We start from the raw sequence: 103,149 nt of genomic DNA, 5'->3' as shown, positions 1-103,149 counted from the left end.
TATCCATCAGTTTCTTAGGGCATCCCTGGTGGCTCAGAGGGTAAAGAATATGCCTGCAATGCAGGAGACCTGAGTTCAATCAATTTCTTTATGACTACATTGACCTCATGTGAATACACTTATGGGTTTTAAATAAGTTTAAGCATTTTTCATGCTTAGACAGGAAAGACTAGCTCAGAACAAGCAACATAAAACCAGATTCTTGAGACACACCTACTGATAATTTGAGAACTGCCTCCGCTGCTGGGTTGTTAAGACATGGAAATGACCTGGTTTCCATACTTTTATTAAAATGCTCACACCAAAAGAGAAAAAATGCAAAGCAGCACGTTTTTTTTTGCAAACAAGAAAATTACCTCCCGGTGCTAAAGTCCACCAAGCCAGGAGTTATAACATTCCTCGAAGGTGGGAAGAAGTCAGTGTTCCTTTATTTTCTCTTTGAATTTCATGGTCAAGTGGGTGAAATCAGAAAGATAAATGAGAGCAGGCATTCCAGCTGTGTAGATGTTAAATTCACTCACCTCTGCTCCCCTTTACCATATTTTTTTTTCCACTGATGCCATTTCCCCTCCGTGGGACTTACCAGGTGTCAGCTGGAAGCCACTTTCTCCGATGACACTCAGTTGATTTCATCTGACCTTTTGACCTCAGTTGATTTCATTCTTTGGTATAACACTAAGTTGGTTGCCTGTGGCCTTTAACTTGGTAACTCATCGCAAACTTGGTAGCTTAACACAGAAGGTTATGCTCTTACAGTTCTGGAGGCAGATAGTCCAATGTCAGTGTCACTGGGCTGACGTTAAGGTATGAACAGGCTAAGTTCCCTCCAAAGGCTCCACAGAAGCACTTGTTCCTTCCTCGGGTGTCTGGTGGTTTCCAGCATTCCTTGGCTTCTGGCCTCATCACTCCAGTCTTCAAGGCTGGCATCTGTAATTCTCTCTGCTCCATCCTCAGACTGCCTTCTCATCTGTGTATAAAAATCTTCTCTGCCTCTCTCTCTCTTTTTTAAACTCTTTATTGAATTTTACAGTATTGTTTCTATTTTATGGGGGGCTTTTTTGGCCAGGAGGCATTTTAACTCCTCCACCAGGGATTGAAACCACACCCCCTGTGTTGGAAGGTGAAGTCTTAACCACTGGATCACCAGGGAAGTCCCTCTGCCTCTCTTTTGTAAGAACACCTGTGATGGCATTTCAGACTCACATGGTAATCCAGAAGAAACACCCTAGCTCAAGGTCCTTCGCTGAATCATATCTTTGCCATATAAGGTAACATTCATAATCCAGGGATTAGGACGTAGATGCCTAATGGAGGGTCATTTTTTAGTATACCACACTGCCTCTGTGCCAACAATTCCTAACTTCCCATCCTCAGTATGGTAGCTTCTTACAAAAATAAAGATACTTTACTATACAACCCTGCAATCCTGTTCCTTAATATTTACTCAGAGGCTTTGAAAACATGTCCACACAAAAATATGCACACCAATGTTTATAGCAGCTTTATTCATAATTGCAAAAACTTGGAAGCAACCAAGATATCCTTCAATAAGTGACTGAATAAATAAACTGTGGCACATCCAGACAGTAGAATATTACTCAGCAATAAAAAGAAATGAGCTGTCAAGCCATGAAATGGAAGAACATTAAATGCATAGTATGAATTGAAAGAAGGCAGTATGAAAAGGCTGTCTATGGTATGAGTCCAACTATGGGAAAGTGTTAGTTACTCAGTCATGTCTGGCTCTCGTGACCCCATGGACTGTGGTCCACCCATCCCCTCTGTCCATGGAATTCTCCAGTCAAGAATCCTGGAGTGGGTTACCATTCCCTTCTCCAGGGGATCTGCCCCATCCAGAGATTGAGCCTGGGTCTCCTGCATTGCAGGCAGATTCTTTACTGTCTGAGTCACTGGAGGGTGGGGGGTGGTGGAGAAAGAAGACAGTATGAAAAGGCTGTATATGATATGATTCCAACTATATAATGTTCTGGAAAAGGCAAAACTAGAGAGACAGTAAAAAGATCAGTGGTTGCCATGGGTTAAAGGGTAGGAAAGAATGAACAGATAGAGCTCAGAGGATTTTCAAGGAAGTGAAACTGCCCTACATGATACTATAACCATGGACATATGTCACTATGTGCGTATGTGCATGCTAAGTCGCTTCAGTCATGTCCGGTTTTTTGAGACCCATGGACTGTAGCCCGCTGGGTGGAGCATCCATGGGATGCTCCAGGCAAGAATACTGGAGTGGGTTGCCATGTGCTACTCCAGGGGATCTTCCTGACCCAGGGATGGAAACTGCATCTCCTGCTGCTCTAGCATCGCAGGCAGATTCTTTACCACTGAGCCACCAGGGAAGCCCTCCATGTCACTATGCTCACATATGTCACTATATTTGGGCCCCATATGCCCCCAAATATAGCAAGTACAACACCAAAGGTGAAATGAAACAGGACTTTGGATGATGATAAACTATCCATGTAGGTGGGTCATTTGTATCAAATGCACCTCTCTGGTGAGGGATGTTACTAGTCAGGGAGGCTGTGTGTGTTTGGAGAAGGGGAATATAGGAGAAGTCTTTACTTTCTGGTCTATTTTTCTATGAACCTAAAACTACTCTGAAAAGTAAGTCTATTTTTTCAAAAGGGCATTGGCTCCCAGAAGTCGCAGACAAAGGGCTGCAATCCAAAGTCAAAGAGGATGCACAGATGACAAGCAGCCCTGGAAAGGTGAGTCAACATTACTAGCCACTGAGGAGAAGCAAGCTGAGACGCTAATGAGTTATCACTACTAGGACCCCCAGTACAACAGCAAAAATAAAAACAGTGCTGACACCAAATGCTGGTGAAGACAGAGAAACTGGTAACTCCCACATGGCTAATGAGAATGTAAAATGATACCATCATTCTGGAAAACTGTTTGGCAGTTTCTTTAAAAACTGAACATTTGCTTACCATGCGTGGGTGCTCAGTCCTTCAGTCATGCCTGAGTCTTTGTGACCCCACGAACTGTAGCCCACCAGGCTCCTCTGTCCATGGGATTTTCCAGGCAAGAATACTGGAGTGGGTTGCAACACCCTCCTCCAGGGGATCTTCTGCACAACTCGGCAATCGCATCCCTAGGCGTTTACCCAGGAATGAAGTGCAAATGGATGTGCACACACAAAGCTATACAAAATTGTTTATGGTCCCTTTATTTCTAATAACCCCAAATGGGAGCAACTACAATACCTGTCCTACAATAAGTGAACAGATAAACAAACTGTGGTTCATCCACTCTCTGGAATCCTACTTAACAACGAAAAGCAACAAGCTATTGAGACATACAGTGACTTGGATGGATCTCAAGGGAATTAGACTGGGTGGAAAAAGCCAAGCTCAGAGGTGCAAACTGTGTGTGTGTGTGAGTTGTTCTCATGCTTAGTCACTCAGTCATGTCCGACTCTTTGTGACCCTTTGCACTGTAGCCTGCCAGGCTCCTCTGTCCATAGCATTTCTCAGGCAAGAATACTAGAGTGGGTTGCCATTTCCTTCTCCAGGGAATCATCCCAAACCCAGGGATCAAACCTGGGTCTCCTGCATTGCAAGCAGATTCTTTACCGCTGAGCCATCAGGAAAGTTCCGTTAGCTTCTCAGTTGTGTCTGACTCTTTGTGACCACATAGACTGTAGCCTGCCAGGCTCCTCTGTTCATGGGGTTCTCCAGGCAAGAATACTGGAGTTGCCAGTCCCTTCTCCAGCAGATCTTCCTGATGAAAGGATCAAACCCAGGTCTCCTGCATTGCAGGCAGTTCCTTTACAGCTTACCAGGGAAGCCCCCACATACTGTATTTATACAGTATTTATCCATTTATAGAGCATGTTCCAAATGGCGAAGTTATGGAGGGGGCCACAGCTCCGTGGTTACCGGCGGCTGGGGGAAGTGGAGAGGGGACTCCTGTGATGGAACCGTTCTGTGTTTTGATTGCAATGATAGTTCCACAAATCCACACATGTGATAAGATGACATGGAACCAAACACATCCGTTGTGCTGATGTCAGTTTGCTGGTTGTGACGTTACACTATAGATACCTAAAATGTAACCAAACTACACAACGGTGTAAGGGACCTCCCTGTTCTATCTTTGCAACTTTCTGTATGCTTAAAATTATTTCAAAATCAAAAGTTTTTTCAATGTCTTGTCCTTCTCATAGCCAGCCAGTGGCCTAGCTGGCCCAGTACTGGTGTTTTAGGATGACCAGCCCTCTCCCTCGCCAGATCACTAGGACAGGCTTCCCTGGAACCATAAACACCCTACAGACAAAACTATGGGGACCAGGGGTTACCCCAAGTACACCCTTACCTCTGATTCAGAGCTGGAATTCCATCCTTTGCCCACTGGAGGCTCTCCGCACAGCCCAGGCCAGCTCCCCAACCAGCCCAGCTCCTGCCTGCCTCTTCCCTCTTCAGGACAGGGTCAGCAGTGGGGGGCCGTTGGGGAGAACCCAGGGGTCCATCCTCAGGGGCTCCTCCCTTGACCAGCACTCACCAGTCTTGGCCCCAGGCTGCACCCCATTGCTCCATTGTTCCCCTGGGGCCCATACCCCGGAGGCCTGTTCCAGCCCAACCCCATCACGGCAAAGTCAGGAAAACTTTCTCCCTGGAAGGGGAAAGCCAGATTTCATGGGTTGGTTCCCAAGGGCATCTGGGTCCCTCTGGCTAGTTGAGAACAGCGTCCAGAGTACTTGATGGATTCGGTGGGCTACAGGCTACCCTAGAAAGCTAACCACTTTGTTGTTGTTGTTTAGTCACTAAGGTGTGTCCGACTCTTTTGTGACCACATGGACTGTAGCCCACCAGGCTCCTCTGGGATTCCATGGGATTCTCCAGGTAAGAATACTGGAATGGGTTCCCGTTTCCTCCTCCAGGGGATCTTTCTGACCCAGGGATGGAACCCAGGTTTCCCGCATGGCAGGCAGATTCTTTACCACTGAGCCACCAGGGAAGCCCGGAAAGCCAACCACTACCCATGTGCCATTACCTACAGAGGACATTTTACTCATGACCCCTGTTTCCTACTGGACCACAATCCAGCTTAGAGGTAGGACTTGCTCTGCTAAGGTGGAAAGTCTTGAGTCATCCTTCTGCTAACATTACCCCTGTGAGTAATGCCTTAAACTATCTGCCAAACGTCCAGCCAGCTTCTGCCTTGTATTATAATGTATTGACTCTGTGGGCACAGTGACTCTGCAAGTTATTTTTAATGAGGGCACCAGCTTCAGACTTTTATATTTGTATTTATGGGGCTGTGTGCTTCTATGATTAACCTAAAATTCTCTAACATTTGCTTAAAAAATCGCTGTGTTTGAAAAACGACTTTTCACAGGGCTGTTTTATCATTTTGCAGGTGCCAATAAAAAGAGAGCATAGGTTTATTAATTTTAAAAAATGAGGATCTGTGATGCTAAATGGAAAAGACCATTTCCTTGCACTGGGTTCTGTATGTCATTTAAATACGTAACTGTGTCCTTCACTTTTAAATGGCATTAAGGAGAACTAATGTGGCCTGGTATTGACTTTAGATGGCATTTGATCTTTTGCCAGGAAGCTTGGCAGTCATTTCTTTTAGGTTTAATGGCTGCCTCGGCCGGGAAGAGGAAAACAATGCCTGGAAGGTAAGCAAAGTAAGTATGAGAAAAAAGGGGTGGAGCCTACCCCTACCATATGATCCAGCCATTCTACTCCTAGAGAAATGAAAACGTATATCCGAATAATGATTTATATACAAATGTTCATAACTGCTTTATTGGTAATAGCTGAAAACTGGAAACAACCTCTTCCTGAAACGTCCTACAGTTTCCCATGGGGGACATTCTCCTTTTTGGCAACCAGCAATAAACCAACTTTGCTCAAAAGTATAGGTGTCACTAATCTTTGCCTTGAAGGTATTTCCACAAATGAGAGTTTCCATCACAATTCAGCCTGAGTAGTCACTGTGTTGAACCAAGATTTTCAATGCAGTAATATACACATCTGAGACTTCTAATATCTCTTCATATTAAAGTGCCATCCTGCCCAGGGGTGGCTGAAAGCTCATGCTGAATAAAGCTGTGATCTTTTGTTGGAAAAAAAAAAACTGCTGAGCAGATATCTTCGGTCTCTCACTTAGAGATCTGGAAGCAAGTTTCCATCCATGGGAAGTTTAGCTGCACCTGCTCTTCACTTAGCCTGGTCTCACCGCAGGGGGACATCTTTGCTCGCTTCCCCAAGAAATGGTTAACTGTCAGCTCTGGCCCATGATTGAAATGGACAGATCCTGGACTTGCCATTGAGCAAAATGGTATTGAAGTCCTATCCGTAGGCAAGAATTTCCAATTCCACACATTTGCATCTCACGTCCTAAAGTGCTCCTGAGTTTGGAAAGCAGGCAGATTGAACATGTTTCTATAGCCAGGGGCCAAGCTGGCTCAGCACTGGTGTTTGAGGATGACCAGTCCTCTGCCTCCTCAGACCCGTAGGACAAACATCCCTGGAACCATGAACACCCCACAGACAAAGCTGCAGGGACCAGGGATACCCTTCCCTCCGATTCAGAGCCTTCTAAGAAGGATGCGAGAAGCTGAGAAGCCAAGGGTGATCTGACCATCAAGTGTCCATCGGCATGGTGAGAACCTTCCCTCTCTGCCTCTGACTTCTGCAAATGGGTTCTTTTCCATAGTTCTTGGGCTTTTTCTTCTTTGGGAGCACTTCAGTTCCTGTGGAAGTGAAAGTATTAGTCACTCAGTCATGTCTGATTCTTTGCAACCCCATGGACTGTAGCCCGCCAGACTCCCCTGTCCATAGCAAGAATAATGGAGTGGGTTACCATTCCCTTCTCCAGGGGGTCTTCCCAACCCAGGGATCAAATCCAGGTCTCCCGCATTGCCCGCGAATTCTTTACTATCTGAGCCACCCTGGGGAAACTAATCGTCTACATACAGTTGGGAATGATTATGAAATCTTATTCCATCAGCGGTCGCCAATGTCCCCAAGGCATTCAGGTTTCAGAGTGGACGAATAAGCCCAAAACAAGGAAACTATTGCTCAGTTTGAGTTTTAAGAACAATTTTTTAAGCAAGTATAAGTCATAGTCATGAAAGCAAGGATTTGGGGTTGGGCGGGGGTGGGGGCGGAGGTAGCCCAGTACTTTGTGAAAGAAAAGCAACTCATTTCTAATAATATTTTAAAAAATAAAGTACCTAGGAAAAATCTAACAGAAGCTGCACAAAAAGCTTCTCTTCACTGAAAGCTACAAAATGTCATTGAGAAATTTTTTAAGTACTAATTAATGGAGGGAAATAACACATTCATAAATGGGATGGCTGAATATTGGAAATATGTCAGTTCTGCTTAAATTCATGCATAGGTATAACACAGCCCCAATCACACCCCAGCAGGGTTTTTTGTGAAAATCAACAAGCCAATTCTAAAATTCATATGCAAATGCAGAGAGTCCTAAGAAGAGCCTAAGCAGCCTTGGGGGAGAGTGAGGAAGCAGAAAGAGCCCTTACGTGATCAGCTGTCAGGATGGCTTGTAAAACTCCAGTGATCAGGTCACTGGGCCTGACACAGGACAGACAACCCGGTGTGGGACAGCTTAGTTTAACCTTTTGTTTTTTTTAGATTGTGCCAGGATTCAAAGAGAGTATCAATGCATGGAGAAGATCCTGAAATTCATATCCCCAGTAAATGGCTCATGCCTATGAGAAAGGCCTGGGCTGGACCCAGCCATCGGAGAATCATCAGAATGTTGATGTCAGAGGTGTTAAAACTTTCCTGTTAAGAAAAGCAAGGACTTCCCTGGTGGTCCAGTGGTAAAGAATCCACCTGCAATGCAGGAGACCCCGATTCAATACCTGGGTCGGGAAGACCCCCTGGAGAAGGGATAGCCTACCCACTCCAGTATTCTTTGGCTTCCCTAGAGGCTCAGCTGGTAAAGAATCCACCTACAATGTGGGAGACCTGGGTTTGATCTCTGGTTCGGGAAGAACCCCTGGAGAAGGGAAAGGCTGTCCACTCCAGTATTCTAGCCTAGAGAATTCCGTGGACTGTATAGTTCATGAGGTTGCAAAGAGTCAGACACGACTCAGTGACTTTCACTTTCACTTTTGTACACATTTACAAAATACATAATAAAATATAATATTTATTACATTATTTATTAATTATAAAAAGGAAAAGGCTACCTACTCCAGTATTCTGGCCTGTAGAATTCTATGGACTATATAGTCCATGGGGTCAGACATGACTGAGCAACTTTCACTTTCACTTCCCAACACAGGGGACATGAGGTTGATCCCTGATCAGAGAACTAAGATCCCACATACCATGAGGCAAAAGCCCAAGAACCACAACTGGAGACCCCAGGGGCGGCAATAACACCTGATGCAACCCCAGAAAACAGAGAATTTTTAAAAAACACAAAGAGAGCAGAGCAGCTGGTGAGGGTGGAGACAGAGGCTGGAGACATACGCCTATTATTCAGAAAATATCACTGTTGCTTTAAGAACATTTTTTCCTAAATTTCCCTTTCGTTAACTTCCACTTGGGAAATGTATGGTTGAGGTCAATTAACTAGATTGACATCAATTTGTGTGAAGCCTCACCTCAGACCAGCGCTCAGAGAGCCCCGCAGGATACCAGGGGCCTTGACAATGCCAGTGATCGGGGCATTCTGCACGCCTCCAATGACAGATCTAAACCAAACTGAAGGATTATTCATATGGGATCAATTGAATAAGGTACCTTCACACAAGGAAATACTATACTGTTTATTTATTAAATCAATAAGGTTGTTGTGTAGATTTGGAAAAATCACCAGAAGTAAATCCAACAAAGAAAAAGCACTGTGTGAGACAGTATGTGTGGACCTCTGACTGTAGGAAATGTTATTTTTATTTAGTCCTCATAACCAAGCATAATTAATCCTGTTAACTGGTGAAGAAACAGAAGCTCACAAGCTGTAGAATCCATGGTCTACAGAACGATCATAGGTGTTTAACTCTACTGGAGCCTCATAAGGAATTTGGTTGTTAACTTCATCCTGGCCGCCTCGGTCCTGGGCACATGTCATGCTCAACTCCGTCACAGCTCCAAATGTGGCCCCTGGGCCAGCAGCAGCCCCTGGGAGCTGGTCAGAGATGCAGAATGTCATTTCCTGCCTGGGTTATTAACTCCAGTCATTCTTTCCTGCTTTCAGCCAAAAGTAAAGCGCTCCATGCTGGTTTTCACTTGTGCAATGCATGTATAACCGCAGTGGCCAATGTAGAAATCCACGTGGTAGAAAAGAATTTCAGCTTGCATCCTGCTCAAGACCTGAAATTCACTGCTGCACGAAAGCATAGAAAACAATAGAAACAGAAGTAATGAAAGAAATCCACAGACCGAGGACGTTATCTTGAGTCTTTGCATTAGCCCGTGACTTCTCATTCCTTCATTCATGACCTAGTATGTCTGTCCGTGCCTATCTACTAACATGAGGAATAAAGAATCAAATCTATTTCAGCCTCAGGAAGAAAGAACTGCAGACTGGCAGGCCCCATCTCAGTCGCACTGAATCAGAACCAGCATTTTAGCAAGATCCCCAGTGCCGCGGGCGCTCAGGAAGGTCTGAGCAGCGTGCATGAGGGTGAAAAGCTTTGCTCTGCTTTCACTGTGTAAGCCTCGAGGGTCCGTTCGTTAGCATCAAAACCACGGACACAGAAATGAGATCTCACTCTCCACCCATCAGTGCAGGGTTTTAAAAACGACAAAGATAAGGGTGGAAAGGCACCCGGAGTGACACGACGCCTCTCCAGCCTGCACGTCCTAATATACACGGTTGGGGTGATTTTGGAGCAGGGACAAGGAAGAGGACAGAGTCAGAGAGCGGAGCAGTGGTGAGTCAGAGGAGCCCCTGGGTCTCCTGCCTCTGTCCCATCGTGGTCCAGCCCCGTTTCTCCCAGTGAGTAAACATGCCAGGCTTTGTTAGTCTTGCGTGATAAACAAGACAGAGCCCTTATACACAGCACATCGAACAACGTCCTGCAAGAGGAAAAGTTTGTAGTCCATAAATTATAGTGACAGTTTGGAAGGAAATCTAAGTCCTTGGCCAGAGAGGAGACTCTTAGGAAATATGTTACCAGAATATCCAGTTAGCCAGGGTCTTGGGAGTAGGAGACAAGGTGGCCTTCACAACCCAAGAGCAGCAAAAGTCTTCCCACCCCGTCTCTTTCTGTATCCCTTCTTTGCTGAATTGGTGATGAAATTGCAGTTAAATGTTTGATAGTGAAAGCCTAGTGCCCAGTAACACTTCAGTCTTGCATATCCCACTCATCAGTTTGACTTGTACAAAAAAAAATTTAAGAAAAAAAATTAGAATTTGAGCTTTATGTTCTTATTTGGGTAGAAGTCCTATTAATGGCAAGGTGTAATTTGGCAAAGGAATTTTATTAGTTAAGACAACCAAAGAGGGACTTCCCAGGCTGTCCAGTGGTTAAGACTTCGCCTTCCAGTTCAGGTGGCATGGACTCTCTCCCTGGTCAGGGGGCTAAGAAAACAGATACGATGTTGTAACAAATTCAATAAAGACTTTAAAAATTATTATACCTTAAAAAAAAAAAAGACAACCAAAGATTGGAGAGACCAGTCTGTGAAAAAGTGGCATCAGTGGGTGCGTTGAAGTCCTACAGGAGGATCTAGGACATGGGATGGACAGAGGTGAATGGAGGTGGGGGACAGACATCTTCTCTTTTTCTTTTTGCTTTTTTTGGCCACACCACATGCAGGATCTTAGTTCCCTGGCCAAGGCTCAAACCCATGCACCCTGCAGTGGAAGCATAGAGTCTCAACCACTGAACCACCAGGGCCGTGGGGTCATCTTTTCTGTCTTGGTTTCATGTTAGGGTAGGACCAGTTTGCCTGGGGTGTTTCCAGGTTTAGTGCCCCAGGAACCCCCTCAGTCCAGGGCAAACCAGGACAGCCGTTCACCCTCCTGACCTCTGAAGTGGAACTGATCAGCCTATGCACAGAGGAGTACCGGCCAGGTCCTGGCGCCCAGGGACACTCTCCAACGGTGGTGGGGGTCTCGATCTGTGAGTGGGCAGTGCTGGGCCTGACCCTGTCTGCAGGCACAGGCTTTGGGAGAGAAAACAGGGGAGGGCGGCGGGGTGGGGAAGGGGCGGGGGGGTCATTTCCCAAACAGAGGCCCACTAGTCCCCGATGGAAACTCTTCCAACCAGGGTGGTGTTTGTAAAACCCTGCTTTTATTTGGAGAAGGCTCCTTGTAAAATCCTTGAAAATGCTTCCTGTTTTCCATGAAGAAGGTCCCTGGAACCTTTCCATGGGCTGTCGTCGGGCCCCTTTCCTTTAGATTTTATTCTTTCCCCTCGCACCGCATCAGAACCTAAGGCAAACCAAAACATCACCCATGCGCGGCAGGAGGTGGTCACGTGCTCAGTGTGAGACCCTTCCCCCAAGGATGGGGTGCCATCAGCCTGTGTCCTAAGCTGCAGGCTCACTGGCAGGACCTGGGGTCCCCCTAGCCTCAGCAAAAGCACCACGTGGCCTGGTGCGGAGCTGCGCTCAAGGCGCAGGCCTTCGTCACGTGTCCTCCAGCCATGGGGCTTTCAGCGAAGGGTGCACGTGCCTGGGAATGCCTACCGCCCAGCCTCCAGGTGCCTCGGCAGGCAGCCGTGAAGGTAGACCCAAGACTCTGCACCTAATTCCAAGGTCTAAGGTTCCTTCCACCCCACCAAGCAGTTCTCAGACAACAACCGGGTGTCCTACAGTCCAGTTCAGTTCTGACACTGTTCACCCTCCACCGGGGATGGGCTGGCACTCGGCGTTTCACGCGTGGACACTTTTGAACATCCTGGATGTTAAAACTCAGCTCTCTAGCTTCATGTCCTGCATGGGTTTTGGGAGTCACTGTTTATGAGCTAATAAACAATGATCCCAACACGTTTTGTTCTGTCCAGTTTAACAGCACCAAGGTTGGAAGGGGCTGCCTGCTATGCTATCATTCGAACATGATAAATATGTTGACTCGGAGACGGCCTTTGAAAATGGAGTATCTCGTGACATGTGCTCCCCAGACTTTCTGTTTGTTACAGAGATCTCATTCTCTGAGGAAATGGGAAATGATATGGAATGATCTAGAAGATAGATGATAGACAGATAGGTATTTTTTAAAGCTAGATGTAGAATGGGGTATAAAGTGTTCCTGTTTGCATTTAAAAAATAAAAGGAAAGAGGGGACTATAAACATTTATGTACGTGCACACCCGGTGGTGGAATTCAGACAGAAAGACACAAAATGTTGGGGCGGGGACACAGTGGCTGAGTGACCCAAGGGGGAGGCCTTTCAGCTGTCTGTTCTCTGTGTGTGTGTTGGCTTTCATAAGATAGAAATCAATTTTAAAACTTCATCTTCTTAAATGCAGTAATTCTGTCCTGCTAATCCTGCAGTTATTACAGTGTTCATGATTTTTTTGTCATTTTTCTAGTAGGAGTGGACCAAGTTACTTACGTAATTTAAAAAATGAAGGGGTCATTAATTGCAGCCAGGCATGGTGGGACAGCTGTGTATACATCATACACCAACAGACAAATCCATTCAGGGAGACACACAGACACACACCTCCAGGCAGAGGAGAGCTTGCAAAGAGTCAGTGCTTTGGTTACGAAAGCCCTTGCCAGCGCCCACAGTTCGCTTGCAAGCTAAGAAAGAAGCCATTTCACTATCTACTTCCTCTTTAAATTCTCTATAAATTCAACCCACTGTTCTTCAAACATGTGGATTCTAGAGGGAGAAACTGAGATGGATCACCCTAGGTCTGTTCTGCTCTGCCACCAGGACCCCGCCTCTCCCGGGCTCAGCTTCATTCATTTCAATAAATGTTACTTTCATTTTTTAAATCACATAAGTCACTTGGTCCACTCCCAGGGTGGACCAGGAGGGTCAGGCAGGCTCCTGTGGGCTGCCCTGGATATTATTTATCCAGTAACATGTGCTCGGAATACCAGACTTCCGGCCTCAGGCAGTTCACAGGCCAGAGGTCTACTTTGTCCCAGTGGATTTTCTCAGTGTTTGTCTGCGTTTCCTGTGGTGAGCTGATGGTTTATAAGTCAGACTCTCTAGCAGTTACAGCAGGGGAAACACTCAGACTGGCCAAGCCCCAGAGTCCCTAAGCTGTCTGTTATTTATGGAGAGTTCCCGTCGACATCATGCACTATGCTTGGTTTCCCCTCACGAACTAACGTGATACTTCAAGTGGGATTTATTTCTTGGCATTTGACCTAAAAGGGAAAGCCTCAAGGTTTTGCCTCTCACTGGGGAACACGGACAGAACTTTCCCTTCTCCTGGGTTCCCTCAGCCTACTGCTCTCCACCTGGGTGCCCTTCCCCAGGAAAATCTCTTGCTTCGTCAGTACGTGTGTCTTCTCGGACAATTCATTTCTGACTGTTAGACAAGAGCCCAGTTTTGGGCCCTGGAAGGGGTCCCCCTTCCTGCAACAAACGGCGACTCTGCTGGGGACTGTCCTTCCCTGCGACTGACGTCCTGACCACTCAGGGTACTCAGGGGCCAGCTTGCCTGCTGATGGGCCAGACCCAGTGGCCGCAACTTGGGCCCCTTCTGTCCCTAGTCTCCTCCTGACATGGGCAACTGGCCAGAGTGCCCCGACCAGTAAGGAACAAGAAACTTTATTGACCTCTCTCCCCTTCCCTCTCTCTTTCCTCTCCTGAACGCTTCCTATCCTTCCCATTTTTTTCTAGTCCCTGGGTTCTGGACGCAGGAATCTGGTCAAAGGGCCTCAGCTTCAGCTAAGAGGATTGGAGACTGATCACCTCCTCTTGGCAGAGACCTCGAATTCTGGGCTTCCCTGGTAGCTCAGTTGGTAAAGAATCTGCCTGCAATGCAGGAGACCCTGGTTCAATTCCTGGGTCGGGAATGATCCCCTAGAGAAGGGATAGGCTACCCACTCCAGTATTCTTGGGTTTCCCTTGTGACTCAGCAGGTAAAGAATCCACCTGCAATGTGGGAGACCTGGGTTCGATCCCTGGGTCAAGAAGATCCCCTGGAGAAGGGAATGGCTACCCACTCCACTATTCTTGCCTGGAGAGTTCCACAGACAGAGGAACCTGGTGGGCTATAGTTCATGGGGTCACAAAGAGTCAGACATGCCTAAGCAGTTAACATTGTCATTGTCACTGTCATAGTGGATTTACAATGTTGTATTAGTTTCTGGTGTACAAAGTGATTCAGTTATATATATATGTGTGTCTTTAGATACACACACATATATATACTTTTTCATATTCTTTTCCATTATGATTTATTAAAGAGTGTTAAAAATAGTTCTTTGTGCTATATGGTAGGACATTGTTGTTTATGCATTCTATACATAATAGTTTGCATCTGCTAATCCCAAACTCCCAATCTGTCCCTCCCACCTGTCTGTTCTTTATGTCTATGAGCCCATTTCTCTTTCATGGGTAAGTTCGTTTGTGTCATATATATATATATGGCTATTCCATGTGACATGCGGAATCTTAGTTCCCTGACCAGGGATCAAGCCCATGCTCTCTACAGGAGAAGCACAGAGTCTTAACCACTGGATTGCCAGGGAATTCCCTTATGTCATGTCATATTTTAGATTTCACATATAAGTGACATCGTATGGTATTTGTTTTTCTCTTTCTGACCTACTTCACTTGGTGCAATAATCTCTAGGTCCATCCTTGTTGCTGTGATAGCATATTTTATTCTTTTTTATGCCTGAGTGGTATTCCATTGTGTATATGTACTACATCGTTATCCATCCACCTGTTGATGAACATTTATTTTGTTTCTATGTCTCGGCTGTTGTGGATATCGCTGCTATGAACACTGGGGTGCATGTATCTTTTCGAATTGTAGTTTTATAGGGATATATGCCCAGGAGAGGGATTGCTGGAGCATATGGTAGCTCTGTTTAGTTTTTTGAGAAATCTTCGTACTGTTTTCCATAGTGACTGCACCAAACTATATTCCCATCAGCAGTGTAGGAGGGTGCCCTTTTCTTTCTGGAGTTTTTTGACATGTCATTAGGTACAACATAAATTTGTACTTCAAAGTCTGCCACAGAAATTGATTATATATAAACAGGTCTTGAAGCAAATCTCAGACAAGAATATCTATAGCCTTAAAAGCAATCAGTAAGAGATTATTTATACTATGAATTTAATCTTTCAAAAAATTGTGTAAAAGTAACACAGTATTGCAGAAACTCAGAAGGAATTCAATCACTAACATGACCCCTCTTGACATTTTGGATATTTATGATCGTTCACTATTTATCCAATGCACATTTTGTGTAGATGGATTTACAATCTGATATCTTATTTCCTAAACTCTGAGTTGCTTCCACGTGCTATAAAGTGTTAATATTTATAATTAGAATGGCTGTTTATTAGATTGCCCTAATCTGTTATGCAAATTGTTCCAGCCCTGGTCCCTGGGAGCTCCTTTTGCTGTCTCCTGTGTCCATTTGACATACCCCTGTGTTTGTTTGTTTTGGACTTGCTTACTTTCTGCTACTAAAGATGCTTCAGGTCCATCTTGTGTTTTCCCCAGCCATTTCTTGAAGGCTGGAGAATGTTTATTTAGAAACAAAGATCTTCTTACTCATTTCATTGACTTTTAAAGACATGTTTGTTTACCTATTTGGCTGCATCGGGTTGCAGCACACAGGATCTTCGTTGCAGAAAGGGCTTAGTTACCCCAGAGCATGTAGGATCTTAGTTCCGCAACCACAACCCCTGCATTGCAAGGCAGATTCTTAACCACTGGACCATCAGGGAAGTCCCTCACTGACTTTTAGCTAATGAAAGAGGTCCCGCAAACCCAGGTGATACTGACCATTTTCCTAATTTGTTGTATAGGACATAATAAGGATAAGAGGAGATATCCGCTAAGAACAGAAAGAAAAAAAAAATTAAAGAGGAAGGCTGATGATGACACAGTTAAAATACCAGATTCAGCCATGTCTAAAGCCAGAAGCTTTAGACAAACCAGTCAATCCTAAAGGAAATCAACCCTGAATACTCATTGGAAGGACGGATGCCGAAGCTGAAGCTCCAATACTTTGGCCACTTGAGGCAAAGAACTGACTCATTAGAAAAGACCCTGATGCTGGGAAAGATTGAAGGCAGGAGGAGAAGGGGACGACAGAGGACGAGATGGTTGGATGGCATCACCGACTCAATAGACATGAGTTTGAGTAAACTCCGGGAGATGGGGAAGGACAGAGAAGCCTGGTGTGCTGCAGTCCATGAGGTTGCAAAGAGTTGGACACAACTGATCGACAGAACAATAACAACAACAAAAGCCAGAAGGAACCCCGATGTGTCAGTAACATGAGCTATGAATTCCCTTTTCTGTTAATGGCAGTCTGAGTTATGTCTGCGTCACTCCCAACTGCAAGAGTCACATATAAATAAACTAACTTGCACAGGTTATTCAGTGGGGTTCTGTTATAAATCAAACCGGGGGTCTGATGGCAACCAGTGTGCCCAGAAACAGATTCTATTTTGGTCCAGTCTGTACTTTTTTCTCTATGCTCCAGGCCCCTGGGTTTGCAGGGGGGTCTCTCCCCTCTTAACACTATGGAAATTCTGTGCCATGTCCCAGGTAGCCCCAGTGAGCGTCCTCTCAACAGTGAGGGCACAGGGCATGGCCGAGAGCCCAGTATCTTGTCCGCTGCAGTGTTACCTAATACAAATGCGTTTTGCCATCACAAGAAAATCATCAAGCCATACTTAAACTATAGACAACCCCCACTGGGATGCTTTCTCATAGCTGGTTATTGTACTTTCTGCCCTGTTTTGCAGACACTGTATGGCATAATAGCAATGCTCATCTGGACAATTCCCACACAACTCCCACCAGCCTTTCCAGGCTCCAAAAGCTAGGTAGAAACAGTGCCCAGAGCTCCTCCTGGTATCGTAACTGCTTACCAGCAGGCAGTCCCAAGAGGCGATGCCACAGACGACATCACAGAACTGCTTCTCAGTTTCCTTTCAGTGGGACACTGGCCAGAAGGCTGGGGGTGGGGAATGCCCTAGCAGATCTGCAGAGACAGCTTGTCCTGACCACAAGAATAAACCAGAAGCTTCTACCAGAGTGGGAGTGGGGAGAGGAGTCCAGGGCAGCATGGGATCAGTGAAGACTCTTCACTAGCTTCACAAAAAATCTACTTTTGATCCCTGGCTGAAAGGGAAAGTTTGGGATTAGGCAATGTCCCCCTCCAGGGTTAAGTACACAATGACATGTGTTGGAAACTCCAGTCCTCATTCTGGGGTCTCACGTTACTAAGGGTCAGGGTGATCAGTGGCTAACTTTTGGGTGTGGGCAGTGGTGGAGGGGCGGTCCATTGTTTCCCCGTGATTATAGTCTGGGGGTCAGTACAGCTGTCAATGCCTGGTCGCCTTGCCGGGCTACCCACAGCGCTTTCCTGGGGGCACAAGAGGAAGACCCCAGAACATTCCAGACAGAGGCAGGGCTCCCGTAACCCTTGGCTTGTTGACTTTTCCCTCAGCAACTACAAAACGAAACGTTTCCATCATTATGATGTAAGGAGGAAGCTGTTTTTGAAATCCTGGCTGATAAATTCTCCTCTTGGTCCCCCGGGCTTGTTTCTCTTCTTCCTTCTCCTTCTTCTGGCAGCCTGGCCTTCAGGAAAGAAAAAAATAAAGAGCAGCGATGAGGCCAAAATAGGGAAGAAGGACGGTGATAAGAGGAGCCCCAACAGACTCGAAGGGGGAGGAGAGTTCACTGCTTCTCAGGATCAAAATCTGAGGGGGATGAGGACGAATCGAAACACCAAGTTAGGGGAGAGAAGCGAGGCAGGAAATCCCCGAGCAGAATTCTGGCTCTGGCCTCCCCAGGGGCAGCCTGGGAAGAAGAGCAAATGCCAAGGCTTGAGTGGGTATCAGGCTGCAGCCAGGCTCCATCAGCCTGATTAGAAGCTCGGCCTGGGACACTCACGCAGCTGGTCCCCACTCCTGCCAGGGCCCCGCTCCCTGCTAGGAGAGGAGGGACACATCCAGACAGAAGGGTCTCTCTTCCTCTTTACTGCTAAACCGTGTCCGACTCTTGCAACCCCATGGATTGTAGCCCACCAGACTCCTCTGTCCATGGGATTCTCCAGGCAAGAATCCTGGAGTGGGCTGCCATTTCCTTTTCCAGGGGATCTTCCCGACCCAGGGGTTGAAGCTGGGTCTCCTGCACTGCAGGCAGATTCTTTACCGACTGAGCTACGAGGGAAGCCCAGACGGAAGGGGAGAGTGCCCCAAACCTTGAGACATCACGTGCCAACCCACGCGCTTCTGCATGATGGCAGGAGGACCCGGGAGCAAGCCCCGGAGCAGTGGGCCCGCAGGACAGGAAGGACCAAGGACCGAGGACCAAGACTCCGGGCAATGCACACCAGCTCCGCCCCCAAGCTCTAGGCAGGGCTGGACACGAGGGAGCCTCTGGCATGCAGTCATTGACCCGTCTGTCTGCTGAGGAGACAGCAAGAACATGGAGAAAGGGTCACGGAAACCCCTGGGCGGCTGCTGCACCCCGGAACCCCACCCTCTTGAAAGGGAGAAGAGAGAGAACGCTCCCAAGGAGGAAGGCATGGCCCTGGTGGAGACTAGAACTTCCACTTAGCATCTTCCTGGAGGGAGAGCGAGTTAACCCCAGAGAACTTCATTCTGAGAAGAAGCTGCATCCCTTTCATGAGTTCTGACCTTAGCCATCAGCAAATATGGATCACATGCCTATTGCGTGTGTGCCGGCTAGGAGAGACCAAGTTCCCACCCGGGTGTGGCTTAGATCCTTGCAGGCGGAGACGGAAATATATTCGCTATTTGGGAGGAAGAAAGAAGAGCTCTTGGGGCTGTGTTGGGTCCCACACACCAAATTCATATGCTGATGTCCTAACCCCCAGTACCTCGAATGTGACTGAATTTGGAAACACAGCTTTTTTTCAAAAAGATTTACTTCTTTTTGGTTGTGCTGGGTCTTTGTTGCTGCGTGCAGGCCTTTTTTCTAGTTGCAGTGTGCGGGCTTCTCTTATTGTAGATCATGGGCTCTAGGACACTTTCTGTCTCTCTGAATTTGATCACTCTTGGTACCTCACGTAAGTAGAATCACACAGGATGTATCCTTTTGTGAATGGCTTTTTTTCACTTAGCATAATGTCTTCAAGGTTCCCCCATGTTGCAGCCTGGGTCAGTATGTCCTTGCTTTTAAAGACAGTAATTTTCCACTGTAGGGTATATCACACTGTGGTTATCCAGTCATCTGTTGATGGATAGTTGGGCTCTTTCCTCCTTTTGGCTGTTGTGAATAATGCCTCATGTGTACAAGAATGTGCAAACATCTGAGAACTTGCTTACTTTTCTTTTGGATATATATACCCAGAAATGAAATTGCTGGATCATATGGAAGTTCTCCGGAGAAGGGAATGACTACCTACTCCAGTATTCTTGCCTGGAGAATCCCATGGACAGAGGAGCCTGTCTATGGCTACAGTCCATGGCGTTGCAGAGAGTTGGACACAACCGAGCAGCTAATGCTTTCACTTTTCATGGAAATTCTATTTCTGAATCATATGACAAAAATAGAATTTCATACGAATTGTATGAATCATATTCTGGGTTTTTTTTTGAAGTGAGCTCTAATTTTTTGAAAGCTAAGATCCAGCAAAATGTTAGGTACACTGTACGTTTTTTACTATGAGGGTTCTACTTATTAAAAACAATGGTGTCATCACCTGGGCCTGCATGACAAACCGAACACACAGTTCTCACCTTCCTAGGGGGACCATCAGTCCCCAAAACATTCATTTTAAGTCCTCTACATAAAAATGCTTTTATTTATGGGAACACAATTATACCCAAATGCTATATCCTAACTTAATAAATCTTAATAAAAATCTTCTTTTTGAAGATACTCTTATTTATTGTATGTTATGCCTATAACTTCTAGCCAAAAACAACAACAAAATTTATGGTTTTTATTTATGATGACTCAATTTGTTGTTGTACTTAAGAGTAAATTATAACCCTTGGAGGAAATGACAGCCGAGTGATGCAGTGAGACTAGATTACCGTGGCCTGTTCATCCTCTTCTACATGCCCAGGAGGTGTGCACAGTTTTGTTAATTGATTTATATGATCATCTCATAAATGGTGGCCTGCTTAATAGTAGTAATCTGATTGTCAGTGACTCACCTCCGGCCACTGACCTAGTGATGCCTGAAAAATAACCCATAAGAATGTAAACTATATCCAAGCTTTAGCCCACTTTCTAAACTGAGAATCTGCCCACCAGAATCACCTGGAAACGTTAACCCATAGAAGCCTCAGTCCCACTCCAATCTGCATCTTAGAATCTCTGGGGCTGGTGGCCTGGAATCTTGTTTTCCAAAAGCCCCTCTGATGATTCCAGTTTGGGAAGGATTTAAACGAAAAGAGCTTATAAAATAAAGTTCCAGTCCTTTCAGGGTAACTGAAATAACATAGTGTTTAAGTCTGGTTTTTCTGCATCACAGGAACCACTACTGCCTAATGAGATTCCCTGGATGTCAAAAGACAGCACTGAGGGTTAACCCAGACAGCCAAAGAGCATGAGAACAAAACTCCTTCCATCAGCGGGCAAGTCCTTTTGCCCTTTAGGACATTCTCCATCCATCACTTTGTACCCTGCCTCAGGGGTCACTACAAGGGGCAGAAAGGCCTGCAGGGATCCTAATGGCCAGCCCTGGTTAGGGACTGATTTGCTGGTCTCCTTTCCCACGCAGAAGCCTCAGTCTGCCCCGTGGGGATACTGTATTTTTGTAACCTAGCTGGGGGAGGGAGAAGAGACCCCCTACTCCCAGGACCCCGCCTAGTTCCCTCCCCTGGGCATTGCACCTCAACTCTCCTTGCCCTTCATCTTCTTCATCAGCAGAGACTGAAGAAATTGAAAGTCCATGAGGCTCTCCCAGGAAAATAACTACAGTTGTTGTTTAGTCGCTCAGTCGTGTCTGGCATGGACTGCAGCATGCCAGGTTTCCCTGTCCTTGACTGTCTACATGGGGACATGAGTGATTGTCAGACTCTGCCTGTTTATATTCAAGCTGCCTGCAAATGACAGAGCTGCCCATTGCCTCTGACCTTCAAGCTGTTGCACAAGTGAATTTCCACCAGAAAATCCTTGAATTGCAGTTAGGACAATCTCAGCAGTTCTAAATTTCAACGCTTTCATTTACAGAGATTTGGAGGAAAGCCCTTCAGAAAAATATTTAAAGGGCTTTAGAATGTGTACACGTTTCTGCCCCTGCACCCTGATGGTTTGAGTTTTGCCTTTGTAAACGGAAGGGTTCCAGTTGCCCACAGGAGGCAAGCCATGGGAGGTGGGCAGCGGGCAGAAGAATGAGTCTGGGGAGCAAACCCAGTTTGCTGTAACAAGCCTGAAATCAACCAAAAAAAAAAAAAATGAAGCTGAATTTCTATGGTCACTGACAGTTGTCTGTTACTACTTGGTTTAAGGAAGCAAAGAAAGAAAAAAATAATTTTTCCACGCTTGACTGTAGGGGTACTCGGCAATAGGACAAGGTAACGCTTATTCCATGATCTGTTTCTTCTTTCTGAGAGGCTGCTGATATGTTTTATGAGACTTGGCTTCAAAGCACACCAGTTAGAGCCGATGAGTGCCCAGGGTGGTGAACTCAGTTCCTCTCTGGTTTCCTGTGGGCCCTGCGGGGCGAGCCTGTCGCTGGCACTGCTACCTGCTATAAAACTAATCTGAGGCCCTTCATCTTTGCCTTGTGTTTTCAGTCGGAGGTAATTAGGGTTCTTTCCTGCCTCACCTGCCCTTTCTGCCCTGTTTGCCCAAAGTGCTCCCGGGGCAAACAGCAGATGGTACGGGTTGAACCAGTAGCTTCCCGGCTACGGGGCAGGTGAAGGTGAACTCGCGGCCATGTGGGACCCGGAATGGGCGTGGACGTGCTTACCAGCAGTTCAAGCTGCCAACCCTAGAATAAAAACCACAGGAAACTTGGGTTCTACCCCCTCTTCATTCAGAGTTCATTCAGGAGATGACTGCCAACCATCCCCTGGAACCAAAGCCCGTTCCATCCTAAACGTGTCTGAAATGTGAGCTGCTGAGAAATACCTTGACCTGGAAGTGGGTCAGGAAAGCAATGAGCTAATTTACAATTTCTCTTTAGTTCTTCACAGGGGTAAAGAAGACACATGAAAGTTTGAAAAGTAGAACAAGAGAATCAAGTAAGCAAAGAAGGGCGATCCACACAAAAAAGAACTGGCTGTTATGTGAGTGATGGAGGTGTTAGTTGATACTGTGGTGGTGATCTACTGCAGTGTATAAATGGATGAAATCAACACACTGTACACTTTACATTTACATAAGGGTGTATATCAATTATAGCTCAATAAAGTTGAAAAAAGAGGAGAGGAGAAGAAAAGGGATGGGGTAAGGGAGACTGTGGGACTCCCCTCCCTAAACTATCAGGCTCCAAGTGTCTTTGAGCTTCACTTTGTGGTGTAAGTGGAAGTCGCTCAGCTGTGTCCGACTCTGTGACCCCATGGACTGTATGTAGCCTGCCAGACTCCTTTATCCATGGAATTCTCCAGGCCAGAATACTGAGTGGGTAGCTGATTCCCTTCTCCAGGGGGTCTTCCCAACCCAGAGATAGAACTCAAGTCTCCCACATTGCAGGAGGATTCTTTAGTCTCTGAGCATGTGGCACCAATTCAAATATTATTTTATCCATAGCTGTTTTTATTTTTCAATATAATGATTTCGAGAGAGAAATGTGTATTTCTTGAGTCACTGACCATGCTCAAAAAGAGACCAAGCTTGAGACCAGTAACTTGCAGATTCAAGAGACCGTACCTGGGAGGAGATTAAGTACCTCTGGAGCCTGTAGCCTCATACACTGTGTTTATGTTTGGCCTTAAATTTAAGCCAGTTCCTTAGATCTAGCAGCAATATCTGAGATACTAGGAGCCAAGAAAGGCTTCCAAATGTAGAACACAGGATTTGCTTACATTCAGTTCAGTTCAGTTGCTCAGTCATGTCTGACTCTTTGCGACCCCATGGACTGCAGCACACCAGGCCTCCCTGTCCATCACCAACACCCAGAGTTTACTTAAATTCATGTCCATTAAGTCGGTGATGCCATCCAACTATCTCATCCTCTGTCGTCCCCTTCTCCTCCTCCCTTCAATCTTTCCCAGCATCAGGGTCTTTTCAAATGAGTCAGTTCTTCACATCAGGTGGCCAAAGTATTGGAGTTTCAGCTTCAGCATCAGTCCTTCCAATGAATATTCAGAACAGATTTCCATTAGGATGGACTGGTTGGGTCTTCTTGCTGTCCAACGGACTCTCAAGAGTCTTCTCCAACACCACAGTTCAAAAGCATCAATTCTTCAGCACTCAGCTTTCTTTATAGTCCATTGTGTTGGCCAAAAAATCATTTGTGTTTTTCCACAATCTATTACAGAAAAACCTAAGCGAACTTCTTGGGCAGCCCAACACTAAAAATACAAGGTTAATTGAGTGATAATTCCCGCTGGGATTCTGGCACTCAAAACCAAGTGGTCTTTCCCTGTACATCATATAAATGATGCTCCACAGGGTGGATCCGCCCTTTTTATCCAAATCTTTTGCCCTCCTGTGGTCCTCTGGGTGGAAGAGGTCCTCCTGGTATAGTCAGAGGTGGTTCTTCAGACCAGGAGTTCTCAGGTCATACCCCTTGAGATTCTGGAACTCAGCCCAGGCAGACAAGCAAGCAGCAACCCTCTCTGGTGGTTCACACAACTTGGGAATGTTCTCTTGGCCTTCAGGACAGAACCACAAGCATCACAAATGTCTCGCATGTCCCTGGCAGGACCTTGGAGGGCTAGGATCAAACGAAAAGTCGTATAGGGAGTTCGTCTCAAGAACCATGGGGAGAGAAGAAGGCTGGAGACTATTGAGCTCCTGGAAAATGGAAACTTTTTTCATTTTTCTCTGGCACAAACACATCCCCGCACTTCATGGCTGTTATTTTTAAGGTGTTTACATTTTTATGTACTGAGATCTCAGCCCTGCCCTTGAACAGGGTGTGCTGCCGGGTATGGGGCCAGATCCCGGCTCCTGCCAGCGCACCGGCTGCCTCCACACTAGCTGGAGTTCCAGGGTCATCCGGAAGACAAGCAGCTCTTTTTGCATTATGTTGTAAAGATGTTGATTTTAATGAAAACTTTTTTCCCGTTCCTTTTCTTCCCTCTGTATCATCATATTTTACTGTATTCACAGAGACTTAGGCTGGAGCGAGGCATGGTTCTTTTATTTCTTGTGCTTATTTGCTGACTCATAATGGAATAAGATAATTGATTTATTTTTAAGGTCAAGACCCATTTATGGCTTTTCAGGGACTGCTGATAATGTTACATTTTTCCAAAATGCATCCTGGTGGAAATTATATGTATATATTTAGTAAATAAATTTATATATTTACTACATACATATAGAACATAGTCATATATATTTGCTGTTGTTTAGTCACTCAGTCATGTCCGACTCTTTGCGCCCCCCTGGACTGTAGCCCGCCAGGCTCCTCTGTCTGTGGGATTCTCCAGGCAAGAATACTGGAGTGGGTCACCACTTCCTTCTCCAGGGGATCTTCCTAACTGAAGGATTGAACTGGAGTCTTCTGCATTGGCAGAAGATTCTTTACCACTGAGCCACCAGGGAAGCTCCCAGTCACATATATGAAAGAAAAGGGGCTTCCCTGGTCGCTCAGCTGGTAAAGAATCCACCTGCAATGCAGGAGACCTGGGTTTGATCCCTGGGAGACCTGGGAAGATCCCCTGGAGAAGGGAAAGGCTACCCACTCCAGCATTATAAATATGTATTTACTATTTTATATACACTATATATATATAAAGTAGTAAGTGTATATAGCTTTAAAAACCACATAACTTCAAAAAAACAACTTTTACCTGAGTATAGTTAATTTACAGTATTGTGTTAGTTTCAGGTATAAAGAAAAGTAAATCTGTAATACATATATATATCCACTATTTTTAATTTTTTAATCTTAAAAAAATTTTTTTTCCATTTAATTTTTTGGGGGCCACATTGTACAGTCATGCAGCTTGTAGGATATTAATCCCCCAACTAGGCATCAAACCCAGACCCTTGGCAATGAAAACACAGACTCCTAACCACTGGACTGCCAGGGAATTTCCCTAGCCACTCTTTCAGATTCTTTTCCTATCTAGGTCATTACAGAGTATGGAGTAGAGTTCCCTGTGTATTCAGCAGGTCCTGATTAGTTATCTATTTTATATATAGTAGTGTGTATGTATCAATCTCACTCTCTGAATTTATCCCTCCCTGATAATTTATCCCTCCCTCTGATAACCATAAGTTTAAAAACCACATTGTTTCTGAAAGCTTGTAACAACGGCAAAACTTCCAAGCTTCTGGCTCTAAAATTTCAATTTCTTTTCCTAGTTCTTCTGGTATTTCTTTTCCTATTTCTAAATATCATGCCTTTTCAACTCGTTATCGTTTTAGACATTATCTTTTGATTTCCTGACACAAGAGAGATGAAAATGTCCATTATTCTTTCTCACATTTTTATCTCCTCCCATCCCCCTAGCTTGGTATTCACATTTTTTCTGGCCTGATTACAACAATACTGCACGTTGCTGAGCCAAGGTGTATGATGTTTCCCTTCTTGCATAACTGTTTGTTCTTCCTGGAGCTCACTGTCTCACTTTGCTCACTTACTTGTTTCCTACGTGCTCACATTTTAGTTTTCTTCCGTGTGTGCCATTCCCTCCACCAGGTACCTACCGTATTATTTCCCAAATGCTCAAATGCATTAATAGAAAACCAGTTTGACTTTTCTCCCTGGGGGCCTCCCTTCCGGAATCCTCCAGCTTCCTGTCTCAACTGATCTGATTGATCTCTAGACCGGCTGCACGCACAGCTGTCTTCTGGGGACTTCCCTTGGCCATGCCCAGTGGTATGATCGAGGCCGTCTATCTCTGTCTCCATCGCTGGGGTTGGGCTGGCATCACACTTGGTACAGTGTCTTACTGTAGACCCTTCCCAGTGAAGAAAGGGTACTAGAATATGCCACCCCCAACTGTGCCTCTTTGGCAGATGGATTATTTTGAGCTAAAGATTTTGGAGGTACAAATGAACTTATTTACAAAATTGAAATAGAGATGCAGACGTAGACAACGAACTTACGGCTACCAAAAGGGCAGGGTGGGGGGTGGGAGGAATAAATTGGGAGAGTGGGACACATAGACACTACTATCTATAAAATAGATAACTAATCATGACCTACTGTAGAGCACGGGGAACTGTACTCTGTAATGTCCTACAAGGGAAAAGAATCTTAAAAAGAATAGATAAACATATAACTGATTCACTTTGCTATACAGCAGAAAGTAACACAACATGGTAAATCAACTATACTCCAATAAGAGTTTTTTTTGGGTTTTTTTTAAGACTTTAAGAATTAGCAGACACGAGAAAAACCCTAAAGACAGGACACAAGTTGATTTTTTTTGGTAAAGGAAATTTATATGTTTAAAGTAAATTTCCATTTGTCATGAGGTCTCCTTCTCCTGTACCAGGAAGACTCTCAACTCTTGTCAGTGGAGAAGGCATCAATTTAAATCTGCACAACAAACCTTACTGAACAGCCCCGGTTTAGCACCGATTCTTGGTCATTGTCTCATAGTACCTCCCTTGCCCAGAAGCTGCAAACCCTTCTTCTTTGTTTAGCCTCAGATGGCATATAAGACCTAACTCTAGCCACCTCTCTGGGCTACTCATCGCTGGGTATTCCCATCTAAGGAGACATGAACGTGAGAAATCACTTCTGTTTTTCTCTTTTAATCTGCTTTGCTGGTCTAATTTATACAATCCCAGCTGGGGAACCTAATATGAGTATAGGAAAAAGATTTTTTTTCTTCCCCTCTACTAGCAACCCTAATGTAAAGTGACTTCTTTATTCTAATGTCCGTATTCCAAACCCAGGGAAGGCTCCAGTTGTCTCTGTGTGGGTCACTGGCCCCTTCTTGACCCAAACAATGAAGTGCTCGAATGGCCCTGTGATTTGCATCCCCTTTAAGACATCATCGCTAGTAAAGTAATGCTCAAAATTCTCCAAGCCAGGCTTCAGCAATACGTGAACTGTGAACTTCCAGATGTTCAAGCTGGTTTTAGGAAAGGCAGAGGAACCAGAGATCAAATTGCCAACATCTGCTGGATCATTGATAAAGCAAGAGAGTTCCAGAAAAACATCTATTTCTGCTTTGTTGACTATGCCAAAGCCTTTGACTCCATGGATCACAGTGAACTGTGAAAAATTCTGAAAGAGATGGGAATACCAGACCACCTGACCTGCATCTTAAGAAACCTATATGCAGGTCGGGAAGCAACAGTTAGAACTGGACATGGAACAGCAGACTGGTTCCAAATAGGAAAAGGCTGTATATTGTCACCCTGCTTATTTAACTTATATGCAGAGTACATCATGAGAAACACTGCGCTGGAAGAAGCACAAGCTGGAATCAAGATTACCTGGAGAAATATCAATAACCTCAGATATGCAAATGACACCACCCTTATGGCAGAAAGTGAAGAGGAACTAAAGAGCCTCTTGATGAAAGTGAAAGAGGAGAGTGAAAAATTTGGCTTAAAGCTCAACATTCAGAAAACTAAGATCATGGCATCTGGTCCCATCACTTAATGGGGCATAGACGGGGAAACAGTGGAAACAGTGTCAGACTTTATTTTTTTGGGCTCCAAAACCACTACAGATGGTGATTGCAGCCATGAAATTAAAAGACGCTTACTCCTTGGAAGGAAAGTTATGACCAACGTAGACAGCATATTAAAAGGCAGAGACATTACTTTGCCAACAAAGGTCCGTTTAGTCATGTGGTCATGTATGGATGTGAGAGTTGGACTATGAAGAAAGCTGAGCACCGAAAAACTGATGCTTTGGAACTGTGGTGTTGGAGAAGACTCTTGAGAGTCTCTTGGACTTCAAGGAGATCCAACCAGTCCATCCTAAGAGATCAGTCCTGGGTGTTCATTGGAAGGACGGATGCTGAAGCTGAAACTCCAGTACTTTAGCCACCTCATGTGAAGAGCTGACTCATTGGAAAAGACCCTGATGCTGGGAAGGATTGGGGACAGGAGGAGAAGGGGACGACAGAAGATGAGATGGCTGGATGGCATCACCAACTCGAAGGACATGAGTTTGAGTGAACTCCGGGAGTTGGTGATGGACAGGGAGGCCTGGCATGCTGCGATTCATGGGGTTGCAAAGAGTCGGACACGACTGAGCGACTGAACTGAACTGAACTGAACTAAGACATTGTATAACTAGGGAGGGTGGGCATCCCCTGAGAGAAGGGGCCTAGCTGACCCACCCTGCATGTCCACCACAATGCTGAACCAAGAACAGACCAATGGAGGGGCATTCACTTGGGAGCAGGGGGACCAGACCTCTATCTTGGTTATACCTACTCGGTAGTTACAGGACCTTAAGAAAATTGATGGGCTTCTCTATACCTCATAGTCCCGTCAAAGGAGGGATCTAGAGTAGAGATTGTGCTGTTATCCAAGATTCTAAAATCGTATCCTCTGTCCAATAAGGACTTGTAATATGAATGGTGCTCTGTCTTGGAGGCAAGTATAGATCACAAAACAATAATGGAAAAGAAATGTGGAACCAGAAAGTACATGCTCCAAAACAATTATTTCCTCCCTTAAACTTGTACTCTAGGCCAGGCATTATTGAAACTTTTATTTGGATTACCACATTTTTAACATCCAAGAAGTCTTTCCTTTTTTAAAAACTTTTTATTGTGTATTGGGATATAGCCGATTAATAAACAATGTTATGATAGCTTCAGGTGAGCAGCAAAGGGGCTCAGCCATATATATACACATATCCATTCCCCTCCAAACTCCCCTCCCATCCAGGATTCCACATGCCATTGAGCAGAGTTGCCTGTGTTATACAGTAGGTCCTTGTTGGTGATACATTTTAAATAGAGAAATGTGTACTTGTCCATCCCAGACTCCCTAACTATCCTTTCCCCCATCCTTCCCCTGCCGCGCCCCGCCCCCCCCCCCTCCGGCAACCATAATCTCATTCTCAAAGTCTGTGTGTCTGTTTCTGCCAAGAATTCTTTCTTATTCTCTGATTAGTTCAATTTCTAAGCATCTTGTTATATCTCTGTGCTTCTGTTTTCTCATCTATAAAATATAGATAATAATCTCACCTCCTTGGTGAGATCTTTGATGAGAACTAAATGATATGATACATGTACCAGAAATATGATAACCATTCAGTATATCTTATCGAGATTGCTAATAACTATGCTTCTTCTTGGTTTTTTCATCATGGGCATTTCAGGCGGAAGCTTTCTCTCTCTGTTCGTTTATCCCTTCTCCATCTCCCTTCCCTCATTTAAAAATGTGATGTCATCATTTTGTTGTTGTTACCTACCGGTGTTTCCTCTTTGATTTTCCATTTCCTTGTTTTTCCTCTCTGGTGTGGTTAGGGTAGAAGAGACAATGCCTTCAGGGAACCTGCCACTTTTAAACACTGTCTACCAGTTTTCAACTTCCAGTAATTAAAAATTTTTCCTTTTTATCGGCAAAATACATCGCACAGGCCCAGTGTAAGGTTTGTGAGTTGAAATCAGTTTTCCCATTTTAATTTTTTAAATTAAAATAATTATGTATTTCTTTGGCTGCCTCAGGTCTTCGTTGCGTCATGTGGGATCTTCCGCTGTGACTCACAGACTCTAGTTATGGCAAGTGGGCTTAGTGGTTGCAGGGTGGGTTTAGTTACCCCAAGGCATGTGGGGTCTTAGTTCTCTGGCCAGGAATCAGACCCATGTCCCCTGCCCTGCAAGGTGGGTTCTTATCCACTGGGCCACCAGGGAAATCCCAATTTTTGCATTTTTAAATGGTTGAAAAGTAATCAAGACTAATTTGTGACATGTGAACATTATATAAAATTTGAGTTTCAGTGTTCCTAAATAAAGTTTGATTGGAATACAGCCATGCTCACTCCTCTATAAATTATCTTGGGCTGCTTTCACGACACAAGTGGTTGCCATGAAGGGTGTGCGGCTCACAAAGCCTCAAATATTTACTGTCTGGTCCTTTAGAGGAAGTTTGCCCACCATCTTACAGAATTGAAGGCCTGAGCAATGACCTGTTCCACAAAAAGCATCAATCATGTATGAAACCAAACTCAGATTAAAGGGCCAAAACAAGGAGGCAAGACTGTCTACAACATGAAACAGTCCCCCCATTTTCTTAGGGGATCATGTGCTAAGATAACATTTAAAATTATAACAGTAGTATCTAATTTTAGAACATTTGAAAAATACTGACAAGTAAGTAGAAGAAAATAAAAAATAGCTTTTAATCATATCACTCAGGATAACAGCTATTAATATTTTGGGGTTTATTCTTCCAATATTATTCTGTGCATAATTTTTTTTTTTCCTATAAAATCGGCTGCAAAAGGATTCCCTGGTAGCTCAGCTGGTAAAGAATCTGCCTATAATGCAGGAGACCCCGGTTCCTTTCCTGGACCAGGAAGATCCCCTGGAGGAGGGCATGGCAACCCACTCCAGTATTCTTGCCTGGAGAATCCCATGGACAGAGGAGCCTGGCGGGCTATAGTCCATGGGGTTGCAAAGAGTCGGACACGACTGAGTGACTAATCGCACTAGCACTTCCCTCATGGTCTGTTGGTTAAGAATCTGCCTTACAATGAAAGGGACATGGGTTTGATTCCTAGTCCGGAAACTAAGATCCCACATGCTACATAGTAACTAAGCCTACACACGCAACTACTGAGCCCACACGCCACATCTAGAGAGTCCATGGGCTGCAATGAAAGATCTTGCATGATGCAACTAAGACCCAGTGAACAAATAAATAAAAATATTTTAAACATTTGGTTGTATACACTGTACTAGTATTATTTCAGTTGTGACTGATAGTAAACCTATCTTAATTAGGCTTAAGCTAAAAAAGGTAGGGGAGTAAGGGGAGTTTTTTGGCTCATGTAACTGTGAGATACAGGAGTACTGCTGATTCAGGTATGGCTGAATCAAGGAGCTCAAACAATTTACTAGGGTTCTTTCTCCATCTCTTGTTTCTACTACCTCCATATACATATTAATATGTATTCCCAGTGTCAGTCAATATCTTTGACACTATGAGTTTTATTTGTTTCCTCATATGGAATCATTTATATGCACCGCGATTTTTTAAAACAACCTGTTGAAGGAAATTTTCATCTCAGAATCATGATTAGAGGATGAGATGGGATATGAGAAGTCATCCAGCACCTTCTATTCCTTTTAAAATAAAAGGAACCGAGACCCAGAATGGAGAAGCCATTTTCCATTATCTCTCAAGTAATCACTGGAAGCTGAAGCTCCAATACTTCGGTCACATGATATGAAGAGCCAACTCATTGGAAAAGACCCTTATGCAGGGAAAGATTGAGGGCAGGAGGAGAAGAGGGCAGCAGAGGATGAGATGGTTGGATGGCATCACTGACTCAATGGACATGAATTTGAGCAAGCTCCGGGAGACAGTGAAGGACAGGGGAGCCTGGCATGGTGCAGTCCATGGGGTCACAGGGTCAGACATGACTGAGCAACTGAACAACAACAGATTGATGGTGGGGAACCAGATCTAGATGATTCCAAGGTTGATTCTTTTCCACCTGCTCTCTTTTAGATGTCAACCCTGAAGCAATATGTCAGGCAGTCAATTAACAGAGTGTGCCTGCCCAGGGAGCCCGAAAAATAAATGATTCAGAGAAAAAGAGCAATCTAGTTTTCTTGCCTATTCCTGGATTTACTTCTAAAAGTGAGGGTGGGTGGGGGCAGTCAAAGCCACAAAGGCTGCTGTGTGTTTGTTCCTCTTTAACTAAATATAAAAATATGCTTTGTTGGCTAATCAGAACCGCAAGCCCAGTAACACATCTAAAAGGTTTCGAGATTGTGTCTCTTCATGTGTTTTCTCTTAACCATCCAATTGTACAGAAAAATTGTTTTCTCATTTGTATATTTCATGCGGTGAGGCTCCTGCTGTTCGTGTCATCTCAAAGAGCTTACCAGGCACCAAAGAGGAAGGGCCATCCTTCAGGAAACCAATTTGTCTGACAAGGACGTCCAGAGCCCATTTACAGAGAAAGAGAAGGAATCTATTAGCAAACTCTGTGAGCCCAGCAATCAGGAGGCAAGTGGATGGTGAGCCCTTGAGAGAAGCGTGTTTCCTATATTCTGTGTTCTGCAAGAGCTCGCGTTGTTGCTAATATTCAGTCGCTAAGTCATGTCCAACTCTTTGTGACTCCACTGACTGCAGCATGCCTGGCTTCCTTGTCCTTCACCATCTCCTGGAGTTTGCTCAAACTCACATCCATTGAGTCGATGATGCCACTCAACCATTTCATCCTCTGTTACCCTCTTCTCTTCCTGCCCTCAATCTTTGCCAGCATCAGGGTCTTTTCCAATAAGTTGGCTCTTCACATCAGGTGGCCAAAGTATTGGAACTTTAGCTTCAGTATCAGTCCTTCCAGTGACTATTCAGGGTCCACCAGATATTAAGCAGGAGACCCAGGGGAGACTGAGACTTTGTCCCTGGCCTCGGGATCTCATAGTCAAGTGTGGAGAGACAAGTAGAGGTGCAATGGGAATGATGGGAATACAAAGGAGGACAGTGGAACCGGTTGCTAACTCATCATGGGTGGTCCAGAAGTGTTCCCCAAAGGCTAGCAGGCTTGAGCAGAATCTGGAAGCACCCCTAGAGTCAGCCAGGTGAAAGCACACCCAGGCAGTGTAAGGTCAAAGGCCAGAGATGGTGAGCAAGCCTGGCTCTATGCAAACTACAGGCAGGACCGATATCAGGAATTGGGTAACTGAGTGAAGCTTCCCAGGTGGCTCAGTGGTAAAGAACCCAGCTGCCAATGCAAGAGACAATAGTTTGATCCCTGGGTTGGGACGATCCCCTGGAGAAGGAAATGGCAACCCACTCCAGTATTCTTGCCTGGGAAATCTCATGGACAGAGGAGCATGGTGGGTGACAGTGCATGGGGTCGCAAAGAGCTGGACATGACCGAGAAACTGAGCACACACGAAGCATCTAAGTTGCCACGAAAAAAAAGGAAACACTAAGTCCTGGTCTGCACCGATACAAAATCGTGAAGTTCTTCTCCACAACTACCACCCCCGCATCTTTCACTTCCCTGTATGGCTCTCAGCTGACCTCCTGTATCCTTCTCGCCAGCTCTTACACTCTCATTCCCAGGGGATCTTCCCTACCCAGGGATCGAACCCACGTCTCTTGTGTCTCCTGCATTGGCAGGTGGATTCTTTACCATTGCGCCACCTGGGAGCCTTAAGTAATACATGCTGAGTAATCAATAGAGGCTGGCAGTTCATGAGTGCTCAACTAAGTTCTGCCATTATCATCACCATCATCATCATCATGACCTATTAACCTCTATACATTGCCTCTATTAGAAAAAGTGACCCTACCTGATACAGTGCAGAATGGAAGTAAAGATAAGGGTTACTCAAATTTTAACTTTTATGGATATCAACAGTGATGCCATTATGTTTTCAAAGACAATGAATCGTCAAAGGACTTAATCATTTCTCCAAAGAAGATGTTACACATGTTTAATAAGCACATCAAAAGATGCTCAGCATCCCTAACCATTAGGAAAATGCAAATCCGAACTACAGTAAGATATCACTTCACACCCGTTAGGATGGATATTATTTTAAAAATTGAAAATAACATGCCTGTGAGGATGTGGAGGAAATAGAATCTTTATGCTTTCTTGGTGGAAGTGTTTTCTGTGGTGGAAAAAGTATGACTGTTTTATGACTGTTCCTCAAAACAGATATGATCCAGCAATTCCACTTCTAAGTTTATGTTCAAAAGAATTGAAAACAGAGACACCAACAGTTATTTGTACAGTTAGGATCATGGATGTATTATTTACAATAGCTAGACGGTGGAAGCAACCTGTGTCCATTGATGTATAAGCAAACTGTAACATATATATACCATCAAATGTTATTCAGCCTTGAAAAGGAAGGCCATTCTGACATGTGGTACAATAGCAATGCACCTTTAAGACATTAATAGACAAAGTAAAATAAGCTAGTCACCAAAGGATAAATACTGTATGATTCCACTTGAGGAAGCTAGAGTAGGCATATTGAGAAAATAGTTCAGAGGCAGAGGGACTGAGGGAGGGGGAAGACGAAAGAAGTTTGAGAGATGGATGGTTGGTGATATTTGCACAATGATGTGAATGTACATAGTGCCACTCAGCTATACCCTTAAAGTAATGAAATGGTAAATTTTATGTTATGTATACTTTCCCACAAAAAGAAAGACAATGCGTTTGGAGAAAGGACAGTTGGAAGTGAGTACAGGTGGGAAAATTCCATGGGTTCTTAGCTGGAAGTCTTGTCGTTGCCTCATTCACACACTGGCTCATTTCTCACTTGGTGAGCACTGAAATAAGCCCCTTCCAGTGCCGAGGAAAGTTCTTGGTGCAGGAATTACAGCAACTCCCTCTGCAGTCTCTCAGTTAAGAGGAGGACATTTAACTAGGAGTCAGTCAACCAAGCAAACTCAGTAGAAATGAAAATTGCAATTACTGCCCAAATGCGTCATGGGTTCCACTGTTCTCAGAACAAATGTCAACTTGTCCTGGCCTGAGACTGACCCAGATATGAATGAGTGACCCTTGAGTAATGTGAAAAGCTTGGCATTGCAATGGAAAATACATTTTGCAATGTCTTCAGTGCTTCTGGACATTCACATTCCATTCTCAGAGTTCAAATGGTCAAGAAAACTTTATGAAAACAAGAAGTCTGAGAAAATATTTGCTAGAATTTATTGACCAGGCATCTCTCTCTCTCTCTCTCCACCCCTCCCCCATTTCTCTTTCTCTTTTTTCCCTTCTCTCTCTTTCTTCTGATGCGGACCAAATCAAGATCATCCATGTGACTAACTTGAGTAGCCATTGCCCCTGGCCACTCATTCCAAACTCTCCAGCATCACAATCAAGTGATGTGCTTCTAGGCGTCGGCTTTGTCTTCAGTGGTTCAAAGGTCGCTGTTTTGGTGAGTATAATATATGTGTCAACATTTCAGCTGAGATAATTGCTAGAGGTATCTTCATGAGTGTGACCTTTATGAGAGTATGACCTCACACCATACTCTCAATGTACCCACTCAAACATATCCAAGCTCTACCTAGTAGGTTCATGATATATGGTTTTAATGGGCTTCCCTGGTAGCTCAGCTGGTAAAGAATCCGCCTGCAAAGCAGGAGACCCTGGTTACATTCCTCAGTCAGGAAGATGCCCTGGAGAAGGGATAGGCTACTCACTCCAGTATTCTTGGGCTTCCCTGGTGGCTCAGATGGTAAAGAATCGCAAGACCTGGGTTCGATCCCTGGGTTGGGAAGATCCCCTGGAGGAGGGCATGGCAACCTATCCCAGGATTCTTGCCTGGAGAATCCCCATGGACAGAGGAGCCTGGCGGGCTCATGGGATCGAAAAGAGTCAGACACAACTGAGTGACCAAGGACAACACAGTGTATGATTTTAATATGCTGGCTCAATGACAGTTATTTTTCTAATGCAGTACCAGCTTGATAGTTTTTTTTTAAAGCCTGTGCATTCAAGCTGTAATATAATGTAGAAGGCAAGAATTGGTGTTAGTAAAAGCAATAAAGATTTGTCTATATACAAAAAAAAAATTCAAGCCACAAGCTAGGCACTAAGGATTCGAGATCATAATTCTTAATCTCATATTCCAGGTCAGTAAAAGGATTGATAACCTTGTAATTGTTAAGACAGGTAGTAAATCACACATGGGTAGTCCAGAAGGTCAATCAGAAACCTCTATGCGTAGTCACATCCTCGATTAGATTAATATGTATGTGGTTCTTATTATGTGCCAAGCATTAATCTAAGGTTTTAGGACATATCTAATCACTTCATCCCCATAACAACCCCCTAAGGAAGATACTCACTTGAGCTTCATTTTATGATGAGGAAACTGAGGCACAAAAAGGTTAAATAATTGAGCAAGTCCATATGGCTAGTATGCAGCCAGACCAGACAGTCTGGCTTCAAGGTCTACGTCTGTAAATACCACACAAAGAGGCCTTCCACTCAGCTTGCAGGGTAACAGTGAACATAACAGCAAACCAAACCAAGGAACCCTGATTGTGAATTAACTGAAAGGATTCTAGGCTGAGTCCCAACAGCTGTGTTCATAAATTTTATCTTGTGGGAGGAGGGGAAAGTTACTGGCTGATTTATTTTGTAGTTAAAGGACTCAAGCAAATTTTATTTTATCACAAGAAATTAGTCCTGGTATTTTCAGCCTCTAGAATAGACAATTTGTACTCATCATGGCTCATAACTTTAATTACACACAACAATTTTAAGTCCTTTAATTTGTATGAGTAACAAGGCTCTATACACGCAAGTCATGGTTTATGACTGTAGAAGAAAACCACACCTCTAGGTTAAAATCTGATTTGGATAGAAGGAGGTTTTTTTTTTTTTTTTCCCCTAAACATGCAGCAGAATTTGGGAACATTTTTATTATCTTCTGTGAATCATGGGTTGCAGAATGGTGGGGCAGTGGAGAGATCAGAACTAGGTTTAAACTCTGCACTAGCATTTACTGAGCCTTAGTTTCCTTATGTTTATAACAAGAGTACCTACCTCATAGGCTGGTGTGAGGATTAGATCAAATAATATGTAAAATGATACATAAAAGGATTACCAAAGTGCCTGACCTGATGTCAGCTATTGGTAAATGTCCAGCACTATATTAATTGCTGTTGCTCTGATTCAGAATTTTCCTGGAGTTACCAAAGACCAGAGAACAGGGGGAAAGTGGTTACTTGCAGACATTGCCCTAAATACTGGAGCCACCTAAAATGCCAGGGTGTTTTCCACATCCTTCTTTAGTGATGGAATTTTTCAAAAGATGCCAAACCATGTCACATGCAAGCCTGTTTGTCTCTGGAATTGTGTGTATTGGAGAGAGAGGAAGTGTTCACCAGGATTTTAATTATCTTCCTTTTTCTCTGGAAAAAAAAAAAGTCATGTTACTAAGAAATCAGGGGTGAAAGATCCTTGTTGTGAGCGCCTCTCTATTGTCAGACTGTTTATTTTTACTATTTGCTACTCCTTTATTTTTTCCTTTACTGTTAAACCGCTTTAAGAGATGATCAATTTTGTCAATAACCTCTCCTAAAGTAAACTAAAGGAAATCAGTCCTGAATATTCATCGGAAGGACTGATGCTGAAGCTGAAACTCCAATACTTTGGCCACCTGATGAGAACAACTGACACATTGGAAAAGACCCTGATGCTGGGAAAGATCGAAGGTGGGAGGAGAAGGGGAAGACAGAGGATGAGATGATTGCATGGCATCAGCGACTCAATGGACATGAATTTGAGTAAACTCCAGGAGTTGGTGATGGATGGACAGGGAGGTCTGGCGTGCTGCAGTCCATGGGGTCGCAAAGAGTCGGACACGACTGAGCAACGAAACTGAAAGTAAACTGAGTTCTAAGTAAGCACATCGTCATTCCACTGAGTCAGGGGAAATAAAGATCAGAAAAAACAGCCCAATCTAGTGAGTCAGGCCCCGGGTCGACAGCTGGATTCCAGTCTCGCCCTCCCATCGCCGTGACCAATTAGCGGCTTAACGTTTGTGCCAGGGAAAAGAATCTTGCAACCTTGCCACTGAGGTAACCCTCTCTCCAACATCATCCCACTCAGCAGGCTTCTTTCCTTCCCACTCAATGGGCCTCCGATATAAAACGCCAGGGAGGTCAAGGATCCCTCCAGGTGGCACTGCTAGGATAGTTCCTGAGACGAGGGTCTGCATCCCAGCAGTAGCTGCCCGCTTCGCAGCAGAGCACGCAGCCGCTGACAGCCGCTCCGACTGGGGAATCCAGAAAGGCGCGGAGGCCCCGCCCACTCCCCAGACCCCGCCCACTTGTCCCCGCCCCCTGTCGCTGCGCGGCCTCCCATTGGCGCTCCGGCGCGTCCGTCGAACCCCCCGGGGCGCCCGGGGGCCGGAGCTCAGACCGCGGTCCCCGCCCCGCGCCTCCAGCGCCCACCAGCCAGCCGCCTGGGAGCGAGACGCGGGCGCCGGCCGCTGGCCGCCGCGTCCGTCAGACCCAGCGGGCGAGGCTCCGCGCCCGTCGGCAGCGCGCGGCCGGCATGGCGGCGCGGAAGAGCCCCGCGCAGGAGCGGGAGCGGCCTCGCGACCACGCCTCAGGTGGGCCCCGGGCCCGCGGAGCGGGCAGCCGGGGACGCGCTCTCCTGGTCGGCGCAGCCTTTGGCGTCGGGGGGCCCGGGACCGGCGGTCCGAGGGGTGGGGAGTACGGGGGAGTGGGGAGGGGAACCGGGTGCAGCGTTGGGGCGGCCGTCGGGGGGCGCATCTCTGTCGGGAGCTGCGCCCCCGCCCCGGCGGGCAGGGCTGGTGCGGGTCTCGAGGCGGCGAGCGACCCGCCGAGGCGGCGCTGCCAGGTTCCCGGACGGAGAGCGCGGGCTCTCTTTGGGGTGCGGTGTGACGGGGTTTGGGGGGGGGGGCGTCCCGGCGCCGACGAGCGACGGCGTCCCCTCTGAGATCTCTCTCTCTTTGGGTCGTTGTCGGAGGGAAGTGGACGGGTTTCGCGCTTTGCCGGCAGAGGATGTGGTCCACACCTTCGCGGCAGTTGAGACCCGATGAGCGAACGGAGAAAACTCCCGGTTTTTGAAACAAAAACAAACATACCCCAAAAATGTCACCGGGGGCAGGAGCAGCAGCTGGATATGGCCCCAGGTCGCCAGGGTCTCCTCCCTCGCCGGACAGGGGGAGGGGGTTGTCCCTCCCTCCTTTGAACCCCAAGTTTGAGGAAGGGGAGCTGCCTCTCAGCTTGGAGCACGTTCCCGTTTGCGTGTTTCCCTGAAAGCCACCCCAGGGGGTGAGAACCCACCCACCGGTGCTTTTGGGGAGAGCGCGCGCCTGTTGCAGCGTCGATGGGAAATTGTTAGGACAGTTTCTTAATTGGGGGTCCTTGGTCCGGGCAGGAGCTTTTAATTCACACAGCAGTTTGATGGGTGTGGTGGGAAAACAGCAGGGTCAGGAGTTCTAGACATCATTCCGCCCAGGACCGTGTGCCTAGACGTCTACCATTTGGGGTTTCTGGGTCCTGGTCCCTGAAAACGAAGGCACACGGCTAAGCTGATCCATCAAGCCCCTCCCAGTCTAGAATTCTGGTGACTGACGTACCTCCCACTCCCAAAAGGTTGGAGAACGATCTCATTTTTCAACCTTTCTGCACCTTGGATTGTTATAGAATTAGCCAAATATTTTCTGCGGGTGTATTCATCTGAACTTTTTATTATGTGATTTTTCTTCCCTTCTCCGTGGCTTATTTTGGCAGAGAGCAGAGATGGAAGTGGAGGTAGGGGTACAGCTGGAAAAAGCTAGCTGGGGAGGCGGAAAGATGTCTTACTCTGGGCCTAATGGAGTTGCCAGGAATTTTCCCTGCCAACGCACCAAGTTCAGGGTGTGCCAGCGCTATGAGCGCAAAGAGAATTCTTTCCTCAGCCCCAGCCCATGGAGACTGCAGTCCGTGTGTCAGTGGAAGAGTGTGATTCAAAGATCAGGTTATGGAAAACTTTCTCCAAAACATAACCTACATGGACTTAAGAGCATAGTTTGCCTTCTTTGTTGGTCATGTTTGGGGGTGGGGAGGTGGGGAACGGGGGTGGGGGGGGTTGGGGGGGATGGACAAAGTTTTAAATCCAGTTGCCAAAGCTAGGGTGGAGACAGGTTTTTTTGTTTTCGATTTTTTTTACCTACCCTTAAGACTTTTGGTAAGAGACCAAGATTCACTTTTGCGATAATAGTGAATGTTAATAAATATTATTTGACAGTAATAAAACAGGCAACAGCAGAAGAAAACCCACTGAACAGACAGGGATGGAAGGAGTTTTTTGGTAGCCATTTTTAACTATTTCTTTTTAAGTATTTGGATACTGAGAATCATGAACTAAAACATGCGCAGTATTATGGGAAAGACACTGTCAGCAGCAGAATATTAGACCAGGAAGAGGCCCCATCGGTCATTTGCAGGAGAAGATGGGAAGAAACAGGGAAGTGCGACTAAGCTCACCAGTCCCAGCGTTTCCCTGGCGGGTCTGGCATTTGAGGAGGGGCTGTGTGCCCACCACTCCTTGGGGCTCCTCTAGCTTCTGGCCACCCTGCGAGGTATTTAACTTCCTATTGGTTCGGGCACTGCTGGGGTTTCTGACAGAGGCCCATCTCCATTTGTTTAGTACAAAGAATCGGGGATAAATGAGTTTTCAACCGTGTTCTCAGGAGCCACAGGGCTCCCTGTGGTTCCTGGGAGTTGACCTGGGGGACACAAACATCTGATGTGGGATGGAGGGAGCCCCAAAAGCCAAGTCCCCTCACTCAAGCTCCATATTAAATAACCTGTGTTTCTCTTCTTGTTTTATATGCTACTCTGGGTAATATTTTGTTTGGGGAAAAGAGTCCAGTGCTAAACAAAGAGTTTAGAGATAATGGTAATGGCTAATGTGTCTGAGTGCTACTTGTGTCTTTATTATGTATGAAGGGCCTAGAACCATGCTTGGCTCTAATAAGCTCTCAAAGGTTAGCTGCTATTCTTACAGTGATCATTATACTAGAAGGTAGTTGTTATTTTTATTCCCATTTTATGAAACTGTGTCCTGCACAAACTTGTAGATGCCCCCACTTTCCCATTTAACTAACTTTCCTGTTAATTAAAATGTGTATTCCTCAATATCATGGATTCCATTATTCCAGAGCCATTCAGGGGTGACCTACTTTATGTTTGAAGCAGGTGTTTTGTGACCCGCCCTACGCAGCCTCGGGCCTGGTCCCTGGGGTCATCACAGGTACCACCTGGGGCAGGTAGGTGAGTTTACCTGCAGAGCGTCTCTGAGTTTCAGGTGAGAGGGCAAATCAGAAGAGCTGGTGACCCGACAGCAGGTGGAGGCTGAGGGTGGTAGGGCACACCCAGCCGCTCCTCCTCTCGGACTGCAGAGGGGAGCTGAGAGCCGGCAGCTTGTCCCACTGCCCGTGCCTCCAAGGTCTTTGCTTTTAGGAGCAGAACCACACACAGGGGACCCCGGGAGGGACCGTGGTGGCCGGGAGCAGAGGAGTAATTGGTTCCCGTGCTCTGTGTGCTGTTTGGAACCTTGAAGAGAAAGGTTTCCCTTCCTTAAAAAAACAGTTTGAAAGCTGAGGAAAAAGAAAACAAACACTGCAATTGAAAACACATGCCCACACCAGAAGCCCACAGCAGAGTGCTTCAAATTTTGCAAGTAGTCCACAGCTGCTATTTATGTCGGCCTGTTCGCGTCGCACTTTTATTCTTCTGCTCTTCCCTGTGTGTGTGTGTGTGCGTGTGTGTGTGTGTGTTAGTGTTAGTCACTCAGTCGTATCTGACTCTCTGTGACCCTGCCAGGCTCCTCTGTCCATGGAATTCTCCAAACAGGAATACTGGAGTGGGTTGCCATTTCCTTCTCCTAATGCGAATTTTAGTAGTAGTAGTTTAGTCGCTAAGTTGTGTCCGACTCTTGCGGCCCCACAGACTGTAGCCTGTCAGGTTCTGCTGTCCATGGAATTCTCCAGGCAAGAATACTGGAGTGGGTTGCCATTTCCTTCTTCATCTGTGTCTGTGAGATGGACTAAATGCCAAATAAAATGTAAACTGTGGTACCATGTGTCTTAGCTGAGTAGAAATTCTTCATTGGCACAACTATTGAATTTGGAAGTGACGTTTTTTCCGTGGCTCCCTTGAGTGGGTGCGTTCAGTCTACAGCCCCCAGGCTGTCCCTGCCACAGTAACAGCGGGTATGTGCTGGACTCGGAGACACTGCTCATGGAGAGTGTTATGTAATCTTTACAACCACCACCCTGTGACGCCCAGGATGGTCACGGAATTTCCTCAGAGTTTCCAGCTAGTAAGTGGTGGCCAGGATTCAAACCGTGCAGCCTGGCCCCTCCCACAACAGATTCTGAACCATCCGCCTGCTTCTGTCTCCTGAAACGGTCAGACTGATACCTGGGGACACGCTGGTTTCCGAGCTTGTTGTTGTTGCTCTGTTGCTAAGTCATGTCCAACTCTTTGTGACCCCATGGGCTGCAGCACGCCAGGCTTCCCGGTCTTCCACTGTCTCCCAGAGTTTGCTCAAACTCATGTCCATTGAGTCAGTGATGCCATCCAGCCATCTCATCCTCTGTTGTCCTCTTCTCCTCCTGCCCTCAGTCTTTCCCAGCGTCAAGGTCTTTTTAAATGAGTCTGTTCTTCCCATCAGGTGGCCAAAGTGTTGCAGTTTCAGCTTCAGCATCCGTCCTTCCAATGAATATTCAGGACTGACTTCCTTTAGGATGGACTGGTTGGATCTCCTTGCTGTCCAAGGAACTCTCAAGAATCTTCTCCAGCGCCATAGTTTGAAAGCAGCAAGTCTTTGGCACTCAGCCTTCTTTATGGTCCAAGTCTTACATCTGAAAAACGGTAGCTTCCAAGGTTACCTCATCACACTTAAGCTGTTCTAAAGTAAAGTTGGGTTATCATTTTCGTACCATTGTTGTTGTTTAAGGGAACTCACAGTTCTGTGTACGGAAGAAGATTATGAAAATGTCACCATTATCGAGCTAAAACTTCCTACACGTGTGTTTCTTTATACACAGCTTTGAAGTCTCTATGTACCTTTTAAAGGAGTTAATGGACTGGTGTGTTTGACCTTTCTCTCCTGTCCCCTTGAATCCTCTGGTAAATGTTCAGTTGCTTAGGACAATCTGTTCTCAAAACAGAGGCTGTATATACATTTATTGATTTGTAATTAATTTAATAGAAAAACATTTAAATGTCACTTTACCTTAAGTCAACAGGGAAAAATTTTTGTGTATGTACTCATTTTTCCAGTGACCTTTTATATGAGTCACACTCTATTTTTCTACTTTTTCATTTAATCGAGCCAGAATAGACAGGTGCCGTCATGTTTAAAATAAGAGGATAATAAAACGTTTATGTTCATTTCTAGAAGACTGAGGACCATTGTCTGTTAGTACTGTTGCTGGGATTCCCAGGTAATAAACAACAGTCCCAGAAACTGTAGCACATAAAATGCTACGCTCAATAAATCTCTGAATTAAGAATTTAACAGTAAGTCTTATTGTTGATTTAGCCAGGTGACTCTGACTTTGAGCATATGTGGAATTGTTAGATGCATAGTCATTTAAAACACCTTATTAGCTCTTTCTGCTTACCCTGTTACTGATTTTTTTTTTTACCTGTGTCATTTTTTTAAATGTCTTTATTGAATTTGTTACAAAATTGCTTCCATTTTACGTTTCAGTTTTTTTTGGTGGTGAGGCATATGGGATTCTAGCTCCCTGACCAGGAACCCAACCTGCACCCTCTGCATTGGAAGGCAAAGTCTTAACCATTGGCCGTCTGGGAAATCCCCTTGTTACTTTTTTTTTTTTTATTGACTATTAGTTAGGGTTAGTCTTCCTGCAGGCTTCCCAGGTGGCACTAGTGGTAAAGAATCCGCCTGCCAATGCAGCAGACGTAAGAGACTCGGGTTTGATCCCTGGGTCAGGAAGATCCCTGGGAAAAGGGCATGGCAACTCATTCTAGTATTCTCGCCTGGAAAATCCCATAGACAGAGGGGCTTGGTGGACTGCAGTCCATGGGGTCACAAAGAGTCGAACACAACTGAAGTGACTTAGCACGTACGCACAGTCTTCCAGCAGATGGAGAAATAACATAATTGGAAGTCAGTTTCTCAGGAGAGTCCTCTCCCAATTCAGAGAGAAGCAGAATCCCAGCCCCTCCCCCGAGCACCAGTAGCTGCCTGGATACCTGCATTTGGCCTCCTGGGTGGGGTTTCCGTGCCTGCAGCCCCCAGAGTCATCAGGAGCCTTCCCAGCCCAGCTTGGCCCTGGCCTGCAGGACTCAGGCACCCCAGGTGGACTCTATGCCTTGGGCCCCACCTCAAAGGTCAAGGTGGACGTCAGATGTCAAGCCCAGGAGGCTGGAAGGGACCCAACACACTGGGGGTCTCAGTCTCAGGCCCATCAAACAGGCTGTCTGGAGGCGCTGCCCTGATTGTAGGGGGTGAGGTGGGGGTGGGGGGCAAGAGCCCCACCCATTTGTGTAAATCTTGTGAACTGTGAATCAAATACAGCTGTCTTTTTCTCTTAAAAGGAAGCGAGCCACGCGTCCTGCATCCTGCCTTCTCGTGTGCCCCTTACGGTGGCCCTGCACCCCTGTTCCCACCACGCCTCGTGGGCAGAGGCCAGGTCCCCAGGGGCTCAGGAGGTGAGGTGGGCGGGGACACAGGCTGTGAACCACGTGTAAACCTGCCTCCAAGCCAGGGCAGAGAGGGTTCCCTGGAGCGTTTGATCCCTCAGGTTGAAGAGAAGTGAACTGAACTTCTTCCCGGTCTTAGAGAAACACCAGGCGCACTGTGGGTATATTTCCTGGCCTGTGATTGGTTGTTGAGTCACCAAGTTGTGTCCGACCGGCTCTTGGGACCCCATGGACTTGGAGCCCACCGGGCTCCTCTGTCCATGGGATTCTCTAGGCAAGAATACTGGAGTGGGTTGCCATTTCCTTCTCCAGGGGCTCTTTCTCACCCAGGAATCGAACCCAGGTCTCCTGCCTGGAGGCAGATTCTTTACCGACTGAACTACGAGGGAATCCCATAGAAAAGCCTCAACTATTTTTTCCTGCTAAGTTTTTTTTTTAATTTGGCTGTGCTGGGTCTTAGTTGCGGCACCTGGGAGCTTCAGTCTTCGCTGCGGCGTGTAGGATCTTTAGTTACGGCGGGCGAGGTTGGTCAGGGGCAGCATTCAAACCCTCCCTTGCAGTGCATGAGGTCTAGTTCCCTGACCAGCGCTCAAACCTGGGCCCCCTGCCTCGGGAGCGAGGAGGCTCAGCCACTGGACTGCCAGGGAGGGGGTCCCAGGAGGGCCTCCGCTGTGCTGTGAGAGCTCTGAAGGGCCAGGAGACCTGGGTGCTCTCTGTCCTCCAGCTTGGCTTCCAGGACAGGTGAGAGGTGGGGGCAGTGGGAGAGATGGCCAGGGCAGCATGCTGAGGAGCGTCAGTCAGCATCCAGAGGTGGGGGTTGCTGGTGCTGGTGTCATTCTACTTGCTACTTAACTGGTGAACTGGGAGTTCGGTTCATAGCTAAGGCTGCCCGGCATCTTGAAATGCAAATGTAGCCAATGGAATTATTTGTATAAATGTGGCGTCCCTCAATTTTTGCACCTAAAGCCCTGCGAGACTCGGCTGTATTGATTCCTTCCTCTGAAATCTGAAGTAGAGAGAAAAATCACTCCACCTGAGAATGAGTTTATTAGATGGGTTCTATCTATGGTGTGGCCCTCTGTGTCGTTCCGTAAGCATTGTTAAACCCCCATTGGGGTGCTCAGCTGACTGTCATGACAAGGACTAGTACAGACACCGCTTGTACACCTACCTAGTACTGCCCTGCTCCTCGGGCTTTGATATTCCAGCGTCCTCTCCCACACAGACCTCACTGATGCATTCACAGTTTGGGGCCCGTAACATGTGCAGCTGCAGACCCCTCACCCCCGCCCCAGGCTCCTCAAGCTTCCTCTTTTGTTTCTTGATGTCTTTGAGAAATTGGTCACCTCCATGGAGGGCTTTGTGGGAAAGGCTGTGCTCTCAGGTCAGCGTGTGATAGACCTGCAGACCTAGGCAGGGGCGTCTCGGGGCGGAGTGTATGCTGGCATTTGTCAAGGGCTCATGTGTCTTCTGTCCACGCTCAGGGCATCTTGCCTGTGGTGCAAGTTTTGAGTAATGTTTTAAGTCCATTTTTTTTTTTTAAGTAGTGAAAACTTTTATATTTGGAATTAGCCAGCTGGACTGAGTTTAGATGATCCAGCCTTGTTGGCAAGTTGGCAATATCCAAAGCGTCATAGTCAGGAGCCAGTCGAACCCAGGCTTTCTTCTGTCCATCAGGCCTGGTCCGGGTTTTGACCTTAGCCACGTCAGTGTCGCAGCCTGTTGAACTGGGTGCTTGTTGGCCCTGACATCCACAGTGAACACGTGTGCTGTGGTCTTCTGCTTTTTTGACAGCTGACTCGGTGGTAAAGAGGGAATTTGCTGATGGCCTAGTGGTCAAGTTTGTTTCTCCTAGGAGTGCTCTCTCGAGGATATTTGGGCTGCCTCCTGAGCCGCAGTGTTCTGGGCTGCTAGAAGGCGGATGACCTCCAGGTCTTCTTTATCTTGTGGCTGTGGGCACCTCTCAACACGCTTTCTTGGCCTCAAAGCCTTTGTTTTGGTTTCGGCTTTGGGAGAGCCAGGGACTGCCTTCTTCACCCTCAGTGCCACCCTTCATGAATAAAAAAGAAAGCTCAAGTCTAGTTTAACTTCAGTTGTCTCACAGCTTCTTAAAATCTGATGCCTTGTGCCGTCACGTGACAGTTCTGCCAGCAAAACTCTGAAACATGTTAACATGGAGAGACCTCTGGAGGATGACGGGAAATGGCGGTAACTGGCCTGGCCTCCTTGTGTCTGTAGGGGAGGGAGCTGAGTTCCAGCTTCCTCGGCCGGCCGTCTAGGACCAGACCCAGAGTCAAGTTCCTCACTCCCTGGGGCCTGCCCATTCTTCTGCCTTGACGCCATCCCACTAGGTGACGGCTTCACACCTCACTTGCTGCTTTCTATTTACATGAGTGTAATTAAGGGAAGGGGAAACAGACTGGTGGCTCACCATTTCTGGCATGCGTGTTACAAGTCAGAAGGGATGGGCAAGATAAAGACAGTTAGGATCAGGTATGGTGGGATAACAGAGCAACCCTGAATGAGTGAATCAAGTTTATTTCTCTCATGGCAGTTTAGAGGTGGCTCCCCAGAGCTAGAAGGGCCTCCATGGTGTCAGAGGCTGAGGCTCCTTCCACTTTGTTTCCACCCTGCATGGCTTTTACAGCTACAGTTCCTCCTTAATCCAACATGGCTGCTGAATGTCATTCATCACACCTACATTCCAGCTGGTAGGGAGGAAGAAGGGCCGGGAGTACATACCCCTCTTTACATGGCTAGACCCACACATAGGGAGGGTAGAATGTAGTCTTTATTCTGAGGAGCTGCATATCCAGCCAAAGTCAAGATTCTGTTTCTGTAGAAGAAGAGACAACAGTTCTGGGGTTGGCTGGCAGTCTCTCCTGGAGACACACAGACTGGATTCTGACTCCATTGATTCATTTTATTTATTCGACAAATATTTATGAACTGTCTACTGTGTTTCTAGGGACCAAGAAAGCAGAGCGAAAACAGAAACAATTCCAGTCCTTAAGACATGTACCTACATGGGGAGACAGACCCTAATCAAACACAAACACAGTTGTGTAAACTGTGATGAGTGCCGTGAAGGAAGAGGACACCGCGTGCTGTGAGCGAGTGGGGCTGGGATGGGGTTGGAGAAGCTTGGCCCTGGGAAGTGACCTCTGAGCTGAGAGCTGGAGAGTAAGTAGAGTGTAGAGCATCCCAGACAGGGACGAATGCATCCCAGTGGTGGGCGTGGAGGCAGGGGTGAGCGCTGATGGAGATGCTGAGGGCAGCCAGTCATCTTGGAGCAAAGAGCTTTGAAGAGGCGCGAAAGCAGGGAGGAATCAGGGTCAGACCCGGCGGGCCCGGAGGTGGGGAGAGCACCCACCCCGGCTTACCTGGGACCGTGGGTGTCCTCAGATGAGGAACACTCAGCACTAAAACTGGGGAGGTCCCGGGCAAGTCAGGAGGAGTGGGTCACCCTCCCTGGAGGTCACATTAATATACAGTTAGGCTCCTTTATTATTAATTACAGCAAAGTTCCTTTTTTGGTTGGCGTAGCTCCAAGCCTTGGAAAGACAGCCACTGACTGGTGGAAGTAGCCCCTCGCCTTGGCCAAAGGGGAAGAGGCACACAGCACAGGGGGCACTTAAACTTGTTGGATGATGTGACCCGTGAGGCTCTTCTATCTGTGCAGTTTCCCCTGAGGGTAGTTTTGGAGATTAACTGGCAGATGATATATTTGAACTAACAGAAATAGGCAAGGATGGAGGAAGCCCCGACTGCAGAGCAGTGTGTCTCAGCACCAGTGATGCATGGGAATCATCTGGGATTTTTTTTAAAAAGGCGCCAGGACCCTGGCCAATAAATCAAATTCTCTACAGGTAAGGCCAGGGCCAGGGTGATTCCCTGATCCGTGGCAGTACTGCTGAGGCTTCGGTGAACACGTAGTTTGCTGGGAATATTGTAGATCACAGATTCTACTTCCGTGGGGCCCGAGGATTGCGTTTCTGAATGCCCAGGTGATAAGGATGTTCCTGGTCAATAGACTTTGTGGTGGTGGTCATTCGCAAAGTCATGTCCAACTCTTTGTGACCCCATGGACTGCAGCATGCCAGCCTCCCCTCCTGTCCTTCACCAACTCCTGGAGCTTGCTCAAACTCATGTCCATTGAGTCAGTGATCCCATCCAACCATGTCATCCTCTGCCATCCCCTTCTCCTCCTGCTTTCAATCTTTCCCAGCATCAGGGTCTTTTCCAATGAGCTGGCTCTTCGCATCACATGACCAAAGTATTGGCGCTACAGCATCAGTCCTTCCAATGAGTCTTCGGGGTTGATTTCCTTTAGAGTTGACTGGTTTGATCTTCTTGCACTCCAAGGGACTCTCAAGAGTCTTCTCCAACACCACAGTTCAAAAGCATCAGTTCTTTGGCATTCAGCCTTCTTTATGGTCCAACTCTCACATCCGTACATGACTACTGGAAAAACCATAGCTTTAACTACGTGGACTTTTGTTGGCAAAGACTTTGAGTACGATGCTCTGTAATGTTTGACGTTTGTTCTGAAGCCTCTGCTTTCTTTTTAGGAGAGCAGACCTGAAGGACCACGTTAAGGTAGAAGGGTCCTTGAGAGGTGAGAGGAGGAGGACAGGGAGGGCCCCGCCGTGGGCTCCCATCACTCGTGGGCCAAGCCTGACTTCTCAGTCGGTTCCGGCGGTGCTTGGGGTCACGTGTGAGGCTGGTTCCTGGTTCCAAGAGAACCAGCTCTCGGAGACCTCTGGCTGGGATGGTGCAATAAGCGATGCCTCACTGCCTTCTCACTTGTTTAGAGGCCTTTCCAGCTGACCCCCCTGGCTGCCAGGATGTGGGTCTTTCCTACAGCTAAGAAAAGCCCAAAAGATTTTTTAAAAATGACACGTCCATTGTGGGGAAAAAAAAATCAAACCAACAAAAAACACACACCACCAACTTCAGACTGGAAATGGTGTTGAAGAAGGGAAGCCAATTAGAAGGATTAGTAATCATTAGTGACAGAGGCCAGATGATTCTGAGGAATGGAAAAATCACTGTGGGGCGAAAGTGGCTTGTCTCAGAGTGTCCCGTTAGTTCTCCCTGGGTCATGTGTTCATGAATGATCTGTGCTGGGGTGTGGAAGACAAGCTTGATCTTTAAAGGTCTAAGAGTTGAGAGGGGGACAGAGCATCACAGAAGCTGAGTGGGAGCAGTGAGCCGAGTCCAGTGATGTGAAGTTTCGTGGGGATGTGTGCCAGCTGCTGGGGCTCGGAGAGCTTGCCCTGTGAAGTGGATAAGCCCTTGCTTCCCTCCCCAGATTCTGAACTTACCAAAAGGTGGACATGGGAGTCAGGGATTTTTTTTTTTTTTAACATCAGCTGGGTAGTAAAATCCTGTGTCTTAGGTGGTGTGGCCAGATGGGCTTGCTGGCAGTGCCTGAGGTGTGCTGACCCCTCAGAGGTCAGGCCTCTCTCCCAGAGAGGTGGCCTCCCCCCGGGCCCCTCTCTGCAGGCAGGCAGTAGTGGGTTGAGCTGAGCAGAGGGTCTTAACACCTGCTGTCAGAGAAGTCTCCCACCTTCAAGAAAGAGCAAGGGGAGAGGAGTGGAGGCCAGTACCAGACCTCCAGGAAAATTCTTCCACCTGGAGGTTTGGGGACAGGGGGGACAAGAGCGCCTCCCCCCCTCGCCCCCTTGAGCAGACAGGGAGCAGCAGGTCTCAAGGGCTTCAGGTCAATGGTAGGCTGACTGCTAATACAGTCACAGACTGCAATAATGCGAACGGATCATTGATACCGAGTCTGGTCAACCACAGCCCAAGGGCCACTCACTTTTTCTGTGGCCTGCAACCTATGAAAGGTCTTTACATTTTTTTTAATAGTTAGGGGGGAAAAAATAGTCAGAAGAGGAATTCCTTTTCCTGACATGTGAAACTTACATGAAATTCACATTTCAGCGTCCCTAGGAAAGTTTTCTTGGGACACCGCCCCACTGTGTATTGTCTGATGGCTGCTTCCACTCCTCTGGTGGCCCATCTGAGCGGGTGGGACGGAGGCCAGATGGCCGGCAGTGCCTGGAAGCTTCCCTCTTCGGCCCTGCACGGAAAGCTTGCTGACTCCGCTGGAGAGCAAAGCAGTGGTCACGTGGTCGATGGCTCTCCTGCCTGCGTCACACCCAGGACAGTGTGTTCCTGCCCATGGTCACACTTTAAGTTGGGGGTGGATCCCCAGAAGGATCACAGGGATGGGGAAGAGGCCTCCCTCCCACCCGCCACCCTGCACCAAACCATGTCAAGTGAGGCCTGGTAGGGAGACCTGGGGTATCTGAGCTAGAAGAGGACAAGGCACTGTGGGACGACAGCTGCCTTCAGAGTTTGTGCTCGTTAACTGTTTTGAATTCTTGGAAGAAAAGTACTCAGGGAAGGCGGTTGTGTAGTTAATTCAAGGGGCACTGACCTTGAGTCGGAGCACTCGGGTTCAAGTTCAGGCTTCTGCTTGCTTTCTCCGGGCTTCAAAGATGAAGCGCGCGTGTGCACCAGTGGCCAGATCCACAGTGAATTAAGGCTCAGCTTTCACCTCAGAGGGGCTTTCTGGCCCGTAGGGGACACAGTCATGAATACACTGGACCAGAACCCACCTGCAATGTGGACCTTGGCGGGGGGGTGGGGTCAGGGGGTACTGGGGGAGGGATTCATCCTGCCGAGGGGCTGGTGTGACTTGAGCCTTAGAGAACAAGTAGGATTCCAGCCCCTCCAGCCCAGAGCATCCTGTGTCCCTGTGAAATGGTCACTAATCTGAGAGGCTGTTGTGTGGAACGGGACTTGGACGTGTTCCTCGTGACCCCAAGCAGTGATGACGCACGTCGTGGTGACAGGTCTGGTCACGCCAGCCTCTTGCTTCCAACCCAGCAGGGGGCTTTCCTTGCTCTTCAGCATCAGCGTCTCCCAAGGGGATGCAGCCTTGCTGGTCTCCCCTCAATTTCCCGTCCAGGCTCTGGGTCCCAGCCCTGCCTCATGTCCTCAGGAGAGCCTCCCCCAACTGGGTCAGATCCCTGTGTTACCCCCACCAGCGTCCTCTGCACGGCCTTGGTCGTGCTCCAGACACGCGAGGACAGTCTATCCAGGTGTGACTGGATGGAGGAACGTCCTGTCTTCCCAGTTCACTGTGGTAGCATCGGTACCTGGCCCGCAGAGCAGCGTCATCTGTAGTCGTAGAATAGTGATAGATCTGATCGATGGAGAAACACCCTAGAAAAGGAAATGAGCTCCCATCACTTCCCACCCCCAGAGGTGTGGAGACACTGATGGTGACCACGTGGAGGGGCTCAGCCGACAGCTTACGCAGATTCACGGCCTGTATGTTGTGAGCACGCTCGAGGCTTCCTGTGTCTGATTACCACCCTCCCGCATCACTGTTGGTCTCCACTGTTGGGGAGACTCTTGCAGATGACTCATCTGAGGTTCTGCAGCTAGAAAATGGCAGAATAAAGACTGGGTCCTAGGCTCATTCCGCCAGCCTGCTGTCTCCACTGGGGCCAGGCCAGGGAGCCTGCCTGGAGTTCTGGGATCCCTGGAGCCTAGCCCACCTACTGCTTCTGTGTTTTTGCAGTTGGGTGGGTTTTAAGCCCCCTCCACAAGGTTAGAAAATTCAAGTGATAGGTGGCATTGAACACACCTAACGATGCACCCAGTATGTGAGGACACTGAGCTATGGTGTCATTAAAAACGTGGTACAGTCCTCTCAGCGTCGGCAAAGAGCGTTTCCTGCTGCATTTGCTGAACTCTGGGTTTGCAGGAAGGAGCCTGGGGTGGACGTGCCCAGTCCCGGGGGATGTGGACTGTGCACCTAGCTTGAAATCAGTTGTCTGACAGTCCTGTGACTCACTGGTCACGACTTTCAAGATAAAAAGCTTGCTCGTTGGCGGTTCTCTTCCTCAGTGATACTGATCTTGTCGTTGTTGGTTATAGAACTTTACTAAGTGGAAGACTGTTGTTTCTTAAGCAGGATTAATATCTGAAATCCAAAAGTGTAGAAAACCTTTGGACCTCACCATATCCAAGATTTGTGAAGAGGATATTTGTTCTATCTCCCCCATAACTGACACAGAAACAACCAAATAACCTGTGGTTTTGCACGAGCCTGAGGCTGTGCTGGTTGTTAGAAACCCAGGCTGTCCCTCCACTGTGCTAATGTTCTGAACACCTCCAGCGGTCCCCCGGGCTCCAGACTATTCAGAAACCTCGATGACCTAACAGGATTTGTTCTGTGTGTTTATCGTTCTGTTTCCACATTGCTTCACTTATTCCTTTGGACGTACAAACCACATTTTGCTTTATGTCTCAGAACTCAGCTCTGAGAGAGGTGACCCACTGGGGCAGACAGCATGAGGACTCTGTGTTATTCTGAGTCCTGGCGGGGCCCTGACACCAGGACGTGTAACCTGGGGGCCTGGACAAGCTGGCAAGTAGCCTTTCCCAGCATCAGGGCACCGTGCCACCAGACCCTGAATTCCCTGGAGCCAGAGACCGTGTCTTTTCACTTCACTGCCTGCCAGTCCAGCTCCCAGCCCAGGGTGGGAAGTAGAATAACCGAGGGGTGAGGGGGGCTTCCAGGGCCCCTCCCTGTCCACTGAACCACGTGGCCGCAGTTGACTCCTCCCTGGGGCGGGGGGCCTTTCCCATCCCCTCTCCCTGGTTGCTTCCTAACCTGTCAGGCTCTCTTGGCCAGTCTCCTGCTAATTAACCAGAATATGGCCTTGAAGCTGATAGAAATAGCTGTTGTATTTTTCAAGTTTAAAAGTATTTTTGACCTTGAAGTTTCAGGGCTTTTTAAAAGTATTTTGTATTGGGGTATCAGCTCAGTTCAGTCACTCAGTTGTGTCTGACTCTTTGTGACCCAAATGGACAGCAGCACTCCAGGCCTCCCTGTCCATCACCAACTCCCGGAGCTTGCTCAAACTCATGTCCATTGAGTTGGTGATGCCATCCAACCATCTCATCCTCTGTCATCCCCTTCTCCTGCCTTCAGTCTTTCCCAGCATCAGGGTCTTTTCCAATGAGTCAGTTCTTTGCATCAGGTGGCCAAAGTATTGGAACTTCAGCTTCAGCATCAGTCCTTCCAATGAATATTCAGGACTGACTTCCTTTAGGATGGACTGGTTGGATCTCCTCGCAGTCCAAGGGACTCTCAAGAGTCTTCTCCAACACCACAGTTCAAAAGCATCAACTCTTTGGTGCTCAGCTTTCTTTGTGATTCAACTCTCACATCCATAGATGACTACTGGAAAAATCATAGCTTTGACTAGACGGACGTTTGCCAGCAAAATAATGGCTCTGCTTTTTAATATGCTGTCTAGGTTTGTCATAGCTTTTCTTCCAGGGAGCAAGTGTCTTTTAATTTCATGGCTGCAGTCACCATCTGCAGTGATTTTGGAGCCCAAGAAAATAAAATCTGCTACTGTTTCCTTTTTTTCCCATCTATTTGCCATGAAGTGATGGGACTGGGTGCCATGATCTTTGTTTTCTGAATGTTGAGTTTTAGGCCAGCTATTTCACTCTCCTCTTTCACTTTCGTCAAGAGGCTCTTTGGTTTCTCCCGGTGTTCTGGGTTAATTGGAGTATAGCCAATTAACAGTGTCGTGGTAGTTTCAAGTGAACAGCCACGGGACTCAGCCATGCACACACATGTATCTGTTCTCCCCGAACTCTCTTCCCACCCAGGCTGCCACATCACATTGAGCAGAGTTCCATGTGCTGACGTTGTTCGGTCGCTCAGTCGTTGTCTGACTCTTTGCTCCCTCACAGACTGCAGCACCCAGGCTTCCCTGTCCTTCCCTGTCTCCTGGAGTTTGCTCAGATCCGTGTCCATTGAGTTGATGCCATCCAAGGAGCAGAGTTCTGTTTGCTCTAAGGCAGGACTTGGAAGTTTTGGGGTTTTTTTGTTTTTTTTTTTTTTGGGAAGTTTTTAACAAGGTGATCTTACCATGTGATCTGTCTCAGACATCTAAGTTGAACTGCCTTTTCTGTCTTGTAGCTCAGGCCTAGCTTCTGCCCCCCAGGCCCGCTCTGTAGCCCTTGATCTGCCTCTGCTTCAGGAGCGTGTGAGTGGGCCAGGCTCAGGGGGCAGAGGAGCTGAGGGTGGGGGCAGTGATGCCCCGGGTGACCTGGTGGGAGTGGACGGGGTGGAGGACTGGAGGGCCGGCTCAGCCCCGGGGCACCACCGCAGATAGGAGGCCAGCCAGACCCTGGGGGTCTCCGGGAGCGTGACCCTGAACGTCAGGGCAAAAGTGCTGTCAGTGTCATCACTCAAGCTTCCGGCTCTTCTGTGTCTTTTTAAGTTTTGTTTTCAGGTTTTTTTTTTTTCTTTTTGGTTTCCTGTTTGAATTATTTCAGTTTTGGTACATTTTAGCGAACGGAAAAAAAAAAATTCTAACTAGAATTTTACCACAGGAAAAAAAAACAGGCGCTTTTAATTTTTTCAGTCACAGTCAGTGGTCTCGTCGGTCACAGGTGGGATGCCAGTGTCAAGATGGCCACACTCTGGGCTGCAGGAGGCTCTGGTGTCGTCACCCAAGGAGATCGCAGCTCCCTGGGTGTTCCTTCCGGGCGTATGGGTGTGGGTGTGACTGTGTGTGTGGTGGTGGGGGATGGGGTCTCTGCAGGTGGTAATGCTGGGGATGGGTTTGTGGGGAATGTGTGAGACCTACTTCACCCACTTTCCAGCATCACAGAAATGCCCCGTGCTTTATACATTACCTCATTTTCAGCCACCACCCAGGTGGTCCAGCCCAAAAGTCTTAAAAAGAAATCTCATTTTTATCTCCTGATGAGCCTTAAAAAAGATCAAATCCGTCTTTCCTGGCAGCGCTTTTCTTGACTGCCAGAACCCCGCCCCCACCGCCCAGTTCCCCTTGTTTCTGACCCTCGTTCTCCCTCCTCTGTTGAATATGTTGAAAGACTGACTCCCTGATGGTGGAACTTCTTTTCCAGTTAGTCCAGGGGGCTCCCCCCAAGGCCAGCTTGTTTGGGAGGGTGCCGGGTAGTGGAGGGGAAGTGGGGCGGGTGGGTGCTGACTTCCGTCTGTCTGGCTGGCCCAGGGGGATCCCAGGAAGAGTCTGACGTGGAAGATCTTATCCCCTCTCAGCTGGTTTTGGGGAAATGAGATCTGACTCACAAGACCATCAAAGTTGTGATCATGATAGTCTTCTGCTTGGCACCTCACTTGTGGTGTTCGCCTCTGTATCTGTTGTTTGGAGTTATAATCCTCTTACAGGTGAATTTTTTTTTTAATTTTTAAAGAGTCTAGATTCCATTTTCTGTAGCAGAGCTGATTAGGGGTCCACTCAGCTCCGTCCTTCAGAGGTGGGTAGGGGAGCAATACGGCGTGCAGCTTGACCTTGCCCAGGTTTGGACTCCAGCTCTGCAGGTTATTTAATCTTTCTCACCCTCGAAGTGTCCTCAGGTGATAAAATAATAATGAGCATGGGCTGGGTACTTCCTGTGTGCCTGACCGAGAGCTCAGTATTTCCTTCAACCGTCCAGCAGCTCCAAGAGGGGGCTCCATGTACCAGGGTAACGGTAACAGCGCTCCCTGCATCCTGGCACTGGGGGGTCCTGCCCTCCCTCCCTCCCTCCCGCAGTTAAGGGACAGACACTTGGGGGCGTGGAACCCCCCACCCCGTGTACGACAGGACCAGGGCAGGAGCGAATGAGACAGTTCCTAGAAAACATGTGCCAGAGAGTCTGGCACAAAGCTCAGATTGTAGCTCTTTTAATTAACTTAATTAAAAATCATACTTTTTCCTACTAAAACACCGTGTTTTCCTCTCCTTTGACTGAGAAGCCGCACTCCTGATAATGTTTGCATATGAAGTTGTCTGAACACCTCCTGTCGTCTCTGAGCTCCAGGCCTGAGTCCTGCTGGTACCCACAGCAGCGCCCGTGGTCCACTCCCTGGCCCTTCATGGTCTGAGTTATTGACCAACACCTGTGGGTACCCTGGGCCGAGTGAATACAAGGACTTTAGGCTGCTGATCCCATTTTTCCCGAAAAGGGACTGTTTAGCCCTCCCATGATTTTTCTGATAAGTTGATCAGGTCGTCCTTTCTCCAAGTTTGGAGGTAGGGTTTAATTTTGAGGTTTAGGGCAGGAGGCTAGGGAAGTCCATGTGTGTGGGTGTGGTGTGAGGAGACCGTAGTCTGTGGTGGGTCCCCATGGAGGCCCCGGCAGCTGCTGAGAGGGCTCAGGCTCAGGAGGAGCTCCCATTTCAGGGGTCTCAAATCAAACACCCCAAGGGGCTGGGCAGTACCTTTAAGAATGCAGTATGTTGGTTGGAGGCTGTGACCAATGAGAGCCGTGCCCCATGAAGGCCCCGGCCCAGGGCCTGCAAGCCCTCCATGTCCACAGAAAACCAGGATGACCCAGTGGGATGTAGGCAGATGCTCCTCAGGGGTCGCCAACCTCCAGGATATAATGCCTGAGGATCTGAGGTGGAGCTGATGTAATAACAGAAATACAGTGCACAGTAAATATACTGTGCTTGAGTCATCCCCAACCCCGCCCCTCCCCAGTCCATGGAAAAAAATTCTTCCATGAAACCTGGTGCCATAAAGGTTGGGTACCGCTGCTCTAAAAAGCTCTTCATGGAAGAAGAAAGGTGACTGTGTTACCGTGAGAAAAGCATCACCATTCCTGGGCTCTAGGGAAACCGAGGCACGCGCATAACGGTGGGAGTGTTAACCGACAGTTTGCGTGGGGAGGCGTTCTGGCAACATCTGTCACAGCTGGAAGTGTGCACACTTCTGGACCCAGAGTTCCCTCTTCTAGAAATTATCCTAAAAGACACCATGAGTCCACAGGACTGGTGGAGTGGAATGTTTGTAAGAGTGAAAAATGTGGAAACAATCCAAACGTTCATCAACGAGTCAGTGACTATGTGCACATATGATGATCTGTCTTTATACTGTGATGTTATACCTCCTTTCAGAGGAATACCGAAGAGTTTTTAGTAAAAATCTTACCTTATAGATTTAAATGCGTTACACCTTGCATTTTTAAACAATTCATTAAAATTTTTCATAAGTGTCTGCTGCTGCTGCTAAGTCGCTTCAATCGTTTCCAGCTCTGCAACCCCATAGACAGCAGCCCACAAGGCTTCCCCATCCCTGGGATTCTCCAGGAAAGAACACTGGAGTGGGTTGCCATTTCCTTCTCCAATGCATGAAAGTGAAAAGTGAAAGTGAAGTCGCTCAGTCGTGTCCGACTCTTAGAGACCCCATGGACATGGAGGGATCCCACCATCACACAGCTGAATAAGCCGGGGAAGACGGGTTTTATATTCAGCTCTGAGGGATTCTGAAACCCTTGCTCTTTATGTTCCCTTTTCCTCTTGAATTTTGTAAGACAAACACATTCTTATGTACGACACTGATTATTCAGTATTTAGGTTGAATTTTTAAATGCTCTAAAATGTCTGTCTAAATCAATGATGACCTTTTACAGGTATAATTATCCAGTGTATTTTCTTCCCCTTAAATAAAGCAGGCTTGTGTAATTGTACTTCATAATTTTTTTTATTGAAGTCTTGTTGATTTACAGTGTTGATTTCTGCTATACAGCAAAGTGACTCAGTTATACACATACATACATTCTTTTCTGTACTCTTTTCCATTATGGTTTATCCCAGGATGTTGAATATAGTTCCCTGTGCGCTACAGTATTATTACTGTTATTACATTTTTGTAGGAAATGACCAAGTTCATTCCTGGACACTAGTCACCAGCCAAGCCTTAGATACCGCATGGAGAGTGGTGAAGGGGTCGGTGACGTTGGCAGTTTCATTTCTGGCGGCCATCCTCTGCTACTTCAGAAGGCTGCAGCTGTATTTAGGGCACCGGCTGAAATGGTATGTGGCTCTGTCATCTTTAAATTTAAAAAATGCCCTTGCTGTTCAAAATAGAACTTTGATATTATTATTTCCATTTATCTTTTAGGTGGATTGGATATCTGCAGAGAAGATTCAAAAGTAAATATATTCACACCTGTGTTTCCTTATTTTAAGAGAGGGTTCAGGAAGGGAAAAGGGAAGGGAAAATTCACCACTGTGTATTTTTGATTTGGTTCAGGGAACCTCAGCGTGGAGGCGGAAGTTGATTTACTCAGTTATTGTGCAAGAGAGTGGAAAGGAGAGACACCCCATGCCAAGCTGATGAGGAAGGTGTGTGTCTGTTTATTCAGGTCGTGGTGGATGGAGAATTTGTGTGTAAAAATCAGGAAACCCACATTCCACTGCTACTGCTAAGTCGCTGCTGCTGCTAAGTCGCTGCAGTCATGTCCGACTCTGTGCGACCCCATAGATGGCAGCCCACCAGGCTCCTCTGTCCCTGGGATTCTCCAGGCAAGAACACTGGAGTGGATTGCCATTTCCTTCTCCAATGCATGCATGCATGCTAAGTCGCTTCAGTTGTATCCGACTCTGTTCAACCCTATGGACAGCAGCCCACCAGGTTCCTCTGTCCACGGGATTCTCTAGGCAAGAATACTGGAGTGGGTTTCCATTTCCTTCTCCATGCATTCCACTGTGCTTTACCAAATATGGAGCCAGGAACAACTGTGGCTGCAGTTAAAAGCCAGACAGCCACTAGGCATTACCTTCAGGCCTTTCACCTAGCGCTGGGGCCTTCCAGGACTTGGGTAAATTAGGCTTGTTATTTCAGGACACTTGAGCATTGTACCCTTTTCAGCTCTCTCCTGGCCAGGGCTATTAAAAGCCCACCAGGGGGCTTCCCTGGTGGTCCAGTGGCTAAGACTCCCATTGCAGGAGGCCTGGGTTCAATCCAAGGTCAGGGAACTAGATCCCATATGCCACAACTAAAGATCCCACATGCTGCAACTAAGAGCTGGCACAACCAAATAAATAAAGATATATTTTTAATCTGCACATGCATTGGCGACTTCTGTCCTTGAAGGAATCAGGCACATTGACATAAAATATTTGGAGGATTTTTTTAGACCAGACTTTCCATCAGACCAGTCTTGGTAAATATCCCCAACTGTGTTGTCAACCTTGTCACTAGCAAAAGCCAAAAAAAGTCAAAAAGGAAAAAGAAGTAGTTTTCAATTACTCTTTAGCATGGACTTAAAAGTACATATAATAGTTTTCACTGCAGTCAAGTTGTAGCCATCCTCTCCCCACAATGACATTCCCTGACTCTTGGGCTTCCAGGAAGTTATCAACTAAAATAGCATCACATGGACTCTGTACACACAAAAGTCACTTGAAAATTGCACGTGGTCGCATCCATAACCCATGCTGGTTCTGCTTCTGTTGTCCACTTTATTTGGGAGTAGCGCCTTGCTAAAGATGCCATGAATTAGCTTCCTTTAGTCTCTTGTCCAGTGGAATTAAGAACGGCTTTTTCGTCTGGTGCCAATAGGCTTACGAGGAGCTGTTTTGGCGGCGGCATATTAAATGTGTTCGACAAGTCAGGAGAGACAACTACGACGCCCTGAGGTCGGTGCTGTTTCAGATCTTCAGCCGGGGCCTCGCTTTCCCATCCTGGATGAAAGAAAAAGATATTGTGAAGGTACGTTAGGTCCTCACGCTAGAAATTTGGCAGAAGTCATGCTGATGGGAACTGCAACACAGAGTCCGGGGTCTTCCGCGGGTGGTTTTGTATTGTACACACGGTGTCAGGAGATGGAAGGTCCTGTGGCTCAGTCCTCTGTCTCTCACGCCAGTTTGCAAAGAAATCATCTCAGATAGTCGTACTCAATTTTGTTTTTAATGCCAGCATCTTCTCTTGAGAAGGGCGTCTGTCTTTTGTAAGTAAAGTGGTCCTTTAATCCAAAGCACAGTGTGTGAGCTCCATCCCAAAGATGCCCTCATATCCCTTTTTTGCCAATCCGTCTCTCAGCCCAGGCATCCACTGATAGGTTTTCTGTTCCTTTAGTTTTGCCTTTTCCGGAATGTCAGAGAAGTGGAATGACCCACTGTGTAGACTTTTGAATCTGCCCCTTTCACTTAGCATGATGCATTTGCAGATAATCCGTGTTGTTCCGTGGATTTGTGGTTCAGTGCTCTTATTGTTGAGTGGCGTTCCTTCATATGAATAGAGGACATCTTGTCTACCCATTCATGCACGAGTTGAAGGATATGTGGAGTGCTTCCAGCTTGAATAAGGCTGTTACAAATACTCCCATTCAGGATTTTGTATGAACTTATGTTTTCATTCCTTTTGGGTAGATACCTAGGAATGAGATTGCTGGGTCTCATGATAGGTTTTTCTTTAACTTTATAAGAACCTGCCAAGTCTTTTCTTAAGTGACTCTGCCACTTTGCCTTCCCACCAATAACATGTGAGTTCCAATTCTGCTACATTCTCAGGTTTCTTGTTTGCTTTTTAGCCCTTCTAATAAGGGTGCATTTGTATCACTGCTTTTGGTTTGCATTCCTCTAAGAGATAATGATTTTGAGCACCTTTTCAGGTACTAATTTGCCCCCCACATTACCTCCATGGAGAAGTCTCAGTTTAAATCCTTCACCCAACTTTGTAAATTGAGTTTTGAGGGTTCTTTATTATTCTGAATAAAAGTGCTTTATCAGATATGTCATTTGCAAAGATTTTCTCCCAGCCAGTGCCTTGTCTTTTTTCTTTTCATTTTCTTGACAGTGCCAGGCAATATATTCTTGATGAATAACCTTAATTTTTATTTGAATGTAATATGCCTGTTACATAAGTGTGAGCAAATTCTAGGAGATAGTGATGGACAGGGAAGTCTGGCGTGCTACAGTCCATGGGGTCACAAAGAGTCGGACATGGCTTAGCGACTAAACAACAATGATATGCCTAACCACAGATGCACATTTAAGGATGGAGAAGCAAAGAAATATAAAGTATATGCATATATATAACTCCACATGGTTTGTTTCCTTAACATCTTTTATTTAGAGTTGTTTTGGTAGTTTAGTTTAATGTAGCAGTTGTCAAGTGTATGCTGTGTGCCAGCCCTGTTGCTGAGGACAGAGAACATAGCTGAGACCCTGGGCTCCACAAGCTCAGCGGGGTGGAAGATGGATCAGATACCCACAATGGATCAGATTCTTATGCATTCCATGATCATATTTAATCCAACAAGAGTCCTGAAAAATGGATAAGATTGCCCTTCATTTACAGTGGAGGATGCGCTAAGAGGTAACATAACTAGTGCTGGTTGAGTAACCTCTCAACAGACCAGTGAAGAGCTAGGTTTGAACCACAGAAAGCACCCTTCTATAATCCATGTGTTCCCTGAAGTATTGGGTTGGCCAATTACGCTAATGCTGTTTGGTTAAACATAACTTCTAAATGGATATACCTAGGAAGTCTGGGAAGTGTTTTATGTAAAAAGATTGTTTCTGTAGACATAGTGTTCATTCACGTTTTCATCTGTTGTAAAACTGTGAATCAAGAAGGTGATCCAAATCAATCCACAAATCTAAAAAGAGACTATGTTTTACTTAACTGCCATTACAATCTTTTACACTGAAGACTTCTGAATGAGATAAGATTACCCGCTGTGCCATATTCCGAGCTGTGTGTCCGACACGCTGAGATACTGACCACTCTTGGCATCTACTTCCTTTTCAAGCTTCCTGAAAAACTGCTCTTTTCGCAAGGTTGTAATTGGATCCAGCAGTACAGTTTTGGTCCTGAGAAGTATACAGGTTCCAATGTGTTTGGAAAATTACGCAGATGTGTGGAATTACTGAAAACACAGGTGAGTATCCAGGGGGAAAGGACGAGGAATAAGAGCGTGCATCCCACACGCAGCCACTTGCCTCCCATGTCAGGCATGTCGCTCTGTGTCCTGTGAGAAGGAAGTGCAGGCAGAAACACTCGTCTAGTAACTGACCATTTCCTTTCCCGCTCTTTGTTCTCCTCCCAAGTAATGATCGAGAGCAATGTTGTTCTACACGGTTGTTGGGCCAGTTTTGGCTAACTAGCCAGCCAACCTTAACGATCACATACTTTCGTTTTTCTAGAAAAATGTGGTGTGAGGTCCAGACAAGACACTGGGAGATGCCCTTTGGAATGCACCCTGTTAGTAACTCGGGGACAGCACAGATGTTATCATTTGACTAAAGAGTTTTTCCTGCTTTTTACAAGACACAGATTTTAGATGTTGAAATGAATCCTCCTTGGGAAATGCCGTTTCAGTGCCACAGCTTTCTGATCTGTAAAACTAAAAAAATGAGTAGTCTCAACTCTGTACCGTTATTATGAGGATTTAATGAGCAAATACCCATAGATTGCTTTATACTCCACCCTGGCACACAGCTAGTAGTGAAGAATGCTAATTAGTACTCTTTGTCACTGGACTATCCTTTGTGTAATCTGACATCCTTAGAAGTAGCTTTAGGAGGCTGACTTCTTTAGTATTCTACCTAGTAGACAGTGTATTTTTGAAAAACTATCTAAGTTACTTTGTTGTTGTAAAAGTAATCAATACTTAGAGCTACAACAATCAGTGTCAAAAAATATAAAATAAAAAGTTAATGGGTCCCCTCATTAATCCCTGGTTTGTTTTACAAGTACTTTAAAGATTATGCAATTGTGTATGTATTGACCTTTCTCTTCTAAGTTTCACTTAACATCTGTGTTTTTAGTGGACTGAATTTAGTGGGATTAAAGATTATCACAAGAGAGGAAGTATGTGCAACATCCTTTTTTCTGATGCTCTCCTGGAATATAAACTTTATGAAGCCCTGAAGTTCATCATGCTCTATCAAGTCACCGAGGTTTATGAACAAATGAAGACCAAAAAGGTCATCCCCAGTCTTTTTCGACTCCTGTTTACCCGGGAAACCTCATCTGACCCCTTGAGCTTCATGATGAATCACCTGAATTCTGTCGGCGACACGTGTGGACTGGAGCAGGTAATCGGGGCAGAAGAATCGTGTGTCTGATGAAGGACAATGTTGGCAATACTTGAGCATGTAGGTGATTGCAGTTTACTGTCAGCAGTGATAAAACCAGCTGCAGAGTGGCTTGCGTGCTGAGTCTCTTCAGTCATGTCCGACTCTGTGCGACCCCATGGACTGTGGCCCACCAGGCTCCTCTGTCCATGGAATTCTCCAGGCAGGAATCCTGGAGAGGGTTGCCATTGCCTCCTCCGGGGGATCTTCCTGGACCAGGGATCGACCCTGGGTCTCCTGCCTTGGCAGGCAGATTCTTTACCACTGAGCCACCCGGGAAGCCCGCAGAGAGGTGGTGGGTGGGTATTACTGCCCTCCAGTCAGGAAGAGTGATACAAGCCTTCCTGCCCCACACTGGCTGCTGTGTCTTCGCAGCTCGGTGGCCAGCCAGCAGCAGTGCCGGGCGCCTGTCTGACCTTCACGCTGCCTCTCAGGTGGGAACAGGCTCTCCCACTACAGAGGTTACCTGGCAGGAAGTCCAGCTGTGAACTGAGATTAACATTTGGAAAGCATGTGGTTATTTAGCGCAGGTAAACAAAAGTTATTGAAACTTTAAAAGTCCAGACAATGCTTTTCTATGTGCATAGCAAAGGGGCTTCGTTTTGCCTTGCTCTCCTAGGAGGTACTCAAAATTACCTGACATTTTAATAAAAATTAATTCATTTAAAATGATTTTTTTTAAAAAAGTTAGAAAACGGGATAACTCTTATTGCAAACATTCCTTTATATTTTTTCCAAACAGCTTGCTCTGTGATCCCCCTACAGAGACCTTTCTCTGTTTGTCTCCTGCCTTCCACGCAGACGTCTTCCATGTCTGTCCCCAATTCCACACCCACGCACGGTTCACGTGCGGGTCTGGCCACGAGCCCATCATCTCACAAGCTGCAGAACACTCTCCCTCCACTGGAGGGGGAGGTGGGCATTTGGGAATGTGCATCCGTGACCTTGCTTTCATCTCCCCACAGATTGATATGTTTATACTCGGATACTCCCTGGAAGTAAAGATAAAAGTGTTCAGACTGTTCAAGTTTAACTCCAGAGACTTTGAAGTCTGCTATCCAGAGGAGTCGCTCAGGGAGTGGCCGGAGATCTCCCTGCTGACCGAGAACGACCGCCACTACCACATTCCTGTCTTTTAAGTCAGGCTGGACTGGGCTACAGCTCTCGCCAGTGACAGAAGTCACCCTTGCAAGTAGTGTTTCTAGAAAACCAAAGCTGGCATTGCTGCCGTGGAAGGACTCGGGACCTCCCTCTCCAGGAGCGCAGGTACCCTGGACAGGGGACCCCGTGGTGCCTTCCCTTTGTTCACACTGGTTTCCTCCAGCGCAGCTGCACTAATGGGTTTGTGGGTTGGTGGTTTGCCCTTGTTTGTGAAGATTCTGGCCACTTCACACACAGTAGGGCACAAGGACATTTAGTTTGAACAAGAACAACAACAGGAAACAAGTGAGAAGAAAACAAGTATGGGAAAAGGACTAAAGGGAAAGAATTTCTTTGGCTGTAACCTTTTATGTTCTTCATTAGGAATCTTGTCTTTGACTGACTTGGGATCTTCATAAGCATGGCCTTATTTTATAAGTATTACCTTCCCAGGAATCTCTGTGGTATATTGATTTTCCAGAACCCTTTGATTAACTTTAAAATTGTGCGTGTGTGTGTTTATACTCACATGCACGTATACATGTATAGTTTTATATATACATATCTAAACACATACATACACATAGCCACTACTTTGTAATGTTGTACAGTTTGTTTTATATCTCTTTACTTTTTTTTTTTAAACTGTTGCATCTGGCCAGTTTAATATGTTTTATATAGACCAAAAAGATACATTCTACAGATTAAGGCAACTGAATGACAATTATTGAACTGTCACAAAAATATTAAACTGGTGTATTTAATGTGTATTTATTTACATGTGTATTAATGTGTGTAGGTAGAAATCATGCCCGCCCCCGCCCCAATATCTGTATTCTAATCCCTGGAACCTGTGAATAGGTTGGGTTAAACAGCAAAGGAGAATAAGGTTGCAGGTGGAACTAAGGTACTAATCCACTAACTTTGAAATAGAGAGAGTGGTCTGGGTTCTACAGGTGGGCCCAGCATAATCACAAGTGTCCTTAAAGTTGAAGAGGGGACTTGGGAGAGGATCAGTCAGGGGGAGATGGGAGGAAGCGACGAACAGTAAGAGAGACAGAGGCAAGGCAGCTGGTTTTGGTCACTGCAGCAGCTACGAGGATGTCACTGCAGTTACATGAAGGAGCCACAAGCTGACGGCTGTGGGCGGCCTCTGGAAGCTAGAAAAGGCCAGAGAACACATTCTCCCCTAGAGCCTCAGGCAGCAACGAGGCCCTGCCAACACTTCGATTTTAGCCCCGTGGAACCCATGTCAGGCCTCTAACCTAGATAAACGTGTTGCTTAAGTTGCTAAGTTTGCGGTTCGTGTTACAGCAACTGTAGACAACTAACATATTCAGGCTCGCTCACTTCTGGTTGTCTCTATTTTGGAAATACTTTTCCAGTTTATTTTGGCAGTCTTGATTTTGGAGGTACTTTGCTAGTCCTGTTTTGTATTTTGGCAAATACATAGTAACTTTCTTTTTTTTTTTTTAGAAAGTAACTTTTAAAATCCTGGCTAATGGGATACTATTTCAAAGTTACAAACCCCTTCTAAGAATGACTTACTTATAAACATGTTTGATGCTAATGTTTTCTCATGTTTCCATATGTTTACTGTAAATGAAAAGGAGGTATGTTAAATGCTGCGGTCTATGAAACCAACGTTTAGATTCTTCTGTAATGGGGACACTCTCCTGCATGCACCACATAAGCCACTGTTGGGCCTGCTGACATTTTGTTCTCTGGGTGAAGAGCTGAAGAGTATCCAGCTCAGACCCAGGGGCTTTGTGATACCTTGAGAGCCTCACAAAGCAGGATCTCTACAGCCTTTCTTAATCTCTACAGCCCTTGCCTGCATCTATGGTTTTTCATAATCCCTGGGCTTCCCTGGTGTCTCAGTTGGTAAAAGAATCTGCCTGCAATGCAGGAGACCTGGGTTTGATCCCTGGGTTGGGAGGACCCCCTGGAGGAGGGCATGACAACACACTCTAGTATTCTTGTCTGGAGGAGAGGAGCCTGGCGGGCTACAGTCCACGGGGTCACACGGAGTCTGACAGGACGGAAGCAACTTAGCGCGGCACGGGCAGCTTATAAGTCTTGTCATGTCATCAACCCGTGATGCTTATCCTTAACCGTGCTGGGGGATGGGGCAGGGTGGGAAAAGAATTCTTTAAATAGAGGGGCAAGACCAAATTGTGGAAAACATTTAAATATGATAATAATGAAAGTAAAAAATAAGACTCTTCAGTAGTTGCTGCGTTTGGGGAAAACATTGAAATAGAAGATTTTAGGGGACGAGGTATTATGTGTTTTTGTTTTTAATTCCGTTGTATGATGAATGTAACAAACTAATTAGAAGGAACTACATATAAATTAGCACCATTTTAAAATGCCGACGGGTTTGATCCCTGGGTCAGGAAGAGCCCCTGGAGAAGGAAATGGCAACACTGCAGTATTCTTGCCTGGGAAATCCCATGGACGGAGGAGCCTGACGGGCTACAGTCCATGGGGTCACAGAAGAGTCAGACATGACTTAGAGGCTAAACAGCAACAACAGCTTATTTAAACATGGGACGTGTTCTAAGAGGCATTCCTGAAGTACAGAAATATTGTTTCCACTGAAATAGCCTTTTTGTAAGCAAAGAATATTTCTTGCTTCTAACTTATAAAACCTCAGATGGAACATCTAGACAGAACCAAATACAGGTTGGTAATTAAAACTATCAGTATCACATTTTACTGTTTGTTGGGGTCCTTTAATGGACCGGAACCTGGTGGTCCTGAGTCGATGATGAGAGAGTGAAAGAAGGAAAGAGGCTAATATTCCCTGGGTTACACAGCTGGCCTCCGCATTCCAGGGAATCAACCAGAAAGAGAGAAAGAAGGACATGGGGACCCAAGTCTCTGGTGGAACAAGGGTGCTTTATTGAATTCTGTGTGAATATATATACCATATTACAAGGTAGCTTCTTCAGATAAAGATCAAAAGACCAGACTTAACAAGTTACCAAGGAAACAAGGAGCAATAGAGATGGTAAGGCCAAAAGGCGATCCATAGCAAAAGAGGGTATGGAAAAGCTAATGGAGGAAATCCTATGCAAGCATCCCGTCTCTATGTCTCAATCCTGGGAGTGGCTTGCCACTCTCGCTCCTGACAGGAACTCATAAGGAACAGAGGGCTCAAGAGAGATGGGAAACAGCACACAGGAATCCTATTGTTAAACATTCCCCGACAACTGTTCTGTTTTGCTCACCCTTGAGTTTGGAAAGGTGACGTGAAGGACAGCTTGACTCTGTTGCTCCTTAGCATACATCAACACGTCTACATGGACAAACCCGGAAGCTTGAGACTTCACTGGCCCCATGGTTTGTTATCACCATCATCCCCAAAGACAGAATCTGGGAAACAACTGGGGAACCTCCTCATGTACCTGCCAGTCTCAGCTTGTGTCCACCTCTCAGCATGTCCACAGACTTCCTTTGGGTGCTGGCCTCTGTTTGGACCAGCTTTGTGGGAAGGGCCCCAGGGCTAGGTGATGAGAAGGAGTTGGTGCAAACTGACAACAGGGGTGAAAACCTAAAAAGCTGCACAAATATTCTGGAACTTTCAGTGTGTGAATCTAAGTAGACACATTTATGACTTACTTGAAGATCCTCTGGAGGAGGAAAACACTCCAGTATTCTTGCCTGGAAAATCCCATGGACAGAGGGGCCTGGCGGACTACAGTCCATGGGGTCGCAAGAGTTTGACATGACTGAGCACACACACTGTATCACACTATAAATTAAAAAAAACAGAAATGAGGTGATACTTGGTGAAAATGTTATAAAATATTCATATCTTACAGCTAAATAAAAAAAAGATAAATATGTGTTTCTCTCTCTCATCAGGAGCTAGCCTTAGGTGTAATTAAGCATGATTAAAGGAAAAGGTCAGCACCGGTGTATATTTGACCTAGGTTTAATACATTAGTCATAAAACAGTAAATGAGAAATTAATTTTCCCACTTGGTGTATATTTCACGGGGTAAGAGTGGACACTTCAGTCTGCTTGTGAGACCAGTTGTGTTATTAGTTGCGTTTTTGGTTGTCCCTCCTGAGTCCCTGGCTTCATGCAAGCACGCTGAAGACTCTCCATACACTGAACAGGAAGAGGAAATGTCACATGATTCTCTTTTTAAAGCAGGAAGTAAAGTGCCTTTTTCCCTTTGAACATTGTGGCAGAGCAGTGCTTGTAAAGCTGTCTGTGGTGAGTGCGGTGATGGACCCGTTTTTTGAATGTCCAGTTCTTGGCAGACGGGCACTTTTGTAAAAGTGAAATGTTGCACTGAGGTCAGATTGCGATGAGAGTTTCTAAACACTTGCTCTCAGTTTGTGTACACTTTCTTGCAGACAAGCAGAGAGTTTGCAAATGTGGCACTGGTCTATAGTGCACACTGAAACGAGTTTCAGGCAAGATTCAATGTATCCCGATGTTATTTCTCTGGGAGTTTGGGATTTTGCCAGAATGAGAGGGCAGTGCTTTTGTTTTGTTTTGCTATTGGGCCAACCAAGGCCACTGTGTGGAGTTGTCCAGTGTGTGCCTTGCTCAGGATGCCTGACTGAAGAGGTGCGCGGGGGCTGGGGTCTCTCTTCTGAGGCATGACCCTCTGCTTGGCAGAACTCCTTGGATCAATCATCAGACAGTCCCAGTTACATTTGCTGCTTTTTGAGAAGGCTTCCATAGGTTTCTATGTTCTCTCAGCAGAAATCACCAAGAACCTCCTTTTGATTTCAGTTCTTAATGCTTAACAGGAATCTTCACATTTGTCTCTTTACTGGATTTCAAGTTCCTGTGGGAAGGAGTGTGGGTCTTACATCGCCTTGACTTGACCAGTGCTCACACTAATAGCAAATAAATTCCAAGTCACTAGTTGATAATGAAAGCCATGTGCAGCTGTTGACCTTCTTAAAGAAGCAAAGAATCTCATAGTGTGGTGATTTCCTTCCTTCTTTTTTTATTGATCCAAAACTTGAAGAGACCAAGTTTTTAGATGGAGTCCTGGGGAGAGAAGCTTCCTGAAGCTAGTGATACCCCAACATATGCATCAAGTCAGAGTGACCTATGAAATGGCCACAATACAGTGAGGTTAAAATTAACCAATGACATCTAGTTCACTGAGAAATGGGTTCTTAAACAAATGTGGCTCATGAAAGAACATTATTTATTGGGGTAACGAACTCCTAAGAGCAAACAGAACCTCAAGATGTCTGGAGAACACATGTTCCGTGTTCCCTCTCCCGTGGAAGAGGCCTGACCCCAGCCCGGACTCCGCAGTGTTGCCAGGCAGGTCCCAGGTAGGAGGCATCGGGGAAGGGTGGGGCTGGTGTGGCAAACGGCCCAAGGGCATAGCAGCCTGAATCCACAAAGCTGTGGCAGGTACGCTGGAGCCCAGCTCGGGTATTTATCAAAGTCAGAAGCTGAAGGACGCAACCCTCGGCGTGCATGGCTGAAATCAGGAAAAATGAAGGCCTGGAAGTTTATCACCAGAACAGAGTAGATAACTTCTGGTGGCAAATGGGATAGGAGAGAGTTCTTAAGTATCAGATGGCTTATAAGGTCTCTTCTCCACCAGACATATCCATTTTGTGCCTTGGTTTCTGAGGGTCTTCATGCATCTGAAAGACACGCTGTGCTCGGCCTTCACAGGCCCAGTGGATGGCAGGCTAATAAGGGCATAGGCTCAATGTCTGTAATAAGGAAGAGATTTGAGCACATCCATGAATTCCAATTCTGTGTGGGGTCTTAGTGTGAATGACACATGTTTATGAGCTTCAGTTGCTGTTTTATGATTAATATGAAATACTGCCCGAGAGTCAGTCTTGCCAGAAATGCAAAAAATATGTTTCTTAAAATACTCTGGGTTCTGTTCCAGCCATTTGGTGGTAAGGACAGAGAACCACTTAAATCAGCTTGATAAGGAGAATCCTACAGACCAACAGGGCAGGAAGCACGGCCAATCCTCCTGGAAGGCGGCTGGGGCCTGAGAGCCAAGAATTAGAGTTTCCAGCTGCATCTCTCATGAATCATGGAGAGATGGTCTCATCGCTCCAGATTGCCCGCCTCACTCTGTAAGTGATTCTCTTTCCCTTCTCACCTCTGTCTCCCGCTCTCCATCCTTTGGGCACACAAGGTTGCTCCTGCCACTGAAGGAAGCTGCATCTTAGTTCACAAGTTAAAAAAGCCTGAGAAGTAAAATCTGATTTGGCTCAACCTGCGATGGCCGATGAACCACGTGCACGGCTCCAGCCAATCATCTGTGACCTGGGTAGGGGCCTGGGTGCCTGCAGCATAGATGTGACGTTTTCTGGGAATTTGGTGTGACCAGGGCATGCCGCAAACCATTAAATACACGTGGAGTTTTTCACAGCTCAGGTGCGCAGAAGAATCGGCATTCAGAGCGCCTGATAATTAAGGTTGGTAACAATTAGCATCTCACTAATAGAAATATTAACGAGCTCTTCGGAGAGTAAAGACAAATGTGGTGGTATCAAAGACTAGGGTGACAATCATACAAGGTTGGCCTCATGAGGCAGTTTTCTCAGTGGTTGGAGGGAAGATAGGGAAAAAAAGTTACAGGTGTCCAGAGTAATCCCTTCATGTGCAGGTTTGTTGCTATTGATCTGTCTAAATAGCTGAGAAGACACACGTGTGCTGCTTTAGAAACGTGACCTGAAGTCTCCTGAGCTTTTCCGTAGCATTCTGATGGAACGAGATTTATGGTTCTTCTTTGTCCTCTAAACCTCACCTACGTGTGTTTTCAGCTGAACCTTTGGCTAGCTCTGTAAAGTACTCTGGCTCCGGTACTTGAACTCCATGCTGTAAAGGGTGAATTTGACATTGTCTGCTTCCTCCAGGTTCCATGATGACTTCCTTAATTTGTTGTTCTCTTTGTGCCCTGGATAGTAAATTCTCACCGGCAGTGGAAATTGGCTCCTGCACTCTTATGCTTAAGCACCAAGGTCAACTCTGATTGCCTGGCACCTCATGCAGAGAATTCCCAACAGTAAACAGGTTAATGTTTACTGTAATGAGATATTGTTTTCCCTATGCTTCTTTTTTTAAAAAAATAACTTGTTATTTCTGGTTGACCGGGTCTCTGTTGCAGTGCACAGGCAGGCTCTTTGTTGCTGCATACGGGCTTCCTCTAGTTTGGGAGCGCACAGGCTTCTCATTGCGGTGCTTTTCTTGTCGTGGAGCACGGGCTCCGGAGCCCACAGGCTTCAGTCGTTGCAGCACATGAGCTCAGTCATTGTGGAATGGGGGCTCAGTAGCTGCAGCACAAGGGCTCAGTTTCCTTGACATGTGGGATCTTCCCAGACCAGGGATCGAACCCATGTCCCCTGCATTGGCAGGAGGATTCTTAACCCCTAGACCACCAGGGAAGTTCTCCCCTAACCCCCGCCCCCGCTTCTTATTGCTTCTACAGGATATTTGTTAAGATACAGCCTGGAGCCAGGGGACAGAGCAGAGAACCCAGGACTGCAGCAGGGTAAACCTGCTGGTTGTTCTCATTGGTCAGATCACATTTGTGGCTTCCTAGACATTAAGTAAATAACAACAATGGGAAATCTTTGAAGAGCCTCATGGTGAATATCAGAAAAGATAGCTTGGCGTAGTAAGTGAATATCCACTAAATGTATTTCTGGACCAACCTGTGCCGGAGGCATTAAACTTACCTACATTTCATAGGTTAACAAAACAACTAAACTAAACCAAGGTAAGTTGGGCTTAAAAACAGAGAGAGAGAAGAGGAAATAGTTTCTATAAGCTAATGATTGGCAAGACCTAACGGAATGGGTAAATGTGTTGAAGAATGCTGTAAAAATCACAATAACAAGAGCAGTCAGACTTAAAGCTTCATTTTAATAACCTCAGACACCAAGTTGAATATCCAAGTGGGAAGAAGCAAGCATCTTATAAGACAGATACTCTTGGTGCTAAACCCATAGTTATTCACCCAGCTCAGGAAGAAGTAAATACATATGGTGACATGATTTGAAATAGTTCCAAGCCATCTCCCTTACTTTCCTCTTAAATCATCCCCAGATGATGAGATTTTCAAAGACAGCTATTGTGCTGAACAAAGGACAGTGATGAAAAATTGTAACTAAAAGCATTTTCAAATGAGTGAAACAAAATAAGCTTCTTCAAATATGACCTGGAAAGGAATCTCTCATCATAAAACCACGTAATAACTTCTATAAATGTCAAGAATATAAGCAAAGACATGTGATGAGGGATAGCTGCTTCAACAAGTGTACCAATGCCTGAGTTGCTATTTGTAGGCTGATGGTCCTAAGAAGATGCAGTCTTCAGTGCCATGGTATCTTAACAGAGAGTTCAACAGGGAGTTGAACATCATCCATGTGGCAGACCAGAAACCTGTCAAGTCCTTGTACACAGAGAATCAAGTATCACACTGAATTAATGACTTTGTGATTAATGATCCATTATCTGACAGCCGCTTGTCTTTACAGGAGCATTCTGTTTCTCAGCAGCCAGCCACACATTTGGTCCCTCCATGCAACTGCAGGAAAACTCAATTCCATATCCCCTCATAGCAACTCTTTGGTCTCAGAGAGAGGATTTTATGAATCTCTTACCAAGGATTTTTCAGATCAAGGTCAAGCTATGGATCTTTCAGATTATGCCTTCAAGACACCCAGCATCCAAAGTGACTATTCAGGAGACCCAGAGGTCACACCTATATAACTATATAACCTTTCAGGATAAAACCAACATTTTGTTTAAAGGAGGATAGGGGAGCAGAGATGCTCAATGACTTAACAACCCAATGTTCAACATCCAAAAAAATTACTAGACATGCCAAAAATCAGGAAATAAGACCCCATAACCAGAAAAAGAAAAGGAATCAATAGAAAAAGACCCAGCAATGACAGAGATGGTGTAATTAGGGTGCAAAGACATTGAAATAGCTATTACAAATCTGCTCAACATATTTAAGGATCTTTAAATAATAGGAATATAGTCAGGAGAGATGGTGAAGACATAAAGAACAAAATGGAACTTCTAAAAATGAAAATTAAGATATCTGAAGTGGAAAAATACACTGGATGGGACTAACTGCAGCTTAGCCGTGGGAAAAGAAAAGATAAGTGAACTTGAAGATGTAGCAATACAAACAACACAATCTGAAACATAAACAGATAAATAAGGTCTCAATGATCTGGGATTAGTATCAAGTGGTTCATTACATGTTAATTAGAGTCCCAGAAAAGTGTCTGTTGGCAAGAGAGGGAGACAAAATGATATATGAAGAAATAATTGCTGAAAAACTGACAAATTTAATTTAAAAAAACAGTGATAAAGAGAAAAATCTTAAAATCAGCCAGAGGAAAAAGGCACATGATGTACAGGCGGAAAAGGTAAGAATGAGAGCAGATTCCATAAATGATACAAGGGAGAAGACTACAGTTCAGCATCTTTAAATTGTAGAGTAAAAAATATACTGTCAACATAGACTTCTGTATCCAGCAAGCATCTTTAAAAATTTCACCTTAAGGTGAAATAAAAACTTACTAATACAAACAAAAGCTGAGAGTCTTTACCATTTAGCACCACTGTGTAAGGAATGTTAAAGAACATTCTTTAGATAGAAGAAAAATAAAACCAGATGGGAACTTGGACCTGTACAAAGGAATGAGAAGTACAAGAAATGGAAAATATGTGGGTAAATGCAAAAGTATTTTTCATTTTAAAATTTCTTCTGAGAGTAATTAACTATATAGAGCAAAAATAACAAACACGTTGGGTTCATAGCTTATGCAAAAATGAAATGTATAACAATGACAGCACAAAGAATGGAAGGGGAAATGGAATTATACTGTTATAAGGGAAATGGGAGTATACATAACATCCAACATAATGGGCTAGATGAAGCACAAACTGGAATCAAGATTGCCAAGAGAAATATCAATAACCTCAGATAGGCAGATGATACCACCCTTATGTCAGAAAGCAAAGAGGGACTGAAGAGCCTCTTGATGAAAGTGAAAGAGGAGAGTGAAAAAGATGGTTTAAAACTCAACATTCAGAAAACTAAGATCATGGCATCTGGTCCCATCACTTCATGGCAAATAGATGGGGAAACAATGGAAACTGTGACAGACTTCATTTTCTTGGCTCCAAAATCACTGCAGATGGTGACTGTAGCCATGAAATTAAAAGATGCTTGCTCCTTGGAAGAAAAGCTATGACCAACCTAGACAGCATATTAAAAAGCAGAGACATCACTTTGCTGACAAAGGTCCATCTAATCAAAGCTATGGTTTTCCAGTAGTCATGTATGGATCTGAGAGTTGGGCCATAAAGAAAGCTGAGTGCCAAAGAATGATGCTTTTGAACTGTGGTGTTGGAGAAAACTCTTGAGAGTCCTTTGGACTGCAAGGAGATCAAACCAGTCAGTCTTAAAGGAAATCAACCCTGAATATTCACTGGAGGGACTGATGCTGAAACTGAAGCTCCAATACTTCGGCCACCTCATGAGAAAAGCCAGCTCACTGGAAAAGACCATGATCCTGGGAAAGCTTGAAGGCAGGAGGAGCAGGGGATGACAGAGGATGAGATGGCTGGATGGCATCACCGATGCAATGGACATAAACTTGGGCAAGCTCCGGGAGATGGTGAAAGACAGGGAAGCCTGCTGTGCTGCAGTCTGTTTGGTTGGGAAGAGTTAGACACGACTTGGCAACTGAACAACAACATATATTAATTATTATGGGCTGTTGTTTTTTTTTAAGTAAAGGCTCTAAAGGAACAACCACAAAGAAACCACATTAATACATTTGAAAAAAAGATGTTATAAATATAATAAATGTTGCTGGGTGATATGAAATGATACAACATGTTTAAATTAAACCTCAAAGAAGAGTAAAGGCAGGTGGGAAGTCATTAAGGAAAAGAAGAATACTGATGAAATTCTGTGCACCACAGAAGAATAGCTGTCTTGCAGATGGGCTTATAACTGAAGAAAATCACTGAAGAAAAGGGGGTTAAGTAAAGAATCATCAGGGAATGTAAATGGGAAGATTTTGCTTTTGAAAATATTTGAACTCAAGATCCATCTCCCAGCTTCTCAGAATGACAGGGGCTCCTGTGTGTGACTGCTCAGAGTGATGCAGTTTCCTTGGAAAGAGAATTCATTCAGTAATACAAAGACCTTTCCTGAAAACAAGTCATATGGTTTATTTCACAGATTGTCTTAGTATATCGTGCATGTGTAATTATTCACAAGTGTTAGATAAGAAGAAGTTAACAGAGGCAAGTGACCTGTCTAAGATCTCATGTTGAGTGAGTGCCTGGCACATAACAATCAATATATTTTGCTAAGTAGATTCATGAAGTAGCTGATCCTTGGTATTCTGGTCAATTGCTCACAAAAATGTAAAATTAAAGGCAAGCGTAACTGCCATAATACATGGCAGTTTTGAAAAGAAGAAAAGCAGAGGAGGACTGTCACTGTTAGGAAACTTACAGGGTTTTGGTAGCCTTTTGTAAGCTACCTTGGAAAAGATGGCACACACAGGGAGCTGTCCCCGGTGCTGAACCTGTACGTCAGGAGGCGAAGAGGTCGGAGGGTTGCTCTTGGCTTTAGTCACTAAGTTGTGTCTGACTCTTTGTGATCCCATGGACTGTAGCCTGCAAGGCTCCTCTGTCCATGGGATTCTCCAGGCAAGAATCCTGGAGTGGGTTGCCATTTCCTTCTCAGTGGGATCTTCCCAATCCAGCGTCTGAACCCTTGTCTCCTGCACTGGCAGGCAGATTCTTTGCCGCTGAGCCACCAGGCAAGCCAGGTCAGAGGATGGTCTTCACCAATTCTGATATATATTTTCTTCTGGAATTCTATTACCAATGACAATGCTATCAATAATTTTATTTATAAATTTTTTCCCTTTTTAAACATTGTAAGGACTATTTTTAAAATTATAGCTTTGTTGTTATTTAAGGCAAAGTTAACATACAAAGTGTTTAATTCAGTAGATTTTAGTGTAGTCACAAAGTTGTAGAATTATCACCACTATCTAATTTTAGAATATTTTTATTACTGCCAAATAACCCTCAGAAAACCCCTCTCTTAAGCCTCTGGAAACCAGGAATTTACATCTTGTCTCTAAGATTTGCATATCCTGAAATTTTTGAAAAATGGAATTATATAATATGTGGCCATTTGTAATTGACTTTTCACATAGCATACTGTTTTTGAGTAATCTCCATGTTGTGTATGCATCAATACTTCATTACTTTTATTGACAAACAATAATCTATTGTTATGAATATATCACATTCTATTAATCAGTTAATGAACATTTATTTCTCCTCTTTAGTTATGCTCCTGTGAACATCTATGTACAAGCTCTTTTGTGTGGATATACATTTTCAGTTCTCTTGCAAATATACCTAGGGATGGACTTGCTGGGTTATATGATCTTTTTAATATTTTGTCAAGTGCTTCTTCAAAGTAGTTGCTCTATTTTACATTCCCACTCAGCAGTGTATGAGTATTCCAGATGTTCCACATCCTTATCAACAATTGTTATTGTCTGTTTTTAATTTTAGTCACCTAATTGATGCGAAATTGTATCTCATTGTGGTTGACTTGCATTTCTGTAAAGATTTATGACACTGAACATCTTTTCCTGTACTTATTGGACATTTGTCATCTTCTTTGGAGAAATGGCCATTTGAATCTTTTGCATTTTTTTTTTTTAAGTTGGGTGGTTTTTCTTTTTATGTTGAGATGAAAAAGTTGTTTTAAATATATCCTGGATACAAATACCTTGTCAAATACATCATTTGGAAATATTTCCTCTCATACTGTGGGTTGCCTTTTCACTTTCTTGATAGTGTAAATGACTATTTTCAACACAGTGATCTTTCTGATTCTCCCCTAATCTTTCCCTCAGCAATTCTCAAGGGTTTGTTCAGTTCAGTTCAGTTGCTCAGTCATGTCCGACTCTTTGCGACCCCATGAATTGCAGCACACCAGGCCTCCCTGTTCATCACCAACTCTTGGAGTTTACTCAAACTCATGCCCATAGAGTTGGTGATGCCACCCAGCCATCTCCTCCTCTGTCGTCCCCTTCTCCTCCTGCCCCCAATCCCTCCTAGCATCAGGGTCTTTTCCTATGAGTCAACTCTTTGCATGAGGTGGCCAAAGTATTGGAGTTTCAGCTTCAGCATCCATCCAGGACTGATCTCCTTTAGGAGGGACTGGTTGGATCTCCTTGCCGTCCAAGGGACTCTCAAGAGTCTTCTCCAACACCACAGTTCAAAAGCATCAATTCTTCGGTGCTCAGCTTTCTTCACAGTCCAACTCTCACATCCACACATGACCACTGGAAAAACCATAGCCTTGACCAGACGGACCTTTGTTGGCAAAGTAATGTCTCTGCTTTTTAATAAGGTATCTAGGTTGGTCATAACTTTCCTTCCAAGGAGTAAGTGTCTTTTAATTTCATGGCTGCAGTCACCATCTGTAGTGGTTTTGGAGCCCAAAAAAATAAAGTCTGACACTGTTTCCACTGTGTCCCCATCTATTTCCCATGAGGTGATGGGACCAGATGCCATGATCTTAGTTTTCTGAATGTTGAGCTTTAAGTCAACTTTTTCACTCTCCTCTTTCACTTTCATCAAGAGGCTTTTTAGTTCCTCTTCACTCTCTGCCATAAGGGTGGTGTCATCTGCATATCTGAGGTTATTGATATTTCTCCCAACAATCTTGATTCCAGTTTGTGCTTCCTCCAGCCCAGCATTTCTCATGATGTACTCTGCATATAAGTTAAATAAGCAGGGTGACAGTACACAGCCTTGATGTACTCCTTTTCCTATTTGGAACCAGTCTGTGGTTCCATGTCCAGTTCTAACTGTTGCTTCCTGACCTGCATACAGGTTTCTCAAGATGCAGGTCAGGTGGTCTGGTATTCCCATCTCCTTCAGAATTTTCCACAGTTTATTGTGACCCACACAGTTGAAGTCTTTGGCGTAGTCAATAAAGCAGAAATAGATGTTTTTCTGGAACTCTCTTCTTTTTTCCATGATCCAGCGGATATTGGCAATTTGATCTCTGGTTCCTCTGCGTTTTCTAAAACCAGCTTGAGCATCTGGAAGTTCACGGTTCATGTATTGCTGAAGCCTGGCTTGGAGAATTTTGAGCATTACTTTACTAGCATGTGAGATGAGTGCCATTGTGCGGTAGTTTGAGCATTCTTTGGGATTGCCTTTCTTAAGGATTGGAATGAAAACTGACCTTTTCCAGTCCTGTGGCCACTGCTGAGTTTTCCAAATTTGCTGGCAAATTGAGTGCAGCACTTTCACAGCATCATCTTTCAGGATTTGAAATAACTCAACTGGAATTCCATCACATCCACTAGCTTTGTTTGTAGTGATGCTTTCTAAGGCCCACTTGACTTCACATTCCAGAATGTCTGACTCTAGGTGAGTGATCACACTATTGTGATTATCTGGGTTGTGAAGATCTTTTTTGTACAGTTCTTCTGTGTATTCTTGCCACCTCTTCTTAATATCTTCTGCTTCTGTTAGGTCCATACCATTTCTGTCCTTTATTGAGCCCATTTTTGCATGAAATGTTCCCTTAGTATCTCTAATTTTCTTGAAGAGATCTCTAGTGTTTCCCATTCTGTTGTTTTCCTCTATTTCTTTGCATTGATCGCTGAGGAAGGCTTTCTTATCTCTCCTGACTATACTTTGGAACTCTGCATTCAGATGGGAATATCTTTCCTTTTCTCCTTTGCTTTTAGCTTCTCTTCTTTTCACAGCTGTTTGTAAGTCCTCCTCAGACAACCACTTTGCCTTTTTGCATTTCTTTTCCATGAGGATGGTCTTGATCCCTGTCTCCTGTACAATGTCATGAACCTCCATCCTTAGTTCATCAGGCTCTCTGTCAATCAGATCTAGTCCCTTAAATCTGTTTCTCACTTCCACTGTATAGTCATAAGGGATTTGATTTAGGTCATACCTGAATGGTCTAGTGGTTATCCCTATTCTCTTCATTTTAAGTCTGAATTTGGCAATAAGGAGTTCATGATCTGAGCCACAGTAGGTGTTGCCAGAGGGCATCAGAGGGCAGACACACTAAAACAATAATCACAGAAAACTAGCCAACTTGATCACAGGACCACAGTCTTGTCTAACTCAGTGAAACTAAGCCATGCCGTGTGGGGCCACCCAAGACAGTCGGGTCATGGTGGAGAGGTCTGACAGAATGTGGTCCACTGGAGAAGGGAATGGCAAACCACTTCAGTATTCTTGCCTTGAGAACCCCATGAACAGTATGAGAAGGCAAAATGATAGGATACTGAAAGAGAAACTCCCCAGGTCAGTAGGTGCCCAATATGCTACTGGAGATCAGTGGAGAAATAACTCCAGAAAGAATGAAAGGATGGAGCCAAAGCAAAAACAATGCCCAGTTGTGGATGGGACTGGTGATAGAAGCAAGGTCCAATGCTGTAAACAGCAATATTGCATAGGAACCTGGAATGTTAGGTCAATGAATCAAGGCAAATTGGAAGTGGTCAAACAGGAGATGGCAAGAGTGAATGTCGACATTCTAGGAATCAGCGAACTAAAATGGACTGGAATGGGTGAGTTTAACTCAGATGACCATTATATCTATGACTGTGGGCAGGAATCCCTTAGAAGAAATGGAGTAGCCATCATAGTCAACAAAAGAGTCTGAAATGCAGTACTTGGATGCAATCTCAAAAATGACAGAATGATCTCTGTTCGTTTCCAAGGCAAACCATTCAATATCACGGTAATCAAGCCTATGCCCCAACCAATAACGCTGAAGAAGCTGAAGTTGAATGGTTCTGTGAAGACCTGCAAGACCTTTTAGAACTAACACCCAAAAAAGATGTCCTTTTCATTATAGGGGATTGGAATGCAAAAGTAGGAAGTCAAGAAACACCTGGAGTAACAGGCAAATTTGGCCTTGGAGTACGGAATGAAGCAGGGCAAAGGCTAATAGAGTTTTGCCAAGAGAACGCACTGGTCATAGCAAACACCCTCTTCCAACAACACAAGGGAAGACTCTACACATGGACATCACCAGATGGTCAACACTGAAATCAGATTGATTATATTCTTTGCAGCCAAAGGGTTTGTTAATAGAATGTAATAAAATTCCAAGACTTAAGACATGATACATTAACACTCCTAGAAGAGAATGTAGGCAAACATTTTCTGACGTAAATTGTAGAAATGTTTTCTTAGATCAGTCTCCCAAGCCAATAGAAATAAAAGCAAAATTAAACAAATGGGACCTAATCAAATTTATAAGCTTTGCACAGCAAAGGAAACCATAAACAAAAAGATAACCCACAGACTGGGAGAAAATATTTGCAAACAATGCAACCAACAAGCAATTAATTTCTAAAATATACAAGCAGCTATACAACTCAATAACAACAACAGCAACAAAAACAACCCAATCAAAAAATTGGCAGAAAATCTAAACAGACAGTTCTGCAAAGAAGACACAGATGGCCAACAGGCACGTGAAAAGATGTTTAACATCACTAATTATTAGATAAGTGGAAATCAAAACTACAATGAGATATCACCTCATACCAATCAGAATTAGCAGTCATTTTAGAAGTCTACAAATAATAATTGCTGGAGAGGGTATGGAGAAAGGGGAACCCTTCTACACTGTTGGTGGGGATGTAAATTGGTGCAGACACTATGGAAATCAGTATGGGAGTTCCTTTAAAAGCTAAAAAATTTAATTACCATATGGTCCAGCAATCCCACTCTTGGGCATATATCTGGAAAAGATGAAAACTCTAATTTGAAGAGATAAATGCACCCCAATGTTCACAGCAGCGCTATTTACAATAACCAAGACATGGAAGCAACCTAAGTGTCCACCAACAGAAGAACAGATAAAGATGAATGGAAAAAGAAAATACAGTGGAAGAGTACTCAGCCATAAAAAAGAAAAATAGTGCCATCTGTAGCAACATCAATGGACATAGAGATTATTGTATTAAGTGAGCAAGCCCAACAAAGAAAGACAAATATCAGTCAGTTCAGTTCTGTCACTCAGTCGTGTCCAACTCTTTGTGACCCTGTGGATTGGAGCACACCAGGCCTCCCTGTCCATCACCAGCTCCTGGAATTTACTCAACCTCATGGCCATTGAGTCGGTGATGCCATCCAACCATCTCATCCTCTGTCATCCCCTTCTCCTCCTGCCTTCAATCTTTCCCAGGATCAGGGTCTTTTCCAGTGAGCTGGCTTTTCTCATGAGGTGGTCGAAGTATTGGAGCTTCAGTTTCAGCATCAGTCCCTCCAATGAATATTCAGGGTTGATTTCCTTTAAGACTGACTGGTTTGATCTCTTTGCAGTCCAAGGGACTCTCGAGTCTTCTCCAACACCACAGTTCAAAAGCATCATTCTTTGGCACTCAGCTTTCTTTATGGCCGAACTTTCACATCCATACATGACTACTGGAAAAACCATAGCTTTGATTAGATGGACTTTTGTCAGCAAAGTGATGTCTCTGTTTTTTAATATGCTGTCTTGGTTGGTCATAACTTTTCTTCCAAGGAGTAAGCGTATTTTAATTTCATGGCTGCAGTCACCATCTGCAGTCATTTTTGAGCCCCCCAAAATAAAGTCTGCCACTGTTTCCATTGTTTCTCCATCTATTTGCCATGAAGTGATGGGACCGGATGCCATGATCTTAGTTTTCTGAACGTTGAGCTTTAAGCCAACTTTTTCACTCTCCTCTTTCACTTTCATCAAGAGACTCTTTAGACAAATATATGATGTCACTTATATGTAGAATCTAAAATATGATACAAATGAACTTATTTACAAAACAGAAATGGACTTACCAACATAGTAAGCAAACCTATGGTTACCAAAGGGGAAAGGGGATGGGAGAGGGATAAGTTAAGAGTGTGGGTTTAGCAGATACAAACTATTATATATAAAATAAACAACAAGTATTTACAGCATAGACAACCATATTCTTTTTCATTATTTATATATATATGACACATATATAAATATACAATATATGGTATATAAATGTAACATATTCTATATCTTTTAATCTATAATGAAAAAGAATAATATATATATAAAACTTAATTATATAATATCTGAATCATTTGCTACATAGCAGAAATGTTTTAAAATGTTATAAATCAACTATACATATAAAAAAATTTTAATTTTAAAAAGTTTAAAATACAGCATTTATCCAATACCTACCCTGAGTTGAAAAAATGTCTTCTTTCATAACCCTGAGCTAAAAATATATCTTCCCTACATTGGCAGTTTTCCATTATATGCTTCAGTTAACAAAATGTTCTTCCTTCTGCTAAAAATCAATAATTCTTATCAATATAATTAAAGAATCATTCAAGCATTCAAAATTTAATTTGTTCATAAGGGTAAATGATATTTATTAATATTTATGTTTCAATGCTTATTTTTTTTTCAATGCTTATTTTTTGAACAGAAGTGAGATATAATAGTTTAATTTACAAACATCTGAAATTCATCCTTAATTTATGTAGCTTTCAATATGTTTCCCCCTAGTTTCTTAAAGTCATAAGTGGGTCATGTAAAGTACTTTTTATATGCTATCCAAATAATTCCTATGTAGATTTATATTAAAAATAAATATTTAGAGGGAGTCATAAGACCTGAGTTCTACTTTTGATGTCATTATGGTCTTTAGAAGATAGTAAACTGCAACTTTAGTTAATTTTCCATCTTTTGAGGATGCTATCTGAACGATTAGAATTGACTTTGAACTTTTCTCTGCCGGTTTCATCAGAATTACAGTAAAGCAAGAGTTTTTGTCTTATTTTGGTTTTGGTTTATTTCTTTAACCATTCTTCATTACTGGGTTATGGACAAGTCACAGTCTACAACAAAAATCTTCACATAGGAGTCTTCTCAGTTGTTACCACTTCAGTCATTAGCCTGCCCTACATAATGTCAGAAAGATGAGAGCCTTATGAAAACAGGGACTCTGTCAACCTCCACTCATTTCTCAGACATTTCAGAGTAGGTGAACAAAAGCTCACCTGGAATTCACAGAGCTAAATTCTGGGAAGGACTCACTAGGAATTATGACACCTGGAGAACAAAATTTCCTATCATCCGGTGTAGTAAATAATATCATTCTGTTGGGATGTCACCAAGGGCCACAATAATAAAGACTTGGATAGCCAGGTAACAACTAGACACTCTGAAATTCTGCCAGAGCTAGCTTCTATTGAAAGAAGAAGAAAATTTAAATTTTAATATTTTTTTGTACTTGAAATGAACCAAACAAATATATGCTTGTTACTAACTTTAGGCTGGGAACCATGTCAGGTGTGGAGACACAAAGAATTATGGTACACTCTTTACCAGAAGGAGATCACATTATAATGAAGAGATTAATGGAAAACAAATATTGATAAAGCTGTTTTATACCTAGTGACATTTGGAACCATATAGATGGAGAAATTATTTCCCACTGGTAACTGAAGAGTGATAGACGTTATGGTTTGGAAGGTAGGATGGATGAAACTGTGACTGTCACATCAATAATAGTGAATGCAAATAGTCATCTGAATTTTCAAAGAATGACTGGGATGGAAGCACAGAAAATGGAATGAGACGGAGGAGAGACAGCAGAGACAGGGAAATCAATGACTGGGCTTAATGACCGGTTGGACATATGAGGCAAAGAGGAGACAGGAATTTAGTAATACTGGGACTTTCCTGATAACTTATATAAAATAGCATATTTTATCATTCACTATCTCTTTACTTGCTTGTTTCCCAGAGAGGTTTCTGCTCACTCTCTCTCTCTCACACACACACACAAACACATACACACTCTCACACCTGCATATTTTAGCTATAGTCCATTTCACCAACACAAACAAGATTCATAAGGGAAGGGACTTTGCTGTGTTTACTGTTATGTCCCCAGTGCATATCACCAAAAAACACATTTGAAAGGATGAATTTAATGGCTAACTTAAACAGAACAAATAGATTGCAATATCATCAACAAAGATAGGAAATATGAAGCAATGTGAGACTTGTGATAGATACAGTTTGAGGCATGATAATTTTGATGTAGAATTTTGAGGTGGAATATATGGTCTGGAACTTGGTAGGGAAGATGCGGCTGTAGACTGATATTTGGAGATCCTGGGTGCTTGTTGTTGTTCAGTCGCTAAGTCATATCCAACTCTTTGTGACCCCATGGACTGCGGCACGCCAGGCTCCCCTGTCCTTCACCATCTCCCGGAGTTTGCTCAGATTCATGTCCATTGAGTTGGTGATGCTATCTAACCACCTCCTCCTCTGCCACCCCCTTCTTTTGCCATCAATCTTTCCCAACGTCAGGTTCTTCTCCAATGAACTGGCTCTCTCTTCGCATGGGTGCTTGGGTTATCAGTAAAAGAACAAATTTCTAACTGAGCAGATGTGATACACTTTGTGTGGATCTCAGAGTTTTGTGTGACTTCTGGCCATCAGAACCATCATCTTAATTCTCTGCCTCTGGTTCACAGAATTTGCAGGTAATGCTTTATAGCTGCTGATGCCTCTGGGAATGCTGCTACCATGGCCACACCTGCCTGGCTATCCCTGTTTATTCTGTCAATGACTCCAGTTTGTTTTGGAGGTGACAACTTATATATCTATTTTTCAATCCTTTGGGAGTTTTAATATTGTCTGCTGAGCATGCCTGCTCTTCCATAAGCCACCTGAAATAACCACTCTACTCCCTAAATACAAAACACACACATGTGCATGACAAGTCACGTGATAAACCTTGTCTCTAACAATGAATACAACAGGAATAAGTGAATTTGAAAACTCAAAAGATTCAACAGCAATGAAGATGTTCCACAGTTCAGTATTTAAGACTATGGTAGGCAATCATGACATTTTTTATCATAGAGCGTCAAGTAGTAGAGCTCATATATTTTTGCTCTTTAAAATAGCAAAAGCATAGTGGCCTTGTAATAACCATAAGCCATGTCATCTCGCAAGGCACTTTCCAATGTCACTTCAATTAAAAATTACCTGGACAAGAGAAGACAGCTCTCAATTTGACTGTCATTCTGAATATATCTTGAGTTCTCACACTTTTTTCATAGCCATCTGATAAATTTTACATTTCATGAGAAAAATAAACTATAGCATAATTTACTCCATTGGGTTTTTAAACAGATCTGAAGGATACAGTGTAGTAACCAGTATTAACAGTTGGATATGGAGGATATCAAACATAACATTTGTTAAAGGCTAAGTAAGACTCCTCTGTTCAAATTGGATGAATTATACTATTTGGTTATTAAATATTTTCATTGTGCTTAGTCACTCAGTTGTGTCTGACTCTTTGCAACCCCATGATGTAGCCCGCCAGTCTCCTCTGTCCATGGGGATTCTCCAGGCAAGAATACTGGAGTGGGTTGTCAGTCTCTCCTCTAGGGCATCTTCTCAACCTAGGGATCGAACCCAGGTCTCCTGGATTGCCGGCAGATTCTTTACCATCTGAGCCACCAGGGAAGCCCTGGTGTAATATTTTTAATACAGTTCATTTACAATGCATCACAGACTCAATGGCCATGAGTTTGAGCAAACTCCGGGAGATAGTGAAGGACAGGGAAGCCTGGCGTGCTGCAGTTCATGTAGTCGCAAAGAGGCAGACATGACTTAGCAACTGCAGAACAACAGTTTTTTTCCATGACTATCAAAATGCACTTTCTCAACGACCTTCAGGGTTGTGGTCCATTCAGGAAGTGCAAGTTTAGGATAGCCACCTCTGTACCTAGAACAGTATAGTTGTAGTTCTGAATCTTCTACAAATGTCAATTACTGCATCAGACATCTCTGACTGTTTCAGCTGACTCTTTGCTTCCAACTCCTAGACAGCACCACCACTTTTGCAGCAGTTGTCAGGCTGGCTGGTTTGACTAAAAGGCCCAGGCCTGGTGTCTCACATGCTGTGTCCCTCCCTAACTTCTGGGCTTGGATGAAATGCTACATCACACAGAATGGAATCTAGCCCTCCTGCGTGCACTGAAAGGCTTGATGACACCAGCCAGTAATGTGGTGAGTTAGTTTTCCATGGGGGTGAACCTTGGGGGGCTGGGGCAGGGACTCAGGCAAGTAGCATCTTCCTACCATGGAATAGTCCAAGATGGGATTCTTTCTTGCAGTCCTTCTGGAAGAGTCCAGTGTACCACGCATTGACTAGCCTGTTTTTATTTTTCTGAAGTTTAGTAGCCAGCCTGGTAACACATTATAACACGTTGCTTCACCTCTTTCTTCGCCTTTGTTATTTTTCCCCTCATGATCTCTGTTTTCAGTTTTCACCTCCTGTTATGGACTGAATTGTGTTCCCTACCCCAGTCCAAAATTCATAGGTTGAAGTCCTATGACCAATGTGACTATATGTAGAGATAAGGCCTGTAGGGAGGTGATTAAGGTTAGATGAGGTTGTAGGTGTGGGTCCCTAATCCTGTAGGATTGGTGGCCTTTTAAGATGAGGAAGAGGAGAGCAGCCAAGATGGTGGAACAGAAAGACTTTGAGCTCACCTCCTCTCACAAGCACACCACAATCACAACTAATCTGAGGACAATCATTGATGAAAGGCCTACCAGAAAAGAACTTCTACAATCAAAGATGTAAAGAAGGAACCACAGTGAGACAGTAGGAGGGATGGACTCGTGATATAATTAAATCCCATGCCCTCCCTGCCGCCCCGGGTGTGCGTGTATGCTCAGTTGCTCAGTCATGTCCGACCCTTTGTGACCCCATGGACTACAGCCCGCAAGGCTCCTTGGTCCTTGGGATTTTCCAGGAAAGAATACCGGAGTGGGTTGCCATTTCCTCCTCCAGGGGATCTTCCTAACTCAGGGATGGAACCCTGGTCTCCTCCAATGGCAGGGGAATTCTTTACCACTGGACCACCAGGGAAGACTGACCCCCAACCCCAGGTGGGCAACTGACAAACTGGAGAATAATTATATTGCAGAGGTTCTTCAGTGGGAGTGAGAGTACTGAGCCCCATGGCAGGCTTCCCAGCCTGGGTGGGGAGGGGCGGGGGTGGGTGCCCAGCATCAGGAATTCTAAAGAACTTGTTTGTATTAGTCAATATTGTCTAAGTTAGCATTCTCAAAGTGTGGTCTGGGGACCTTTTCAGCGGGTCTATGAGGTCAATTTCAAAATAGATGATTAAATGCTAAAATATTATTTGCCTTTTTTATTCTCAGTCTCTCATGAATATATGGTGGAATTTTCCACAATGTGATAATGCTGCTCTTTGAATGCAGAAGCAGGCCCCCAAATCCAGCTGCATTATATTCAGTTAGACATTAAAGAGAATTGCAAAAACTGAAATAGGGCTACTCTTCTCACAGTTATTTTTTTTTTTTGTTTTGGAAAATAGTTATTTTGCATTAAGATGTTACTATGCTAAAGTATAATTGATTCATTTACATATTTTTGCATTTTCTCAGTTTTAGTATCTAAAACAGTAAATATCAACATACAGAACCCACATAAACAAAGGTCAATTGGGGTCCTGTTTCAAAATGTAGCCTTTATTATTATTCAGGTGTGGTTAGTTCAGTAGATGACTGTCATTGACAGGGAAGTCTGTTCCTAAGAGGAGGAGGCCCGCACTGGCATACAGGGCCACATAGGGGAGAGCTAGTCAGTCAGAAGGTTGAAGGAGTGAGGGGAAGTCATCACTGAGAGTCTCAGGGTGGTTTTTGTAGAAAGGAACAGGCAAGGCAGGGTGAGCAGGTTTAGGATTGGCTAATTTGAGTAATTTCCACGTTCTAGGGTGTAGGTGCTGTCCTAGGGCTTCCTGTATCTTGCCCTGGGGTGATTAGCAAAGGTGAATACAGGCAGACCTCAGCGATTACTGTAGGTTTGGTTCCAGACTGCTACAATAAGGCAAGTGTGGCCATAAGGTGAGTCACATGAATTTTTTGGTTTCCAGTGCATACAGAAGTTATGTTTACACTATACTGTGTATGAGTAGACTGTATAGTCTATTAAAGTGTACAATAGTGTTATGTTTTTTAAAAAATGTAGTCTTAATTAAAAAGTAACACTGCTGGGAAAATGGCACCAACAGACTTCCTCAATACAGGTTTGTCACAAGCCTTCCATTTGTTTAAAGAAAAAAAACAGCAGTATATGTGAAGTGCAATAAAACCGTGTATCCCTGTAGTGACCTGAAGTATAAGAGTGCTCTGAGCTGGATAAAGGGCATGGTTGGGGGTGGTGGGCTCAGGATATGGCTTTGGATGTGTTAGTTTGCACATGGAAGGCATATTCTCAAGGGGGGAGTTTGTTATCTCTGGAATCAGCTCGTCCTCAAAGGGGCAGTCTCTCCTGGGCCAGCACGCTCCCAGGTACCCGAGCATTGTGCGTGCTCAGCCACTGAGTCATGTCTGACTCCTTCTGATCCCGTGGACTGTAGCCCATGAGGCTCCTCTGTCCATGGAATTTTCCAGGCAAGAACACTGGAGTGGGTAGCCATTTCCTCCTCCAGGGGATTTTCCAGACCCAGGAACTCATGTCTCTTGTGTCTTCTGCGTTGGCAGAGGGATTCTTTACCTGGGAAGCCCCACCAGAGCATTAAGAGTACAGAAAGTAAGGAAACATAGTCAATACAGGTCCTTCACTGTTTTATAAGAGTGTCAAGAGGGTAGAGATGTTAAGAGACCAAACAGCTTGAGGACTTCTGGGCTAGGTTATGCACAATAACAAAGATGCCCCAAATCTTGGTGTCTTAACACAGGAAAAAGGTTTCTTCATTGCTCAAGCCAAGTCTTCCCACTTCTGATAGGTGGTATACCATCATCCCTGGGACCCTTGGGGGATTCGTTCCAGGGTATTCATTAAAGGATAGCAAACTCTACAGGTGCTCAAGTCCCTTATATAAAATGGCGCAGTACAGTCAACCCTCTGCATCTGAGGATATGGACCCACAGAGGGTGTCCTATATGGAGAATATCAGAACAATTAAAAAAAAAAAAAAGTCACAACCTTAGAACAAAGTCATTTAAAGTTAATTCCTTTAGCTTAATGAGAAACTCCCTATATTATCCTGATTTTCTCAATTTTTTTCATGAATTACTGAAATTTCTTCACTACTTAGGAAGAGTTCAGGGACTGGTGCCTGGAAATTTCTGATGTCTAGGACAATTATGGGTGGAGACAATGTGAAGGAGAGGAAGGACCTTACTTGGTTTATATGCTGAAAGACGCAGCAGAGAGGGGGAAGGTTGAAGAAGTTGGAAAAAGAGACACAAGAGAAATCCTGGAGGAGGTGAAAGGGCGAAGGAGAGGAGGGACTAAAATAGGAAGATAGAGACATCTCTTCCTGGAATACTGGTGGACAAGGGGGAGGAGAGGGTGCCCTTGAAGATAAGTTAGTTGAGGGAAGGAGAGAAGCTGGGAGGGCCCACCCCTGATGGCACTGATTTTCTCCATGAACCACAGGCAAGTTTATTGGTGCAGGTGAGCACGGCATAGAATGATGAAGCTTTAGGTCCACGGCAGGGTTTGGGGAAGGGAGCTGACCGAGAATAAACAACAGGTGATGAACCACACCTGAAGATCCTGCTGAGTGTAGACCATAAATGGTAACAGCGTGAAACACGTGGTAGCCTAACTTCTGTAACTCAACCTCTTAACCCTGGCACTGAATAGAGGTGGGGTGGGGTGAGTGTAGGGAACTGATGTTTACTGAAAGGCTGTGTGGTGTGATGGTTAAGAAGAGCATGGCTTTGGGAGCCAGCTGGCCTGAATTAAAATCCTGTCACCTTCCTATTCAGTAAAATGGGGCCAATGATAGTTGTGTGGTGTTGCTTTAATGTGGGCAATAGTGGTATGGTGGAGTTGTTTGGAGGACTACATGACTAAATATATTAATACGCTGTGGATTTTTTCCACCTCCCTGATGTTGGGATTAAGGAAGGCACCGAGGTTTCGTGGCTTCATGCTTAGGTGAGTGTTGGGACTCTTGAAAGGGGACTGTTGCGTCCCACAGGCCTGCAAGCCCAGTATTGGCCAGCTTAAAGACTGAAAAAGAGGACTTCCCTGGTGGTGCAGTGGATGAGAATCTTCCTACCAGTGCAGGGGACACCGGCTCGATCCCTGGTCGGGGAAGATTCCACATGCCCCGGAGCATAAGCCGACGCGCTGCAACTGCTGAGCCTGTGTGCAGAAACGACCGAAGCCCACGTGCCTAGAGGCTGCGCTCTGTGACAAGCGCTGCAGTGAGAAGCCTGCGCACCACAACGAAGAGCAGCCCCCGCTATCCGCAACGAGACCAAGGCCCATGTGCAGTGAAGAAACCCAGCGCAACCAAAAAAAAAAAAAAGAATTAAATAAAAAAAGACTGAAGAAAGCCCCTGGGAGTCAGCGACAGAGACATCCATGGTATTAAGGGAAAGGAGGGCCTGACCTGTGTGAAGCAAGGTCTTGGAGTGACTCCCCGCCGTGTGTGGCAGCCTGCAGGCCAGACATGACAGCAGTCTTCACTACCAGGGGGAGGGGAGGTCACCATTGAATGGGGGAATTGATGTCAGGTTGGCTCACTGGTTACCAGGGAAACCAGCAGAGGCGCATGCTCCTCACCACTCTGATAAGCCAGCAAGGTGGAGATACTATGAAAAGTGAGAAGTCGCTCTGTCCGTGTCCAACTCTTTGCGACCCTGAGGACTATACAGTTCATGGAATTCTCCAGGCCAGAATCCTGGAGTGGGTAGCCTTTCCCTTCTCCCAAGGGGATCTTCCCAACCCAGGGATCGAATCCAGGTCTCCCGCATTGCAGGCGATTCTCTACTCTAAGGATTAAAACAATAACTACTTAGGGCCTGGGGCAAGTATGTAGATGTTTACTGAAGAGGGAAGGTCAGTCAGGTGAGGTGGGTGCAGGGGATGTACAGAGAGCAAGAGGACAGCCATCTTGGGTGGCCTGGCCACGCAGGGACAACGCAGCTCCTTTGCCCTCCCAGCGCACTTCCTCTGAGGCTCCTCTGTGGCCCTCACAACCCTCTGTGGTTGTGGTGGGGCAACAGGAGGTGGGTATACCTGCGTCTCCCCTGTTTTATTTCCAAACTATATTTTGGCATAATCACTAAGCCCTACTTTCCTCAAGCCTTTATCCCTCAATTACATTGGAAGGACTGATGCTGAAGCTGAAACTCCAATACTTTGGCCACCTGATATGAAGAACTGACTCATTGGAAAAGACCCTGATGCTGGGAAAGATTGAAGGCGGGAGGAGACGGGGACGACAGAGGATGAGATGGTTGGATGGCATCACTGACTCAATGGACTTGAGTTTGAGCAAGCTCTGGGAGTTGGTGATGGACAGGGAGGCCTGGCATGCTGCAGTCCATGGGGTCAAAAAGAGTTGGACACAACTGAGCGACTGAACTGTTTTTGAAGTAAACTATACCATGTCTCTTATGTGCGTTTTATTCTAATAATCCTAGTCTACGCATTCATCCACTTGCCCTTCAGAAAGGTACCTCTGAGTCACAGGGAGAGGTCATATATATGGAAGATGCAAAAGATAAAAGCATAAAAATATGTCTTTAAAAAATCTCTTTTATCCACTGCCTCTCTTAGTTCTCCTGTGGGCGGATGTTTTCACCTAGAATACCCAGTGCTGATGCTCAGAGGGGTCAGTGATGCGCTCAGGGTTACACAGGTGTTTATGTTTTTGTTTTTTGAAACATTTTACCAATTTCAGTATAAGTCTTTCTAGGCCAGTAGAATTTTTTTAAATTAATTTATTTAATTGGAGGCTAATTACAATACTGTAGTGGTTTTTGCCATTCATCGACATGAATCAGCCACGGGTATACATGTGTCCCCCATCCTGAAGCCCCTTCCCGCCTCCCTCCCCATCCCATCCCTCAGGGTCGTCCCAGTGACCGGCTTCAAGCGCCCTGTTTCATGCATAGAAACTGGACTGACGATCTGTTTCACATATGGTAATATACATGTTCCAATGCTTGTCTCTCAAATCATCCCACCCTCGCCGTCTCCCAGAGTCCAAAAGTTGGCTCTTTACATCTGCACAGCTGTTTATCATAGGGTGATAATACACTTCTACGCCCGTGTTCTTCCACTGGGCGCTCTGCACTGTAAGGCGACTGAAGAGAAGCTCGGCACCACTGGGGTGAGGGACACCAAGAAGCGCGAGTTTCAGCTGTTTGCGTGCAAGCTGAAGATAAGTCTGATGCCAGAGTCCTTTAAATGTTTGAAGGGATCGTGCAGTTGAGAAAAGAGTAGGCAGGGGCCAGGGCAGCAGGGGCCCAGAGCTGGTGCAAGGTGGGAGCCTCCCCAGGAAGAGGAGGGCTGCAGAGGCAGAAAAGAACCTTGGTTTCTAATTGAAGCACAAGGCAGTTCTCATACGTGACTCTGTCCGGTCCTTCCAGCAGTCTGATGAGAGGCATATACAGGGCAGGAAAGGGACTTTCTCCTGGAAAACCAGATGCTAAGCATCAGCACTGGGATTCAGACCCAGTCTCCTCACTAGATTCACACTGGCTGCAGTTTGCCCTGAGAGCCTTGTTCTTCTCTGTATGATTCAAACTAGGAGATTAACTTCCTAAAGAGAAAATGTATAGACTCTACACAGAAAAGGAAGAACATTTCCCTAATTTTCGCCCTAGATTCTGTGCTAAAAATCTTCAGCGTGTTTTCAGGCTGTAAATGGTGAGAAACGGCTGTTGGAGTGTCAGGAATTGGTGCAGGTGAGGTTCTTATGGTGCCACCTAGTGTCTGGGACTGGACTTACAAAGCTATACGTATTCTGAACAACTATTTAAGGAAAAGAGCAAGTAACTGATTAATTTTGCAAAAGAATAGATATTAAAACACCTGATATTTTCTTCTCCTTGCCAGAAGATTTATTAACCTGGTCTCTTGGTTACCCCAAGAGCTAGACCATTGCATTGCATTACTTCACTGCATAAAACAAATGATGACCTAGTGAAGTCAAATGAACAGTCTTTTCACTATACCAGTTGATCTAAGACCTTAAAGATCACGAAGCTTGCAGCAAGTGTCTCAGGCATTCAGGTCTTCATTCAGTAGGATAATGTAGACAATGGTGCTTCATAAGCTAAAAAATGTTAAAAGGATTAGATTTAGCTATTATTTCATGAATATGATTCCATACCCTTGACACACCTCCCTTCTGAACCTCATAACATATTAAGAGTTGCTATCTAGACTTTACATCTGAAGAGGCTGAGGCTCACATAGGTCACATGACTGACTGAAGGCCATAGAGCTAACTTTTTCTTTGCTATACTATTAGTACAGGGGATGAGATGGTTGGATGGCATCACCAACTTGATGGACATGAGTTTGAGTAAGCTCTGGGAGCTGGTAACGGACAGGGAAGCCTGGCATGCTGCAGCCCATGGGGTCGCAGAGTCGGACACGACTGAGCAACTGAACACAACAGATACTATTAATACATTGCCACATGATATTGATATAAGGATTTAATCTAAAAGAAATTTATTATTCCATTGGGTTAGGAACAAGGCGTATAAAGATTTATGAGTGTTGGGAAATGAGTGTTTGTGTCCAGCTAAAATTTGTAGGTTAAACCCTAATGTGACATATTGGACGTGGGGCCTCACTTAAGTAAAATTAAATGAGGTTGTAAGGGTACGGTCCTGATCTGATAGGATTACGTCCTGAAGAAGAGGAAGAGAGACCAGGGCTTGCTTTCTCTCAGCCAGAACTGTCAACAGAACCCGACCATGTTGGCACTCTCATCTCGCTTTCAGCTCCAGAACTGTGATAAAATTAATTTTCTCACAGCTCTTTAAGCCCTTCAGTGTACGGTATTGTACTTTGTCATGGCAGGGCTTCCCTGGTAGCTCAGCTGATAAAGAATCCACTTGCAGTATAGGAGACCCCAATTCAATTCCTGGGTCGGGAAGATCCCTAGAGAAGGGATAGGCTACCCACTCTAGTATTCTTGGGCTTTCCTGGTGGCTCAGACAGTAAAGAATCTGCCTGCAATGCGGGAGACCTGGGTTCCATCCCTGGGTTGGGAAGATGCCCTGGAGGAGGGCATGGCAACCCACTCCAGTATTCTTGCCTGGAGAATCCCCATGGACAGAGGAGCCGGGCGGGCTACAGTCCATGGGGTCACAAGGAGTCAGATACAACTGAACCCCTAAGCACATGGCAGCCCAGCCCAAGCCAACTAAGGCATGGAAATCCACCCCCCTCAGGCAACTTCCAGCTTTGCTAGGCCAGTCAGTTGTGAGATATTAATAAATCACAATCTAGCTTGCCGAGATAGATGTGTGGACACCTCATATTTCTAAATGACTGTTTTAGGGAATTTCCTGGTGGTCCTGTGGTTAGGACTCAGCACTTTCACTGCCAGGGCCTGGGTTCAATCCCTGGTTGGGGAACTAAGAACCCACAAGCCATGTGGTGTGGCCCCAAAAAGAAAGACTGCTTTAGAAACAATCCTGACGACGGGTGGCGACAGGCTAACACAGATGTCAGAGAGCTCTAAACTCAAATACGTCTCAGAGATGACCTCTTCCTCAGAGGTTCCTCGTCATTAATAAACATGGACTTTCTCACAGAACCCTGTGTGTCCTCTGTGAGTAAGAGATGGAAGGGAGCTGCAGAGCCAGGGACTGAATGTGGCTTTGGGTTCTGGCTCAAGAACAGAACCTGTGGCCCCCAGCTGCCACACTGATAAAGCCAAATGGTTTTGACTAGTTATTCTGAGGCAGTCATCTGAATATTTTTGCCCACTTTATGTGAAATGCCAGACTGGATGAAGCACAAGCTGGAATCAAGATTGCCAAGAGAATTATCAATAACCTCAGATATGCACCCTTATGGCAGACAGTGAAGAGGAACCAAAGACCCTCTTGATTAAGGTGAAAGAGGACAGTGAAAAAGATGGCTTAAAACTCAACAGTCAAAAAACTAAGATCATGGCATCTGGTCCCATCACTTCATGGCAAATAAGTGGGAAAACAATGGAAACAGTGACAGGCTTTATTTTCTTGGGCTCCAAAATCACTGCAGATGATGACTGCAAGCCATGAAATTAAGACGCTAGATCCTTGGAAGAAAAGCTATGAGAAACCTAGGCAGCATATTAAAAAGCAGGGACATTACTTTACTGACAAAGGTCTGTCTAGTCGAAGCTATGGTTTTTCCAGTAGTAATGTATGGATGTGAGAGTTGGACCATAAGAATTGATGCTTTTGAACTGTGGTGTTGGAGAAGACCCTGGGGAGTCCCTTGGACAGCAAGATCAAACCAGTCAATCCTAAAGGAGATCAGTTCTGAATATTCACTGAAAGGACTGATGCTGAAGCTGAAGCTCCAATACTTAGGCCACCTGATTTGAAGAACTGACTCATTGGAAAAGACCCTGATGCTGGGAAAGACTGAAGGCAGGAGGAGAAGGGGATGACAGAGGATGAGATGGTTGGATGGCATCACCAACTCAATGGACATGAGTCTGAGTAAGCTCTAGGAGTTGGTGATGGACAGGGAAGCCCAGCGTGCTGCTGTCCATGGGGTAGAAAAGAGTTGAACAGAACTGAGCAACTGAACTGACTGAACTGACTTGTCCCTAAAAGAGTTCTGAAAGACTTTGAAACTGTTACTGTATTTGGAAGCTGACATCTAAAATTTTCCATTAGAAATTTAAAGGATGTAATTTCCACTGTATTATAAATATTGAAATTTAAAAATAATCACATGACTTATCTCTAATACCATCTAAATAATACATTAGAAATTCATATCATTCCTATAAAAACCTGCATTTCACATCATTCCTTTTTCTCACTAATATTTTTACTCCATTCTCCATTCTCAGAATTTTATGTAGTACAGATTTCATATTTTTATGTTTGAAGGTCTTTTATTACTTAAAATTACCTGAAAGTTTTATTATAATTAGTAGTTAAATTAAAAAATTTCTTTAATTGGAGGGTAATTGCTTTACAATGTTACGCTGGTGTCTGCTATACAACAACATCGATCAGCTGTGAGTATGTAAACATGCCCTCCCTCTTGAACCTCCCTCTCTGCCCCACACTCCCACCATGCTAGGCCACCACAGAACACCGAGCTGAGCTCCCCGCCGTCTGTCGGTTTTACACACGGCAGTGTAAGTATTTCGTGCTACTCTCACAGTTCACTCTACCCTCTCCTTCTCCCACTGTGTCCCCAAGTTTGTTCTCTACATCTGTACCTCTATTCCTACCCTGCAAATAGGTTCATCAGTACCATTTTTCTAGATGCCATTTATATGCTTTAATATACGCCATTTGTTTTTCTGACTTATTTCATTCTCTATGGACAGAGTCTAGTGACTCTTCCTTTTCTTATAAGGACACCAACCCTGTCAGATTAGGGCCCCACCCTTAGGACTTCACTTCCCTTGTGGCTCAGCTGGTAGAGAATCTGTCTGTAATGTGGTAGACCTGGGTTTGATCCCTGGGAGACCTGGGAAGATCCCCTGGAGAAGGGAAAGGCTACCCACTCCAGTATTCTTGCCAAGAAAATTCCATGGACTGTAGAGTCTGTGGGGTTGCAGAGTTGGACATGACAACTGAGTGACTTTCAGTTTTACTTTCTTAGGACTTCATTTAACCTTCATCACCTTCTCACAGTCCCTATTTCCAAATGTCTTAGTTCAAGCTGTTTAACAAACTACCATAAACTGGATGGTTTAAACAACAGAAATTTATTTCTTACAATCCTGGAGCCTGCAAGTCCAAGATCAGGATGCCAGTATGGTGGAGTTCTGGGGAGGAATATTTTCTGATTTGTAGACTGCTGCCTTCTTATACCCTCATCTGGCAGAGAGCAGAGAGGAAGAGTAAACTTCTTTGAGACTGTTTTTTAAATTAATCAATTATTTTGGTTTTTTAACTTTTACTGAAGTGTAATAAAATTACAATGTTTCAGGTATACAACAAAAATGATTCACTTATATCTATGTCCATTCTTTTTCAGATTCATTTCCATTATAGGGAACTGGTGGCTCAGACGGTAAAGAATCCACTTGCAATGTGGGAGACCTGGGTTCAATCCCTGGGCTGGGAAGATCCCCTAGAGGAGGGCATGGCAACCCACTCCAGTATTCTTGCCTAGAGAATCCCATGGACAGGGGGGCCTGGTGGGCTACAGTCCATGGGGTTGCAAAAAGTTGGACATGACTGAGCGACTAAGCACACACAAAAGATATTGAACATAATTCCCTGTGCTATACAATAGGTCTTTCTTGTTTATCTATTCTATATATAGTAGTGTATATCTTTTAATCCTCAAGTCCTAATTTATCCCTCCCCCACTTTCTCCTTTGGTAACTATAATTTTGTTTTCTATGTCAGTGAGTCCATTTATGTTTTGTAAACAACTTCATTTATATCATTTTTTTAGATTCCACATGTAAATGGAATTCATTAAATATGATAATCTCTAGGTTCCTTCATGTTGCTCCAAACAGCATCATTTCATTCTTTTTTTATAGCCAAATAATATTCCATTGTATAAATATACCTCATCTTCTTCATCCCTTCATCTGTCAATGGACATTTTGGTTGCTTCTGTCTTGGGTATTGTAAACAGTGCTGTTTTGAACACTGGGGTGCATTCTCTTTTTGAATTAGAGTTTTCATCTTAATGCCCAGGAGTGGGATTGCTGGATCATATGATAGCTCTATTTTTAGTTTTTTTTAAGGAACCTCCATACTGTTCTCCATCATGGTTGTACCAATTTACATTCCTACCAAGAGTACATGTGCTAAGTTGCTTCAGTTGTGTCCAACTCTTTGTGACCCTATGGGCTGAAGCCCACCAGGCTCCTCTGTCCATGGGGGATTCTCCAGGCAAGAAGACTGGAGTGGGTTGCCATGCCCTCCTCCAGCAGATCTTCCCAACCCAGGGAACTGGTGTCTCTGGCATTACAGGCAGATTCTTTATCACTGAGGCACCCGGGAAGCCACCAAGACTGCATGGGAGTTACCTTCCCCCCACACCCTCTCCAGAATTTATTATTTGTAGACTTTTTGATGATAGCCATTCTGACTGATGTGTAGTGATACCTCATTGTAGTTTTGATTTGCATTTCTCTAATAATTAGTGATGTTGAACATCTTTTCTTGCGTCTGTTGGTCATTTGTATGTCTTCTTTGGAGAAATGTCTAGATTTTCTGCCCATTTTTTGATTGGGTTTTTGGATTTTTGATATGGAGCTATGTGGTGGTGGTGTTCAGCCACTCAAGTCATGTCTCTTTGTGACCCCATGGACTGTAGCATGCCAGGCCCCCCTGTCCTTCACCATTTCCCAGAGTTTGCTCAAACTCATGTCTATTGAGTCAGAAATGCCATCCAACTTATCTCATTCTCTGTCGTCCCCTTTTCCTGCTGCCTTCAATCTTTCCCAGCATCAGCGTCTTTTCCAGTGAGTTAGTTCTCATCAGGTGACCAAAGTATTGGAGCCTCAGATTCAGCATCAGTCCTTCCAATGAATTTTCAGGGTTGATTTACTTTAAGGTTGACTGGTTTTATCTCCTTGCTGTCCAAGGGACTCTTTAGAGTCTTCTCCAACATCACAGTTTGAAGGCATCAATTCTTCAGCACTCAGCCTTTCCAGCTTGATTTCAGCTTGTGATTCACACAACCATCATTTCGCATGATGTACTCAGCACAGAAGTTAAATAAGCAGGGTCACAACATACAGCCTTGACATACTCCTTTCCCAATTTTGAACCAGTCTGTTGTTCCATGTCTGGTTTTAACTGTTGCTTCTTGACCTGCCTACAGTTTTCTCAGGAGGTGAGTTATATGAGCTGTTTGTATATCTGGAAAATCAATCACTTGTTGGTTGCATTGTTTGCAAGTATTTTCTCCCAGTCTGTAGGCTGTCTTTTCATTTTGTTTATGATTTCCTTTGCTGTGAAAAAGCTTTTAAATTTAGTGAGACCTCATTTGTTTATTTTTGTTTCTACTGCCATTACTCTAGAAGATGAATCAAAAAAATATCACTGTGATTTGTGTTATAGAGTGTTCTGCTTATATTTTCCTCTAGCCATTCCTGTATTTCAAAAATTATAAGATGCTGGTGAAAGAAACTGAAGACAACACAAACAGATGGAAAGATTCACCATGTTCTTGCATTCGAAGAATCAATACTGTTGAAATGACCATACTACCCAAGGTAATATACAGATTCAATGCAAACCTATCAAATTACCAATGGCATTTTTCACAGAACTAGAGTGAAAACTTTTAAAATTTGTATGGAAACACAAAATAACCAAACAATCTTGAGAAAGAAGGACAGAACTGGAGGAATCATGTACCCTGACTTTAGAAAAGACTACAAAACTGTAGTAATCAAAACAGAATGGTACTGGCACAAAAACAGATACTAGATCAATGGAACAGGACAGAAAATGGAGAAAGAAACCTACACACTTAATGATCAATCAATCTATGACAAAGAAGGCAAGAAAACACAATGGAGAAAATACAATCTTTTTAATAAGTGGCTCTGGGAAAACTGGACAGTTTCATGTAAAAGAATGAAATCAGAACATTCTCTAACACCATATACAAAAATAAACTGAAAATGATTAAAGGCCTAAATGTAAGACTATATTCTCTTGTGACTCTTATTAGGGTACTTACTAATATCATTCATGAGGGCTCCACCCTCCTGACCTCAGTTCAGTCGCTCAGTCGTGTTCAACTCTTTGTGACCCTGTGGACTGCAGCACATCAGCCCTCCCTGTCCACCACCAACTCCCAGAGTTTACTCAAATTCATGTCCATGATGCCATCCAACCATTTCATCCTCTGTCATCCCCTTTTCCTCCTGCCTTCAATCTTTCCCAGCATCAGGGTCTTTTCAAATGAGTCAGCTCTTCACATCAGGTGGCCAAAGTACTGGAGTTTCAGCTTCAACATCAGTCCTTCAGTCCTGACCTCATTTGATCCTAATTACCTCCCAATGGCCCACCTCCTAAAACCATCTCATTGGAGATGAGGGTTTCAATACATGAATTTTGGGATGACACAAATATTCAGCTCATATCACCAAATACAGTCATATTGGCAGGTATGGCTTCAACATATGAATTTGGAGGAGCCATAATTCAGTACATAGCAGATATTAAGGTTCTAAGGGTATGGAATTCCATTAGAAGCTCTGAAAATAATTTAAAATTATCAGCTGCCTGAATTACTTGTTTAGGATGAAGTTCTATTTAGCTGAAGGCAAAAGACTGGTTTAATATTTTCCAGAATTCCAAGTATTTGTATAACATCATTCTCTGTCATATCCTTATATATGAAACCATTTAAATTTCAAGATAAAATTTCATTATGACACACACTTCTCCCAAGAAAAACTCTTGGGGACAATTTTGGGGGTTTCCAGGTAAACTATTACTAGTACAAGGTATTTTTAATGAACTATTTCCCCCATTTTTTCGCTGTAAAGTTATTTATTCTAGTCTTTTGAACTGCAAAGACATAGCAGCCCCCTGCCCCAAAGTCCCATTTACACATAATGAACATTCCACAATCAAGAAGCATATTGGGTCTTCCCCATTGGTCTAGTGGTTGAGACTTCACCTTGCAATGCAGGGGGTACAAGTTTGATCCTTGGTCAGGGACCAAAACATAAAGCAGAAGCAATGTAGTGGTAGATTCTATAAAGACTTTAAAAAAAATGGTCCATATTAAAAACAAATGCAAACATGCTAAAAGTAGGGGGTCTTCTAAATAAATACTCCAGTATTCTTAGAGTTGTTAATTTCTAAATGAAACTAGAGATACTTGTGGCTACTTTAGAAACTGATGTATAGAATACACTTGAAGTCTATTTTTGATAGATGTGATATTGGGGAATTCCATAGAGTAAAAATATAGGGTGTTTTCACTTTACTGTAAAATATGAGCTTTTGATATCAAAGAGGAAGATATGCATCCAACTGCACTAAGCTCTTTATAGAGAATTTAAAAAATCAATCACTCCAACAAACAAAAACTACAATGGCTTAGTAATATTCTTCATGAACGATAACTGTAAATAAAGGCTGAAGTATTCAAAGAAAAGGAACTCAGAATCTTTCATGCATTAACTATTCTAGGCAAGGCAATGAAGAAGCAATGTTAGTTTGAGATGGTTCAAAATATACTTTACCAAGTCAAATTATGATGTCATCGTTTTAGTTACCTAATTTAGGAATGTTTGATTCTAAGAGAAAGCTGGAAACTAACTGACATTGTCTCTAGCCATGTGATTATACAGACTTTTACTTAGCTTATAGATTTTTCTGCTATTATTTATTCATCTTGACATAAGAGTAGGCTAACTGTAATTATATCACAGTTCATGCGCTTACTTCTCACAACTCCAAGAAACTCTGATTTAGTTTTTGAGTTTAGTTTAACACACTTGCTCTCTAATAATTTAGTTCTGTAAAGTTAGTAAAAAAAAATTTGTGAGACATTATACACATATACATTAAAAATATACAAAGAACGTATTTCCAAATGAAGAGGATGACTTTTAGGGGACACTGATCACCCCACTACAATCCCTTAATATTCACACAGAACTTAACTGTGTATTCTTTTGTACTGCTATGCATTTTTTAGCATGTATATTTATTACTTTTCCATATAAAATTAAAGGGGGTTACCTTAAAGTGCAAGTATTTTTTCCATCGTTTCTCCCTTTGATGCTGACTACTACTCAGACTCCCTGTCCTGCCTTTTCCCAATCTTTCTCTAACTGCAGACCACAAGATCTTTCAAAATAATCTCTTCTTTCTGATCTTTCGAAGAGGATCAAACACAAGCTCCTTAGTGAGATTGAGGAGGCTTTTTCAAGATCTGGTCTCTCTGTCCAGCACCCTTATTGGAGGGAATAGTGGAGCTGCCACTACATATTTCTGGAGGTTCGTCTTTCAATAAAACCCCGTTATGAACCCGTTCTGCCCGAGAACTACCATTCTCTTCGTCCATGCTTCGGCCCAGCGTTCTTTGCCCCTTGCATCTTTAGCGGCTGCCCCACATTCCCTCCCCACCGATGAAACATTTTTGTTTTCTTTTAAGTCTGTTAATATTTTCCCCTTGCTCCTCGTAAATCAAATCTCTTATCGAAAGAATATCGTCCGAGAACAGACGCTGTGCTGCGCTGGCTCACCTGTCAGGTTCAACCACTTCCCACTTGTCGCCCTCATGGAGCAAGAGACGGTAACTGCCGGCCCTGGCGCCACAAGCCCGACCCCCAAGGCCCGCGGGGCTCAGGGCTCCGGGCTCGGTGGGCTGGTGGTGACGAAACTGTCACCGGGGTAGGCCAGCCGCACATGACCCACGCGGCCCCCATCCCTCGCTCTCCAGTCAAAGGAAACCCCGACAGCGAAGGGCGAAGCTCCGAAGC

General features: G+C 44.8%; 1 protein-coding gene across 1 annotated transcript; it reads left to right on the top strand.

Annotated features, from left to right (window-relative positions):
- Positions 1-38,121: 38,121 nt before the first annotated feature.
- On the top strand, positions 38,122-65,374 carry OTULINL (OTU deubiquitinase with linear linkage specificity like). Its single transcript, XM_043887507.1, has 8 exons — positions 38,122-38,436; positions 58,253-58,412; positions 58,501-58,532; positions 58,633-58,724; positions 59,944-60,093; positions 62,138-62,266; positions 63,156-63,425; positions 64,430-65,374. The coding sequence occupies exons 1-8, from the start codon at positions 38,379-38,381 to the stop codon at positions 64,601-64,603; spliced, it is 1,065 nt and encodes a 354-aa protein (XP_043743442.1). The 5' UTR covers positions 38,122-38,378; the 3' UTR covers positions 64,604-65,374.
- Positions 65,375-103,149: the final 37,775 nt, after the last annotated feature.

Source organism: Cervus elaphus, chromosome 25 (assembly GCF_910594005.1).
Source record: "Cervus elaphus chromosome 25, mCerEla1.1, whole genome shotgun sequence".
Taxonomy (NCBI): domain Eukaryota; kingdom Metazoa; phylum Chordata; class Mammalia; order Artiodactyla; family Cervidae; genus Cervus; species Cervus elaphus.
Note: the sequence above shows the minus strand (reverse complement) of the source record. Positions and strands in the feature narration are given on the sequence as shown.

Excerpts from the sequence above, each read along its gene's own strand:
- OTULINL (XM_043887507.1), top strand. The coding sequence starts at position 38,379 with ATGGCGGCGCGGAAGAGCCCCGCGCAGGAGCGGGAGCGGCCTCGCGAC. Across the intron at positions 38,437-58,252 it reads GCCTCGCGACCACGCCTCAG|GAAATGACCAAGTTCATTCC; the intron begins GTGGGCCCCGGG and ends ACATTTTTGTAG. Across the intron at positions 63,426-64,429 it reads ACACGTGTGGACTGGAGCAG|ATTGATATGTTTATACTCGG; the intron begins GTAATCGGGGCA and ends ATCTCCCCACAG.